This window comes from Choloepus didactylus, chromosome 4 (assembly GCF_015220235.1).
Source record: "Choloepus didactylus isolate mChoDid1 chromosome 4, mChoDid1.pri, whole genome shotgun sequence".
Lineage (NCBI taxonomy): Eukaryota > Metazoa > Chordata > Mammalia > Pilosa > Megalonychidae > Choloepus > Choloepus didactylus.
In genome coordinates, this window is record NC_051310.1 from 153,769,485 (window position 1) to 153,889,010 (window position 119,526).

The 119,526-nt window shown below is 40.6% G+C and overlaps 1 protein-coding gene, 1 long non-coding RNA gene and 3 pseudogenes across 3 annotated transcripts; 2 read left to right on the forward strand and 3 right to left on the reverse strand.

Moving 5' to 3' along the window:
- The first annotated feature begins 3,896 nt into the window (after positions 1-3,896).
- On the forward strand, positions 3,897-73,919 carry LOC119532233 (annotated as a pseudogene).
- Positions 43,441-51,892, reverse strand: LOC119532234. Of its 2 annotated transcripts, none has more exons than XR_005216497.1 (3): positions 51,669-51,892; positions 48,743-48,906; positions 43,441-44,582 (listed from the first exon to the last, which is right to left on the reverse strand). It is a non-coding gene; the product is annotated as an uncharacterized LOC119532234 (long non-coding RNA). The 2 variants fall into 2 exon arrangements; XR_005216496.1 differs by having other exon boundaries at positions 43,441-46,093.
- On the reverse strand, positions 53,829-56,699 carry LOC119530932 (annotated as a pseudogene).
- An 11,875-nt stretch (positions 73,920-85,794) lies between the features above and the next one.
- Positions 85,795-92,081, forward strand: LOC119532235 (purine nucleoside phosphorylase). The gene is made up of 6 exons (XM_037834438.1): positions 85,795-85,982; positions 88,046-88,215; positions 90,007-90,110; positions 90,295-90,470; positions 90,582-90,772; positions 91,426-92,081. The coding sequence occupies exons 1-6, from the start codon at positions 85,972-85,974 to the stop codon at positions 91,641-91,643; spliced, it is 870 nt and encodes a 289-aa protein (XP_037690366.1). The 5' UTR covers positions 85,795-85,971; the 3' UTR covers positions 91,644-92,081.
- A 6,190-nt stretch (positions 92,082-98,271) lies between these two features.
- Positions 98,272-99,868, reverse strand: LOC119532236 (annotated as a pseudogene).
- Between the last annotated feature and the right edge of the window lie 19,658 nt (positions 99,869-119,526).

Sequence of the window (119,526 nt, forward strand, 5' to 3'; positions counted from 1 at the left end):
TGGGTTTGTTACTGAGTGTGGGCCTGGACAAGGGAGTCCCTCAGAAGAGAGGAGAATGAATCAGAAGGTAGTAATGAGAACTCAGAGATTGGTTCCTGGCTATTGGGATGAACTTACCCTAGGGTAAAGAATAAAACAGAGTGCCAGCTTCTTTTATGTGCAGAGAAGTATAGCACCAAAGAGAAAATATTAGAGCTATGCTGGGGAATAGAACTTTTTGCAATGATGGAAATATTTCTGTTCTATGCAGTATGGTAGCTACTAGCCAGTTGTATCTATTTAGCACTTGAAATGAGGCTGGTGTGACTGAGGAAATGAATTTTTATTTTATTTAATTTTAATTAATTTAAATTTAAATGGCCACATGTGGCAAGTGGCTTTTGAACAATGAAGGATTAGAGTCAGTGCTGTTGGGCTGGATGCACATCCAGCTTTTCTTTGTATCTAATTCCTGATTAGGTGGGTGGAAAAAAGATCAAAACGGAAAAAAGACAATTGGGAATAACAACAATAACCATTATTTACTGTGTGCTTACTACAATGTCAGGCATTTATTTAAACACTTAGATATTTTATATAATTTAGATGCTATTATTACCACCATTTTACATATGAATAAACTGAGTGTTCTTGTTTGCTAATGCTGCCAGCATGCAAAACCCCAGAAATGGACTGGCTTTTATTAAGGGGGGTTATTTGGATACACAGTTACAGTCTTAAGGCCATAAAATGTCCAAAGTAATGCATCAGCAATCTGGTACCTTCACTGGAAGATGGCCAAGGGTGTCTGGAAAACCTCTGTTAGCTGGTAAGTCACGTGGCTGGCATCTGCTCCAAGTTCTGGTTTCAAAATGGCTTTCTCCCAGGACATTCCTCTCTAGGCCTCAGCTCCTCTTCAAAATGTCACTCTCAGTTGCTCTTGGGGCATTTGTCCTCTCTCAGCTTCTCCAGAGCAAGAGTCCGCTTTCAATGGCCGTCTTCAAACTGCAGCTCGTCTCTCTCAGCTCTTTGGCATTCTTCAGAGTGTCCCTCTTGGTTGTAGAGAGCTCACTACTTCTGTCTGAGCTTATATAGTGCTCCAGTAAACTCATCAAGGCCCTTGCTGAATAGGTGGAGCCACACCTCCACGGATACTATCCAATCAGAGTCATCACCCACAGTTGGGTGGGGTGCATCTCCATGGAAACACTCAAAGATTTACAATCTAATCAACACTGATATATCTGCCCACACAAGATTACATCAAATATAATGGCGTTTTGGGGGACATAATGCATTCAAACTGGCACACTGAGGCATAGTGAGAAATATACTACTTCTAGGATCACACAGCTGGCAAGATGTGTAGCAGGAGTTTACACACTTAATTTGATCGCAGAGCTCCCTCATTTATACTACAGAGATACAGGAAGGTGGTGTCATGGAAGACCTGGGGCCATGGTTCACAAACTCTGCAACAAGGTAAGACCTCACAGGGGCACCATGGGACATTTCAAATTAAAAGGGCACCACAGCAATAGTTGACTTGTCTTGTACACCATGGGAACTACTACCTCAAGATAGTTCACTATTTGAACATTAGATTGTGCTCCATTCCTCTTGTTGACAATGTATCTTTACAAAGCTGGGTTTCAAGAGGTCTCTGTGATAGAAGGTAGGATCTTTTAAGTGTGAAAATCAGCACACCACAGGTAATGAGGGTTGTGCAGTGCTCAACAGGCACATAATCTCATTAGTAACCTTTTTTCGCTGTTCTTGAAAAAAAATTATGTGAAAAAATCGCAGAGCTACCAAGGACACTGTGAACTAAGAAACTGGAAACCTATGGAGTGGGGGGTTGAAAACAGATCAAAGGGATGATAAATGAATAGGGTATTAGGATTTGCTTAAGAGGGCCTAAAGAGAGATAATGGATATTTCATATATCTGGCTATTGATATCTGCTGTATACCAGTGTTCACAGTCCAGTGGATACATGCAGATGTGCAATGGCTGAATCTGTGGCTGTTAGAGAATCAAAAGCAACTGCAGAAAGCAGTAATAGATGCAAACAAACAAAGAGGATAGGGATAGGATGGAGATCTGAGAGAAGGTTTGATGTAAATTGGAGCCTGGGCACTCTTGTTTGATAGACTACAAGCTACTGATGTGGTCTGAGGAGGCCTGCTGGGCCTCATAGGGCTGTCTTGTCTCAGGGCTATTGGTGAATACAGAGTCAAAGAGATGAGAGGTTTAGAAGAGATTAAAGACATTAGAAGGTTGGATGTGAATTTGAATTCAGAATACAGTATATTGAATAGTTCTGAAGATTATGTCACCTAGTCAAGGTATGGCCTGGTAAACGTTCCTTGCCTGTCACATAAAACTACATTTCTTTGGTGACTGAAATGTTTATATCTGTCATACTCTTCCTCCACATGATGCTGGAGAAACACTACTTAAAGCTGAGCCTTGCCTGCCCCCAGTTTCTCTTTTGTAGATATAGTCCAGATCCTCATCTTTTGCTTTGCATATTCTTGCTTTAGACAGAATGTGTTAAAAGAAATTGATTAGGTTTGAACTTTCTGAGATATAATCACATTCCAGTCCTGTCTTTTGGGTAAAACTGGGTTGGATTTCAGGTATTTTAAAAACCTTCGGCAGTCACCTATTGATAGACAGTTCCTTGGGCAAATTTTCACTTATGTCTTACCTTATCCATCATTTAAGATCATGTTTTCAGTGCTTCAAAGCTTCACAGTCTCACTACAAAGATAAAACTTTATTCTTAGTTCCTTCTATTGCTGCCTCTGCTAAAATTACTGGATTAATAAGGATAGTAATAATAACAATGGAAGTAATAATAACATTAAAAATAGTGATTATTGGGCACTAGACTCAGTTCTTCATACAAACTGTTGCCACTGCACCCCAGCCCCACCCCCACCTTCAGTCCCCACCCCATCATCCCAGGGTCTCTGTCTGTCTTTATGCTTTTGTTCCTAGTTCCAGAACAGTTCTGGAACATAGCTGGTGCTCAATCAATATTTGTTAAATGAATGAGACAGAAATGGGGTAGGAAAGCAGACAACTAAATGGTAAACAGGGAAAACTAGAATTCATGAGAGGGAAAAGGAAGAGGATTTCAGTAGGCAACAGGGTCATTCATTTGTGGTTTGAAGTTAGGTTGATTGAGCTTGTAAAAGTGGGGAGAAGAAACAGCTGAAGTCTTAGAAAGTCATTAAATGGTGGTGTTCTGTTACAGGAATTTTCACCTTTGGAGGAGTTCTCTAGTTATCTGTGTTGCTTGGATCCAGCATTGACTAAATCAAGGGATTACCTGAGACACCTCCCACCCGCACCGGCTTCATCTATGTCCACAACTCAGGAATTCTGGCCCCTAGAACTTTTTCTTCTCCCCTTCTGAGTCTGGATTTCAACTCCGTATTTTCCCAAACCCTGTAGCCTCCAGGTCAGCACTATTGCCACTGCTTCCTGCCTCCCTTGTCCACTTATTTTTTTCTGGAATTGTGTCATCTAAAGTTTGCAGTTTTCTCTTTTGATATCTCTCACGGTTTGCTGCAGTAATAAGCCGGAATGGAGTTGCACGTAGACAGTAGGCAGGGATCTGTCTCCTCCAGGGGCTCTTCTCCTGGCTTCCAGCCCCCTCATTCATAGCCCTCCCTGCGGAAAGCTTTTAAGTGTGGTGCCTACAGGCTGGGTGCCCCGGGAGGGAAAGGGTCTACGACCGGGAGGAGGAGCTCATTAGTTTTGCAGCCCAGCCTTGCAGGATTGGATCAGGGTGTGTCACCAAGGAGATGGGGCAGGCTGCGTGCTCGGCTGTCATTGGCTGGGGATTCCCTGGCTTGAGGATATAAACCAGCGCCCTAGGGAACAGTGCACTCAGTGCCAGCCACAACCAGCGAGAGCGACGCAGCGGAGTGTACTACTGCCGGCTCACCGAGAAGGCGCAGGTGGGACCATGGAGAAAGAGTGAGAAGGGCAACAAGCCCGTCGGGCCTTAGAGGCTCCTGGGGAGGGGAAACGGGTGTGCCACCTAGACCTGGGAATCCAGCACTCCGAGTTCCAAGGGGGTAGGAGAGGGAACGAGCACGCTGGCTCGAGAGGCCCGGCAGGGAGCACAGTGCCTGGGGTAAGGCGACAGAGCAGCGGGCCAAGTAAGCGCAGTCTGGGGCGCGCGCGAAAATGGAGCAGGGAGGGGTGACGCCACCTGAGCAGGAAGGGGAATCTAGGGGTAAAATGAACCCCTATGTGTGTCTTTTGCGTTTGTTGGGAGGGAGGCATATCCCCCAACCCTAAACTCAAGGAAAAAAATGTTGCCTCCCTGTGTGCCCTTCACAGGTTTGCATTCTAGAGTCTAGGCAAAGCTGCAGCATTTGGTGCCTAGATCCACACATTTGAAAACCCTTCTCTCTGCTCTGGTCCTCAAATACTCAGTCCAAGTCTCCAGCAGTTAGAATCACTGTGGCTTTTGGATGCCCAGGGATGCAGAGTGTTTTGGGGGAACTGATGGCTGATGAGAAACTCCTTTGAGTTGTGGCTAAATATACCAAGTGGCCACTGGCTTCCAACATTTTCATTTCCTTTGCACCTCTTGGGGATGCTATTTGATGAAGTTCTCTCTGTTGGCCCTACCTTGCCTCTTCATTGCTTCTCTTCTCAGTTATCCTTTACCGGCCAGCCCTATTGCCCTCTCACCTGCCCTTTACCCAGCTACTTTCCTGAGGTTTATTCTTGCTGAGTGTAGGCATTCTGGGCAAGTGCCCTTAGGTCTCCCCATCTTCTAAACTCCCTGTAGGCAAAGAGAAGGGAAGGTGGGAGTGGGCATGAACAATACCACTGACAGGGATAGAAGCAGGAGAAAAGTTCAAGTGAGGTATGGAATAGGCAATGGTTTTTGGAACTTGTTAGAAAGTTTTAAAATCATTTTCAAACTGAGCCTTTAAGATAGGTGGGAATAGTTACATTTCCTTGCTTTATACCCAAGGAAAGAATTTTTGAAAGACAAAATTAAGAGTAGAATCCAGATTGCAGTCTTCTCAACTCTAGACCAGAAGTTCCTAAACCTGGCTTTGGAAACAGAATACAGAATTCTGTTTCAAGTGTAGCAGCATTTCTATAAAATATAGATTCTGAGACCTCTTTCCAGAATTGGGAATTTTTAGGGGTGGGCCACAGAACTTATTTTGTATAAACTCCTGCTGAGTAACTTATGCAAGCAGCCTTCTCCAGCCTCTGACAACTACCCTTAAGGATAGTATCTTCTCTTTTGTGTAGTCTCTTCTCTGGTTTTGAGTTACCCCTTGCAATTTCATATGGCAGGGTCCTTTGTGGCCTGGGAATTCCAGAAATAAGGATCCAGGGGCACTAGGATTGACACATAAATCTCCTATGAATGTTCCCTTTGTTTTTTTGTCAATCAAAAAACTTAGCCCTTAGATAGGCTGAGGGAGGAGCTGCTAGGTGAGGGTCCAAAAGTGATCACGTTGTGGAGGTGCTGAAGGTAATTAGTCTTGATTACATTTTGGGTATTCGGGGGTGGTGGATTGGTGTGGTGGTGGGAGGTGGGGAGGGTACTGAAAAGACTTGTATTGGTTTTTTCTGCCCTAAAGTAGGTCTTAACCATTTTTTTTAGTGCTGTCTTACCCTTTCCTTCTAGCCATCACCTTCATTCTACTTGATTTGATTATTCCATTGCTCTACTCTGTCAACTCTGATCTATGCTTTCTAAATCTTTGCCATTATGAGAGATATTAAACCTGCCAGTGGTAGCAACACTGGAGTTGAGGCTGCTACTGGAAACATAGACTTTGTTAACTTTTTTTTTTTTACTTTTTATTTTGAAATGAATTCAAATTTATAGGACAGTTGCAAAAATAATACAAACCCCATATACAGAACTCCAGCCTAACCCAACCCTCCTCCATCCAAACCCAGATCTACCAACTTTAATATTTTTTCACTTTACTATTTCTTTCTTTCCCTTCCTGTCTATTATCCATGATCTATTGCTCTGTCTTCTGAACATGTGGGAGCAAGTTGCACACATCCTTGAACAAATAATATAATTCACATATACATTTCCTGTGAACAAGAATATTCATTTATGTAATCATATTAAATGTAGTTATGAAATTCAGGAAATTTAACATTGATATAAAGCTTACATTCTGTATTTTATTTTTTTCTTATGTCCCAAGTGTGTCCTTTTGAGCCTTTTTCCCTCTATTCTTAGATCTCATCCAGGATCATCTATGGCATTTAATTGTCATTATCTATTTAGAGTGTCTTTTTTTTCAATTGTGGAAACATATATACAGCATAAATCTTCCTATTCCAACCCCTCCCAAGCATCCCAATTGTTGGGATTAATCACATTCACAGTGTTGCAATGCCATCAACTTCCCACCATCCATTACTAGAAATTTCCCCTCACCCCAAACAGAAACCCTACACTCATTTCTTATTAACTCCCCATTGCCCCCCCCCCCTCTTTTCATAACCCATACTCTACTTTTCACCTATATGATCATATTCTCTGATACTTTCTTTGTGTTTACTGTGGGGCTTAAATTTAACATCCTAAATCTATAACAATCTTGTTTTCTTTGATACCAACTTAACTTCAATAGGACACATAAACTATGTTCCTATACTCCTCCATTCCACACCTTTATGCAGTTCCTGTGAAAAATTACATAGTTTACATTGAGTCCAAAACCACTGATTTATAATTACACTTTATGTATTTAGATCCTGTAGGAAGTAAATAGTGGAGTTACAAATGAAAAATACAGTAGTATTGGTATTTATATTTACCAGGTGATCTTTACTGGATATCTTTATTTCTTCATGTAGTTTCAGTCAATTGTTTAATGTCCCTTCCTTTCAGCCTGCACAATTTCCTTTAGCATTTCTTATAGGACTCATCTAGTGGTGATGAAGTCCCTCACCTTTTGATTATCCGGGAACGTTTTCATCTCTTCTCATTTTTTAACCTCCAGGTGTTTGTGAATTTTCTAAGTCTCTGACAGTTATTGACTTGTGATTGTATTCCATTGTGGTCAGAGAATATGCTTTGAATAATTTCAGTTTTTTTTTTTTAATTTATTGAGGCTTGTTTTATGTCCCAGAATATGGTCTATTCTTGAGAAAGTTCCATGATCACTAGAGAAGAATGTGTGTCCTCGTGAGTTGGGATGTAATGTTTTATATATGTCTGTTAAATCCAATACATTTATCAGATTGTTTAGGTTATGAATTTCCTTATTGGTCTTCTGTCTGTTTGATCTATCTATAGGAGAGAGTGATATGTTGAAGTCTCCCATAATTATTATGGAACCATCCATTGCTCCCTTTAGTTTTGCCAGTGTTTGTCTCATGTATTTTGTGGCCCCATGGTTGTGTGCATAAACAGTTTTGATTATTTCTTCTTGTTGAATTGCCCCTCTTATCAGTATGTAGTGATCTTCTTTGACTCTCATAGCATCCTTGCATTTAAAGTGTATTTTATCTGTGATTAATATTGCTACTCCTGCTTTCTTTTGGTTGTAGCTTTCATGAAATATTTTTTCCATCATTCACTTTCAATTTCTTTGTGTCCCTGTGTCTATGATGAGTCTCTTGTATGCAACATATTGATAGTTCATATTTTTTGGTCGATTCTGCTAATCTATATCTTTTGATTGGGGAGTTTAATACGTTTACATCTAATGTTATTACTGTGAAGGCATTTATTAAATAAGTCATCCTATCCTTTGGTTTATGTTTGTCAGATATATTTTTTCCCTCACTCTCTTATTGTCCTTTAATGAACCCACAGTGAATCTCTTTAGTACTGAATGTTTCTCTATATCTCTCTCTCCTTTCTTTGTTTCTCTGTCCATAGGGCTCCCTTTAGTATCTCAAGTAGGGCAGGTCTTTTATTAGCAAAATCTCTCAGCATTTGTTTGTCTGTGAAAAATTTAAGCTCTCCCTCAAATTTTAAGGAGAGTTTGCTGGATAAAATATTCTTGGTTGGAAATTTTTCTCTTTCAGAATTTTAAATAGGTCATGTCACTGCCTTCTCGCCTCCATGTTGGCTGCTGAGTAGTCACTACTTAGTCTTATGTTGTTTCCTTTGTATGTGGTGAGTTGCTTTTCTCTTGCTGCTTTCAGAACTTGCTCCTTCTCTTCAGTATTTGACAGTCTGATCAGAATATGTCTGGGAGTGTGTTTCTTTGGATTTATTCTATTCAGAGTTCATTGGGAATTTATGCATTGTGTATTTATATTGTGTAGATAGTTTGGGAAGTTTTCCCAACAATTTCTTTGAATACTCTTTCTAGACCTTCACCCTTCTCTTCCCCTTCTGGGACCCCAATGAGTCTTATATTTGGATGTTTTTTTTAATCTTGATCATATCCCTGAGGTCCATTTCATTTTTTTAAATTTTTTTCCCCATTCTTTTTTTTGTTCTTTCATTTTCCGTTCTGTGGTCCTCGAGGTCACTGATCCACTGTTCACCTTCCACTAGTCTTCTACTATGAGTATCCAGAATTTTTTTAATTTGGTTAACAGTTCCTGTTTTTCCATAAGATCATTTATTTTTTTATTTACTCTTGCAATTTCTTCTTTATGCTTTTCTAGGGTCTTCTTGATGTCCTTTGTATCTTGTGCCATGCTCTTCTTCATGTCCTTTATATCCTGTGCCATGTTCTTGTTGTTTGTCTTTAGTTCTTTGATTAATTGCTCTAAGTACTGTGTCTTCTCTGATCTTTTGATTTGCTTCTTTGGGCTTGGGGCATCCATATCATCTGGTTTTTTCATATGCTTTAAAATTTTCTGTTGTTTTTGGCCTCTTGGCATTTGCTTTACTTGATAGGGTTGTTTTAGGATATATAGAATTATTCAAAGGCTAATCTCTGTTTTGTCAGATCTACAACTTGATGGCTTACACTTTCTCTAACTAACCAGCAGATGGCATCCGCGAGTCACCTATTCCCCTCAAGTCAGTTCTCCCTAACTTTGTCTTTGTGGTTTGTGGGGGTCTGATTCCTGTGGGGTCCAATTTGTGCACTGAGTTTCGGTTTGTTGTTGGTGCTGTCTGCCCTGAATATGGGGCGTGTGTCTGAGTGGTTAGGGAGGGAGGGCAGCTTTAATAATCAAACCTCCTAGGTGATCCTGGAGATTTAAGGCTGTTGCAAGAGCCTAAGCCTTCATTTCAGTCTTGCCACAGATTGTCTCCACCGCTGACCCACAACTCCTTAGAATTGGCGTACGGACCCTGGGATTTCCAAGTGGGTCCCTTTTCCAAGCTGTTCCCTTCTAGAGCCTCTGCTGAGGGAAGGTTGTGCTATGTCACAAGTGCGCACTGTCCTTCAAGGGAAGTTCTGGGTCGCCGGGCCTGTAGGGCTATTCCCAGCCTGCTGTAAGGATAGCTGAATGGGGAGTGTTAATTTCCCCCTTTTCACACAGCTCCGCCTTCCCAGCTCCAGGACAATTAGCTGTGGGTGCATGAAAGTCTATTGCCATGCCCAATACTGTGGTGTGGTGTGTGTTGCTGGAAACGGTTCCTGTCATACTGGATTTTTTGGTGTGGCTCTGGGCTGTGGTGCCTGAGCAGGGGATGAGTGTTCCCAGCCTGCTGGGAAGATGGCTACAAGGAGCGTGGTTATTTTCCCCTTTTGGCTAACCTCTCCCTTCCTCTGAGACAGTTAGCAGTGGTTGTGTGAAAGGCCATCTTCCACGCAAGATATTGAGGTGTTCTCACAGCCCATCCCTGCCACGCTTCACTGTGGGCAGAATTCAGAAAGAGTGGTGAGTGGGTGAGCCTAGTGTGTCTTCTAGTGAGAGAGGGAGCCTCCTCTTTCCGCAGCTTCTCTGTCCCCTTCATTGAAAGTCATTAGGCATTGCTCTGTGATGCCCTTGGTATGTGGGAGCACAACTCACCTTGATTTTTCTTTTCTTCCCTAGGTTCACATATGAAGATTATCAGAGCACTGCAGAATGGCTTCTGTCCCACACCGAGCACCGACCTCAAGTGGCAGTGATCTGTGGCTCTGGTCTAGGAGGTCTGGCTGATAAAGTAACTCAGGCCCAGGCCTTTGAATACAGTGAGATACCCAACTTTCCTCAAAGCACAGGTACAGGCAGGGGGAAGAGGGAGATGGAACTGAAGGGTATTGATGGGATTCTGTGAAACTTAATATGTGAAGGCAAGTGCTTTCGTGCCTGGACTTCCTGTGGCAAATGTTGTAAGATGGGAAAAAAAGCCCACAGTCAGAATGACTAGCAGGAAATTTGCCTATTATGGATTCTATAATAGACAGGGCATGTGTGCCTCAGTGGGACTACGTGATGACATCTTTCTTATGTTTATGTGACTCAGAGCTCCTTAAAGCTCTACAACACTTCCCTCAATGTGGTCCCCCTCCATCCTCACCATATATGCACACACCCCTCTCATTTCTCCCAGCCTGCACCTTAAAGGGAAAAAGCAGTGTTTGAAACCTTCCAGGACAAAGTCAAGCCTCCCCTGTCCTATGTCTTCCTGCCATTCCCCATTTCTCCAGCTGTAGCTCCAGTCCTAGGATAAGGCACAAACTGATACAGAGCAACAAATGAACACACAGAGTGCTATCTTTTTACAGACATGCAGAGAATACATAAATACCTAAGACTTGATTCCGATTGACCCTGTAGAAGGAGGAGGAGGTGGGATGTCTCCTATGCACAGTAGAGGTCTGAGAAGGAGAATGTTTTTAAACACTTAGCATTCTAATAGCACCCAGAAAGCCCTGAGGCTAAAATTTACAAAAGTGTCAGTTAAAATAAGGGCCAGTATAAAAACGCAAAGGTAGTTTATTTGGTTTGCTCATTAATTTCTCAGGTAGATAACTTCTTGGTTTATGTATTAATTTCTCAGATTTTTATATCCCCTCCTCTTTTCCCTGGAGAGTTCAAAGAATTTTACTTAATATTTTTCAAACCTTCTGGGGCAAGACTGTAAGAGCTGACTAGGGAGGTGAGAATGGGAGTTGGAGAAGGAAATAGAAGAGAGAGGACATGGCTTCTAGGGACATAGTGGCAGCGTTGGCTCTATCTGCCACTCCTACCCCCAATGAGAAGTTCTCTCACTGTGATAAGTAAAGGAATTTATAAAATTTATCAACCTATTTATTTTTTATACTCTACTTGGGTTTTCCTAACTATATTGCCTTTGTTGTATGACTGGTTTTTTATGAGCTCCTCTGTCTCTGAGTATCCTTCAACTTGTTTCTCTTGGCTCTCCCTAAGGGAGAGGCTGGCCAAGTCTATTGGAGGAGACTGACAGACAAGGAAAATGGTAATAATGGTGAAGATGTCTATGTGGAGCATTATCTTTGCACTTCCAAGCCCTGCATGCCCCAACAAGGACTATTTTCTGTTCTAAAGGGAGGAGATTCAAGCCAGGGTCCGGACTTAGCCAGTTGCTTTTTCTCTCGTTCACTAGTCTAGTCTTTTGGAAGCCAGAGTAGACCTTTGAACTCCATTTCTAGAGTGAGGAAATATGTAGCTTTTGAGAATTTTGCCAGTCGATAATTATTGCATTCCCTTCTTTGTTAGCCACTTACTCTATTTTTTACTCACGTTTTATTCATGACTTTCTCATTCTTTTGAAATTTGTTTTAAAAGTTTTTCTTCCTTTCATATATGTTCCCCCATTGAACATCCTTATCCCCCCATAGCTCTAATCTCATGTTGTACTTACATACTTGTGTGATTATGATAATATCTATCTCCTTCAGCTGACTTGATCTTTCTGAAGGCAGAGGTAATTATGTGGTTTTTTTGCTTAATTATATATTCATGTATTGAACATAGTGAATGGCCATGGTGATACTCAATGGATATGTTGATGAAAGCATCATCCCATTCATTTCCTTTCTTTTTTGTGTACAGTACCAGGTCACGCTGGACGACTGGTGTTTGGGTTCCTGAATGGCCGAGCCTGTGTGGTGATGCAGGGCAGATTCCACTTTTATGAAGGCTACCCGCTCTGGAAGGTAAATCAGGAAGACCAGAGGACTGCCTATCTTATTTTTTTACCTAGCTACCTGGGCTGGATAGCTGTTCATTTCCCTGCTTCCTCTTTGTTCATGATGTGTGCCCACATGGTGAGCTATCACTGCATATTTGTGTGGGTGGGTGGTGAGATTGTTAAGAAACTTTCTGGTCTTTTGCTTTTAAGGTAACGTTCCCAGTGAGGGTTTTCCGGCTTATGGGTGTGGACACCCTAGTGGTCACCAATGCAGCTGGAGGGCTTAACCCCAAGTTTGAGGTTGGAGATATCATGCTGATCCGTGATCATATCAACATGTTTGGTTTCTCTGGCCAGAACCCTCTCAGAGGCCCCAGTGATGAAAGGTCAGTATCTTGCCCTTTGCTTATAGATGGGTGGAGCTTAAGGATTTATTTAGGAGGCAGGAAAGAACTCTATGCAATTAATCTGAAGTGATCCTTCAACCTGTGCCCTAGGTTTGGCCCTCGTTTTCCTGCCGTGTCTGATGCTTATGACTGCAATCTGAGGCAGAAGGCTCACTGTGCCTGGAAACAAATGGGGGAGCAGCGAGAGCTACAGGAAGGCACGTATGTGATGGTGGGAGGCCCTGACTTTGGAACCATTGCAGAGTCTCATCTGCTGCTGAACCTGGGGGCTGACGCTGTAGGTAAGAAAGGGAACTTGGTTGGAGTCTTAAAGACAGAGGGGGAGAGGCGGGGCAAGATGGCAGACTGGTGAGCTGTATGTTTTAGTTACTCCTCCAGGAAAGTAGGTAAAAAGCCAGGAGCTGCGTGGACTGGACACCACAGAGCAATCTGTCTTTGGGCATACTTCATACAACACTCATGAAAACATGGAACTGCTGAGATCAGCGAAATCTGTAAGTTTTTGCGGCCAGGGGACCCGCGCCCCTCCCTGCCAGGCTCAGTCCCGGGGGAGGAGGGGCTGTCAGCTCCGGGAAGGAGAAGGGAGAATTGCAGTGGCTGCTCTTATCGGAAACTCATTCTACTGATTCAAACTCCAACCATAGATAGACTGAGACCAGACACCAGAGACTCTGAGAGCAGCCAGCCCAGCAGAGAGGAGACAGGCATAGAAAAAAAACAACACGAAAAACTCCAAAATAAAAGCAGAGGATTTTTGGAGTTCTGGTGAACACAGAAAGGGGAAGGGCGGAGATCAGGCCTTGAGGCGCATATGCAAATCCCGAAGCAAAGCTGATCTCTCTGCCCTGTGCACCTTTCCTTAATGGCCCTGGTTGCTTTGTCTATTAGCATTTCAATAACCCATTAGATCTCTGAGGAGGGCCGTTTTTTGTTTTTTTTTTTTTAAATCCTTTTTGCTTTTTCTAAAACAATTACTCTAAGAAGCTCAATACAGACAGCTTCAAAGAATTCAAATTTGGGCACGTCAAGTCAAGAGCAGAACTAAGAGAGCTCTGAGACAAAAGGCAATAATCCAGTGGCTGAGAAAATTCATTAAACAACACAACTTCCCAAGAAAAGGGGGGTGTCCGCTCACAGCCACCATCCTGGTGGACAGGAAACACTCCTGCCCATCGCCAGCCCCATAGCCCAGAGCTGCCCCAGACAACCCAGTGTGATGGAAGTGCTTCAAATAACAGGCACACACCACAATACTGGGTGTGGACATTAGCCTTTCCTGCAACCTCAGCTGAATGTCCCAGAGCTGGGAAGGGGGAGCAGTGTGAATTAACAGAGCCCCATTCAGCCATCATTTGAGCAGACTGGGAGCCTCCCAACACAGCCCAGCAGCCCAGAACTGCCCTGGGGGGATGGCACTCACCTGTGACATAGCACAGTCATCCCTCAACAGAGGACCCGGGGTGCACAGCCTGGAAGAGGGGCCCACTTGCAAGTCTCAGGAGCCATACGCCAATACCAAAGACTTGTGGGTCAGTGGCAGAGACAAACTGTGACAGGACTGAACTGAAGGATTAGACTATTGCAGCAGCTTTAAAACTCTAGGGTCATCAGGGAGATTTGATTGTTAGGGCCACCCCCCCTCCCCGACTGCCCAGAAACACGCCCCACATACAGGGCAGGCAACACCAACTACACACGCAAGCTTGGTACACCAATTGGGCCCCACAAGACTCACTCCCCCACTCACCAAAAAGGCTAAGCAGGGGAGATCTTGCTTGTGGAGAACAGGTGGCTCGTGGACGCCACCTGCTGGTTAGTTAGAGAAAGTGTACTCCACGAAGCTGTAGATCTGATAAATTAGAGATAAGGACTTCAACTGGTCTACAAACCCTAAAAGAACCCTATCAAGTTCAGCAAATGCCACGAGGCCAAAAACAACAGAAAATTATAAAGCATATGAAAAAACAGACGATATGGATAACCCAAGCCCAAGCACCCAAATCAAAAGACCAGAAGAGACACAGCACCTAGAGCAGCTACTCAAAGAACTAAAGATGAACAATGAGACCATAGTACGGGATATGAAGGAAATCAAGAAGACCCTAGAAGAGCATAAAGAAGACATTGCAAGACTAAATAAAAAAATGGATGATCTTATGGAAATTAAAGAAACTGTTGACCAAATTAAAAAGATTCTGGACACTCATAGTACAAGACTAGAGGAAGTTGAACAACGAATCAGTGACCTGGAAGATGACAGAATGGAAAATGAAAGCATAAAAGAAAGAATGGGGAAAAAAATTGAAAAACTCGAAATGGACCTCAGGGATATGATAGATAATATGAAACGTCCGAATATAAGACTCATTGGTGTCCCAGAAGGGGAAGAAAAGGGTAAAGGTCTAGGAAGAGTATTCAAAGAAATTGTTGGGGAAAACTTCCCAAATCTTCTAAACAACATAAATACACAAATCATAAATGCTCAGCGAACTCCAAATAGAATAAATCCAAAAAAACCCACTCCAAGACATATACTGATCACACTGTCAAACATAGAAGAGAAGGAGCAAGTTCTGAAAGCAGCAAGAGAAAAGTAATTCACCACATACAAAGGAAACAGCATATGACTAAGTAGTGACTACTCAGCAGCCACCATGGAGGCGAGAAGGCAGTGGCACGATATATTTAAAATTCTGAGTGAGAGGAATTTCCAGCCAAGAATACTTTATCCAGCAAAGCTCTCCTTCAAATTTGAGGGAGAGCTTAAATTTTTCACAGACAAACAAATGCTGAGAGAATTTGCTAACAAGAGACCTGCCCTACTGGAGATACTAAAGGGAGCCCTACAGACAGAGAAACAAAGAAAGGACAGAGAGACTTGGAGAAAGGTTCAGTACTAAAGAGATTCAGTATGGGTACAATAAAGGATATTAATAGAGAGAGGGAAAAATATGGCAAACATAATCCAAAGGATAAGATGGCCGATTCAAGAAATGCCTTCACGGTTTTAACGTTGAATGTAAATGGATTAAACTCCCCAATTAAAAGATATAGATTCGCAGAATGGATCAAAAAAAATGAACCATCAATATGTTGCATACAAGAGACTCATCTTAGACACAGGGACACAAAGAAACTGAAAGTGAAAGGATGGAAAAAAATATTTCATGCAAGCTACAGCCAAAAGAAAGCAGGTGTAGCAATATTAATCTCAGATAAAATAGACTTCAAATGCAGGGATGTTTTGAGAGACAAAGAAGGCCACTACATACTAATAAAAGGGGCAATTCAGCAAGAAGAAATAACAATCGTAAATGTCTATGCACCCAATCAAGGTGCCACAAAATACATGAGAGAAACACTGGCAAAACTAAAGGAAGCAATTGATGTTTCCACAATAATTGTGGGAGACTTCAACACATCACTCTCTCCTATAGATAGATCAACCAGACAGAAGACCAATAAGGAAATTGAAAACCTAAACAATCTGATAAATGAATTAGATTTAACAGACATCTACAGGACATTACATCCCAAATCACCAGGATACACATACTTTTCTAGTGCTCACGGAACCTTCTCCAGAATAGATCATATGCTGGGACATAAAACAAGGCTCAATAAATTTAAAAAGATTGAAATTATTCAAAGCACATTCTCTGACCACAATGGAATACAATTAGAAGTCAATAACCATCAGAGACTTAGAAAATTCACAAATACCTGGAGGTTAAACAACACACTCCTAAACAATCAGTGGATTAAAGAAGAAATAGCAAGAGAAATTGCTAAATATATAGAGACGAATGAAAATGAGAACACAACATACCAAAACCTATGGGATGCAGCAAAAGCAGTGCTAAGGGGGAAATTTATAGCACTAAACGCAGATATTAAAAAGGAAGAAAGAGCCAAAATCAAAGAACTAATGGATCAACTGAAGAAGCTAGAAAATGAACAGCAAACCAATCCTAAACCAAGTACAAGAAAAGAAATAACAAGGATTAAAGCAGAAATAAATGACATAGAGAACAAAAAAACAATAGAAAGGATAAATATCACCAAAAGTTGGTTCTTTGAGAAGATCAACAAGATTGACAAGCCCCTAGCTAGACTGACAAAATCAAAAAGAGAGAAGACCCATATAAACAAAATAATGAATGAAAAAGGTGACATAACTGCAGATCCTGAAGAAATTAAAAAAATTATAAGAGGATATTATGAACAACTGTATGGCAACAAACTGGATAATGTAGAAGAAATGGACAATTTCCTGGAAACATATGAACAACCTAGACTGACCAGAGAAGAAATAGAAGACCTCAACCAACCCATCACAAGCAAAGAGATCCAATCAGTCATCAAAAATCTTCCCACAAATAAATGCCCAGGGCCAGATGGCTTCACAGGGGAATTCTACCAAACTTTCCAGAAAGAACTGACACCAATCTTACTCAAACTCTTTCAAAACATTGAAAAAAATGGAACACTACCTAACTCATTTTATGAAGCTAACATCAATCTAATACCAAAACCAGGCAAAGATGCTACAAAAAAGGAAAACTACCGGCCAATCTCCCTAATGAATATAGATGCAAAAATCCTCAACAAAATACTTGCAAATCGAATCCAAAGACACATTAAAAAAATCATACACCATGACCAAGTGGGGTTCATTCCAGGCATGCAAGGATGGTTCAACATAAGAAAAACAATCAATGTATTACAACACATTAAAAACTCAAAAGGGAAAAATCAATTGATCATCTCAATAGATGCTGAAAAAGCATTTGACAAAATCCAACATCCCTTTTTGATAAAAACACTTCAAAAGGTAGGAATTGAAGGAAACTTCCTCAACATGATAAAGAGCATATATGAAAAACCCACAGCCAGCATAGTACTCAATGGTGAGAGACTGAAAGCCTTCCCTCTAAGATCAGGAACAAGACAAGGATGCCCGCTGTCACCACTGTTATTCAACATTGTGCTGGAATTGCTAGCCAGGGCAATCCGGCAAGACAAAGAAATAAAAGGCATCCAAATTGGAAAAGAAGAAGTAAAACTGTCATTGTTTGCAGATGATATGATCTTATATCTAGAAAACCCTGAGAAATCAACGATACACCTACTAGAGCTAATAAACAAATTTAGCAAAGTAGCGGGATACAAGATTAATGCACATAAGTCAGTAATGTTTCTATATGGTAGAAATGAACAAACTGAAGAGACACTCAAGAAAAAGATACCATTTTCAATAGCAACGAAAAAAATCAAGTACCTAGGAATATACTTAACCAAAGATGTAAAAGACCTATACAAAGGAAACTACATAACTCTACTAAAAGAAATAGAAGGGGACCTTAAAAGATGGAAAAATATTCCATGTTCATGGATAGGAAGGCTAAATGTCATTAAGATGTCAATCCTACCCAAACTCATCTACAGATTCAATGCAATCCCAATCAAAATTCCAACAACCTACTTTGCAGACTTGGAAAAGCTAGTTATCAAATTTATTTGGAAAGGGAAGATGCCTCGAATTGCTAAAGACACTCTAAAAAAGAAAAACGAAGTGGGAGGACTTACACTCCCTGACTTTGAAGCTTATTATAAAGCCACAGTTGCCAAAACAGCATGGTACTGGCACAAAGATAGACATATAGATCAATGGAATCGAATTGAGAATTCAGAGATAGACCCTCAGATCTATGGCTGACTGATCTTTGATAAGGCCCCCAGAGTCACCGAACTGAGCCACAATGGTCTTTTCAACAAATGGGGCTGGGAGAGTTGGATATCCATATCCAAAAGAATGAAAGAGGACCCCTACCTCACCCCCTACACAAAAATTAACTCAAAATGGACCAAAGATCTCAATATAAAAGAAAGTACCATAAAACTCCTAGAAGATAATGTAGGAAAACTTCTTCAAGACCTTGTATTAGGAGGCCACTTCCTAGACTTTACACCCAAAGCACAAGCAACAAAAGAGAAAATAGATAAATGGGAACTCCTCAAGCTTAGAAGTTTCTGCACCTCAAAGGAATTTCTCAAAAAGGTAAAGAGGCAGCCAACTCAATGGGAAAAAATTTTTGGAAACCATGTATCTGACAAAAGACTGATATCTTGCATATACAAAGAAATCCTACAACTCAATGACAATAGTACAGACAGCCCAATTATAAAATGGGCAAAAGATATGAAAAGACAGTTCTCTGAAGAGGAAATACAAATGGCCAAGAAACACATGAAAAAATGTTCAGCTTCACTAGCTATTAGAGAGATGCAAATTAAGACCACAATGAGATACCATCTAACACCGGTTAGAATGGCTGCCATTAAACAAACAGGAAACTACAAATGCTGGAGGGGATGTGGAGAAATTGGAACTCTTATTCATTGTTGGTGGGACTGTATAATGGTTCAGCCACTCTGAAAGTCAGTCTGGCAGTTCCTTAGAAAACTAGATATAGAGCTACCATTTGATCCAGCGATTGCACTTCTCGGTATATACCCGGAAGATCGGAAAGCAGTGACACGAACAGATATCTGCACACCAATGTTCATAGCAGCATTATTCACAATTGCCAAGAGATGGAAACAACCCAAATGTCCTTCAACAGATGAGTGGATAAATAAAATGTGGTATATACACACGATGGAATACTACGCGGCAGTAAGAAGGAACGATCTGGTGAAACATATGACAACATGGATGAACCTTGAAGACATAATGCTGAGCGAAATAAGCCAGGCACAAAAAGAGAAATATTATATGCTACCACTAATGTGAACTTTGAAAAATGTAAAACAAATGGTTTATAATGTAGAATGTAGGGGAACTAGCAGTAGAGAGCAATTAAGGAAGGGGGAACAATAATCCAAGAAGAACAGATAAGCTATTTAACGTTCTGGGGATGCCCAGAAATGACTATGGTCTGTTAATTTCTGATGGATGTAGTAGGAACAAGTTCACTGAAATGTTGCTATATTATGTAACTTTCTTGGGGTAAAGTAGGAACATGTTGGAAGTTAAGCAGTTATCTTAGGTTAGTTGTCTTTTTCTTACTCCCTTGTTATGGTCTCTTTGAAATGTTCTTTTATTGTATGTTTGTTTTCTTTTTAACTTTTTTTTTCATACAGTTGATTTAAAAAAGAAGGGAAAGTTAAAAAAAAAAAAAAGAGAAAAAAGACAAACAAGGAAAAAAAAAAAGATGTAGTGCCCCCTTGAGGAGCCTGTGGAGAATGCAGGGGTATTCGCCTACCCCACCTCCATGGTTGCTAACATGACCACAGACATAGGGGACTGGTGGTTTGATGGGTTGAGCCCTCTACCATAAGTTTTACCCTTGGGAAGACGGTTGCTGCAAAGGAGAGGCTAGGCCTCCCTGTATTTGTGCCTAAGAGTCTCCTCCTGAATGCCTCTTTGTTGCTCAGATGTGGCCCTCTCTCTCTGGCTAAGCCAACTTGAAAGGTGAAATCACTGCCCTCCCCCCTACGTGGGATCAGACACCCAGGGAAGTGAATCTCCCTGGCAACGTGGAATATGACTCCCGGGGAGGAATGTAGACCCGGCATCGTGGGATGGAGAACATCTTCTTGACCAAAAGGGGGGGGATGTGAAAGGAAATGAAATAAGCTTCAGTGGCAGAGAGATTCCAAAACGAGCTGAGAGATCACTCTGGTGGGCACTCTTACGCACACTTTAGACAACCTTTTTTAGGTTCTAAAGAATTGGGGTAGCTGGTGGTGGATACCTGAAACTATTAAACTACAACCCAGAACCCATGAATCTCGAAGACAGTTGTATAAAAATGTAGCTTATGAGGGGTGACAGTGGGATTGGGAATGCCATAAGAACCAAACTCCACTTTGTCTAGTTTATGGATGGATGTGTAGAAAAGTAGGGGAAGCAAACAAACAGACAAAGGTACCCAGTGTTCTTTTTTACTTCAATTGCTCTTTTTCACTCTAATTATTATTCTTGTTATTTTTGTGTGTGTGCTAATGAAGGTGTCAGGGATTGATTTAGGTGATGAATGTACAACTATGTAATGGTACTGTAAACAATCGAAAGTACAATTTGTTTTGTATGACTGCGTGGTATGTGAATATATCTCAATAAAATGATGATTAAAAAAAAAAAAAAGACAGAGGGATCTGGTAAATAGGGATAAGGAGGAGGAAGAGATTACAGATAGAGAGGATCCTATTTAAGGGAAGAGTTAAGTAAGCTGACTTCTAAGGGATACTAAAGTTGCAAGGTTTATTTTTTAAATTTATAAAATGTTTCTTAATTATTTATTTATTTTTATAGTATCAGACTTTCGCACTGAACACCAATGGCTTTAACAACAGCTGCAGATAAAGTTTACCATGAAAGATGCAGTCAATGCTACTGACCTGTCCATGACTCAATGATTGTTTCTAACAAATATCATTAATGGCACTTTCTGTCATTCTGGCTCGAAGAGGGCACTGAGTCATTGGAACTCAATTTAAAATTACCGCAAGTGAATAGAATGAACATTGCATTAATAATATTTATGAGAAACATTTAGGCTCTTTGAGGTCCCACTTAATATATTAAGCAGTACAGAACACTGATAGTGCCACCTAATAATTCGGCTGGTTCTTTGGATTTTAGGGGAAGAGAATTTGAGATTCAATATTGTGACCTGTTAATGAATGGAGGGGAGGCTAAAGGAAGAGGAGGAGTCATTTGCCAATCTCAACAATTCATTTCCCTCTTTCTCCCCATCAGGCATGAGTACAGTACCAGAAGTTATAGTTGCACGGCACTGTGGACTTCGAGTTTTTGGATTCTCTCTCATCACTGACAAGGTTATTACAAGTTATGAAAGCTTAGAGAAGACTACTCATGATGAAGTTCTGGAATCCGCGAAACAAGCTGCACAGAAATTGGAACAGTTTGTCTCCATTCTTATGGCTAACATTGCACCCTCTGACAAGGCCATTTGAGCAGCCTATTGTAATCCTCATGTGGGAAAATAGATTTTACCTCTTGATGGAAGGAGCTGTGAAATATTGTGGCCATGTTTTCTAATGTTTAACAAATATGTATAATTTCAGTAATCAATAATCTACAAATATTTATTAAATGCCTAATTTATGTGAAAGGTACTTCTTAATGCATCTCCTTAAGAAACTTATATTATGAGCAGGGAGACATAAGGAATCATTTAAAAAAATTGACAACATAAATATCAACACTATTATCTTTTAGTACAATACAAGTATTCATATCAGAAATTCATTACATAGCACATGGTTCATAGCAAATGTGTTAAACACTGTAATACATGTTTAGGGAAAGAAGAAAGCATTTCTAGCCAGAGCAGCTCGAGAACACTTCAAAAATGTAAGAAGAAAGTCATATGTTATTGTGCGTAGGTGACTTGGGTATGAGCTGTCTCAGGTGGGACTTCAATAAGCAGAGAAATGCAGAAAGTAATAATAATATCTAATATTTGTAATTTTCTCACATTTAATAAAGCATTATTATAAATATGCTCATTGAATCCAAAACCCTCTGTGAGGTGGTCCGGAAAGGCAAAACTCACCTTATTCTGCAAATGTGAAAACTGAGGCCCTGTAACCTAAGTGAGAAATTGAAATGGGCCTTAAAACCTAGGTTTTCTGACTCATGGTTTGGTGCCTTCACACCCACCTCATGTCCCAGGCAGACTGAAAAGGGCAGAAGCACAGGGGTGGCAAGTGCAAGTTGTTTGGGATGGAGCCCTTCATACGCTCAAGTCCTGGCACAAAGAAGTTGTTTGATAAATGGCTACTATATGAACTAATTAATTAATTTAAGCTCCCATCTTCAGGTACACTTTTTGTGCTTTGAGTGATATAAATTGCTGCAGTCCCAGCAAGTGTGGCTATTCAGCCAGGACCCTCCTGTGTAGCTGGCATTGATAGCTTATGACTCAGGTTGATTCTTGCTGAGTTTAAGTGTTCTGGGCAAGTGCCCTTAGGTCTTCCCATCTTCTAAACTCCCTGTAGGGCAAAGAGAAGGGAAGGTGGGAGTGGGCATGGAGAATACCACTGACAGGGGTATAAGCAGGAGAAAAGTTCAAGTGTGGTATGGAAGAGCCAATGGTTTTCGGACCTTGTTAGAAAGTTTTAAAATGATTTTCAAACTGAGCCTTTAAGATAGGTGGGAGTAGTTACATCCCCTTGCTTTATACCCAAGGAAAGAATTTTCAAAAGACAAAGTTAAGACTAGAATCCAGACTGAGGTCTGCTCTATTCTAGACCAGAGGTTCCTAAACCTGGCTTTGGAAACAGAATACAGAATTCTGTTTAAAGTGTAGCAGCACTTCTATAAAAATATAGATTCTGAGACTTCTCTCCAGAATTGCGGATTTTTAATGGCGGGCCACAGAACTTATTTTGAATAAACTCCTGCTGAGAAACTTATGCAACCAGCCTGCTCCAGGCTTTGACAACTACCTTTAAGGACAGTATCTCCTCTTTTGTGCAGTCGCTTCTCTGGTTTTGAGTTACCTGTTGCAATTTCATATGGCAGGGTCCTGTGTGGCCTGGGAATCCCAGAAATAAGGATCCAGGGGAACTAGGACTGACACACAAATCTCCTATGAATGTTCCCATTGCTTCTTTATCAATCAAAAAACTTAGCCCTTAGAATTCGGCCAAGGCAGGAGCTGCAGGTGCGGGTCCAAAAGTGGTCAGGCTGTGGAGACCCTCAAAGTAATTAGTCCTGATTACATTTTGGGTATTTGGGGGGTGGAGTGGTGGGTGCAGGGACGTGGGGAGGGTACTGAAGAGGATTGTATTGGTTTATCCCTGTCCTAAAGGAGGTCTTAATCCATTTTTTTAAGTGCTCTCTTACCCTTTCCTTCTAGCCAAGCCCCTTCATTCTACTTGATTTGATTATTTCACTGCTCTACTCTGTCAACTCTGATCTATGCTTTCTAAATCTTTGCCATTATAAGAGATATTAAACCTGCCAGTGTAATTGGAGTTGATGCTGATAGTGGAAACACAGACTTCATTAACTTTTGTCAGACTCCGGACTGGAGGGGGATTCGTATCAGACTTTCGGTGGGCAGGATTCAGAAAGAGTGGTGGGTTGGTGAGCCTAGTGTGGCTTCTAGTGAGAGCGGGAGCCTCCTCTTTGGGCGGCTTCTCTGTCCCCTTCATTGAAAGTCATTAGGCATCGCTCTGTGAGGCCCTTGGTATGTGGGAGCACAACTCACCTTGAGTTTCCTTTTCTTCCCTAGGTTCACATATGAAGAATATCAGAGCACTGCAGAATGGCTTCTGTCCCACACCAAGCACCGACCTCAAGTGGCAGTGATCTGTGGCTCTGGGTTAGGAGGTCTGGCTGATAAAGTAACTCAGGCCCAGGCCTTTGAATACAGTGAGATACCCAACTTTCCTCAAAGTACAGGTACAGGCAGGGGGAAGAGGGAGATGGAACTGAGGGATATTGATGGGATTCTGTGAAACTTAATATGTGAAGTCAAGTGCTTTTGTGCCTGGACTTCCTGTGGCAAATGTAAGGTGGGAGAAAAGCCCACAGTTTGAATGACTAGCAGGAAATTTGCCTATTATGGATTCTATAATAGGCAGGGCATGTGTGCCTCAGTGGGACTACGTGATGACACCTTTCTTATGTTTATGTGACTCAGAGCTCCTTAAAGCTCTACAACACCTCCCTCAATGTGGTCCCCCTCCATCCTCACCATATATGCACGTACCCTTCTCATTTCTCCCAGCCCGCAGCTTTAAGGGAAAAAGCAGTGTTTGAAACCTTCCAGGACAAACCTTCCAGTCCTAGGATAAGGCACACACTGATACAGAGCAACAAATGAACACACAGAGTGCCATTTTTTTACAGACATGCAGAGAATTCATAAATACCTAAGACTTGATTCCTACTCGCCCTGTAGAAGGAGGAGGAGGTGGGATGTCTCCTATGCACAGTAGAGGTCTGAGAAGGAGAATATTTTTAATGGCATTCTAATAGCAGCCAGAAAGCCCTGAGGCTAAAATTTAGAAAAGTGTCAGTTAAAATAAGGGCCAATATAAAAAGGCAAAAGTTGTTTATTTGGTTTATTCATTAATTTCTCAGGTAGCTAACTGCTTGGTTCATATATTAATGTCTCAGATTTTTATATCCCTTCTTCTTTTCCCTGGAGAGTTAAAAGTGTTTTACTTAATATTTTTCAAACCCTTTGGGGCAAGACTGGGAGATCTGAGCAGGGAGGTGAGAGTGGGAGTTGGAGAAGGAAATAGCAGAGAGAGGGCATGGCTTCTAAGGGACATAGTGGTAGCATTGGCTGTATCTGCCACTCCTACCCCCAATGAGAAGGGCTCTGCACTGTGATAAGTAAAGCAATTTATAAAATTTATCAACCTATTTATTTTTTATACTTGAGTTTTCCTAACTATCACCTTTGCAGTATGACTGGTTTTTCACAAGCTCCTCTGCCTCTGAGTATCCTTCAACTTGTTTCTCTTGGTTCTCCCTAAGGGAGAGGCTGGCCATGCCTATTAGAAGAGACTGCCAGACAAGGAAAATGGTAATAATGGTAAAGTTGTCTATGTGGAGCATTATCTTTGCACTTCCAAGCCCTGCATGCCCCAACAAGGACTAGTTTCTGTTCTAAAGGGAGGAGATTCAAGCCAGGGTCCAGACTTTGCCAGCCGGTTTTTCTCTCGTTCACTAGGCTACTCTTTTCAAAGCCAGAGTAGACCTTTGAGCTCCCTTTCTAGAGTGAGCAAATATATAGCTTTTGAGAATTTTGCATTCCCTTCTTTGTTAGCCACTTTCTCTATTTTTTTACTCACATTTTATTCATGACTTTCTCATTCTTTTGAAATTTGTTTTAAAAGCTTTTCCTTCCTTTGATATCTGTTCCCCCATTGAACATCATTATCCCCCCATAGCTCTCATCTCATGTTGTACTTACATACCTGCCTGTACGATTATGATAATATCTATCTCCTGCAGCTGACTTGATGTTTCTGAAGGCAGAGATAATTATGTGTTTTTTTTGCTTAACTATATACTCATGTATTGAACACCGTGCATGGCCATGGTGATACTCAGTGCGTATGTTGATGAAAACATCATCCCGTTCATTTCCTTTCTTTTTTGGGTACAGTACCAGGTCACGCTGGATGACTGGTGTTTGGGTTCCTGAATGGCCGAGCCTGTGTGGTGATGCAGGGCAGATTCCACTTTTATGAAGGCTACCCACTCTGGAAGGTAAATCAGGAAGACCAGAGGACTACCTATGTTATTTTTTTACCTAGCTACCTGGGCTGGATAGATTTTGGATTCCCTCCTTCCTCTTCTTTCATGATGTATGCCTACATGGGGAGCTATCACTGCATCTTTCTGTGGGTGGGTTGGTGAGATTGTTAAGAAACCTTTCTGGTCTTTTGCTTTTAAGGTCATGTTCCCAGTGAGGGTTTTCCGGCTTATGGGTGTGGACACCCTAGTGGTGACCAATGCAGCTGGAGGGCTTAACCCCAAGTGAGGTTGGAGATATCATGCTGATCTGTGATCATATCAACATGCTTGGTTTCTTTGGCCAGAACCCTCTCAGAGGCCCCAATGATGAAAGGTCAGAATCTTGGCCTTTGTTTATAGATGGGTGGAGCTTAAGGATTTATTTAGGAGGCAGGAAAGTACTCTATGCAATTAATCTGAAGTGATCCTTCACCCTGTGCCCTAGGTTTGGCCCTTGTTTTCCTGCCGTGTCTGATGCTTATGACTGCAATCTGAGGCAGAAGGCTCACTGTGCCTGGAAACAAATGGGGGAGCAGCGAGAGCTACAGGAAGGCACCTATGTGATGTTGGGAGGCCCCGACTATGAAACCATTGCAGAGTCTCATCCGCTGCAAAACCTGGGGGGCTGATGTTGTTGGTAAGAAAGGGAACTTGGCTGGAGGCTTAAAGACAGAGGGATCTGATAAATAGGGATGGGGAGTAGGAAGAGATTACAGATAGAGAAGATCCAATTTAAGGGAAGGGTGAACTCAGCTGACTTCTAAGGGATACTAAAGTGGCAAGGTTTTATTCTTTTTAATTTGTAAAATGTTACTTAATTATTTATTTATTTTTATGGTATCAGACTTTCCCAGTGAACACCAAGGGCTTTTACAACAGCTGCAGATAATGTTTACTGTGAAAGGTGCAGTCGGTGCTACTGACCTGTCCGTGACTCAATGATTGTTTCTAAGGATTAGTCTAACAAGTGTCATTATGGCCACTTTCTGTCATTCTGGCTTGAAGAGGGCACTGAGTCATTGGAACTGAATTTAAAATTCCCACAAATGAATAGAATGAGCATTGCATTAATAATATTTATGAGAAATATTTAGGCCCTTTGAGGTCCCACTTGATATATTAAGTAGTACAGAACAATGAAAGTGCAATATAATAATTCAGCTGGTTCTTTGGATTTTAGGGGAAGAAAATTTGATATTTAATATTCTGACCTGTTAATGAATGGAGGGGATGCTAAAGGAAGAGGAGGAGTCATTTGCCAATCTCGACATTTCATTTCTCTCTTTCTCCCCATCAGGCATGAACACAGTACCAGAAGTTATAGTTGCACGGCACTGTGGGCTTTGAGTTTTTGGCTTCTCTCTCTCACTAACAAGGTGATTATGAGTTATGAAAGCTTAGAGAAGACTACTCATGAGGAAGTCCTGGAATCTGCAAAACAAGCTGTACAGAAATTGGAACAGTTTGTCTCCATTCTTATGGGTACCATTCCACCCTCTGACAAGGCCATTTGAGCAGCCTCGAAGTGGTCTGGTCAGCCTCTCCACTATGGGGTGTAAATGGCTGCTACCTTGTTGGGGTCAGCTGCCTCTGCCCTTTAGTAGTAGCAGAAAGGAGAGGAGGATTGCTATCTTTCACCTTCCCCACTTCTCCCACCAGCCACTTTTGGTGCCAAATCCTGTCAGTTATCTTCTCAAAAAGAGTTTCCAATCTCAAAAGAGTTTCCAGAGAAGAAGCCCATGCCCTACCACATGTTGGTGGATATGCCCATGATTTGACTTGAGCCTTCAAACTTGGCTCTGTGACTGCTACTAACTTTAAAGTCACGCTCTTACATACCTGGGGACTCAGCTCTGCCATCCCCTTAGCATTGGGGGCCATATAATGACCAGACCAAAACCTCTTAGACTTTAATGCCATTTTTAAAAAGAAAGAAAGCTGTATAATAAATAATTTCTTCATTTTTTTTGTGTAACTTTGAATGAGTCTGGGGCCACAGGCCAAGACTGGCATGAAAAGCTGTGAGACCACATCTGTGTGACTATCTGGTACTCAGACAGAAGCTAGGAACTTAAATGAATGTGGTGAGGAGAGGATGAATAAAGGAAAGGCAAAATGATGAAGATGGGTAGGGAAGATAATAAGGGAGAAAGGAAGGGCTAACTTCTGGCACATGATGATGCCACTTCCCTCAGCCCAGTCTTACCTCTGTTCCTTCACTTCTGATAGCTTCACTCCCTGTCTGCTCTCCCATGATTATCGAAATTAGTTCACTGATCTCAGCTTCAGCTCCTTAGTTGCCACTTCCTAGTTAAAGCCCTAATCATATTCTTGCTTTCTTTCTCTCCCCCATTCTTCTCTAACCTCTTAACCTCTATCATAATTATCTGTAACCATACTCCTCCTCTCCTGACAATGTGGTGGTGAATCCCCCTTTCTCTGCTGCCATCCACCCCACTGCTGATTAGATTCCTGCCACTCCCAGGCAAACCTATGAAGTTGGTTCATAACTGGCTGCTTTTCCTTGAGTAGCTTCCCTTCCACTGCTTCATTTTCTGGCACCAGTCTTTTTCTGTTCATTTCTGTTTGGTCAAAACCTCCCTGCTGTCCAGCCATTGCCCTTGGTTGGCTCACTGTACTATTATCTTTGCTTATCAACTTGTGTTCAGCTGACTGGCATGTTTTAAATTAATCTACCACTTTACTCTCCCAGACCTGTTGAGAAAGAACAGTGCTGGATAAGCCTCCAATAGTGGTGACATTTCAATTATTCATGGTACAATATGGAGGCGATATTTTGGACAGAAAGCCTTTCTTTCTTTTTTTTTCTTAACCCAAAGTGATTTTATTTTAACAGTGAGAAATTGATGTGATTTTGGTCACTGAGAGGGAAAGGATCTTAGAGCTATACACATAATCCATGTATGGTTTAAGTTATATTCTCATGCAACTTCCCTAGTGATGTTTATTTTATTTTATTTTATTTTTTAATTCATTTTTGTTGAGATACATTCACATACCATGCAGTCACACAAAGCGTACATTCAGTTGTTCACAGTACCAGTATATAGTTGTGCATTTATCACCAGAATTAATTTTTGAACATTTTCAATATCACACACACAAAAAAATAATAAGAATAATAATTAAAGTGAAAAGGAACAATTAAAGTAAAAAAAGATCACTGGGTTCCTTTTTTTTTTTTTTTTTTGCCCCCGTTTTTCTAGTCATCCATCCATACACTGGACAAAGGGGAGTGTGGTCCATATGGCTTTCCCAATCGCATTGTCAACCCTCATAACCTACATTTTTATACAATCATCTTCAAGATTCATGGGTTCTCAGTTGTAGCTTCATAGTTTCAGGTATTTTCTGCTACCTATTCCTATTTATTAGAACCTAAAAAGGGTAGTCTATATTGTGCATAAGAGTGCCCACCAGAGTGATCTCTCTGCTCTTTTTGGAATCTCTCTGCCACTGAAGCATATTTCATTTCTTTTCACATCCCCCTTTTGGTCAAGAAGATATTCTCCATCCCATGACTCCAGGCCTAGATTCCTCCCCAGGAGTCATATTCCATGTTGCCAGGGGGATTTACACCCCTGGGTGTCAGATCCCACATAGCGGGGAGGGCAGTGATTTCACCTGCCAAGTTGTCTTAGCTAGAGAGAGAGGGCCACATCTGAGCAACAAAGAGGCATTTGAGGGGAGGCTCTTAGGCACAATTATAGGGAGGCCTATCCTCTCCTTTGTAGCAACAGTCTTCCAAAGGTCAAGTCCTGTGGTTGAGGGCTCAGCCCTCTTTTCTTTGGCAATTCACCTATTGGCTGTGATCATTAAGTTCATGTGTAAACTTGGCCATGTAATGGTGCTCACTTGCCTGGTCAAGCAAGCACTGGCCTAACTCTTTCTGTGAGGACATGCTTTTAATTTATTTTAGCTTAGTTAGGTATGAGATTCCCACCAGCACCCTCACTGTCCCTGTTATTGGCCAGTTTTCCCAAGACTTTTTAATTGAGCAACCCTTCCTTTCCCCAGTAGTTTTTAATGCTTTCTTTATTACATATTATTACATACTATAGGCTGATTCAGGGCTAGGAACTTTATTTCTTTGGCTTATCTGTTGAATCTTGAGCCAGTAACAACCATGCTGTATTTTTTTTAAAATTCAGATTTATTGAAATGTATTCACATACCATACAGTCATCCATGGTATACAATCAACTGTTCACAGTATGATCATATAGTTATGCGTTCATCACCACAATCTATTTCTGAACATTTTCCTTACATCAGAAAAAATCAGAATAAGAATAAAAAATAAAAGTGAAAAAAGAACAACCAAACCATCCCCCCCATCCCACCCTATTTGTCATTTACTTTTTATCCCCATGTTTCTACTCATCCATCCATACACTAGATAAAGGGATTGTGATCCACAAGGTTTCACAATCACACTGTCACCCCTTGTAATCTACATTATTATATAATTGTCTTCAGGAGTCCACATAGCTGGGTTGGAGTTTGGTAGTTTCAGGTATTTACTTCTAGCTATTCCAATACATTAACACCTAAGAGGTGTTATCTATATAGTGCATAAGAATGTCCACCAGAGTGACCTCTCGACTCCATTTGAAATCTGTCAGCCACCGAAACTATTTTGTCTCATTTTGCATCCCCCTTTTGAAGATTGAAGATATTCTCAATCCCACGATGCCAGGTCTAGATTCATCCCCGGGAGTCATATCCTGTGTTGCCAGGGGGATTTACACCCCTGGGAGTCGGGTCCCACATAGGGGGGAGGGCAGTGAGTTCACCTGCCGAGGTGGCTCAGTTAGAGAGAGAGGGCCACACCAACCACACTGTTTTAACATTTGTAATTTTGCAGTAAGTTTTAATTTTTACTAGGGCAACTTCTCTTTTCCCCTTGCCATGCTTAAAAAAGTAGCTGAGTTGTTCTTGATATGTTTTTCAAAATCACTTTACCAAATCCCTAAAAAATCCCTTAGGGATTCTAAGTAAAAATTTCATATGTTTATGTAAATTTATTTGGTATAAATCAGAATCTTCTGAGGCTTTCCATCCAGGATCATAGTAGATAGCTCCAATTTTGCAAACTTTTTATATTTTTGTTTATATATTCATATTTTTGTATTTTTTGTTTTGTATTTACAGTTTTAAAAATAAAGATTTCAGATCTTTTGTGTTTAGGGACAGTCTAGATATGTGATGTTTTTGTTGCTATTAAAAGGAATTCACACATCCATGAATCCATGATGAAATAGGTATTTCCATCAATAAGTAGATGGCACAACATAAACATAAACACTGAAAAGTCTCATCTCCATTCTGTCCCCTACCTACCGTTTCTTTCCCCACCCCACTTGTAACCACTTTTATCAGTTTGTTGTGTATTCTTCTAGGACTGAGTACAAATATAAACAAATACAAATGCATATTCTTATTTTACTCCTCTTATTATACCCAGAAATAAGCATGTTATTTACACTGTTTTGCGTCTTGCTGTTTTATTTTAATTTAATATGTCATGCAGATGTTTTCACATCAGTAAATCAGTGTGCTTTCTTGATAAGTTAGGTCAATGTCAAGTACTTATGTCTGTAAGCTCAAATTGTTCAGAAGCAAAGGGAACATAAAGTCTTTAATTTTTGAAGCCTCTTTGTAGTCCAGTTGTTGATTACTAGTAGGAATAGAGATGAAGAGGTAATGCTACCCACTGCCCCTTTAATGCAAGATGTTGGGGAGGATAGACCTGTTTGTCCTATGCTATGCCCTCTGTCCAAATTTGATTTTGGTTGGATTTGCTATGCCCTTTTTCCTTGTAAATTGGCCTGTGCTTTTTAAAATTACCTTTTGGTTCTAAAAGATTTGTTTCAAATACTGGCTAGCTGCCTGTGTTTTTCTGATATTGTAACTTTGGATTTTGATAAACATGGAAATTTCCCTTTCTTTAATCTTTTTGGCTGATTTTTAGTTTTGGCCTAAATTAGACTTGATATTGTTTGGGATCAATCTGCCTTTGTTCTGTTTGTCTTAGGCCAAAGAACCCCAATTCCTCTATTCAGCTCTCACTTTCACTTCCTTTCTGGGTTTGTTTGTTCATTCTTGGAAGTTTACTTTATGTCACTTGCCAAGCTCTCTGTTTTTCTTGTTCTTTTTCTCTTTTCGTTGTCATTCATGCTTTTTTTCTTTGCTGTTTATCTTTTTAGATATTTTGTTTTGTCCTTAGTGTTTCCTTTTGCTGTTTTTTCTGAACAGTTTGTACTTGAGCTCCTGCTATAATTTATAATAAAATATAAGTAGGAACATAGTGAAACTCTAGGTAGAGCATAGCCCATTTTAGTTTTTACCCATCAGAGGCTAAATTCAAATCCAGCTCATAATATTAATGCCAACTGCTACCCCAAAGTAATAGTATATAGATGCCACCATTGTTACTCTGCCACCAACTCCATCAAACAAAGTATGAAAGACATTTAATTGCTGACAGGGGATTAAATGGATATTCAGCACAGTGCTTGTTTCTAATATGCTTTTTACAGAGGTGGGAGGGTCCTCACCATGGGCATCAATAGATAGGATGTTAGGCAGCCTGTGAAGTTCCTGAAATGCAAGATTTTTGTGTGTCTGAATTTTGAGGGGCAGGTGACGGTCAATAGGTATCTTTGGATGCTTAGTTTTGTGATTCTGCTAACTCCTCTTCCCTTTCTCCCAAAATGGATAGGAACTACTGGTATTAAAAATATACACATGTGGTATTATGATAAGAGAAATTTTAGATAATTTTGCCTATGTGTCATTCTTGATGGGTGTTCCAGCCTCTAAAATTTATAATATCTACTGACTCTCCAATTCAGAATATGCCTCATGGCTGCTCTAAAGGCTTGTCAGCAGGGCTCCCAGAGATTCAGGAAACTGATTCCTGTTACGGTTTCACAGTACTGGATTCAGGAATGTTCTCAGACAGGATACAGTCACCTGGGGAGTCTGAGGTAGACACGTTAGAGAACCAAACGTTACCCTGTGTTGTGCATTGTATAACCTTTAGATACATGAGGTGCCTCTACCTAAGGAAGGGCTCTGGGCACCTTCACACCTGCTTCACACCTGACCTAGAGAGACTATTATGTTTCCATAGGGGTGCTCGCTCCAATATTTTTTGCAATGATGTACCCTTCTGGTAAAGTGTTAGATTCAAGGTGTCTAAATTAGAAAATTTGTCGATCTCTCTGCTTGGTATCTGAATGAGCTGAGTTTACTGTATGTCCTTTGGATAAGTAAACTCTGTTTGATTTATTCAAGTGATGTCTGTGCCAGGTCTTGTCATCATTCTATAGTTCTTATTGACATTTGTCAATATAGTGGCCATTCACTTTCTAGGTCGTCATAACATTTACTTGATGACTCTAAATTGTATTTTTGCTTATCTATTTTTTCCCCATTTGTTTTGAACTTTGTTCTTTTGATAATCAGATGTATTAAGCCTCATACTGAAATATAGAGATATATGTCAATGTATGTGTGCATGCACATGTATTTACTTGCACGTGTATGTATATGCATACATATATGCCAAAATAAAAATAGTCAACTTAAAATTGTGGTCTGCCCATGAAATCAGAGGCTTCAAGTTCTTCAGTCCCTCAGACTGGGCACCTGTCAAGTGTTATCTTTCTAAGCCACTGGGCAGGGAGAAATAAACTGATGAGGAGGGCATGTTTATTCATTTGTTCAACAAAAGTTATAGGTGTTGGGGATATGGAGGAGAACAAGACAATGCTCCTGCATTCCTGGAGTTTACATTCTGTTGGAAGAGTCACACCAAAAATAAATAAAAATACAATAAAATCTAGGGTAATGGTAAGAGCTATAAAAATTATCAGAGTATGGAGATAGAAAGTGATAGATGAAAGACGTTAAAGATACAAAGAGATAACATTTCACCCTGACTGGAATTGTAATAAATAAGACAAAGATTAACAAATGTTGCTGAGGAGGTGGAAAAACAAGAAGCCTCATACATTGCTGGAGGGAATGCATAATTTTGTAGAAACATTGGGAAATGTCTTGTCAGTTTTTCAAAAATTTAAACATAAAACTACCATGTGACTTAGAAATTCCACTTCTAAGAATCTACCAAGAAAAATGAAAGCATATATCCACAGAAAGTCATACACACAAATATTCATAGCAACATTATTCACAATGGCCCCAAAGTGGATACAATTTAGATGTCCAGCTGTTGAATGGTTAGACAAAATGTGTATCTATACAATGGAATGCTATTTAGTGACAAAAAGGAACAAATTACTCATAATGCTTTGTCGTGGACGAACCACAAAAACATGCTAAGTGAAAGAAGCTAGACACAAGAGACTACATATTGTATAATTCCATTTATGTGAAATATCCAGAAGAAGCACATTTTTAGAGACAGAAAGTAGATTAGTGGTTGTCTGGGGCAATGGGTAAGAATGAGGATTAAATGCAGTTAGGCATAAGGGATCTTACTGAGGGGATGAAAAAGTTCTAAAACTGATTTATGGAGATGGTTGCAACACAGTGAAGTTACTAGTCATTGAATTGTATACCTGAACTGGGTGAATTTTATGAAATGTAAAATATAGCTTAATAACACTGTAAAAAATGTAATAGAAGGAACAATGCTATTTTGAAGAGGTTGATCAGGGAAGACTTCCCTGATAAGCTAGCTGACATTTGATTAGAGGCCTGAAGAAAATGAGAGAGTGAGCAATACAATAATTGGGGAGAGGGTTCAAGCAAAAGGTACAGCTAGCATAAAAGTTCTAAGGGGTGGAAACACAATGAAACTAGAGTGGACTGAGCAAGGGCAATAGGTTGGAGATGTAGGCAGTTGTTTTAGGTCATGGGAAGCATTTGGGGTTTCTTTTGAGCATGAAAGGAGGCTGCTGATAGGATTTTGAACTGATTTACATTTTGAAAAGGAGAGGCTGGCTGTTTTGTGGAAAATCAACAGTATGGGAAAATGGAAGTAGGGAGAACAGTTAGGAGACCACTGAAGTAGAGTAGACGATGATTTGATTTTGGCTTGGCCCAGGATGGTGGTAATGGAGGTGTAAAGAAGAGGTCTGATACTGGACCTATTTGAAGGAAGAGCAGACAGGACCTGCTGGTATTTTGGAAGTTGGGTATGTGAAAAAGAGAGGAACCAAGAATGATTCCTAAAATATTGGCCAGAAATGGTGAATGAAGTTGCCATTTACTGACATGAGAACTTTAAGGGGTGAGCGGTTTAGGTGGGGTCATCAAGAGTTTACTTTTAGAGCCAATAAGTTTGAAAAGTCTACTAGACCTCTGGGTGGACATGTGGAGTATGCAGTGGGATAAATGAGTCTGGAGTCCAAAGAAAGAGATTTGAGCTAGATATTTAAATTTCAGAGTCATTAGCAGATAGATGGAATTTAAAGCCAATGACCTGGATGAAATCATCTAGGGTCAGAAATCTGGATGAGGAGAAGGATCAAGCAAAGGAGTTTAAGAAGTGGCTATTAGTGAGATAGCAAGACAATCAGAAAATAGAATTTCTTGCAGGGCAAATGTTTCAAAGAAGGGAAGTGATGGTCACTGCCAACCTTGACAGATTGTCTCAGTGTGGTGACAAGGATGACATCTTTATTGCAGTGGACTCAAAAGAGAATGAAAGATGAGGAACTAAGGACAGAATATGCTCTTTTGAGGAACTTTTTTATATAGGGGAGTGGTAACTGGAGGAAGGATGTGGAGTCAAGGGAAGGGAATTTTTCTCTTTCTTTCCTTGTTTGGAAGATAAGAGGTACCCTGAAATGGGGAGAACCAACTGAGACTTGGGTGTGATATGAAGGAGAAAAGATGGTTGGTACTATTGCTTGGAAGTTTAATAGAACCTTTAATTGATTATTGATACTGTGCCCTTTATCTGGGTTATAGCACAGTCAAACTGGGCTGTGTAACACAGACTCTTGACAATGGAAGGAAACTAGTCCAGACTGGGTGCTTGCCTTTGACTTGATAGCTGTCCCTAACAGGGCAGTGGAGCCAGGAAATAGACAAAGAACCCTGCAAGGTGGTGACTGCAGGGCAACAACTCTGTCATAGGCTCTTCTAAGATCTTAGTGGGAATGTAGCGCTTCCTCCCCAGAGCCTCAATGCTGAAATCCAACATATAGCCCCCGGAGGCTCCAGACTTTAGGACACACTTGGGTAATGTGGCTTGGCTTCAGCCCTGAAGGGGAGGCAGCAATCACAGGGCTGATTCAGTGTGGAGGAATGGCTAGTACAGAGGGAAGTTGTAGCTATTGTGTTGAGGCACTTAACAAAAGAACTAGACTAGCTCATTGTTATTATAAATAGACAGATTCTCCTGGAGTATCACTGCCATGAACATTCCAAAAGCACCATGATGTTGAGTCTAAATGTGTGTGGCCAAACTTGACCCAAAAATCATCTAGGGAAGGGTCTTATCCTAATCTATCATGGGAGGGAGGAAGATATTAATGCTGGAATTGGAAATTTAATATGACTAACCACAGCAGGAAACAGGTACCTAGTGCTTTACAGTGTACAAAAGATTTTACATTCTTTGCCCTTTTCAGTTTTGATAAATATAGAGTCCCTTGAGTATGTATCAAATATATTATTCTCATTTTCTTGTTTTTTCAGATGAGAAAAGAGAGGCTTAGGGGAAGATTATCTGACTTTGTCAACATCACACAGCAAAGGAATGGCTAAGCCCAGACTTAGAGTCAGGACTTTTGTCTTTATATCTTTGGATTGCTAGATAGTGATGAAGGTGGGGATGCATGGAAACAGGTCACATGCTTAGGCTGAATATGAACAGCCCATGGTGTGTTAAGCTTGGCTGCAGACTGGAAATGAAATGGGGTGGTGATGAACTGTTCCATTTTATATTTACTTCCTTATTATTTTGAAAAGATCATTTATGTAGAAGAAGAATCAAATTGATTCTATGCAACCTTGGAGAGTTATGACTAGGAAAAGGGAGACAGATTTCACTCAATATTCAGAGTTTTACAATAAAGACATTGTTGAATTATGCTCCTGAAGTGTGGAAGCAGGTGCTAGATGAAGATTCCCTAGGCTGTAGAGAGAATCTTTGACCTTATGACTTCTAAAGTTCCTTTCAAATCATGTCATCTGAAACATTAGTTTCACAAGTCTGAATAATGACAGTGCAGTCCCCTAACACTCCATTTGGAAGGAGTGTTTCACTGTACTTCATGTTGTAATAACTGTATATCCATGCATATCCATTTCTGCTTGACCCTCTGCAGGGTGGGAGCTGAGGAGCTGGGAAGCTAGGGCAGGGAGAGTAGGGAGATGTGACTGATTCCAAACAGATGTGAAAGTAATTTAGTGTTTCCAGGGAAGAGCAACCCTTTCCACAGCAATTGAAATGTCTTCAGCAGCACACTGCAAGCAATTCAATTTGCAGAAGACCTGACACCAGGGAATAAAGGGAGTGTTTCAGTGAGGATGTGGGGGGTCGGGTTACAGAGGAACTTTGGGGCAGTGGTGGTTTGTGGGTGGGAGCCAGGCACGGAGGTGGACTTCACCATGAGGGAAGAGTTTATGGGCAAAGCCGTTTGTTCCAGGAGAGCAGTTTAGTGGGGTACATTTTGTGTGGGTGGTAGTTTACAAAGAAAGTGGGGAAGAAGCTTATAGAACTAGTGATATGCATGGAGCACTTATTGAGAAATGTGGTATGTAGGGGCCCAGGAGCAGATGATGGGGTTGGGAAATGGTTGATGGTTTGGTACAGCAGAAAGGAAAGAGTCATTGCTGTGGCCTTTAAAAAAACTAATTTACTTTAAATTTTAAAATAAAAACCTCATGTGAATACCAAAGCAAAAAATGTTGTGTGAAACCATTGGACAACATAACAAAGAAAAAAAAGAAGCTCTTATCCCCTCAGCCAAAATAAACACTCCTAACAATTCGGATACTTACTATGGGTTTTGTGTGTGTGTTTGTGCCTGTGTGTGCTTGTGTATTTGAAAATTTTTAAATGTTTATTTCATTCTTCAACTTTTTATTCTGAAAATCTTCAAGTTTATAAAAAAAGCTGAAAGAATAGTGTTAGTATGCATTTCAACTAGTTCATTAATTGTTAATATTTTGTCACACAAGATACTTCCCTTTTTTTTCCTGAGCCATCTGAATGTAAGTTGCTGTAGACATTGTGCCCTTCATTTTTATGTACATTGATACACATCTTTAAAATAAGGACTTTCTCTTACATAATAACAATACCACTATCTCACTAGGAAGACCAATATTAATTCAATATAATAATATATTTTCCTATGGATTCTAAATGCTTTGTCTTTTTTTATTTCTTTAGCTCTAATCTTGAGGGCATAATCTCAATCACTTGTTTTGACAGCCAGGCCAAAGCAACTTTGTATTAGGGGAGTTAGAAAGAAACTCTCTAAGAGCCTGAGAAACTGGAAGTTCATCCCCTGTAGGCTCATCTTATCTGTTCTCCTACAGGCTGTGGGGTAGGTCACCATGCTGGAGCCCCTCCTCCCTCCTTCCACCGTCCTTCTCACCCTCTCCCCGTCTCTCACCATCCCTCCCCACCGGTTCAGTGCTAACTTCTGTGCCAGAGCACGCTGATCCAAGTGGACTTGGTCCCTGATCTCAAGAGAGTGCAGAAAAGGCAGTTTCTCCTTGGTGAACAGATCCTTTCATTTCTCCTGTCCTTTAGGAGCATCATGCTGGTAGGACTGGCTTGTCTATCTGGTGCCCCTACTTGGGTATATGGGCTTCACATGGAAAAACCTGGGCTCCTTGGATGACTAGCTGCTGCCACTGCCACCATTACCTGACTAGAGTAATGGTGCAGTGTCATGAAGAGACAGCAGGACTCTTCCCCTGAAATTTTAGCTTCTTTGCTCTTTTCAAGGGATGGTTCTTTGTACAGGGGAAGTATCTGACTTACATATTTAGGGTCACCTGTATCTCCCTTCTGTTTTCTTTTTCCCCAGGAAATTTCTTCTTTAAAGCCACGAATCTTATTTTCATAGGTAAAATAAGCACACACTTTAAAAAAAAAACAGTTTTAATCACAGACAACATACAATTCATCAAAAGTGTACCAACAATGACTCTAAGTATAATCCCAGAATGTCTTCATTACCATAATCAATTTGAGAATATTTTCATTGCTTCAGAAAGAAAAATCCAATTCCCCTTATACAGCCCTGTGTGGGCACTTACTGTCACTTATTGTCATTGGTATAACTTTGTTAAAATTGATGCAAGAATATTATAATATTACTGTTAAACTTAGCCCATGGTTTGCATTAGTTGTATTTTTCCCATATGCCACCCTATTATAAATACCTTGTAATAATGAAGTACATTTTTTTTCTTTTCATGAAAGAACATTCTTATATTTGTACTATTAACCACAGTCATCATCCACAAATGGTTCACTATATTATACAGTCCCATGCTAAAGAAAATTATAGACCAATTTCTATGAGTACAGATGTAAAAATCCTCAACAAAATACTTGCAAATCAAATCCAACAGCACATTAAAAGCATTATACACCATGGTCGAGTGGGGTCTTATCCAATGTATGCAATAAGTGGTTCAAGAAAATCAATTAATGTAGTACACCACATTAACAAAATGAAGGGGAAAAACACATGATCATCTCGACAGATGCAGAAAAGGCATTTGACAAAATCCAGCATCCTTCTTTGATAAAAACACTTCAAACTGTAGGAATAAAAGGAAATTTCCTCAACATGATAAAGGGCAGATATGAAGACCCCACAAGTAGCACAATACTCAATGGTGAAGGACTTTCCCTGTATGATCTGGAAGAAGACAAGGTTGCTCTCTGTCACCATTGTTATTCAGTGTTATGCTAGAAGTTCTAGACAGAGCAGTTAGGCAAGAAAAAGAAATAAAGGGCACCCAAATTAGAAAGGGAGAAGTAAAACTTACACTATTTGCAGATGACATGACCCATATGTAGAAAGTCCCAAGAAATCTCAACAAAGCTACTAGAACTAATTGATGAGTTCAGCAATGGCAGGATACAAGATCAACACAAAAAATCAATAATGTTGCTCATTAGAAATGAGCAAAATGAGGAGGAAATAAAGAAAAAACTTTCATTTACAATAGCAATTAAAGTATCAAATATATAGGAATACACATACTAGCTACAAAACATTGCTAAAAGAAATCAAAGAAGACCTACCTAAATGGAAGGACATTCTGTGTTCATGGATTGGAAGACTAAATATTGTAAATGTGTTCTACCCAAAATGTTTTATAGATCCAATGCATTCCCAATCAAAATTACAACAGCCTACTTTGCAAAAATGGAAAAGTCAATTATAAAATTTATTTGGAAGGTTAGGAGGACCCAAATAGCCAAAAATATTTTGAAAAGAAGAACAGAGTTGGAGAACTCATACATCCTGACTTTAAAGCATATTACAAAGCTACAGTGGTCAAAACAGCATGGTACTGACCTAGGGTATGTATATTGACAAATGATATTGAATTGAGAGTTCAGAAATAGGCCATCACATCTATGGCCAATTGATTTTTTTTTTTAATTTAAACATGTTTATTGAGCATAATTGATGTTTATTGAAGGTCATGTTAACATTATATATGGAAATTGTTTGCAATTACAGAATCTTATTCCTTTATTTTAAGTGAAGGAAAGCAAAGGATCAAAGAAAGTCATCGATTTGCACTTAATTGCCGTATGTAGCATTTGCAGACTAAGAGCTGGAACAATGTTTCCTGAATTATGTTCTAATGTATTTTTTTTCCTGCAATTTTATTGAGATATAGTAACATACCATACAATCATCCAAAGTGTACAATCAATTGTTCACAGTATCATCATATAGTTGCACATTCATCACCACAATCAATTTTTGACATTTTCATTACTACAAAAAAAAAAAATGTAAAAAGGAACACCCAAAACATCCCATCTCTCCCATCACCCCTATTATTCATTTACTTTTTTGTCCCCATTTTTCTACTCATCTGTCCATACACTGGATAAAGGGAGTGTGAGCCATAAGGTTTCTACAATCATAGTCACACCATATAAGCTATATAGTTATGCAACCACCTTCAAGAATCATGGCTACTGGATTGCAGTTCAACAGTTTCATGTATTTCCTTCCAGCTATTCCAATACACTAAAAACTAAAAAGGGATATCTATATAACATGTAAGAATAACCTCCAGAATGACCTCTAGACTCCATTTGAAATCTCTCAGTCACTGAAACTTTATTTTTTTATTTCTCTCCCCTGTTTTGGTCAAGAAGACTTTCTCAATCTCACAATGTTGGGTCCAGGTTCATCTCCAGGAGTCATGTCCCACATTGCCAGGGAGATTTACACCCCTGGGAGACATGTCCCATGTAGGGGGGAGGGCAGCAAGTTCACCTGCTAAGTTGGCTTAAGACCACATCTGAGCAACAAAAGAGGTTCTGTGGATGACACTTAGGCACAATTATAAGTAGGCTTAGCCTCTCCTTTGCAGTAACTGGCTTCATATGGGTAAGCCCCAAGATCAAGGGCTTGGCCTAGTAAATTGGTAGTCCCTAAAGCTTGTGAGAATATAAGGAATTCCCCAGGTAGGGAAGTTTAATATTTCCACATTTCTCCCCAGTCCCTCAAGGGGACTTTGCAAATACTTTTTTATTCTGTACCCAAATTACTCTGGGATGTATAGGGCTTCACACTCACCTGTACAAACAAATCAGATCCACTCCCTATTCAAAGTTCCATGAAATTATGGTGTTTGAATAAACTGACAATACAGGTTAAATTATATCACTTGCTACAGAAAATACAGATTTTCCACCAGATAAACATCTGTTCCTTTGGTGTCACTCAGTTGAAGTTTTAAAACACAATCAGTATCATTCTTTACTCTTTAGTCTGATTTTCCTTAGTCCTAACCAAGTCCATTTCATTCATATATGCTAATTAATTTCTGACAAGGCTGCCAAATCAACTCAGTTGACAAAGAACAGTCTCTTCAACAAATGGTGCTGGGAGAAACTGGACATCCATATGCAAAACAGTGAAAGAGGACCCATATCTCATACCATATACAAAAATCTAGTCTAATGGGATCAAAGACATAAATATAAGAACCAGGACCATAAAACTCCTAGGAGAAATGTAAGGAAGCATCTTCCAGATCTTGCCATTGGCAATGGTTTCTTATATTTTACACCACAATTGAAAACTTTTGTGCATTGAAGGACTTTGCCACAAAAATGAAAAGACAACATGCTCAATGGGAGAAAACGTTTGGCAACTACATATCTGATAAGTGTTTAATAACCAGAATATAAAAAGAAATCCTATAACTCTACAATTAGAAAACAAACAACTCAATTAAAAATGGGCAAAAACTTGAGTAAACATTTCTCCAAAGAGGAAATACAGTGGCTAAAAAGCACATGAAAAGATGCTCAACACCACTAGCTATCAGGGAAATGCAAATCAAAACCACAATGAAATATCATTTCACATCCCCTAATGTAGCCACTTCTAAAATAACAGCTAACACAGGTGTTGAAGGGGATGTGGAAAAATAGGAACACTCATTCATTGCTTGTGCAAATGTAAAATGGTGCAGCCACTCTGGAAGACAGTTTGGTGGTTCCTCAGGAAGCTAAGCATAGAATTGCCATACGATCTGGCAATCCCACAACTAGGTATATACCCAGAAGAACTGAAAACAGGGACTTGAACAGATATTTGCACACCAGTGTTCATTGCAGCATTATTCACAGTTGCCAAAAGATGAAGCAACCTGAGTGTCCTACAGTCGATGAGTGGATAACAAAAAGTAGTTATACATACAATGGAATATTATTCAGCAGTAGGAAGGAATGATGTCCTGAAGCATGAGACAACATGGATGAACCATGAGAACATTATGTTGAGTACAATAAGCCAGATATAAAAGGACAAATATTGTATTATCTCACTGATGTGAACTAATTATAATAAGCAAACTCACAGAGTTAGTATCTAGAATATAAGTTACCAGGAGATAGACTGGGGTTAGAGAATGGAGAGTTGATGTTTAACTTGTAAAAAATTTCTATTTAGATTGATACTAAAGATTTGGAAATGGATGGTGGTGACGACAGCACATTATTGTGAGTGTAATCAACAGCACTGAATTATTGAGGTGAATGGGTTAAAAGGGGAAAACTTAGGATGTATATATTACTAGAATAAAAATTAAAAGATAAAACATAGGGCTGTAAAACACAGTGAATCCTATTGTAGGTCATAGACAATATTATTTTAATAATCATTCATCACTTGTAACAAAGGTAACTATTGTTAAAAAATAGTACAGCTATAAAAAAGTGCTGTCATCAATTTTAAGAAATGTTCCATAGCAATGCAAGGTGTTGATGGTGGTGTGTGCATAGGAATCCTGCATTTTATGGATGATTGGCTTTTTGGTTTTTGTTTTTTATAGATTTTATATAATTGAACTTTAGGTTCAAAATCATTTGATTTCAAATAAACACTTAATGTAAAAACAAACGTTCTTTTGAACTGAATTTTTTTTTTATATCTACTGTTTCTTCAAAACCTCTTATAAGGGTATATATAGAAAAGAATTTTTAAAATAAATAGAAACAAAGGGATTTTTTCAGCTTTTATTATAAGATGACATAAAAAGTTTACTCAACAGAAGTAATTTCATTAGTATTTTGGGGAGGGAATCACCAATTTTTTGTGCAAACAATGCTAGCCTTCTTTTAAGCATTAAAAGCATAACTGCTCATGAAATGACATAAACAATCATTCTACACTTACAACTTCCCTAAAATAATCTAGTTTTTTTTTTACATATGTGCATGGCTTTGGCAAATTAAAGCCTGAGAGAAATGTTTGAAATCCACTATCCAGAGGCATAATCAGAGTTTACTATAACTCATCGTTTGGAGAGCTTACCAATCAAGAAGTTCGTAATGAAAACTGCAGTTTCCCTCTTTCCTATTTTTTAACACAAAAATCAGACTAAGAACTTAATACTAGGTGACAAATCACATCCACATTAGTTAAATAGTCTCACAATTATACAGGTTTTAAAGACCAATCAAATCAGTACTTATATTTTATAAATTTCTGAAGACAACATTACAAATTGTGGGGACCCAAACTGCCAGGACCCACAGTGATGCAGCAAAAATAACTTGAGAGAGAGCACAAGTTGCAAGAGGAAACAACTCAAGAGGAGTGTCCTCCTGAGCAATGCTCATCTTGGCTTTTATTGAGATTTCCGGGTTAGGGAGTCATGCTGGAATTCAAGGCCGATTGGGAAGGCAGGAAGGGAGGCAAGAAGGGAGGCAGGATTTGCTGAACTTTAAGAAACAAAAATTGGCAGGCATGCTGATAACAGATAAGCCTGGCCTTGGGAATGAAATGTGCAGAGTGCTGGATTGTAGCAAGGCAGGATGTTCACATCATTTGCGACAGGAATCAAGAACAAACTGCAAGATGTTCCCATCATTTGCAATAGGAATCAAGGACAAACACAAGATGTTCCCATCATTTGTGATGGGAATCAGGTGATGTGACATTTCTCTCATTTGTGGGAGAAACCAGGTACAAGAAGCTGCACATGTTATAGCTCTTTTATCCATAGCACTCCTATATTTCCCCTCTTTTTATTATTTATGGAAGTGAGGGGCAAAGGGCGGTTGGGAAAGGCTGCAGCAGTGGTGAAGGCAACGAGCTTGGCTTCTGCATGAAGCATTCTTTGGAAGAGTTTAATGGTGAGTCTGCAAGAGCAAATAAGAATAAGACAGAAGATTAAACTTAGACCGGTTAAAATTGAAATATGCAAGTTGAGGCCATGAAACCAATTTTAACCATTTTAAATTGTCATTTAATATTTTGAATATTTGTTGTGTAAGCAATTATATTTGGGTGAGTTGTTTAAGATTACATTGAAGGGTAGAGATTTCTGAATTCACATTAGTCATGGAATTGCCTAACAGATGAGCTTTAATTTGTGTCCAATTATTTAAGGATTCATTCCATGCTAAAGGAGTAACACAAATTTTTGTATAATTCCAATCACATTGTAAGCCAAGCTGAGTGGCTATAGCTTGTTGATGTTCTTCATTCCATAAGACAGCAGTTTCAAGGGCATCTAAACAGGTAAGAATTTTATTATCAATGTGCGTTTGAGATAGCATATCTTCAGTGAAATTTGTCATGACTTGATTATCTATATGAGCAGTTTGTACAGATTCGGCTAGGGCTGCTACTGCAATGGCAGCAGTAGCGGCAATGATAACAGCTGAAATAATAAAAGCTATTAACATTCCGAGGATCTTTTAACTCAGAGTTGAACAGGAGCATGATTAAGTTGAGAAAGACCAGATGGGCTTTCCCGGGGGCTGGTAAGATTAACAAGCACCCAAACTTGGGCCTGTCTGCGCAGGACGAAGATATGAGCAAAATTATAAGTGGTAACATTGCTATTTGACATACAAGAAGCAAAAGAAGCCATAGAGTTGGGAACTGTAATATTAAATAGATTATGAGAATAAGGTACATTGGCAGAAGAAGCTATGAGAAACATAAAGGGGTGTGTGGTATGTATCATAACTGAATCAGTATTATTTGTAGATAATGATATACTAAAGCTGTTATTCATTTTTGTATAATTACCATGAGACACATTTTGAGGGAAGAAAGGGAGACCAAGCCTCCAAAGGCAATAATGCCAGGGGCTGGAAACATTAACTGATGAGGCTTGCACATGGAGAATAGGTCCTGAATGTCTCCCATTAGTCCAAGCAATGCTACTATTGATGGACTGGGAGAAGTTAATATATTCACCATGACTGGCAAGATTGCTCTGAGGCCCCCAGCCAAAAAGAGTATAATTATATAATAAAGTAGTTTCTCGAGGAACTGAGGCTCTACATGGGTTTCAAACTACATTGACTGAATAAGGATACCACTTAGAGTTAATATGGCAATGATCAACAGGAAAGGGTTCAGAGGAATTATGGGACACAATTGTGAGATAAGCAAGAGATCTATTTTCAGGAGTAGTGGGAGTGCTGGTGCTACACAACATTTGGGTGGCCTTTTGATCTAATTGTTTGAGGCCACCCCAGGTTACTCCCTGTACATGCACTGTAGAGACGAGCGGCTGTGTGTGATGATTTCTGTTGTTAGCCAGGCTCATCTTCTCCATCTATGGAATTGGGTGTGGAAGCTGATTTTCTGGGTTCATGGTATGGTTTGACATGCCATGCAGGAAACCACCGCAGACCTATAGGAGTAAGCACACAAGCATATACTCTGCCCCATTTTAAGAGTTCTTGAAGTTCTATCCAAGAGCTGTCACCCAAGGGATCTTTATATAACACCTTGCTTTAGGGTGAGAGTGGCCCTCTGAGTGTTGGATATGACCTTCTGCCACAGTAAGGCCATTAGCATCACAATTTAAAAAATTTAAAGTATAGAGCGCTAAAGTATAGTATTTCTTGCAGAAGGGTCCATATTCCCCCAGTTTTGTTTTTTGAGAATGGTTTTAAGTGTATGATGGGTATGTTTAATTTAAGTTATATTTTATATATTTAAATCATGAGTGATGAAATACAGGTGGAGAACCACCAGTGAGTTAAAAATAAAGGAAGGTATTCACAGTGTTATTAGAGATTGAAACTTAACCTTGAATGTTTGTATAACTTTATTGAAAATATTTTTACTAAACTATGACTTTTGTAAGAGTACTATAATGCACTTTTTTACTTACATAAAAATTAAAATTTAGAAGAGATTATTTTTATTTATATTTAATTTGATACAGGTTTTGAATTTTATTTTATAATTAGTTTAACTATTGCATTATGTTGATAAGTATACATTTGATTAAGACTGTATTTGGTATTGCTACATCACTCATGATTTATTTATGTTTGAAATCTAATAAGGTTGAGAGGAGTGTTTGGCTTTTCTGAAAATATTTACAGCTTTTAACTGTTTAGCTTTTCCTGAAGTATAAACTTTTAATATAGGACTTGAAGAATATGAATTATTTATCCTAGTTATTATATTAAGACTTTTTACTTTTTATTACTTGGAAATTGTACTTGAGTGTTTTGGGGTGAAATTCTGTTAAGTATGCTTTTACATTAGAAGGAATAGTTGTTTTTTTACTATGAGAACAAAAATCATTAGTTAGTATATGAGAGCAACAAAGCCCCTCAGCAGTTTGATTTCTATAGAGAGATGGAGTTAAAGTTCTTATAGTTAGATTTCTCATTAGAGATGTTATTCTGTGACACTGGTTTGACAATTTGCACTTTTGCTGGTTTTTAAATTGTATTAGTTACTTGTGATGTTTTTACAGCAATTTTAGGTTTTTGCAAGGACCCCTATGGCCAGGTTGTTCTTTTCTTGACTTCTTAATTTTAAAAACTGACAGGCTAGCACAGCTACATTATTATTTCTCTTCTTTAATTGTTTTGGAAGGCTTGATACTAAAGCAGAGGTGGAAGTTGTAAATTCAGTTTGCATTGTAATTTACTCATTTATAAATGAGATTTTGTGTTTGGTTTTTAGAAATCTTAATTTTGTGGTTACATGGGTGGAAGTTGTAAATTCAGTTTGCATTGTAATTTATTCATTTATAAGATAAGATTTTGTGTTTGGTTTTTAGAAATCTTAATTTTGTGGTTACATGGAAGATTTTTGGTTCCTTAATGAGACTTTGAGCTGGAAATTTAAGCCTTCATATTATTATTTTTTCTTTCAATTTCCTAATTTATCTAGAAATAACTAAACTAAGTTATGGTAATTTTACTCTTATTTTTACTAAATTGTTTTATGGTAGAAACCATTTGGGCACACAGTTTTTAAATACTTGTTTTTGTATTGTAAGTTACGGGCTACCTTTGCCCAATTTGCCATTGGTAATAGGATTATTAATATCTTTTAATTTATTTAGATCTGAGAACTAACTTTAATAACTAGAATTCTTTTACTTTGGAATTACTTTAGGTAACAATAATTGTGTTAGAATACAGAGTTACAATGTAAGAATAAGAGACTTATTATAGGAATTAGAGCTTGTACAATTCTTCTTTTAGTTAATTTTAATCCAGAATCATTTAGAGAAGGGGATTCTGGGAAATGTGGCTTTTGGTTTAACCAAGTTGACAATAAGCAAAATTCAGTACCTTTTGTCAACTTGGCATATGTAGTTATATAATTTAACTTCTACATAAATACAATAGTAAAATCATACTTTTATGTAACATGATACAACTATTTCTTATACAACTAAAAATGTACAAACTCTCTTCCTAAAAAACAATACGAAAAACGTGACTTTTTCCATCTTTGAGTGTTATTTATTTCTCTTTAAGTTTAATGATAATTACCCATTGATAACCTCTTACTTAAATACTGAGATATAAGTTTAATCACTATTAATACACTTTAAGTTAGGTAAAGGGAAATGAGAGAAGAGAAAAAGAAAAGAAAAAAGAACTGCATTATAAATTTATGTATAATATTCATATTAAATGAATACATTAATTTTAAATCAAGGAAGAAATATTCATTACTACTATAGTTCTTGTAATGCATTTTTAATTGGATAATTACCTGAAGGTCAGAATTCCATCTTTTGGCTATTTTCCCCTTTTACTTAATTTATATTGTGGCCACATAGAGTTGCAATAATGTACTAACAATTTTTTTCAAATTTTTTTAATGACACTTTCTAAATTTAGACCAATTATTAAGAATAGTTTCTAAGAGAGATGTAGCCGGCACACTTTGAGAGTTTCCCATGGCTGAGCAACACTAACAAAAATCACAAAGACAGAACATTGGAGTAGAGCTCCTTAAATACAACTGGTTAATAAAAGAAAGCAAAGTGAACACAGCAAACAAAAGATCACAAACTTACCCAGCACAGGGAAAGTCTCTATTTCAAAGTCACCTTTACCTAGATGCGCCCGATGTTCATCCACGGCAGGTGCCTTCACCTGGATCCTCCAGCCCCCGTCATCCAGGAAAAATTCCTGGGCAGAGGCTAGGCATAGAGCTGAGGCATCCAGGGGAGTCCCGCAGCTGACGAGAGACATGGATTAAGGCTGCACTACACGGTTCTAAATAGTTAAGCCCATTTGATTCCGCATTAAACAGAGAAACAGATTTCTTTGCTTTGGTGAGAAGGTGAGTTTATTGAAGATGTATAAAAAAAGAACTGGAAGAAAAAAAAACTTTCCAATCCCATGGACACATTTGATAGCTATTGGTTATGGCATCTAAAATACCTTTTTGTAAAAGAGACTTGGAGGCCATTGTTTGTAATACTCTTTCTTAATTCCTTAAAGTCTGTGTAGGGAAGGGCATCACAATTTAAAAAATTTAAAGTAAATAATGTTGTAGCTATATTATTTCCAGGGGAGAATCCATATTCCTCCTTTTTTGTTTTTTGAGAAGAGCATGAAGGCACAATATTAGCAGCCTGGTTTAAACATGCAGGTACTTTAATTAAAACAGAGGTTTAATCTTTTTTTTACATTTTTATTAGGGTTATGTTTGATAATGGGTAGAACGTAATTTATATATTTGCTTTGTTTCTTTTTAAAAGTCTTTCTTTGTTGTTGAAGATGAAGCTTTGACTTGTAGGTAACTGCAAGCATTTTTAGAGAAGCATTAGAGTAAAATAATGTAACTTACAGGGAAATTTGGTTGTTTTGGTGACAGATAATACTTTAAAAACAACTGAAATCATAACTAGTGGTACTACATTGTTGTTTGATGTTATGCAGATCAGTACTAAAAGAAGGTTAGAAGTTGTTAATTTTTATAACATTGTTTAAACATTTCTTTTGCAACTTATAACATATTACATGAATTTAATTATTTTTAGCACTTCATTTTTTTTTTTTCCCCAAGGTGAAAGAACAATTCTTTGTAACTGTTGGGAACAAAAAGATATTCTTTAGGGCTTGACCTTGAGAAAGCAAAATGTTAAAAGTTGTTAGGTTTCATACAGTATTTTTTTTTAACTAAAGTTAAGGAAAAGACAGCTTTTTTACAAATGAGAAGACAATATTTTTAAAGATTCAAGGACATAATGAAGTTAACATAAGGTGCAAGAAGTTATTTTGATAAAACAGATTTTCTGCTTTTTACATTGATTATTCAGTAAAACATTTTTTATAACCTCTTACTAAAAAAAAACCTTAATAATTAAAAAAAACCTTTTTTTAATAAAAGCACATTTTTTAAAATATTTCATATTAAAAGTTACCAAAATGATTTTGGAAATTGTTTTTAAGCAAACATCTTACAACATACAATTACCGTGATGAGAAGTAGGATAGGAGAAGCACGAAGAGAGTGGCCAGGTTGACAGTAAAACAGCAGGAGACAGTAATGTGAGGAGCTTGCAGTACGGTGAGGAATGTTTATATTTTGTGAATTATTAGGTGCATACACACAATATTGAACAGTAATTACTGTTTTGGGTGGTGGTTAGAATATTTAATGCTATTCTGTTTTACAAAACCACTTTTTTTCTTTAAGTTATGAGGTTCCATTGTTAAGCACTGATATTACTGGCTTTACCATTTTCTAACTTTGACCACAGAAATAATTTTTTCCACAAACTTTTTGCAGCTTTCTGTATCTATTTTTTTAACTTTGACTACAGAAATAAATTTCCCCCTTCACAAACCTTCTGCAACTTTCTGTATCCATTCAAACTTTATCCCACATTTTTAAACAATCAGTTATTTAGGACAAAACTATTTTTCTTTTCAATTAGAAAAACACTCTTTATGCCTTTTATACAACATGCTATTACCATTAAAATTAAACTTGTTAGAATAATGCTAAATATTTAAAACATTTTAGTTAATGCATTCTGAAACAGTAATAAACAATCTTTTGGCAGGGATTAATGGAATGTATAGGTGTTACCTTGTTTCTCCTAAAAACACACACACAATGATTTAGCTTTGCATGAATTTTGACATTTATGAATGTATTTTGTTTTCTTAGTTTTGTTAAATTCTTTCCAGGCATATTGGCTCTATGTATATGTCTATTACTATATTACTGAATGAGGGTGAAGTTACAAAGAAGCTTTACAATCTTTTATAACAATTATTAAATTAGAGTATTTGAGAGGGATTTTTAATGTTTTTGCTATTTGCCATCCCATGGCTGCTCCTCTATGTCCACCCTTTTATGTACCATAAGGCAGCTTTCTCTGTAGGTGTGGGACATATTAGGAAGATTATGGGCCTTTGCTTTGTGATTATGAGGAGTTTTCCCAATTTAATTAGTAACCTGGCAAAGTATTCTCTTATTTTTTTTTCCATTAAGTAACCTTCTATGCAAATAAGATTATAGGGGTTTGTGTTTTGTATTGCTTGTCCTGTAAAGGTGGAGGAGGTGAAGGCGGCCAATCTTCCTCCTACCTAATTACATCCTTATTTTCAGACTCCTCAGGGGGAGCTGTGGGCTGAATGGGCAATTGAAGGGGTCATAGGACAGTGCACACTAGTCCCCATGTTACTAGAGTAGAAATTGGGATTCTGCTGCCTAGCTCGTTTCTTTTTGAGGATGTAACTGACTTGTTCCCATAATTTTAAGTTTAAAGTGCTGGTTAGGAAACCATGGACAATATGCCTGAATAGTTTGCAGCATAATGATTTTCTTTAACTGAGCAGTTAGCAGCTTTAAGAAGTGTGGTAAAGTTTTGATATATAATGATTGTTGTTTAGTAAGTCCTGAGCTCATGATAAGAAAGAAGAAAGCTCTTGGTGAGTCAAGGACATTGGCAGGTATTTCAAGAGAACACTACTGTCCCTTACCTTGGGATGATTATGAGTCTAGATGAATATCACTTCCACTGGACGAGCTGGCAGCGACACCTGATGAACGAGCAGGGTGCAGTTTGCCTCGCTGATGAATGGGAAGAGACTCAGTGGTTCCTCACACAGGGCACCACTTGTGGGGACCTGAACCAGCAGGACCCATGTGATGCAGCAAAAATAACTTGAGACAGAGCACAAGTTGCAAGAGTGACAACAACTTAAGAGGCGTGTCTTCCTGAGCAATGCTCATGTAGACTTTTATTGAGATTTTCAGGGTAGGGAGTCATGCTAGAACTCAAGGCCAATTGGGAAGGCAGGAAGGGAGGCAGGATTTGCTGAACTTTAAGAAACAAAAATTAGCAGGCATGCTGATAACAGATAACCCTGGCCTTGGGAATGAAATGTACAGAGTGCTGGATTGTAACAAGGCAGGATGTTCCCATCGTTTGCGACAGGAATCAAGGACAAACACAAGACGTTCCCATCATTTGTGATGGGAATCAGGGGACGTGACACTTCTCTCATTTGTGAGAGAAACCAGGTACAAGAAGCTGCACATGTTATAGATCTTTTATCCATAGCACTCCTACAACAAAGCATACATATCTCTTCTTTTTTTTTTTTTTTTAATTCGGTTTTATTGAGATATATTCACATACCATACAATCATCATGGTGTACAATCAACTGTTCACAGTACCACCATAGAGTTGTGCATTCATCACCACAATCCGTTTTTGGACATTTTCAGATTTCGCTGATCTCAGCAGTTCCACGTTTTCATGAGTGTTGTATGAAGTATGCCCAAAGTCAGATTGCTCTGTGGTGTCCAGTCCACACAGTTCCTGGCTTTCTACCTACTTTCCTGGAGGAGTAACTAAAACATACAGCTCACCAGTCTGCCATCTTGCCCCGCCTTCACCAATCTTTGATCCATATCTCTTCTTTAACAAAACAGGGAACTGCATCTGTTGGTGGTGGGATGAAATTAAAAATTAAATATACCTGTATTTACGGCAGCATTGGTCCTTTATTAAAAAAAGAATATGAAAATGCAATATTTTTAAGGATAATAAAAAATTGAGGTGATGTTCCTCAACCACAGCGCTTGGAGTTGGAATAAAAACCTGTTAGTGTGCCAGTAGTGAAACCACTTTACATTGGAGAAAATCCAAATGCAAATATGTGTGTAAAGCACATATAACACAGGGCAAAATTGTTCAAAACAATTCAAGTCGGCTTATCTATATTGGATATCCTAATCATGAAATATATTACAAAGACAACCTTATAAAAAACAACAAAAGAAGTTATAACATTTTCTGGTTCATATCTATAGACTATTTCCCTTGAAAGTGGCATCTTAAAAATCTCAAACTCATTCCTCCCTTGGTTTACAATTGTAATGAAAAGAGGTGAACAACTGAATTTTCCATGTGATTAATTGAAAAAGAACCAGAAACTGCAAAATGTTCAAGTTTAAACTATACTGGGTGTGCAATGCACTAAAATTATCCATATAAAAACAAATGGTCAGTAATGTTATAAACCAACATGATATTTCACTGTCAAAAATGCAAAAAATTAATATCTTCTCAAACAGGCATAAGACATGGAAGTGTTATTTTAAAACTGTAAAACATCTTAATGAAAAATGTCTTATGTTGTAATGTTTCATTCCAAACTGATAAATGATTTCAAACTCAAAGATGAACGTTTGCTTGTAAATAATAATGCAACATAATTTCACAAAAATCTTCAATTTTTAAAAAAGGGAATCACATTCCAATTTTCCCTCCCCTAGAAAATGTTTAACAATTACAAAGTAGAAAAAGAGACAGTCGCAGATGTAAAAAACCTTATAATTTAAATATATGAAATAATTAACAATTCAATATATTTCATAAGACAGTTAAAAGAACTTTAAGCATTGCTTTTCATGCTCAAACTAGAGAAATGTTTTAATGACATTAATAAAACTGATAAGACATGCAATGCTTGCAAAATATGAAGAACCCTTATACCAATATCCTTGTTGAAATCATTTACTTCATCTCCCGGGGCCTGTTTGGAACCTATGAGTAAAAACACAAATATAACTCTTCCTAGAGGTTAAATTCTATAGAATGTAATTTCAGTTTTTGTCCATAACATTGAGTCAGGTCTTTTCAGAGTTTTGTTGTTTTGCTCTGTTTTGAAACCCTGGAGACACTAACTGTTTCCAGATGCTGACTAGAGGAAGCATGAAATTTCAAAATAAATTCTTCTTAATGATTTTCTGTCCATAATTTTCTACAAACAGCATACAGGCATGATTCATTTGATTGTCAGCAATAAGCCCATGCTTCATGACATTGAGATTCCATAACTTCATCACTTCTTTCTCTCCTTGATTAACATCAGCAAATTCTTCAAGTTATGTAATGTTGTTTTTCTCTTAGCCATTCCGGATCTTTTTCTCTTCACTATCTACTTCCACATCTTGTAGACGGAGAGGTAAGCAGGTATCACTATGGAAATACAGATGATTGTATGAACGTACACTACTGTATGATTGTTGCTGTTCCACTTCTCCATCTTCAGATTCAAGAACTTCAGACTTGCTTGCTTTTGTTCATTTTGCCCTGCATAGAAGAAAGTGCATGATAGGTGTTCTCTTTAATGGTCTATTGCGACTAAGGGCAAATTCAGGTTGGCGACGAACATCCCGAGGATTTCCTGCATAGGAGCCATCATAACACTCATTGATAGATGTATCTATTCTAGCACCTTTTGGATGATAAACATAATTGAAGATAAATCTGCTATGGCAGAGTTTAAGATGCTTCAGTAAGCTGTAAAGTTTGCGGCAGTTCAGAGTGCACCAAGGACAATGTAGATCATCTCTTGCTTCAGTTTGCTGTCTTGTATTGTTGTTATAAAGGAACTGATAAAATATTATTCATTTTTGCTGGTTTTCATTTGAAGTATCTTTTTCTTTTCTTGTTTGTAGATCTGGAGCCAATGATTTCTTAACAGCAATAGTTTGAGTAGGCTTAACTGAACCAGGTTTGTTTCCTAGATGGAGAGACTCAATTTCTAGTGACAAGAGGCTTGGCTATAGGAGCTGTAGATAGATCTCTGGCGCCCCCTTTCGACAGAAGAGTGAACTGTAAGGTAGGTCCCTGAGAAAATGTTTAAATGGAGGCAGCCACTTCCCATCAAGAATAGTTTTCTATGTTGCTCTTTTCTTGCTTATTGGACACTTTTTTTTCCATTTCCCATATGGCTACTTCATATTCCCCATCTAAAAGCTGTAAGCGACTGTTTTTATCAAATACCGTCATTTGTTCAACAGATGTCTTTTCCCCATCTTCACGGCTTTGTTTTCTTCTCTAGCTGGAAGGTCTTCAACGACATCCATTAAACTCTCTTCTTCCTGGACCAGTCACTCTAAATAGCAGTGAGTAAGACTTCACCACACGGCTGTTACTAGGTTCAGATTCATTACTGGAAACTGGACGAGATGGGAAATTTTCAGGTTTTGTTTCATTGAGGTCAGGATTCAAAGGCACCTACTTTTGTTTTTTTAATTCAGTTTTATTGAGAAATATTCACATACCATACAATCAACTGTTCACAGTACCTACCATCTTATAGCTGTGCATTCATCACCCCCATCTATTTTTGAACATTTTCTTTATGCCAGAAAGAATCGGAATCAGAATTAAAAAAAAAACAAACAAAAAAACCCCACCCAGATCACCCTCCCCCCCATCCCACCCTATTTTTCACTTAGGTTTTGTCGCCATTTTTCTACTCATTCATGAAAACACTGGATAAAGTGAATGCGATGCACAGGGTTTTCACAATCACACTTATTATCACCCATTGTAAGCTACATTGTTACACAATCGTCTTCAAGACTCAAGGCTAGTGGGTTGGAGTTTGGTAGTTGCAGGTATTTACTTCTAGCTATTCCAATATATTAAAACCTAAAAAGTGTTATCTATATAGTGTGTAAGAATGCCCACCAGAATGACCTCTTAACTCCATTTGAAATCTCTTAGCCACTGTATCTTTATTTCATTTCATTTCACATCCCCCTTTTGGTCAAGTTGTTCTCAATCCCACAGTGCCAGGTCCAGATTCATCCCCACCAGTCACATCCTGCGTTGCCAGGGACATTTACACCCCTGGGAGTCAGGTCCCATGTAAGGGGGAGAGGATCATCACCTGCCAAGGTGGCTTAGAGAGCCAGAGGGCAACATCTGAGGAACAAAGAGGTACTCATGGGGAGACTCTTAGGCACAATTATAAGCAGGGTTAGCCTCTCCTTGCAGCAACAAGCTTCATAGAGGCAGCCCCAAGACAGAGGGCTCAGCATATCAAGCTGTCAGTCCCCAATGTTTGTGAGAACATCAGCAAGGATCCAGGTGAGGAAGTCCCACACCTCTGCATCCTCCCCCAGCTCCTCAGGGGGGTCAAAGGCACCTACTTTTTACCTGTGGGAACTTGCCTTATTGGCCAACTTACATCCTTTTTGTACTTGTGGCAAACTTTTACAAGCAGGACTTCCAGGGTAACAGAATTTTGTTCATTTTTTGAGTTTTGTGATGGCTGCTTTTTATGGAAGAAACCAGTAATTGTAAGCTGCAGATGAACTGACAAGGAGCTATGAGATTCTTGCTCTCCTTTCATTTTCTGTACTTTTCATAACATATCAACTTTAAACAGTTTCCTTTTGATGTTTGTTTGGGAGTTTCGATGAGTCACATAAGAGTTCTGTGCAAAAATAATTGGTGCTATGTGATTTCGAGTTGGAAGAAATCTACAGATGTGTGTTGTTTTCACAAAGGCCTGGAAACCGGACGTGCTCCAGTTTCAGCCGCCGCGGCCGCCGCCGCCACAGTCCCCGCCACTGGATTTGCCGCCGGAAGCCGCCCCCTCACCCCCACCCCCACCCTCCCTCCGCCGCGGAACCCCCAGAAACTGCCTCCTCGGGACCCCGCGCTGGGCCCCGCCCACCGCCCTGCTTCTGAGGCGCCATCGCGGTCGCTGCCTCCCCACCCCCCCACCTCCCGCCTGAGATACCAAACCTCGACCCAACAGGCTCCCACGGGCCGAGGGGGGAAGGGGTGAGGGGACAATAGGGGAAGGAAAGGGCGGAGCGGAGTAGGGCAGGAAAAGGATGATTTTGTGTTTTTTTTTTTAATGAATTCAACAAACAAACTTTACTGAATACTGGAGGAATAAGGTTCTAGTCCAGTCACTGGTGAACAAGATATGTTTCTTTGTTGCCAAGAAGTTTAAAATTTAGTAGGGGAGACAGACCTATATTGATAGGGTATGTGATTAGATACAGTGTGATTAGCACTATGGTAGAGGTTTGCAAAAGGTCCTATGGAGGGAAACCCACCCCAGATTAGAGAGGAGAAGGAAGGTATTCAAGTGGTAGCTTCGGATTTTGAAAAACAGGTAAAAGATGTCAGGTTAGGAACTAGGACGAAGGTATTTATTGATTTGAAGGAAGCAGGATATGAGAGTGAGAGCATGGAGTTGTGTTTTTTGTTTGTTTGTTTCTTTTGTTTTGTTTTTAATTTTTTTAAGTTGAGATTGTTCACATACCGTACAATTAACCAAAGATCCAAAGTGCACAACCAATTAATTGCCCACAGTACCATCATGCAGCTGTGCATCCACCACCACAATTAATTTTTTTTGAATGTTTAGAACATTTTCATTACTCCAGAAAAGAAGTAAAGACAAAAAAAGGAAACTCAAATCCTCCCATACCCCTAACCAACCCCTTCCAATATTGACTCATACTATTTGTATAGTACATTTGTTACTGTTGATGAAAGAATGTTAAAATACTAGGAACTATAGTATATAGTTTGCAATAGGTTTTTTTTTCCCCTATATGCCCCTCTATTATTAATTTCTATTTATAGTGTCATGCATTTGTTTTAGTTCATGAAAGAGATTTCTAATATTTGTACAGTTAATCACAGACATTGCCTGCGGGACACTGATTACGTGCTTCAACTTGGCGGGCCTGGGCTGGGGGACCTGATCAGCCCCTGGGGAGGGTGGTGGGCACGGGCGACAGCGCCCTCCGCAGCCCCCCGGGCCTGGGAAAGTGAGGCCGGAGGCAGGCCCCATTTCCTCACCCAAAATACCACTGTTAGGGGAGGCTTGCCGGAGGGAACCGCCTTTTCCCCACCCCCTTATCTTGCCCGGACACTCCCCGTTGCCAGTGCAACTCCCATTACCACCAGTGCGCATACATTGTTGCCAGACACCGTTACCGGAGCAACTCTCGCCCCTTTTCAATCAACCTCCGCGCCCTCTCAGAACCAATCCAAGCCTTTAACCTCTACAGCTACCCCGCCCTCTAAACGCCCGATATAAGCTTGTACTCTCCCCTAATAAACTCTCTCTCTTGGTTTCTTCACCCTAAAAGAATCGTGTCCCGCCTGTTCCTTTCTCGCCGCCCTCCATACTTTGCACGCCTCCGCCGGGGACCTGGCCAAGTCCCCCGCCTCGCCCTCGCCTCCGGGAAAGAGCCCCCGCCGCCGGTACCCTCCAAGCAATCCCGAGAGCCTAGGATTTAGCAACCGGCCCCCCCCCCCCCAGACGAGTCAACTGCGACCACAACTGGCGCCCAACGTGGGGCCCCTGGAATTAAAAGTCCTCTCCACGCAGCGGTCCAGTAAAACCACCCGCTCGCCCGGACGCCTCTCCAGCTCCCCTTCTCCTCGCCTGCAAAGTAAGGGCCGCCTCTCCCTCGCCGCCCCGCGGAGCCGCCTCTCCCTCGCCGCTCCACGTCTGGAGCCGCCTCTCCCACGCCGCTCCGCGCCCGGGCCGCTCTTCCTTTCCCGCATTAACCTGGCTTTTGCCCCCGACTACCTTTCGTCTTCTCTTCCTATGTCCCCCCATTCCTCCTAACACTCTTCCTCCAGTAGCTTTCCCTCTTCCCCTCCATTACTTTGCTGTGGTCCTTTGTGTCTTTGTTTCTTTGTTTCGCGCGGTGTGCCTCTTTGCGACCGCCCCCCCCCAAACTGCTCTCGCTACTAGAGGCTCCTGCCTTCTATTCTCGCCGTCTCCTTCGGCCTCGCGACCACGGTTTACCTCATTTTCTTTACTCAATAATCAACCCCCCTCTTTTTTTTTCTTTTCTCACTCCGCTATGGGTAATCGTCTATCTGCACGCCAAGCACCCCAAGTTCGTGCTCTGGCTGGTCTCCTAGACACACATCACTGTAAGGTGTCTGTCCGGCAGCTGCAAGTATACTGGGACCTCCTGCTGCCCTTTAACCCATGGCTCACCACTTGCCATCTTTGGGACCCTGTTACTTATGATCGCCTTATTGATCGGGTCACCAACGCCATGGAACATGAGAGCAAGCGCTTCCCTCCCGGCTTGCTCCCCACCTTAATAACCGTCCGCTCCTGCCTTCAAGGCTCCCTCCCCCCTGATCGAGGCCCCATTAAATCCAAGGAGGCCCTATCAACCCAGTCAACAGATTCAGACAGCGATACTAATGTAGACCACGATTCGGACACAGAGTCCTTAGTCGAGCAGATTAACAACGCGCTCGAAGTGACTCCCAAAAAACAAAATAACACTGAGCCTCGCCAAGATGGCGAACTTCCTCCTCCTCCTTCTTCTTCCATCGAGGGGAGGAAGTGCTCCGGCGATGACGTCAGCCCTAAGCTGGGCCGGAAACCGCAAGCGCTTTACCCCGCCCTTTCACAGGGCGGAGCTAGTCCACCATCTTATGCCTTAGCCACTCCCACCGCGCCGCCATCTTGCGACGCTTGGGGCCTCCCACTTCCACCTCCCCCTCCGGCGAGCTCCCCCTCGGAGCCGCTACCGGCAGCTGCCGCCGCTCCTCCCACCCTGCCGACTAACAACCCCTGGCTGCCTTCTACACCTCAAGGCAACCCTTGGGGCAACGCTCCCCCTACCCCCACTCCCGCGCCAAGCCCTCTGCAAGCGCGTCCTCCTTTCTCTCGTGCCTTTCGCTGCTTTCCTCTTAACCTTACCCCCACACCACAGAAACCGTATGACTGGTATCCCATTGACTCTGATACTATTAAGCAGCTTCGCAGGGCCGTCAAGGAGGACGGGTTAGGTAGCCCATACGCTTCCCAAATACTGCAGGATCTCGGCATGGACTTTTGCATCCCCCAAGACTGGGCCTCGCTTGCCTGTTCCATTCTTAACCCCGGCCAGTTTGTTGATTGGCGTGCTCACTTCCAGGCGGAAGCAGCTAAGCAAAGTGAGCAAGACGCAGCCACTGGAGTCTATCATCACCCCGAAGCCTATCTAGGCACGGGAGCGTTTCTAGATGCATCTGCTTATATTAATGTCCCTGCCACCTTCTGGACTATCCTCAGAGGCATCACCTTACGCGCGTTTGCCAACTGCTCTGCCCGTCAACCTGACAACTTTACCAAGCTCCTCCAGGAGCCAAACGAACCTTTCGCCACCTTCGTATCCAGGGTCGAAGAAACCTGCGCTAGAAAAGTTAGCAACCCCCAAGCCCAGCTAGCTCTCACCCGAGAACTCATTCTAGAAGGGGCTAACCCCCCCTGTAAACAAGCCATTCTCCCCTTGCGGGAAAAAAGTCTAAATGACTGGGTTCTCGCTTTTGCACCTACAGGTACCTGCTCACATTTAAATCTCAGTGTGCAGCTCCCTACTGATCCCTCCTGGTTACTCGGTCGAACTTGGGGCTTCAGAATCTATAAGAAAGGAGCCGACCGAGGATCACTTATTCTCATAAAAAAAGAGGCTGCAAACCAACCAGGCCAAAATACTGCATTAAAAACACCCTCTGGCATAGGTCCCAACCAAGTCATTAACCCCCTTTTTCCACAGCCTCCCAGCCGCACCTCGAGTACAAGCAGCACACCCGGAAACCGCACCTCAGCTGCAAACGGCGCGTTGCCAACACCACCACCCCAACCTCGTCCGCCCCCCGCCCGTTACTCCTCTCCCCTCCTCAGCCTTATCCAAGCGGCCTTCACCTCAGTGAATTCCTCCAACCCTAATCTTACCTCCTCTTGTTGGCTTTGCCTCTCCACTTCCTCCCCCCTGTATGAGCCAGTTGCCTCCAACCTCTCCTTTTCAGAAAACACAGAGGACAGCCCCTCGGAATGCAATTGGAATACCTCTGCCGTCCCCCTAACCTTTCATTCAGTCTCCTTTACAGGAAAGTGCATCCGCCCTCGCTCAAGTAACTCTCCCAACCTCACAGCTTGCGCCGACTACTCATCTCCCAGCAGCTCTGCAAAATTTCTCATCCCTCATAACTCCTCCCAATGGCTCTGCTCCTCTACAGGACTTACCCCCTGCCTTAACGTGCAAACCCTCAATACAACTAATGAAACTTGCCTCCTAATTGTCCTCATCCCTAGGGTCCTATACCATAGCGAGGAAGACTTCTTCCTCCGCCTGAAAACAACTGCAGCTTCTGCCCCACTGCAAAAGCGAGAGCCCATCACCGTCCTCACGATTGCCTCCCTCCTAGGTCTTGCAGGCGCTGGCACCGGAATCGCTGCATTAGCCAGTCAAGGCTCCGCCCTAACTCACCTCCGGGCGGCTGTTGACGAGGACATTCGTCACCTACAAGACGCTATTTCCCATCTTAAAAATTCTGTCAATTCCCTCTCTGAGGTAGTGCTCCAAAACCGCCGAGGTCTCGACCTTCTCCTCCTCAAAGAAGGAGGCCTTTGCGCCGCCCTAGAAGAAGAGTGCTGTGTATATGCCAATTCCACAGGTCTCGCCGAGGACAGCCTAAAGAAGGTCCGAGAGGGACTGGAACAACGCAAAAGAGACCGTGAAGCCACCAGCTATTGGTCCCACATCTTTACCCCCCTCCTCCCTTACCTCCTCCCTCTCCTCGGCCCCCTACTAATGATTATTCTAGCTCTCACCTTAGGACCCTGCATTATCCGCAGAATTGTCCAGCTTGTAAGGAAACAAACGGATGCTATTTTCCTCGTTCGTGCAAGTCCAGTACCAGCGACTCGCCACCTCTGACGTTCCCTACTCCGAAATGACAACCAACCCTCCGTGACCTCACCGCCACCGGTCAACCCGCCGACCGCGAGGCCCTTCTCGATCGTCTGAACATCGCACCAACCTCAAGCTCCAGCTTCTCTGAACCTCCAACTTTAAACCCCCCACCCTCGTCCATCCCGCAAGCAGCAAGGCCCCTGTCGAGCGCCCGGGCGCCACACCAACGCCGAGCTCCAGCCTCGCTGAGCCACCGTCAACCCCTTTTCCCCTCCCCGGCCTCCCCCTTCCCTCATCCCTTAGCGGGCCTCTCCGGTAAGCTTCTTCCTTTAATTAGAAAAGAAGGGGGAAATGCGGGACACTGATTACGTGCTTCAACTTGGCGGGCCTGGGCTGGGGGACCTGATCAGCCCCTGGGGAGGGTGGTGGGCACGGGCGACAGCGCCCTCCGCAGCCCCCCGGGCCTGGGAAAGTGAGGCCGGAGGCAGGCCCCATTTCCTCACCCAAAATACCACTGTTAGGGGAGGCTTGCCGGAGGGAACCGCCTTTTCCCCACCCCCTTATCTTGCCCGGACACTCCCCGTTGCCAGTGCAACTCCCATTACCACCAGTGCGCATACATTGTTGCCAGACACCGTTACCAGAGCAACTCTCGCCCCTTTTCAATCAACCTCCGCGCCCTCTCAGAACCAATCCAAGCCTTTAACCTCTACAGCTACCCCGCCCTCTAAATGCCCGATATAAGCTTGTACTCTCCCCTAATAAACTCTCTCTCTTGGTTTCTTCACCCTAAAAGAATCGTGTCCCGCCTGTTCCTTTCTCGCCGCCCTCCATACTTTGCACGCCTCCGCCGGGGACCTGGCCAAGTCCCCCGCCTCGCCCTCGCCTCCGGGAAAGAGCCCCCGCCGCCGGTACCCTCCAAGCAATCCTGAGAGCCTAGGATTTAGCAACCGGCCGCCCCCCCCCCCCAGACGAGTCAACTGCGACCGCAATTGCCCACCACAGGAATCACTATTTTATACATTCCCATCTTTTAACCTCCAACTTTCCTTCTGGTGACATATATGACTCTGAGCTTCCCATTTCCATCACATTCACACACCATTCAGCACTGTTAGTTATTCTCGCAACTTGCTACCGTCACCTCCAAACACTTAAGTTCTACCTAGTTGAACATTCTGCTCATAAAAAGTAACCCTTCCCCATTCTTTAGCTTTGTTCTATATCCTGGTAACTTATATTTCATGTCTATGAGTTTACATATTATAATTAGCTCCAATCAGTGAGACTATACAATATTTGTCCTTATGTGTCTGTCTTATATCAGTCACTATAGTGTTCTCAAGATTTCTTCATCATTCCATTTTTTTTTTCCATGCCCCAGTGTTTCTGGTTTATTATTATTTTTTATCTTCATTTTATTGAGATATATTCTCATACCATGCAGTCATACAAAACAAATCGTACATTCGATTGTTCACAGTACCATTACATAGTTATACATTCATCACCTAAATCAATCCCTGACACCTTCATTAGCACACACACAAAAATAACAAGAATAATAATTAAAGTGAAAAAGAGCAATTGCAGTAAAAAAGAACACTGGGTACCTTTGTCTGTTTGTTTGTTTGTTTCCTTCCCCTATTTTTCTACTCATCCATCCATAAACTAGACAAAGTGGAGTGTGGTCCTTATGGCTTTCCCAATCCCATTGTCACCCCTCATAAGCTACATTTTTATACAATTGTCTTCGAGATTCATGGGTTCTGGGTTGTAGTTTGATAGTTTCAGGTATCCACTACCAGCTACCCCAATTCTTTAGAACCTAAAAAGGGTTGTCTAAATTGTGCATAAGAGTGCCCACCAGAGTGACCTCTCAGCTCCTTTTGGAATCTCTCTGCCACTGAAGCTTATTTCATTTCCTTTCGCATCCCCCTTTTGGTCAAGAAGATGTTCTCCGTCACACGATGCAAGGTCTACATTCCTCCCCGGGAGTCATATTCCACATTGCCAGGGAGATTCACTCCCCTGGGTGTCTGATCCCACGTAGGGAGGAGGGCAGTGATTTCACCTTTTAAGTTGGCTTAGTTAGAGAGAGAGGGCCACATCTGAGCAACAAAGAGGCATTCGGGAGGAGGCTCTTAGGCACAATTATAGGGAGGCCTAGCCTCTCCTTTGCAGCAACCATCTTCCCAAGGGTAAAACCTATGGTAGACGGCTCAACCCATCAAACCACCAGTCCCCTATGTCTGTGGTCATGTTAGCAACCATCCAGGTGGGGTAGGCCAATATCCCTGCATTCTCCACAGGCTCCTCAAGGGGGCTCTACATATTTTTTTCCTTTTTTTTTTTTTTTTTTTTACATCAATGTATGAAAAAAAAATTAAAAAAAAAACAAAAAACATACAATAAAAGAACATTTCAAAGAGACCATAACAAGGGAGTAAGAAAAAGACAACTAACCTAAGATAACTGCTTTACTTCCAACATGTTCCTAGTTTACCCCAAGAAAGTTACCTAATATAGCAACATTTCTGTGAACTTGTTTCTACTATATTCATCAGAAATTAACAGACCATAGTCATTCCTGGGCATCCCCAGAACGTTAAATAGCTTATCTGTTCTTCTTGGATTATTGTTCCCCCTTCCTTAATTGCTATCTATTACTAGTTCCCCTACATTCTACATTATAAACCATTTGTTTTACATTTTTCAAAGTTCACATTAGTGATACCATATAATATTTCTCTTTTTGTGCCTGGCTTATTTCGCTCAGCATTATGTCTTCAGGGTTCATCCATGTTGTCATATGTTTCACGAGATCGTTCTTACTGCCGCGTAGTATTCCTTCATGTGTATATACCACATTTTATTTATCCACTCATCTGTTGAAGGACATTTGGTTTCTTTCCATCTCTTGGCAATTGTGAATAATGCTGCTATGAACATTGGCGTGCAGATATCTGTTCGTGTCACTGCTTTCCGATCTTCCGGGTATATACCGAGAAGTGCAATCGCTGGATCAAATGGTAACTCTGTATCTAGTTTTCTAAGGAACTACCAGACTGACTTCCAGAGTGGCTGAACCATTATACAGTCCCACCAGCAATGAATAAGAGTTCCAATTTCTTCACATCCCTTCCAGCATTTGTAGTTTCCTGTTTGTTTAATGGCAGCCATTCTAATTGGTGTTAGATGGTATCTCATTGTGGTCTTAATTTGCATGTCTCTAATAGCTAGTGAAGCTGAACATTTTTTCATGTGTTTCTTGGCCGTTTGTATTTCCTCTTCAGATAACTGTCTTTTCATATCTTTTGCCCATTTTGTAATTGGGCTGTCTGTACTATTGTCATTGAGTTGTAGGATTTCTTTATATATGCAAGATATAAGTCTTTTGTCAGATACATGGTTTCCAAAAATTTTTTCCCATTGAGTTGGCTGCCTCTTTACCTTTTTGAGAAAGTCCTTTGAGGTGCAGAAACTTCTAAGCTTGAGGCGTTCCCATTTATCCATTTTTTCTTTTCTTGCTTGTGCTTTGGGTGTAAAGTCTAGGAAGTGGCCGCTTAATACAAGGTCTTGAAGATGTTTTCCTACATTATCTTCTAGGAGTTTTATGGTACTGTCTTTTACTTTGAGATCTTTTGTCCATTTTGAGTTAATTTTTGTGTAGGGTGTGAGGTAGGGGTCCTCTTTCATTCTTTTGGATATGGATATCCAACTCTCCCAGCCCCATTTGTTGAAAAGACCATTATGACTCAGTTCAGTGACTTTGGGGGCCCTATCAAAGATCAGTTGGCCATAGATCTGAGGGTCTATCTCCGAATTCTCAATTCGATTCCATTGATCTATATGTCTATGTTTGTGCCAGTACCATGCTGTTTTGACAACTGTAGCTTTATAATAAGCTTCAAAGTCAGGGAGTGTAAGTCCTCCCACTTCGTTTTTCTTTTTTAGAGGGTCTTTAGCAATTCAAGGCATCTTCCCTTTCCAAATAAATTTGATAACTAGCTTTTCCAAGTCTGCAAAGTAGGTTGTTGGAATTTTGATTGGGATTGCATTGAATCTGTAGATGAGTTTGGGTAGAATTGACATCTTAATGACATTTAGCCTTCCTATCCATGAACATGGAATATTTTTCCATCTTTTAAGGTCCCCTTCTATTTCTTTTAGTAGAGTTATGTAGTTTTCTTTGTATAGGTCTTTTACATCTTTGGTTAAGTTGATTCCTAGGTACTTGATTTTTTTAGTTGCTGTTGAAAATGGTATCTTTTTCTTGAGTGTCTCTTCAGTTTGTTCATTTCTAGCATATAGAAACATGACTGACTTATGTGCATTAATCTTGTATCCCGCTAGTTTGTTAAATTTGTTTATTAGCTCTAGTAGCTGTATCGTCGATTTCTCAGGGTTTTCCAGATATAAGATCATATCATCTGTAAACAATGACAGTTTTACTTCTTCCTTTCCTATTTGGATGCCTTTTATTTCTTTGTCTTGCCGGATTGCCCTGGCTAGCACCTCCAGCACAATGTTGAATAACAGTGGTGACAGCGGGCATCCTTGTCTTGTTCCTGATCTGAGAGGGAAGGCTTTCTGTCTCTCACCATTGAGTACTATGCTGGCTGTGGGTTTTTCATATATGCTCTTTATCATGTTGAGGAAGTTTCCTTCAATTCCTACCTTTTGAAGTGTTTTTATCAAAAACGGATGATGGATTTTGTCAAATGGTTTTTCAGCATCTATTGAGATGATCAATTGATTTTTCCCTTTCAAATTTTTAATGTGTTGTAATACATTGATTGATTTTCTTATGTTGAACCATCCTTGCATGCCTGGAATGAACCCCACTTGGTCATGGTGTATGATTTTTTTAATGTGTCTTTGGATTTGATTTGCAAGTATTTTGTTGAGGATTTTTGCATCTATATTCATTAGGGAGATTGGCCGGTAGTTTTCCCTTTTTGTAGCATCTTTGCCTGGTTTTGGTATTAGATTGATGTTAGCTTCATAAAATGAGTTAGGTAATGTTCCATTTTCTTCAATGTTTTGAAAGAGTTTGAGTAAGATTGGTGTCAGTTCTTTCTGGAAAGTTTGGTAGAATTCCCCTGTGAAGCCATCTGGCCCTGGGCATTTATTTGTGGGAAGATTTTTGATGACTGATTGGATCTCTTTGCTTGTGATGGGTTGATTGAGGTCTTCTATTTCTTCTGTGGTCAGTCTAGGTTGTTCATATGCTTCCAGGAAATTGTCCATTTCCTCTACATTATCCAGTTTGTTGCCATACAGTTGTTCATAGTATCCTCTTATAATCTTTTTAATTTCTTCAGGATCTGCAGTTATGTCACCTTTTTCATTCATTATTTTGTTTATATGGGTCTTCTCTCTTTTTGATTTTGTCAGTCTAGCTAGGGGCTTGTCAATCTTGTTGATCTTCTCAAAAAACCAACTTTTGGTGATATTTATCCCCTCTATTGTTTTTTTGTTCTCTATGTTATTTATTTCTGCTTTAATCCTTGTTATTTCTTTTCTTCTACTTGGTTTAGGATTAGTTTGCTGTTCATTTTCTAGCTTCTTCAGTTGATCCATTAGTTCTTTGATTTTGGCTCTTTCTTCCTTTTTAATATATGCATTTAGTGCTATAAATTTCCCCCTCAGCACTGCTTTTGCTGCATCCTGTAGGTTTTGGTATGTTGTGTTCTCATTTTTATTCGTCTCCATATATTTAGCAATTTCTCTTCCTATTTCTTCTTTAACCCACTGATTGTTTAGGAGTGTGTTGTTTAACCTCCAGGTATTTGTGAATTTTCTAAGTCTCTGATGGTTATTGACTTCTAATTGTATTCCATTGTGGTCAGAGAATGTGCTTTGAATAATTTCAATCTTTTTAAATTTATTGAGACTTGTTTTATATCCCAGCATATGATCTCTTCTGGAGAAAGTTCTGTGAGCACTAGAAAAGTATGTGTTTCCTGGTGATTTGGGATGTAATGTCCTATATATATCTGTTAAATCTAATTCATTAATCAGATTGTTTAGGTTTTCAATTTCCTTATTGGTCTTCTGTCTGGTTGATCTATCTATAGGAGAGAGTGATGTGTTGAAGTCTCCCACAATTATTGTGGAAACATCAATTGCTTCCTTTAGTTTTGCCAGTGTTTCTCTCGTGTATTTTGTGGCACCTTGATTGGGTGCATAGACATTTATGATTGTTATTTCTTCTTGTTGAATTGCCCCTTTTATTAGTATGTAGTGACCTTCTTTGTCTCTCAGAACATCCCTGCATTTAAAGTCTGTTTTATCTGAGATTAATATTGCTACACCTGCTTTCTTTTGGCTGTACCTTGCATGAAATATTTTTTTCCATCCTTTCACTTTCAGTTTCTTTGTGTCCCTGTGTCTAAGACGAGTCTCTTGTATGCAACATATTGATGGTTCATTTTTTTTGATCCATTCTGTGAATCTATATCTTTTTTTTTTTTTTTTGAATCTATATCTTTTAATTGGGGAGTTTAATCCATTTACATTCAACGTTATAACCGTGAAGGCATTTCTTGAATCAGCCATCTTATCCTTTGGTTTATGTTTGTCATATATATTTTTCCCCTCTCTCTATTAATATCCTTTATTGTACCCATACCGAATCTCTTTAGCACTGAACCTTTCTCCAAGTCTCTCTGTCCTTTCTTTGTTTCTCTGTCTGTAGGGCTCCCTTTATTATCTCCAGTAGGGCAAATTCTCTTGTTAGCAAATTCTCTCAGCATCTGTTTGTCTGTGAAAAATTTAAGCTGTCCCTCAAATTTGAAGGAGAGCTTTGCTGGATAAAGTATTCTTGCTTGGAAATTTTTCTCACTCAGAATTTTAAATGTTTCGTGCCACTGCCTTCTCGCCTCCATGGTGGCTGCTGAGTAGTCACTACTTAGTCTTATGCTGTTTCCTTTGTATGTGGTGAATTGCTTTTCTCTTGCTGCTTTCAGAACTTGCTCCTTCTCTTCTGTGTTTGACAGTGTGATCAGTATATGTCTCGGAGTGGGTTTATTTGGATTTATTCTATTTGGAGTTCGCTGAGCATTTATGATTTGTGTATTTATGTTGTTTAGAAGAGTTGGGAAGTTGTCCCCAACAATTTCTTTGAATACTCTTCCTAGACCTTTACCCTTTTCTTCCCCTTCTGGGACACCAATGAGTCTTATATTCGGACGTTTCATATTATCTATCATATCCCTGAGGTCCATTTCGATTTTTTCATTTTTTTCCCCATTCTTTCTTTTATGCTTTCATTTTCCATTCTGTCATCTTCGAGGTCACTGATTTGTTGTTCAACTTCCTCTAGTCTTGTACTATGAGTGTCCAGAATCTTTTTAATTTGGTCAACAGTTTCTTTAATTTCCATAAGATCATCTATTTTTTTTATTTAGTCTTGCAATGTCTTCTTTATGCTCTTCTATGGTCTTCTTGATTTCCTTTGTCTCCCATACTATGGTCTCATTGTTCATCTTTAGTTCTTTGAGTAGCTGCTCTAGGTGCTGTGTCTCTTCTGATCTTTTGATTTGGGTGCTTGGGCTTGGGTTATCCATATCGTCTGGTTTTTTCATATGCTTTATAATTTTCTGTTGTTTTTGGCCTCGTGGCATTTGCTGAACTTGATAGGGTTCTTTTAGGATTTGTAGACCAATTGAAGTCCTTATCTCTAATTTATCAGATCAACAGCTTCGTGGAGTACACTTTCTCTAACTAACCAGCAGGTGGCGTCCACGAGCCACCTGTTCTCCACAAACCAGTTCTCCCCTGCTTAGCCTTTTTGGTGAGTGGGGGAGAGAGTCTTGTGGGGTCCAATTGGTGTACCAAGCTTGCGTGTGTAGTTGGTGTTGCCTGCCCTGTATATGGGGTGTGTTTCTGGGCAGTCAGGGAGAGGGGGGTGGCTCTAACAATCAAATCTCCCTGGTGATCCTAGAGTTTTAAATCTGCTGCAATAGTCTAATCCTTCAGTTCAGTCCTGCCACAGTTTGTCTCTGCCACTGACCCACAAGTCCTTGGTATTGGCGTATGGCTCCTAAGACTTGCAAGTGGGCCCCTCTTCCAGGCCGTGCACCCCGGGTCCTCTGTTGAGGGATGACTGTGCTATGTCACAGGTGAGTGCCGTCCCCCCAGGGCAGTTCTGGGCTGCTGGGCTGTGTAGGGAGGCTCCCAGTCTGCTCAAATGATGGCTGAATGGGGCTTTGTTAATTCACACTGCTCCACCTTCCCAACTCTGGGACAATCAGCTGAGGTTGCAGGGAAGGCTAATGTCCACACCCAGTTTTGTGGTGTGTGCCTGTTATTTGAAGCACTTCCGTCACACTGGGTTGTCTGGGGCAGCTCTGGGCTATGGGGCTGGCGATGGGCAGGAGTGTTTCCTATCTACCAGGATGATGGCTGTGAGCAGACACCCATCTTTTCTTGGGAAGTTGTGGTGTTTAGTGAATTTTCTCAGCCACTGGATTATTGCCTTTTGTCTCAGAGCTTTCTTAGTTCTGCTCTTGTCTTGACCTGCCCAAATTGCAAGTCTTTGAAGCTTTCTGTATTAGGCTTCTTAGAGTAATTGTTTTAGAAAAAGAAAAAAGGATTAAAAAAAAAAAGATAAAAGGGCCTTCCTCACAGATCTAGTGGGTTATTGAAAGGCTAGGAGACAAAGCAATTAGGGCCATTAAGGAAAGGTCCACAAGGCAGAGAGATCAACTTTTCTTCGGGATTTGCATATGTGCCTGAGGGCCTGAGCTCTGCCCTTCCCCTTTCTATGTTCACCAGAACTCCAAAAATCCTCCGCTTTTATTTTGGAGTTTTTCGTGTTGTTTTTTTCTATGCCTGTCTCCTCTCTGCTGGGCTGGCTGCTCTCAGATTCTCTGGTGTCTGGTCTCAGTCTATCTATGGTTGGAGTTTGGATCAGTAGAATGAGTTTCTGATAAGGGCTGCCACTGCAGTTCTCCCTTCTCCTTCCTGGAGCTGACAGCCCCTCCTCCCATGGGACTGAGCCTGGAAGGGAGGGGTGCGGGTCCCCTGGCCACAAAAACTTACAGATTTCACTGATCTCAGCAGTTCCACGTGTTCATGAGTGTTGTATGAAGTATGCCCAAAGTCAGATTGCTCTGTGGTGTCCAGTCCACGCAGTTCCTGGCTTTCTACCTACTTTCCTGGAGGAGTAACTGAAACATATAGCTCACCAGTCTGCCATCTTGCCCCGCCTCCTCCTCCATTTTTTTTTAAGATGGTTTTGTTCACCCACCATACATTGTGACCCAGGTAAGCAATGATTCCCTGTATACTCACATATTTAAGTATTCACCACCATCACCACTATCTATATAAGGACAGCTCCATTTCTTCTACAAAGAAGGAGGAAGAGTCATAGAAGTTAGAGAGACAAAAGAAAAAAAGAAGGAAAAAGAAAGAAAATGATAAAAAAATAAACATGACAGGTAGGAAGCAACGAAAGGAAAGATAGCATTAAACTAAAGTAGAATAAAGAGTCAGACAAGATCACCAATGCCAAGAGTCCTATAGTCCTCCCTTATGTCCTCCTCTTATATGCATTGCCTTTGTTACCCTAAAGGAAGCATAATACAATGTTTTTGTTAATTATAGGCTCTAGTTTGCATTGATTGTATTTTTCCCCTAAATCACCCTATTTTTAGCACCTTGCAAGGTTGACATTCATTTGTTCCCCCTCATGTAAGAACATATTTGCACATTTTATCACAATTGTTGAGCACCCTAGGTTTCACTGAGTTATACAGTCCCAGTCTTTATCTTTCCTCTTTCCTTCTGGTGTCGCACATGCTCCTAACCTTCCTCTTTCAACCATACTCACAGTCATCTTTGTTCAGTGTACTTACATTGCTGTGCTTCTATCATGTAAAGCTGTGCTCCAGACCTTTCACTCCTGTCTTTTCCTATCTGTCTGTAGCTCACTTTAGTATTTCCTGTAGAGCAGATATGTTGTTTACAAACTCTGTCATTGTCTGTTTGTCTGAGAATATTTTAAAGTCTCCCTCCTATTTGAAGGACAGTTTTGCTGGATATAGGATTCTTTGTTAGTGGTTTTTGTCTTTCAGCATCTTAAATATATCACACCACTTCTTTCTTGCCTCCATGGTTTCTACTGAGAAATCCACACATAGTCTTATCAAGCTTCCTTGGTATGTGGTGGATCACTTTTCTCTTGCTGCTTTCAGGATTCTCTCTTTGTCTTTTATGTTTGATAATGTGATTACTGAGTGCCTTGGCATGGGCCTATTCAGACCTATTCTGTTTGGGGTATGCTGTGCTTCTTGAATCTGTAATTTTATGTCTTTCATAAGAAATGGAAATTTTCATTTATTATTTCCTGTATTATTGCTTCTGCCCTGTTCTAGTTTGCAGATGCTGCAGGAATGCTAAACATCAGAAATGGATTGGCTTTTATAAAAGGGGTTTATTTGGTTACACAGTTACAGTCTTAAGGCTTCTCAGGAGCAAGAGTCTGCTTTCAACAGCCATCTTCAGACTGTCTCTCATCTGCAGCTCCTCTCAGCTTCTGTGCATTCTTCAAAGTGTCCCTCTTGGCTGTAGCAAGCTTGCTCCTTCTGTCCGAGCTTATATAGTGCTCCATTAAACTAATCAAGGCCCATGCTGAATGGGTGGGGCCACACCTCCATGGAAAGTTTCCAGTGAAAGATCTTGCCCACAGCTGAGTGATCACATCTCCATGAAAACATCAATCAGAAGTCTCCAACACAATCAACATCAATACATTTCCTGCCCACACAAGACTGCATCAAAGATAATGGCATTTTGGGGGACATAATACATCCAAACCAGCACATTCCACCCCCTGGACCCCAAAATTACATGATCTTTCCATATACAAAATACAGTCATCCCATCACAATATCACAAAAACTTAAATCATTTCAGTAACAATAGTGAAGTACAAGATCCCATTAAATCAGTTACAGGCATGGTTTGTCATAAGACATAATCCCCTCTGGCTGTGGACTTGTGAAACTTAGAACAAGTTATGTACTTCCAATACACAAAGAATGGACAGTCATGGGGTAAACATTCCCATTGCCATAAGGAGAAACTAAAAGGAAACCAGGGCTAACAGGACTAAAACAGTTCCTTAAACCCGCAGTGCAAACTCCATTAGATTTCAAAGTCTGAGAGCCATTAACAGAATGACATTTCTTTCTCAGAGCTTGAGAGAGCAGGAGTCTAACCATTCCTAAGGGCCTTTTAGGCAGCTGTTGGTAAGAAAGGGAACTTGGCTGGTGGCCTAAAGAGGGAGGGTTCTGGTAAATAGGGATAGGGAGAAGGAAGAGATTACATATAGAGAGGATCCAATTTAAGGGAAGAGTGAACTAAGCTGACTTCTAGGGATACTAAAGTGATAAGGTTTTTTTCTTTTTAATTTATAAAATGTTACCTATTTATTTATTTTTATACTATCAAACTGTCCTACTGAACACCAAGGGCTTTTACAAAAGCCACAGATAATGTTTACCATGAAAGATGAAGTCAATGCTTCTGACCTGTCCATGACTCAATAATTGTTTCTAAGGATTATTCTAACAAATGTCATTATGGCCCCTTTCTGTCATTCTGGCTTGAAGAGGGCACTGAGTCATTGGAACTGAATTTAAAATTACCACAAATGAATAGAATGAGCATTGCATTAATAATATTTACGAGAAATATTTAGGCCCTTTGAGGTCCCACTTAATATATTAAGCAGTACAGAACAGTGAAAGTGCAATATAATATTTTGGCTGGTTCTTTGGGTTTTAGGGGAAGAGAATTTGAGATTTAATATTCTGAGCTGTTAATGAATGGAGGGGAGGCTAAAGGAAGAGGAGGAGTCATTAGCCAATCTCAACAATTCATTTCCCTCTTTCTCCCTATCAGGCATGAGCACAGTATCAGAAGTTATAGTTGCACGGCACTGTGGACTTTGAGTTTTTGGCTTCTCTCTCATCACTAACAAGGTTATTATGAGTTATGAAACCTTAGAGAAGGCTAATCATGAGGAAGTACTGGAATCCAGGAGAAAAGCTGCACAGAAATTGGAACAGTTTGTCTCCATTCTCATGGCTAGCATTCCACCCTCTGACAATGCCATTTGAGCAGCCTTGAAGTGGTCTGGCCAGCCTCTCCACTATGGGATCTAAATAGCTGCTACCTTGTTGGGGTCAGCTGCCTCTGCCCTTTAATAGTAGCATAAAGAAGAGGAGAATAACTATCTTTCACCTTCCCCACTTCTCACACCACTTTTGGTGCCAGATCCTGTCAGTTATCTTCTCAAAAGAGTTTCCACTCTTGTTGATCCCCTACAGCAGGAGCCCATGCCCTACCATATGTTGGTGGATATGCCCATGATTTGACTTGGGCCTTCAAACTTCGCCCTGTGACTGCTGCTAACTTTAAAGCCATGCTCTTACATTCCTGGAGATTCAGCTCTGCCATCCCCTAACATTGGGGACCACATAATGACCAGACCAAAAGCTCTTAGGCTTTAGTGCCATTTTTAAAAAATAAAGAGAAAGCTGTATAATAAATAATTTCTTCTTTTTTTTTGTGCAACCTGGGGTGAGTCTGGGGGCACAGGCCAAGACTGGCATGAAAAGCTGTGAGACCACATCTGTGCGACTATCTGGTATTCAGACAAGAAGCCAAGAACTTGAATGTGGTGAGGAGAGGATGAATGAAGGAAAGGCAAAATGATGAAAATGGGTAGGGAAGATGACAAGGGAGAAAGGAAGGGCTAACTTCTGGCACATGAAGATGCCATTTCCCTCAGCCCAGTCTTACCTCTCTTCCTTGACTTCTGATTGCTTCACTCCCTGTCTGCTCTCCCATGATATCAAAATTAGTTCACTGATTTCAGTGTCAGCTCCTTAGTTGCCACTTCCTAGTTAAGGCCCTAATCATACTCTTGCTTTCTTTCTCTCCCCCATTCTTCTCTAACCTCTTAACCTCTGTCATAATTATTGGTAATCATACTCCTCTCCTGGCAATGTGGTGGTGAACCCCCCTTTCTCTGCTGCCATTCACCCCACTGCTGATTAGATTCCTGCCAGTCCCAAGCAAACTTATGAAGTTGGTTCATAACTGGCTGCTTTTCCTTGAGTAGCTTCCCTTCCACTGCTTCATTTTCTGGCAGCTGTCTTCTTCTATTCATTTCTGCTTGGTCAAAACCTCCCTGCTGTCCAGCCACTGCCCTTGGTTGGCTCACTGTACTATTATCTTTGTTTATCAACTTGCATTCAGCTGACTGGCATGTTTTAAATTAATGTACCACATTACTCTCCCAGGCCTGTTGAGAAAGAACAGTGCTGGATAAGCCTCCAATAGTGGTGACATTTCAATTATTCATGGTACAATATGGAGGAGATATTTTAGACAGAAAGCCTTGCAAACCGTCTTTTCTTTAGATTCACCTACTTAGCTGTGATGATTATGTTCCTGTGTCAAATTGGCCATGTAATGGTACCCACTTGCCTGTCGAAGCAAGCACTAGCCTAACTGTTACTGCGAGGACATGCTTTTAATTTATTTTAGCTTAGTTAGGTATGAGATTCCCACCCCCACCCTCAGTGTCCCAGTTATTGGCCAGTTTTCCCAAGACTGTTTAATTGAGCAACACTTCCTTTCCCCATTGGTATTTAATGCTTTTTTCATTATATATTATTGTAGATACTATAGCCTGTTTCAGGGCTAGCAATTTCATTTCATTGGCTTGTCTTTTGAATCTTGAGCCACTAACAACCATGCTATTTTAACATTTGTAATTTCACAGTAAGGTTTAATTTCTACTAGGGCAACTTCTCTTTTCCCCTTGCCATGTTTAAAAAAGTAGTTGAGAAATTCTTGATATGTTTTTCAAAATTGCTTTACCAAATCCCTAAATAGTCCCTTAGGGATTCTAAGTGAAAATTTCATAGGTTTATATAAATTTATTTGGTATAAATCAAGATCTTCTGAGTCTTTCCATCTGGGATCATAGTAGATATCTCCAATTTTGCAAACTTTCTATATTTTTGTTTATATATTTATATTTGGTATACTTTTATATTTTAGTTTTATATTTACAATTTTAAAAATAAAGATTTCAGATCTCTTGTGTTTAGGGATATTCTAGATATGTTATGTTTTTGTTGCTATTAAAAGTAATTCACACATCCATGAATCCATGATGACATAGATATTTCCATCAGTAAGAAGATGGAGCAACAAAAACATAACCAGTGAAAAGTCTTATTTTCATTCTGTCCCCTACCTACCGTCCCTTTCCCCACCCCACTTATAACCACTTTTATCAGTTTGTTGTGTATTCTTCTAGTACTGAGTACAAATATAAACAAATACAAATGCATATTCTTATTCAACTCCTTTAATTATACACAGAAACGAGCATGGGTCTTCGCGCTACCTCCAGAGCAGGAGGGTGCACTAGGATGTTTCTGTAGCCCTTGTCAGGTGTCTCATGAAGCTCCGCCAATCCTGTTGTGCGCCCACACGTGGCACAGTCTGCTTGTCATTGGTCCAAAGACTCCACTAAAAGATTTTTCTCTCCCTTTGTGGTTATAATTGACCTCTCATTGGCTGGCAACTTCCTTTCCCCTATCCTGTGATCCTTGCCGCGCAACTTTATTGGCCGCAATTGAGCGCCAGAGCATGGGGGCGTGGCTTATGCATCTCCAATGCGGGCTATAAAAGAGTGAGGGTGTTTGGACTTGGTGCCGAACTGGGAAGTTCTGAGGAACGGTAGGAGTGCCGCCGAAAGCCGCTCTACCCAAAGAAATACTTTAAAAAATAAGCTTAAAGATGACCCAGGAGGAAACGGATTAAAACGTTAAAGTTATCACCCTTAACCTCTCTCACTGGAGTCAGTTCTGGAACATGACACAAGATTGGCTTTTCCAGGAATCTGTCACTAAACCCTCCAACACCCCCCAACCCCACACCCGCTCTCATTCAATTATGAAATTACCTTTTTATGAATCTATCTCCACCAATAGAAGGAAATATCTTTTCATTCAATTTTATCACCCCTCCAAATTTGTTCAATGAATGTATTTAGTTGAAGGAATCAAGTCCAAGGATATTTTAGCCACCTTTTTGGCATAGATGGTCATTAGACTTGTCTCAATTTTACCTCTAGTCACGAGGCTGCTGATGCATAAGGTTGTTCTGATAAGTGTTGAAAAAGACCTTACATCCAAGACAGTTATTTAAACAGTCAACCAACTACCCACTCTCCTGTCCAACCGTATTCATCTGTACTCAACTTGCAAGGTGGAGTAGCTAAGACTACTCCTTTCCAAACCAACCAAGATGCCCTATTAAATGAGTATCCAAACAGGTTAATTCTGTAGGTTTCCCCCATCTTAGTGGAAGGCAATTATTTTCTCTTTGCTGTTTGGACTTTGTTGGATGCTTCAGGGTAGAGAAGGGGTGGACAGTCAAGGTAAAAGGCTCCTTGTTCTGGGAAGAATTATTTAAGTGGTATTCCTTAATTGTGTAAGTGTAGGTGGATAGACCATGATTCTGGGATTAATGATGGATGATAGGATAAAAATGGATCACTTCCTTGAAGAGGTCTTTTTTTTGTTTGTTTTTCAGTGTTACTGAAATAGTCTGCCTTAGTTGAGCAGGTACAGGGTGGAAAAAGCCCCATTGCCAAAGGAGAGGAGGTAGGCAAATTCTACTAAGTGTGTCTTAAAAAGATGCCTCACCCTGGTTACCTAGGGGGCCAAGGGAAGATGGTTCTGAGTTTATGTCGTTGGGAAGCATCTGATTGCTAAGAATGGTAACTTTTTTTTTTCATGTATCATCATAAAGTTGTACATTTATCACCACAATCAGCACTTGAACATATTGATTACTACAAGAAAAAAATTTTTTTTTAGCAATAAGAAAAAAATGATAAAAAGAAAAATAACATGTCATACAATACAATATACTAGTAAAGACAGCAAATAACACCACTACCAAGAATCCCATATTCCTCCCCTATATCCCCCAAGAATGGTAACATTTTCAGCTGAGAACTATTAGGTGTAGGAATCCTTGACAGAGAATAATCGTGGGAAGACTGCCTTTTCCTGGAAATCCTTCAGATGAGGGCTCTGCCCCCTGACCTTCCCAGAAACCAAAGCAGGACCTAAAAGTCTGTCAATGAGCTCTGAACCCAATCTTTGGGTACAGTACCCCCCACCCCTTTACATCCCCAGCAACGTCATGTGGTCAGTATTGGACCCTGAATCACAACTGGGTTTTTCCTAAGTCATAGCCCAAATTGTGGCTGCCTTACATATGGGAGACAACAAGGAATTGAACAAACAGATAACACTGAGGACCATGATCAGTTTAGCTGGAAGCCTCTCCACTGAGTGTAACACTGAGGAAAGGGCAGCCTGTCCCAAATATTCAGTAATATTTGTAGTAGCCCTTGTGGCTGCTATAGGGGCTGGAGACTTTACCTGGGATCTGAAATTTAGATGCAGTTTTCCCAGGCCTCTTCTAATTAGAAGCTAGTGTCCTTGTGCCAGTTAGGCCTCACAGATAAGAGCCACACTACAGACACTTAAAAGAATGAGGGAACCTCTGGATATAAAATGGAGAGGAGGTATAGCCTGACAGAAGGACTACCCAGACTGCTACTCTCTCTTTTGTTACTGGCACACAGATGTCCAAGCATTCACTCTGGTGTTGGAGTAGGCTTCATTAGTTGCACCCTGGTTACACATACATCCCCCAAACTGTCCTTTTATGACTGCCAACACACTCATCAAAGGTGAGGTTGATAATCATTTTAATCTGTTTTTATGTGTATGAAAATGTGGGGAGAGATGGAGAATTGAATATAGTACCAAGCATCCTGGATGGATGGATAAGTGGAAAGGCTTATTTTTTTGTTTTTTTTTTAATAATCTGGGCTCTTCGTAATGTTTTTGTTAAAGGTTAAATATATGGATGCATAGGGAAAGCGGCTAGAGAAGGAAATGGTAACCAAGAGGAAGAAAGTCCTCTTCGACAGCTATGTGAGGCACTGAAGGAAAAGTATGAGGGAATAATCCTGAATATATCTTGGTGTGGATCACTTTTAATTCCTGACTATCTTCCACACAAATTGGTGTGGGAAGTGCAGTGACTCTCTAAGTGCTCTTACGATGAAACTGCCTTATAATAAATCCCTTTGGAACTAGACTTCTGTTTTAGTTTCTTCTTTGGTAAAGCAAGCACGGTGCAATGGGCTGGCTTAACCAATGGGAGCTTATTGGCTCTTGGTTTTGAGGCTAGGAGTCTAAAGCAAGGTGATACTTTTTTCCCCGAGGATTGGCATTCTGGGGCTGGCTGCCAAAGATCCTTCTTCTGGCTTTTCTGTCACATGGCAATGCACATGGTTACCTCTCCTGGCCTCCCTCTTTTCTTCTGGGTCCCGTTGACTTTCAGCTTCTGGATGCTTCCTCTGTGGCTTTTTTTTTTTTCCTCTCAGACTTTCCTTATAAGGCCCTTGTGATAGGATCAAGACCCGTCCTGGGCCACAACTTATCTGAGATAACCTCATCAAAAGGTCCTACTTACAAGGGTTCACACCTACAGGAATGGATTAACTTCAAGAACATGTTTTCCTGAGGTACATATCTCTAAACCACCACAAGTTCTAAAATCCTTTGGAAGGAGCCATTACTGATTCTGCAAAGGGCTAAACACCTACTACATATAGTGGTCTGGGTAGGGTACTTGAGGCGGAATCTGTAATGAATAAATCTTTCTCAATGACATTACTCTCTGGTGGTGATCAGAAGATATAAGCTCAGAAAACAAAATAATTTGTAATAAGGACCATAAGAGAGGTACAAGAAAACCTCATCAGCATGGGGGAGCAGAATACCTCTTCTGGTCTTCAGTTATCTATTGCTATGTAATACACAATTCCCAAAGCTAGTGGTTTACAGTGATTTATTTTTTGTCATGATTCCGTGGGTTGGGTGGGTGGTGCTTTTGCTGAATCTAGGCTCATTCAAGAGAGCACTGTCAGGTGGTGACCAGAAGCAAGTGAGTGGTCCAAGATGGCCTCACTCACAGGTCTGGGAATTGTGGGTGATGACTTCACCGAGCTTCTTTATAGCATATACTCCTTAGGGGGATGGCTTAAGAGGGTGACAGGAGAAGCTGCAAGGCATCATTAGACCTGAGCTCCGGCACTAGCACATTTCTACTGTTGTTGGTCGTAACAAGTCCTAAGGCCTTCCCAGATTCAAGCATGTGGGAAAATAGGTTTTGCCTTTTGATGGAAGGGGCTCTGAAATATTGTGGCCATGTTTTCCAATGTATAACAAATGTGTAGAATTTCAGTAATCAATAATCTACAAATATTTATTAAATACCTACTTTATGTGAAAAGTACTTCTTAAGACATCTCCTTAAGAAACTTATATTCTGGGTAGGGAGACATAAGGAATCATGTAAAAAAAATGACAACACAAAATATCAACACTATTATCTTTTAGTACAATACAAGTATTCATATTAGAAATACATTTCATAGCACATGGTTCATAACAAATGAATTAAACAGTATAATACAGGTTTAGGGAAAGAACAGATCATTTCTAGCCAGAGCAGCTAGAGAGCACTTCAAAAATGTAAGAAAGTCATATATTATTGTGTGTAGGCGACTTGGGTTTGAGCTGTCTCAAGTGGGACTTCAATAAGCAGTGAAATGCAGAAAGTAGTAATAATATCTAATATTTGTAATTTTCTCACATTTAATAAAGCATTTTCATAAATATGCTCATTTGAATCCAAAATCCTCTGTGGGGTAGATAGGAAAGGCAAAACTAACCTTATTCTGCAAATGTGAAAACTGAGGCCCTGTAACCTAAGTGAGTGATTGAAATGGGACTAAAAATCTAGGTTTTTCTGACTCATGGTTTGGTGCCTTCACACCCACCTCATCTCCCAGGCAGACTGAAAAGGGCAGAAGCACAGGGGTGGCAAGTGTAAGGTGTTTGACATGGAGCCCCTCATATGCTCAAGTCCTGGCACAAAGAAGTGGCTTGATAAATGGCTGTTACATGAACTAATTAATTAACTTAAGCTCCCATCTTCAGGTAAACTTTTGGTGTCAGGAGGGATATAAATTGCTGCAGTCCCAGCAAGTGTGAATATTCAGCCAGGACCGTCCAGTGTAGCTGGCTTTGGTAGCTTACGGCTGATATTGCTTCTGATTGATTGACAAAGATTTTCAATATTACTCATCTTGGGTATCTTAAGCATTTCCTGGTTTTACCTGTGAGGCTTTAAGGCCTTTCCACTTAGATTGAGAGACTCAGGCTATGAAGGATACAAGGAAGGAAGTAGTGAAGATCTGGATGCATTTTTCTTCAGTCTTCCATATAAGCAGTAACGGGTACAATGCATGAATGGGCAGAGAAGGGGGTGGGAAATACATGTGCCTGGCGTCTGTGACTCACAGTGTCCCAGTTTGATTTCTCTTTTTCCACACATTCCGCTCATCCTATTTCTTCATTGCTCTTTCTGAGGTGGGACTTTACCATCATCAGGTTTCCCTGGGTATGATATTCTGACTGTGGAAACAACACAATCCCTTTACTCCTTTCCCTGGACAATAAGTGTTTCAGGTAATGCATAGAATAAGCTAACCAAGATGAGGCTAGTATGGAGAGTGGGGAGAGTTGGGTGGGGTTGGGTATTGTATGGTCGGGTTTTAAGGGATTGATTTCTGTGAATTACACTGAGCCTTTGCTCCCTTAGCTTCAGTAATTTGTGTTTCATGCTCTTTCTGTGCTTTAGTTCTTTATCTTTTGAGGTACAGTCTGCCTGGGTGTGGTCTTCTGGAAGCATGATAACTGGAATTGTGTTCCTGTCACTGCGAGGTGCAGATAGGAATATCATTCTTAGAAAAGAAAACTAATAGTGATTATTTTAACAGCAAAAGAACAAAACTAAAATAATACTTCAATTTTAGGAATTGGAGAAAATGGAAGGTCAAAGGTTATTGGCGGCAGGGGTGAGTATTTAAAGAGGGGAACATCTATCTTGTGGTCTAACGGTAATGAGATCTCAGTTTGAGAGGACAGGAGTGAGATAGGCTCCTCACCTGAAGGATCCTGAGAGGCCCAGTCTGCTTCTATACGTGTTGATATTGGAATTCCCTAAATGGGGACACCTTCCGAGCTCCACATGGCAATACTGAGTGACTTAGAAACTGTCCTTTCCCCTCCTATTGTGAGGTTCTTCTTGCCCTTGAGGGTGGAGGATGGGTTTGTTACTGAGTGTGGGCCTGGACAAGGGAGTCCCTCAGAAGAGAGAAGAATGAATCAGAAGGTAGTAATGAGAACTCAGAGATTGGTTCCTGGCTACTGGGATGAACTTACCCTAGGGTAAAGAATAAAACAGAGTGGCAGCTTCTTTTATGTGGGTAGAAGTATAGCACTGAATAGAAAATATTAGAGCGTTGCCAGGGAATAGAACTTTTTGCAATGATGGAAATATTTCTGTTCTATGTGGTACGGTAGCCACTAGCCAGTTGTATCTATTGAACACTTGAATTGGAGCTAGTGTGACTGAGTAAATGAATTTTTATTTTATTTAATTTTAATTAAGTTAAATTTAAATGGCCACATGTGGCAAGTGGCTACTGTTTTGGACAGTGCAGGATTTGAGTCAGTGCTTCTGGGCTGGATGTACCTCCAGCTTTTCTTTGGATCTAATTCATCATTAGGTGGGTGGAGTAAAGATCAAAAGGAAAAAAAGACAATTGGGAATAACAATAATAGCCGACATTTACTGTGTGCTTACTGCAATGTCAGGCATTTATCTAAACACTTAGATATTTTATATAATTTAGATGCTATTATTATCACCATTTTACAAATGAATAAACTGAGTGTTCTAGTTTGCTAATGCTGCCAGAATGCAAAAACACCAGAAATGGACTGGCTTTTATAAAGGGAGTTTATTTGGTTACCAGTTACAGTCTTAAGGACATAAAATGTCCAAAGTAACACATCAACAGTCGGGTGCCTTCACTGGAGGATGGCCAGTGACTCTGGAAAACCTCTGTTAGTTGGGAAGGCACGTGGCTGGCATCTGCTCCAAGTTCTGGTTTTGAAATGGCTTTCTCCCAGGACGTTCCTCTCTAGGCCATAGCTCATCTTCAAAATGTCACTTTCAGTTGCTCTTGGGGCATTTGTCCTCTCTTAGCTTCTCCGGAGCCAGAGTCTGCTTTCAACCGCCGTCTGTAAAGTGCATCTCCTCTCTCTCAGTTCCTGGGCGTCCTTCAGAGCGTCCCTCTTGGCTGTAGTGAGCTCGCTCCTTCTGTCTGAGCTTATATAGTGCTCTAGTAAACTCATCAAGGCCCTTGCTGAATGGGTGGGGTCACACCTCCACAGAAACTATCCAATCAGGTTCATCACCCACAGTTGGGTGGGGTGCATCTCCATGGATACAATCAAAGATTTATAATCTAATCAACACTGATATGTCTGCCCATACAAGATTATATGAAAGATAATGGCATTTGGGGGGACATAATACATTCAAACTGGCACACTGAGGCATAGTGAGAAATATACTACTTCTAGGATCACACAGCTGGCAAGATGTGTAGCTGGAGTTTACACACATAGTTTGACCACAGAGCTCACTCATTTACACTACAGAGATACAGGAAGGTGGTGTCATGGAGGACCTGGAACCATGATTCACAAACTCTGCACCAAGGTGAGACCTCACAGGGGCTGCATGGGACATTTCAAATTAAAAGGGCACCACAGCAATAGTTGACTTGTCTTGTACACCATGCGAACTACTAGCTCAAGGTAGTTCACTATTTGAACATTAGATGGTGCTACATTCCTCTTGATGACAAAATATCTTTACAAAGCTGGGTTTCAAGAGGTCTCTCTGATAATAGGTGAGTACTTTTAAGTGTGAAAATCAGCACACCACAGGTAATGAGGGTTGTGCAGTGCCTAATAGGCACATAATCTCATTAGTAATCTTTTGTGGCTGTTCTTGAAAAAAATTTCATGAAAAAACCGCAGAGCTACCAAGGACACTGTGAACTAAGCAACTGGAATCCTATGTTGTGGGGGGTTGGAAACAGATCAAAGGGATCATAAAGGAATAGGGTATTAGGATTTGCCTTGAGATGGCCTAAAGAGAGATAATGGCTATTTCATATATTTGGCCATTGGTATCTGCTTTATACCAGTGTTCACAGTCCAGTGGATACATGCAGATATGCAATCACAGTCCAGTGGATACATGCAGATATGCAATGGCTGACTCTGTGCTGTTAGAGGATCAAAACCAACTGCAGAAAGCAGTAGGAGATGCAAACAAATGAAGAGGATAGGCATAGGATGGAGATCTGAGAAAGGGTTTCATGTAAATTGGAGCCTGGGCACTCTTGTTTGATACACTGTAATCTACTGAGGAGGCCTGCTGGGCCTCATAGTGCTGTCTTGTCTCAGGGCTATTGGTGAATACAGAGTCAAAGAGATGAGAGGATTAGAAAAGAATAAAGACATTAGAAGGTTGGATGTGAACTTGAATTCAGAATACAGTATATTGAATAGTTCTGAAGATTATGTCACCTAGTCAAGGTGTGGCTTGGTAAACTTTCCTTACCTGTCTTTGGTGACTGAAATGTTTATATCTATCATACTCCACCTCCACGTGATGATGGAGAAACACTACTTGAAGCTGAGCCTTGCCTGCCCCCATTTTCTCTTTTGTAGGTATAGTCTAGATCCTCATCTTTTGGTTTGCATATTCTTGCTTTAGACAGAATATGTTAAAAGAAATTGATTAGACTTGAACTTTCTTAGATTTAATCACATTCTAATCCTGTCTTTTGGGTAAAACTGGGTTGGATTTCAGGTATTTTAAAAAACCTTCAGCAGTCACATATTGATAGACAGTTCCTTGGGCAAATTTTCACTTATGGCTGGTCTTAACCATCATTTAAAATCATGTTTTCAATGTTTCAAAGCTTCACAGTCTCACTACAAAGATAAAACTTCATTCTTAGTTCATTCTATTGCTACCTTTGCTAAAATTACTGGATTAATAAGGATAGTAATAATAATAACAACAAAACCGGTAATAACAACAAAAATAGTGATAATTATTTATTGGGCACTAGACTCAGTTCTTTATACAAACGGTTGCCACTGCACCCCAGCCCCACCCCCACCTTCAGCCCACATCTCATCAGCCCTGAGCCTCAGTCTGTCTTTATGCTTATGATCCTAGCTCCGGAACAGTTCTGGAACATAGCTGGTGCTCAATAAATATTTGTTAAATGAATGAGACAGCAACAGAGTAGGAAAGCAGACAAAAGGTGGGTGGTTAAAATGGTAAACAGGGAAGACTAGAATTCATGAGAGGGAAACGAAAGAGGATTTCAACACGAGACAGGGTCATTCATTCGTGGTTTGATGTTAGGTTGATTGGGCTTGTGAAAGTGGGGAGAAGAAATAGCTGAAGTCTTATAAAGACATTATATGGTGTGGTTCTGTTACAGGAATTTTCACCTTGGGAGGAGTTCTCTAGCTATCTGTGTTGCTTGGATCCAGCATTGACTAAATCAAGGGATTACCTGCAACATCGTCCCACCCCTACACGCTTTGTCTATGTCTAGGACTCAGGAATTCTTGCCCCTAGAACTTTTCTTCTCCCCTTCTGAGCCTGGATTTCAACTCTGTGTTTTCCCAAACCCTGTAGCCTCCAGATCAGCACTGTTGCCATTGCTTCCTGCCTCCCTTGTCCACTTGCATTCTGGAGTTGTCTCATCTAAAGTTTGCAATTTTCTCTTTTGAAATCTCTCACGGTTTGCTGTAGCATCAACCCGGAATGGAGTTGCACGTAGACGGTAGGCAGGGATCTCTCTCGTCCCGGGGCTCTTCTCCTGGCTTCCAGCCCCCTCCCTCTTAGCTCTAACTGCGGAAAGCTTTTAAGTGTGGTGCCTACAGTCTGGGTGCCCCGGGAGGGAAAGGGTCTAGGACTGGGAGGAGGAGCTTATTAGTTTTGCAGCCCAGCCTAGCGCGATTGGATCAGGGGGTGTCGCCATGGAGATAGGGCAGGCTGCGTGCTCGGCTGCCATTGGCTGGGGACTCCCTGGCTTGAGGATATAAACCAGCGCCCTACGGAACAGCGCACTCAGTGCCAACCACAGCCAGCGAGAGCGATTCAGCGGAGTGTAGTACTGCCGGCTCACCGAGAAGGCGCAGGCGGGACCATGGAGAAAATGTGAGAAGGGCAACAAGCCCATGGGGCCTTAGAGGCCCCTGGGGAGGGGAAAGGGGTGTGCCACCTAGACCTGGGAATCCAGCACTCTGAGTCCCAAGGGGGTAGGAGAGGGAACGAGCACGCTGGCTCGAGAGGCCTGGCAGGGGGCACAGCCCGGGGCAAGGCGACAGAGAAGTGGAGAAAGCGCAGCCTGGGGCGCGCGCGGAAATCCAGCAGGGAGGGGTGGCGCCACCGTAGCAGGAAGGGGAATCTACGGGGTAAAAGGAACCTGTATGCCTGTCTTTTGCGTTTGTTGAGAGGGAGGAATATCCCCCAACCCTACACTCAAGGAGAAAATCTTGCCTCCCCCTGTGCTCTTCACAGGTCTCCATTCTAGAGTCTAGGCAAAGCTGCAACATTTGGTGCCTAGATTCACACATTTGAAAACCCTTCTCTCTGCTCTGGTCCTCAAATACCCAGTCCAAGTCTCCAGCAGTTAGGATCACGGTGGCTTTTGAATGCCCAGGGATGCAGGGTGTTTTGGGGGGAATGATGGCTGATGAAAAACTCCTTTGAGTTGTTGCTAAATATACCAAGTGGCCACTGGCTTGGAACGTTTTCATTTCCTTTGCACCTCTTGGGGATGCTGTTTGATTAAGTTTTCTATGTTGGCCCTACCTTGCCTCTTCATTGCTTCTCTTTTCAGTTATCCTTTACCGGCCAGCCCTATTGCCCTCTCACCTGCCCTTTACTCAGCTCCTTTCCTGAGGTTGATTCTTGCTGAGTGTACGTGTTCTGGGCAAGTGCCCTTAGGTCTCCCCATCTTCTAACCTCCCTGTAGGCAAAGAGAAGGGAAGGTGTGAATGGGCATGGAGAATACCACTGACAGGGGTATAAGCAGGAGAAAAGTTCAAGTGAGGTATGGAGGAGCCAATGGTTTTTGGAGCTTGTTAGAAAGTTTTAAAATCATTTTCAAACTGAGCCTTTAAGATCGGTGGGAATAGTTACATCCCCTTGCTTTATACCCAAGGAAAGAATTTTTGAAAGACAAAATTAAAACTAGAATCCCGATTGAGGTCTGCTCTATTCTAGACCAGAGTTTCCTAAACCTGGCTTTGAAATCAGAATACAGAATTCTGTTTCAAGTGTAGCAGCACTTCTATAAAAATATAGATTCTGAGACCTCTCTCCAGAATTGTGAATTTTTAGGAGTGGGCCACAGAACTTATTATGAATAAACTGCTGCTGAGAAACTTATGCAACCAGCCTGCTCCAGCCTTTGAGAACTACCCTTAAGGACAGTATCTCCTCTTTTGTGCAGTCGCTTCCCTGTTTTGAGTTACCCCTTGCAATTTCATATGGCAGGGTCCTGTGTGGCCTGGGAATCCCAGAAATAAGGATCCAGGGGAACTCGGACTGTCACATAAATCTCCTAGGAATGTTCCCATTGCTTTTTTGTCGATCAAAAGACTTAGCCCTTAGAATTTGGCCAAGGCAGGAGCTGCGAGGTGAGGGTCCAAAAGTGATCAGTTTGTGGAGACCCTCAAGATAATTAGTCTTGTTTACATTTTGGGTATTTGGGGGTGGATGGTGGGTGGGAGGTGGGGAGAGTACTGAAGAGGATTGTATTGGTTTATCCCTGCCCTAAAGGAGTTCTTAATCCATATTTTTTTTAGTTCTCTCTTACCCTTTCCTTCTAGCCCAGCACCTTCATTCTACTTGATTTGATTATTTCACTGCTCTACTCTGTCAACTCTGATCTATCCTTTCTAAATGTCTGCCATTATGAGAGATACTAAACCCACCAGTGGTAGCAACACTGGAGTTGATGCTGATAGTGGAAACACAGACTTCGTTAACTTTTGTCGAACTCCAGACTGGAGGGGGATTCATATCAGACTTTCGGTGGGCAGGATTCAGAAAGAGTGGTGGGTGGGTGAGCCTAGTGTGGCTTCTAGTGAGAGCGGGAGCCTCCTCTTTGGGCGGCTTCTCTATCCCCTTCGTTGAAAGTGATTAGGCATTGCTCTGTGATGCCCTTGGTATGTGGGAGCACAACTCACCTTGATTTTCCTTTTCTTCCCTAGGTTCACATATGAAGATTATCAGAGCACTGCAGAATGGCTTCTGTCCCACACCAAGCACCGACCTCAAGTGGCAGTGATCTGTGGCTCTGGGTTAGGAGGTCTGGCTGATAAAGTAACTCAGGCCCAGGCCTTTGAATACAGTGAGATACCCAACTTTCCTCAAAGTACAGGTACAGGCAGGGAGAAGAGGGAGATGGAACTGAGGGGTATTGATGGGATTCTGTGAAACTTAATATGTGAAGTCAAGTGCTTTTGTGCCTGGACTTCCTGTGGCAAATGTTGTAAGATTGGAAAAAAAAGGCCACAGTCAGAATGACTAGCAGGAAATTTGCCTATTATGAATTCTATGCAGGGCATGTGTGCCTCAGTGGGACTACGTGATGATACCTTTCGTATGTTTATCTGACTCAGAGCTCCTTAAAGCTCTACAACACTTCCCTCAATGTGGTCCCCCTCCATCCTCACCATATATGCACACACCCTTCTCATTTCTCCCAGCCTGCACCTTAAAGGGAAAAAGCAGTGTTTGAAACCTTCCAGGACAAAGTCAAGCCTCCCCAGTCCTATGTCTTCCTGCCATTCCCCATTTCTCCAGCTGTAGCTGCAGTCCTAGGATAAGGCACACACTGATACAGAGCAACAAATGAACACACAGAGTGCCATGATTTTACAGACATTCAGAGAATACATAAATACCTAAGACTTGATTCCGATTGACCCTGTAGAAGGAGGAGGAGGTGGGATGTCTCCTATGCACAGTAGAGGTCTGAGAAGGAGAATATTTTTAAATATTTAGCATACTAATAGCAGCCAGAAAGCCTTGAGGCTAAAATTTAGAGAAGTGTCAGCTAAAATGAGGGCCAGTATAAAAGGGCAAAGGTAGTTTTTTTGGTTTACTCATTAATTTCTCAGGTAGCTAACTTCTTGGTTTATATATTAATTTCTCAGAGTTTATATTCCCTCCTCTTTTCCCTGGAGAGTTAAAAGAGTTTTACTTAATATTTTTCAAACCGTTTGGGGCAAAACTGGGAGATCTGAGCAGAGAGGTGAGAATGGGAATTGGAGAAGGAAATAGCAGAGAGAGGGCATGGCTTCTAGGGACATAGTGGCAGCATTGGCTCTATCTGCCACTCCTACCCCCAATGAGAAGTTCTCTGCACTGTAATAAGTAAAGGAATTTATAAAATTTATCAACCTGTTTATTTTTTATACTCTACTTGAGTTTTCCTAACTATCACCTTTGCTGTATGACTGGTTTTTCACAAGCTCCTCCATCTCTGAGTATCCTTCAACTTGTTTCTTTTGGCTCTCCCTAAGGGAGAAGCTGGCCAAGCCTATTAGAGGAGACTGAAAGACAAGGAAAATGGTAATACTGGTGAAGATTATGTGGAGCATTATCTTTAAACTTCCAAACCCTGCATGCCCCAACAAGGAGTGTTTTCTGTTCTAAAGGGAGAGGATTCAAGCCAGGGTCCGGACTTAGCCAGCCGCTTTTTCTCTTATTCACTAGCCTACTCTTTTGGAAGCCATAGTAGACCTTTGAGCTCCATTTCTAGAGTGAGGAAATACGTAGCTTTTGGGAATTTTGCCAGTCTATAATTATTGCATTCCCTTCTTTGTTAGCCACTTACTCTGTTTTTCACTCACATTTTATTCATGACTTTCTCATCCTTTTGAAATTTGTTTTAAAAGCTTTTCCTTCCTTTGATATATGTTCCCCCATTGAACATCCTTATCCCCCCATAGCTGTAATCTCATGTTGTACTTACATACTTACCTGTACGATTATGATAATATCTATCTCCCACAGCTGACTTGACCTTTCTGAAGTCAGAGATCATGATGTCTTTTTGCTTAATTATATACTCATGCATTGAACACAGTGAATGGCCATGGTGATACTCAGTGGATATGTTGATGAAAATATCATCGCATTCATTTCCTTTCTTTTTTGGGTACAGTACCAGGTCACGCTGGACGACTGGTGTTTGGGTTCCTGAATGGCCGAGCCTGTGTGGTGATGCAGGGCAGATTCCACTTTTATGAAGGCTACCCGCTCTGGAAGGTAAATCAGGAAGACCAGAGGACTACCTGTGTTATTTTTTTACCTAGCTACCTGGGCTGGATAGATTTTTGATTCTCTCCTTCCTCTTCTTTCATGATGTATGCCTACATGGGGAGCTATCATTGCATATTTGTGTGGGTGGTTTGGTGAGATTAAGAAACCTTTCTGGTCTTTTGCTTTTAAGGTAACGTTCCCAGTGAGGGTTTTCCAGCTTATGGGTGTGGACACCCTAGTGGTCACCAATGCAGCTGGAGGGCTTAACCCCAAGTTTGAGGTTGGAGATATCATGCTGATCCGTGATCATATCAACATGCTTGGTTTCTCTGGCCAGAACCCTCTCAGAGGCCCCAATGATGAAAGGTATGTATCTTGCCCTTTGCTTATAGATGGGTGGAGCTTAAGGATTTATTTCAGAGGCAGGAAAGAACTCTATGCAATTAATTGCAAGTGATCCTTCACCCTGTGCTCTAGGTTTGGCCCTCGTTTTCCTGCTGTGTCTGATGCTTATGACCGCAATCTGAGGCAGAAGGCTCACTGTGCCTGGAAACAAATGGGGGAGCAGCGAGAGCTACAGGAAGGCACCTATGTGATGGTGGGAGGCCCCAACTTTGAAACCATTGCAGAGTGTCGTCTGCTGCTCAACCTGGGGGCTGACGCTGTCGGTAAGAAAGAGAACTTGGTTGGAGGCTTAAAGACAGAGGGATCTGATAAATAGGGATAGGGAGGAGGAAGAGATTACAGATAGAGAGGATCTGATTTAAGGGAATAATGAACTAAGTTGACTTCTAAAGGATACTAAAGTGGCAAGGTTTTTTTCTTTTTAATACATAAAATGTTACTTAATTATTTATTTTTATAGTATCAAACTTCCCACTGAACTCCAAGGGCTTTACAACAGCTGCAGATAATGTTTACCGTGAAAGATGCAGTCAATGCTACTGACCTGTCCATGACTCAATGACTGTTTTTTAGGATTATTCTAACAAATGTCATTATGGTCCCTTTCTGTCATTCTGGCTTGAAGAGGGCACTGAGTCATTGGAACTTAATTTAAAATTACCACAAATGAATAGAATGAGCATTTCATGGTAATATTTATGAGAAACATTTAGGCCCTTTGAGGTCCTACTTAATATATTAAGCAGTACAGAACAGTGAAAGTGCAATACAATAATTCAGCTGGTTCTTTGGATTTTAGGTAAAGAAAATTTGAGATTTGATATTCTTAGCTGTTAATGAATGGATGGGAGGCTAAAGGAAGAGGAAGAGTCATTTGCCAATCTCAACAATTCATTTCCCTCTTTCTCCCCATCAGGCATGAGCACAGTACCAGAAGTTCTAGTTGCACGGCACTGTGGACTTCGAGTTTTTGGCTTCTCTCTCATCACTAACAAGGTTATTATGAGTTATGAAACTGTAGAGAAGGCTAATCATGAGGAAGTACTGGAATCTGGGAGAAAAGCTGCACAGAAATTGGAACAGTTTGTCTCCATTCTCATGGCTAGCATTCCACCCTCTGACAATGCCATTTGAGCAGCCTTGAAGTGGTCTGGCCAGCCTCTCCACTATGGGATCTAAATAGCTGCTACCTTGTTGGGGTCAGCTGCCTCTGCCCTTTAATAGTAGCAGAAAGGAGAGGAGGATCACTATCTTTCACCTTCCCTGCTTCTCCCCCCAGACACTTTTGGTGCTAGCTCCTGTCAGTTATCGTCTCAAAAGAGTCTCCAGTCTTGTTGATCCCCCAGAGCAGGAGCTCATGCCCTACCACATGTCAGTGGATATGCCCATGATTTGACTTGGGCCTTCAAACTTGGCCCTGTGACTGCTGCTAACTTTAAAGCCATGCTGTTACATTCCTGGGGATTCAGCTCTGCCATCCCCTAACACTGGGGACCACATAATGACCAGACCAAAACCTTTTAGACTTTAATGCCTTTTTTAAAAATAAAGAGAAAGCTGTGTAATAAATAATTTCTTCTTTTTTGTGTGTATCTTGGGATGAGTCTGGGGACACAGGCCAAGATTGGCATGAAAAGCTGTGAGACCACATCTGTGCGGCTATCTGGTACTCAGACAAGAAGCTAAGAACTTGAATGTGGTGAGGAGAGGATGAATGAAGGAAAGGCAAAATGATGAAAATGGGTAGGGAAGATGATAAGGGAGAAAGGAAGGGCTAACTTCTGGCACATGATGATGCCACTTCCCTCAGCCCAGTCTTATCTCTGTTCCTTGACTTCTGATAGCTTCACTCCCTGTCTGCTCTCCCATGATATCAAAATTAGTTCACTGATCTCAGCTTCAGCTCCTTAGTTGCCACTTCCTAGTTAAGGCCCTAAACATACTCTTGCTTTCTTTCCCTCCCCCACTCTTCTCTAACCTCTTAACCTCTATCATAATTATTGGTAACCATACTCCTCCTCACCTGACAGTGTGGTGGTGAACCCCACTTTCTCTGTTGTCATCCACCCCACTGCTGATTAGATTCCTGCCAGTCCCAGGCAAACCTATGAAGTTGGTTCATATCCTTCTGCTTCTCCTTAATTACTTTCCCTTTCACTGCTTCATTTTCTGGCAGCTGTCTTTTTCTATTCATTTCTGCTTGATCAAAACCTCCCTGCTATCCAGCCATTGCCCTTGGTTGGCTAACTGTACTATTATCTTCGCTGATCAACTTGCATTCAGCTGGCTGGTGTGTTTGAAATTAATCTACCATATTACTCTCCCAGGCCTGTTGAGAAAGAACAGTGCTGGATAAGTCTCCAATAGTGGTGACCTTTCAATTATTTATGGGACAATATTGAGGAGATATTTTGGACAGAAAGCCTTTCTTTCTTTCTTTTTTTTTTTTCCCCCTCAACCCAAAGTGACTTTATTGTAACAGTGAGAAATCGATGTGATTTTGGACACTGAGAGGGAAATGATGTTAAAGCTATACACATAACCCCTTTATGGTTTAAGTCATATTCTGTGCTGGTTTGAATGTATTATGTCCCCCAGGAAAAGCCATATTCTTTGATGCAATCTTGTGGGGCAGACATATTACTGGGGATTAAGTTGGAACATTTGGATTAGGTTGTTTGCATGGAAATGCCTGCCACCCAACTGTAGGTGATAACTCTGATTAGATATTTCCATGGAGGTGTGGCCCCACCCATTCAGGGTGGGCCTTGATCAGTGGAGCCATATAAATGAGCTGAGGGGCAGAGGGAACTCAGTGCAGCTGTGAGTGACATTTTGAAGGGGAGCTAGAGCCAAGATGGACACTTTGAAGAAAGCACAGGAACTACAGATGAGAGACAGTTTGAAGACGGCCGTTGAAAGCAGACTCTTGCTCCAGAGAAGCTGAGAGAGGACAAATATCCCAAGTGTAACTAAGAGTGACAGTTTTTAGGAACTGCAGCCTAGAGAGGAATGTCCTGGGAGAAAGCCATTTTGAAACCACAACTTTGGAGGAGACACCAGCCATGTGCCTTCTCAGCTAACAGGGGTTTTCCGGATACCATTGGCCATTCTCCAGTGATGATACCTGATTGTTGATGCCTTACCTTGGACACTTTTAGCCTTAAGACTGTAACTGTGTAACCAAATAAACCCCCTTTTATAAAAGCCAATCCATTTCTGGTGTTTTGCATTCCGGCAGCATTAGCAAACTAGAACATATTCTCATGCAACTTCCCGGGTGATGTTTATTTTATTTTATTTTTTAATTCATTTTTATTGAGATATTCACATACCATGCAGTCATACAAAGCATACTTTCAGTTGTTCACAGTACCAGTATATAGTTGTGTGTTCATCACCAAAATTAATTTTTGAACATTTTCATTGCCACATGCACAAAAATAATAAGAATAATAATTAAAGTGAAAAAGAACTAAATAAAAAAGAAAACTGGGTTCCTTTGTTTTTTTTGCCCCCATTTTTCTACTCATCCATCCATACACTGGACAAAGGGGAGTGTGGTCCATATGGCTTTCCAAGCACATTGTCACCCCTCATAAGCTACATATTTATACAATCGTCTTCAAGATTCAAGGGTTCTGGGTTGTAGTTTGATAGTTTTGGGTATCTACTGCTAGCTATTCCAATTCATTAGAACCTAAAAAGGGTTGTCTATATTGTATGTAAGAGTGCCCACCAGAGTGAACTCTCGGCTCATTTTGGAATCTCTCTGCCACTGAAGCTTATTTCATATCCTTTCACATCCCCCTTTGGTCAAGAAGATGTTCTCCACCCCATGATGCCGGGTCTAGATTACTCCCCCGGAGTCATATTCCATGTTGCCAGGGGGATTTACACCCCTAGGTGTCAGATCCCACACAAGGGGGAGGCCATGATTTCATCTGCCAAGTTGGCTTAGCTAGAGAGAGAGGGCCACATTTGAACAACAAAGAGGCATTCAGGAGGAGGCTCTTAGGCACAATTATAGGCAGGCCTTGCCTCTCCTTTGCAGCAATAGTCTTGCCAGGGCAAGTCCCATGGTAGAGGGCTCAGCCATCTTTTCTTAGGCAATTCACCTACTTCACTGTTATGGTTAATTTCATGTGTCAACTTGGCCATGTAATGGTGCTCACTGGCCTGGTCAAGCAAGCAGTGGCCTGTTTCTGTGAGGACATGCTTTTAATTTATTTTAGCTTAGCTAGGTATGAGCTTCCCACCTGCACCCCCACCCCCACTGTCCCAGTTACTGGCCAGTTTTCCCAAGAGTGTTTAATTGAGCAACACTTCCTTTCCCCATTAGTATTTAATGCTTTCTTTATTACATATTATTATATATACTATAGCCTGTTTCAGGGCTAGCAATTTCATTTCATTGGCTTATCTGTTGAATCTTGAGCCAGTAACAACCATTTTGTTTTAACATTTGTAATTTTGCAGGAAGTTTTAATTTCTACTAGGACAACTTGTCTTTTCCCCTTGCCATGCTTAAAAAGTAGTTGAGTTGTTCTTGATGTGTTTCAAAATCACTTTATCAAATCCCTAAAAAAATCCCTTAGGGATTCTAAGTGAAAATTTCATACTTTTATATAAATTTATTTGGTATAAATCAAGCTCGTCCGAGTCTTTCCACCCAGGATCATAGTAGATAGCTCCAATTTTGCAAAATTTTGTATTTTTGTTTGTATATTTATATTTTGCATAGTTTTATATTTACAGTTTTAAAAATAAAGATTTCAGATCTCTTGTGTTTAAGGATATTCTAGATATGTTATGTTTTTGTTGCTATTAAAAGGAATTCACACATCCATGAATCCATGATGAAACAGGTATTTCCATCAGTAAGTAGATGGAGCAACATAAATGTAAACAGTGTAAAGTCTCATCTCCATTCTGTCCCCTACCTACCATTCCTTTCCCCACCCCACTTGTGACCACTTTTATCAGTTTGTTGTGTATTCTTCTAGTACTGAGTACAAATATAAACAAATACAAATCCATATTCCTATTTTACTCCTCTTAATTATACAGAGAAATAAGCATGTTATTTGCACTGCTTTGCATCTTGCTGTTTTATTTTAATTTAATGTGTCATGCAGATGTTTTCACATCAGTAAATTAGTGTGCTTCCTTGATAAGTTAGGTCAATGTCAAGGACATATGTCTGTAAGCTCAAATTGTTCAGAAGCAAAGGGAAAATAAGGTCTTCAATTTTTGAAGCCTCTTTGTAGTCCAGTTGTTGATTACTAGTAGGAATAGAGATGAAGAGGTAATGCTACCTACTGCCCCTTTAAAGCAAGACATTGGGAAGTATAGAGCTGTTTGTCCTATGCTATGCCCTCTGTCCAAATTTAATTTGGGTTAGATTTGCTATGCCTTTTTTCCTTGTAAATTGGTCTGTGCTTTTCATAATCACCTTTTGGTTCTAAGAGATTTGTTTCAAATACTGGCTAGCTGCCTGTGTTTTTCTGATATTGTAACTTTGGGTTTTAATAAACATGGAAATTCCCTTTCTTTAATCTTTTTGGCTGATTTTTAGTTTTGGCCTAAATTAGACTTGATATTGTTTGGGATCAATCTGCCTTTGTTCTGTTTGTCTTAGGCCAAAGAACCCTGATTCCTCTATTCAGCTCTCATTTTCACTTCCTTTCTGGGTTTGTTTGTCCATTCTTGGAAGTTTACTTTATGTCACTTGCCAAGCTCTCTGTTTTTCTTGTTCTTGTTCTCTTCTCTTTGTCATTCATGCTTCTTTCTTTCTTTTTTTTTTTTTTTTGATGTTTTTCTTTTCAGATATTCTATTTTGTCCTTAGTGTTTCCTTTTGCTATTTTATTTTGAATAGTTTGTACCTGAGCTCCTGCCATAATTTATAATAAAATATAAGTAGGAATATAGTGAAACTAGGTGGAGCATAGCCTGTTTTAGTTCTGCCAAGAGTTCTTCTTACCCATCAGAGGCTAAATTCAGTTCCCACTCATAACATTAATGCCAACTGCTCCCCCAAAGTAACAGTATATAGATACCACCACTGTTACTCTCCCACCAACTACATCAAGCAAAGTATGAAAGGTATTTTTTTGTTTTGTTTTGTTTTGTTTTAGGATCTTACCACTTTATTGAGCAATATGTGAATCAGGCAGCATCCCCTTCAGAAAGTAGAAGGGAGCTCTGTTGAGGGAGTAGAGAGGGGTAACTCATACAGAGTGACTGCAGAAGCAAGTAAGAAAATGTTCTGATTGGCTGACATTATGTTTCCATTTTACATAGGGGTTCTAACAAAATGGGGAGCACATATACGTTGATTAATATAGTATGCCTGTCCAATCTGATACGCTCTCTCTCCCAGACCAAAACTAGGTTATCAGCAGGTGTTGCTTATCTGCAGTTCTGTAAGGTGTGTTCCATTTTTTAGGAAGCTCCTGCAGTCAATTGTTTTTTTTTTTTTTTGGAGAATTCCATTTTTTTTTTTAATCTTCATTTTATTGAGATATATTCACATACCACGCAGTCATACAAAACAAATCGTACATTCGATTGTTCACAGTACCATTACATAGTGGTACATTCATCACCCAATCAATCCCTGACACCTTCATTAGCACACACACAAAAATAACAAGAATAATAATTAGAGTGAAAAAGAGCAATTGAAGTAAAAAAGAACACTGGGTACCTTTGTCTGTTTGTTTCCTTCCCCTATTTTTCTACTCATCCATCCATAAACTAGACAAAGTGGAGTGTGGTCCTTATGGTTTTCCCAATCCCATTGTCACCCCTCATAAGCTACATTTTTATACAACTGTCTTCGAGATTCATGGGTTCTGGGTTGCAGTTTGATAGTTTCAGGTATCCACCACCAGCTACCCCAATTCTTTTTTTTTTTTTTTTTTTTCTTTTTCAATTCCTGTTTATTTTTGGCTCTTGGGGCAATGTCATCTTTTCAATATGAAAAAAAGCAAGTTCAACACAAAATAGAAATTTGAAGTGTAGAATATGAAAAAACTTAAGGATTGGGGGGAAGGCAGTAGCAAGAGATGAGATATCACAAAAAGGTGGAGGGTGTCCTGTCCCCTCTTCTAGGATATTGACTCAGACATCTGAGTGGCAGCACACACTTTCCCTGTCAGGGCTGCGATTCCTTTTTTGGGGTAAGAAAAGGTGGGATTGTGGCAGGGGTGAGTGTGGGCTTTCTAGACACTTAAGGACCAAAATTGATCTCTTCCCTTTTCATGAACTAGGGAAAGGAAGGAATCCAATGTGAGGGAGGAAGGGATCCCACTGACAGATTAGGGCAGACCCTTCCTAAGGGAACTGAGAGCTCAGGATGGAGCTTGGAGAGAAACTGAAATTGGGGGTTAATACTGTAACATCTTCCCTGCAGCTGAGAGGAACAGGGAAGTACCTGGAAATCATGACAGCCTGGATTCCCCTCAAAACTGCGCTGCAATGTAAAATCCCACTCCCTTCCTTGTAGCAACTTCTACCTGCTATCAACTTGGTTTCCCTTTTCCTTGACCATCATGTGGGCTTAGGATGTGGCCATTTGGGTTTACAGCACAGTTCTAAATGGGATCTGGATGAGACCCAGCATTTTGGAGATATAACCTTAAGAGCAGAGAGAGAATTATTAACTGGACAGATGGGAGGGGTGGGCCCCGGAAGGAAATTGGGGCCACCCAGAATGCAGAAATTGAGGTTTTCCAAGGTGGAAAGAGAGAAGAGCCATTCAGCAAACAGCAAATATTTATTGAGTGCCTACTATGTGCCAGGCACTGTTCAAGAACCACCCCCCTCCAAAAGGAAAAAAAAAGAGGCAGAAAATGCAAATTCTGTGGGAGAGGAAAGGGGCAGATGAGGAAGAAGGCTGAGGAAACTGAGAAGCCTGAGGTGATGGGGCTTTGCCTTAGGCCTCTTCTTCGGCCTCTTCACCAAAATCTTCCTCTTCTTCTGCGGTGGCATCCTGGTACTGCTGGTACTCAGAGACGAGGTCGTTCATGTTGCTCTCAGCTTCAGTGAACTCCATCTCGTCCATACCCTCACCTGTGTACCAGTGGAGGAAGGCCTTTCGGCGGAACATGGCTGTGAACTGCTCTGAGATGCGCTTGAGAGCTCCTGGATGGCAGTGCTGTTGCCAATGAAGGTGACTGCCATCTGAGGCCACGGGGTGGGATATCGCAGACAGCCGTCTTGACGTTGTTGGGGATCCATTCCACAAAGTAGCTGCTTATCTTGTTCTGCACGTTGAGCATCTGCTCATCCACCTCCTTCATAGACATCCGCCCACGGAAGACAGCAGCCACGGTGAGGTACCGGCCGTGGCGGGGGTCACAGGCAGCCATCATGTTCTTGGCATCGAAGACCTGCTGGGTGAGTTCAGGCACGGTGAGGGCCCGGTACTGCTGGCTGCCACGGCTGGTCAGAGGGGCAAAGCCAGGCATGAAAAAGTGGAGACGTGGAAGGGCAACCATATTGACTGCCAGCTTGCGCAGGTCAGCATTGAGCTGGCCAGGGAAGCGGAGGCAGGTGGTGACACCGCTCATGGTGGCTGAGACGAGATGGTTCAGGTCTCCGTACGTTGGTGTGGTCAGCTTGAGGGTGCGGAAGCAGATGTCGTAGAGGGCTTCATTGTCAATGCAGTAGGTCCTCATCAGTGTTCTCTACCAACTGGTTGGACGGAGAGGGGTGGCATTGTAGGGCTCAACCACAGTGTCGGACACTTTGGGTGAGGGCACCACACTGAAGGTGTTCATGATGCGGTCAGGATACTCTTCACGGATCTTGCTGATGAGCAAGGTGCCCATTCCAGAGCCTGTGCCCCCGCCCAGCGAGTGGGTGAGTTGGAAGCCCTGCAGACAGTCACAGCTCTCAGCTTCTTTCCGCACCACATCCAGGACTGAGTCAACCAGCTCAGCCCCTTCTGTATAGTGGCCCTTGGCCCAGTTGTTGCCTGCCCCTGACTGACCAAAAACAAAGTTGTCTGGTCTGAAGATCTGGCCAAAAGGACCTGAGCGAACAGAGTCCATGGTCCCAGGTTCTAGATCCACCAAGATGGCACGAGGAACATATTTGCCACCTGTGGCTTCATTGTAGTACACGGAGATGCGGTCCAGCTGCAGGTCGCTGTCTCCATGGTAGGTGCCCGTAGGGTCGATGCCGTGTTCATCGCTGATCACCTCCCAAAACTTGGCACCGATCTGGTTGCCACACTGACCAGCCTGGATGTGCACGATTTCCCTCATGGTTAAAATTTATTTTAAGTTTTTGCTCGCCTTAAGGTACGGGGCAAGAGAATGATAATGAATTTTTCTCTGCGGGTCGCAAGCTGGCAGGATGGATCGTGCCCCGGAGGCTGGAGCAGCGAGGTCCGAACCGCTACCCCAATTCTTTAGAACCTAAAAAGGGTTGTCTAAATTGTGCGTAAGAGTGCCCACCAGACTGACCTCTCGGCTCCTTTTGGAATCTCTCTGCCACTGAAGCTTATTTCATTTCCTTTCACATCCCCCTTTTGGTCAAGAAGATGTTCTCCGTCCCGCGATGCCAGGTCTACATTCCTCCCCGGGAGTCATATTCCACGTTGCCAGGGAGATTCACTCCCCTGGGTGTCTGATCCCACGTAGAGGGGAGGGCAGTGATTTTACCTTTCAAGTTGGCTTAGCTAGAGAGACAGGGCCACATCTGAGCAACAAAGAGGCATTCGGGAGGAGGCTCTTAGGCACAACCATAGGGAGGCCTAGCCTCTCCTTTGCAGCAACCATCTTCCCAAGGGTAAAACCTGTGGTAGAGGGCTGAACCCATCAAACCACCAGTCCCCTATGTCTGTGGTCATGTTAGCAACCATGGGGGTGGGGTAGGCGAATACCCCTGCATTCTCCACAGGCTCCTCAAGGGGGCACTGCATCTTTTTTTTTCCTTGTTTTCTTTTTTTTTTTTTAACTTCCCTTCTTTTTTTTTTTTTTTTTTTTTTTAAATCATCATTTTATTGAGATATATTCACATACCACGCAGTCATACAAAACAAATTGTACTTTCGATTGTTTACAGTACCATTACATAGTTGTACATTCATCACCTAAATCAATCCCTGACACCTTCATTAGCACACACACAAAAATAACAAGAATAATAATTAGAGTGAAAAAGAGCAATTGAAGTAAAAAAGAACACTGGGTACCTTTGTCTGTTTTTCCTTCCCCTACTTTTCTACACATCCATCCATAAACTAGACAAAGTGGTGTTTGGTCCTTATGGCTTTCCCAATCCCATTGTCACCCCTCATAAGCTACATTTTATACAACTGTCTTCGAGATTCATGGGTTCTGGGTTGTAGTTTGATAGTTTCAGGTATCCACCACCAGCTACCCCAATTCTTTAGAACCTAAAAAGGGTTGTCTAAAGTGTGCATAAGAGTGCCCACCAGAGTGACCTCTCGGCTCCTTTTGGAATCTCTCTGCCACTGAAGCTTATTTCATTTCCTTTCACATCCCCCTTTGGTCAAGAAGATGTTCTCCGTCCCACGGTGCCAGGTTCTACATTCCTCCCTGGGAGTCATATTCCACGTTGCCAGGGAGATTCACTTCCCTGGGTGTCTGATCCCACGTAGGGGGGAGGGCAGTGATTTCACCTTTCAAGTTGGCTTAGCCAGAGAGAGAGGGCCACATCTGAGCAACAAAGAGGCATTCAGGAGGAGACTCTTAGGCACAAATACAGGGAGGCCTAGCCTCTCCTTTGCAGCAACCGTCTTCCCAAGGGTAAAACTTATGGTAGAGGCTCAACCCATCAAACCACCAGTCCCCTATGTCTGTGGTCATGTTAGCAACCATGGAGGTGGGGTAGGCGAATACCCCTGCATTCTCCACAGGCTCCTCAAGGGGGCACTACATCTTTTTTTTTTTTTTTTTCCCCTTTTTTGTCTTTTTTCTTTTTTTTTTTTTTTTTTTTTTTTAACTTTCCCTTCTTTTTTCAAATCACCTGTATGAAAAAAAAAAGTTAAAAAGAAAACAAACATACAATAAAAAGAGCATTTCAAAGAGACCATAGCAAGGGAGTAAGAAAAAGACAACTAACCTAAGATAACTGCTTAACTTCCAACATGTTCCTACTTTACCCCAAGAAAGTTACCTAATATAGCAACAATTCTGTGAACTTGCTCCTACTATATCCATCAGAAATTAACAGACCATAGTCATTCCTAGGCATCCCCAGAACGTTAAATAGCTTATCTGTTCTTCTTGGATTATTGTTCCCCCTTCCTTAATTGCTCACTATTGCTACTTCCCCTACATTCTACATTATAAACCATTTGTTTTACATTTTTCAAAGTTCACATTAGTGATAGCATATAATATTTCTCTTTTTGTGCCTGGCTTATTTCGCTCAGCATTATGTCTTCAGGGTTCATCCATGTTGTCATATGTTTCACGAGATCATTCCTTCTTACTGCCGCATAGTATTCCATCGTGTGTATATACCACATTTTATTTATCCACTCATCTGTTGAAGGACATTTGGTTTGTTTCCATCTCTTGGCAATTGTGAATAATGCTGCTATGAACATTGGCGTGCAGATATCTGTTCGTGTCACTGCTTTCCGATCTTCCGGGTATATACCAAGAAGTGTAATCGCTGGATCGAATGGTAACTCTATATCTAGTTTTCTAAGGAACTGCCAGACTGACTTCCAGAGTGGCTGAACCATTATACAGTCCCACCAACAATGAATGAGAGTTCCAATTTCTCCACATCCCCTCCAGCATTTGTAGTTTCCTGTTTGTTTAATGGCAGCCATTCTAACCGGTGTTAGATGGTATCTCATTGTGGTCTTAATTTGCATCTCTCTAATAGCTAGTGAAGCTGAACATTTTTTCATGTGTTTCTTGGCCATTTGTATTTCCTCTTCAGAGAACTGTCTGTTCATATCTTTTGCCCATTTTATAATTGGGCCGACTGTACTATTGTCATTGAGTTGTATGATTTCTTGATATATGCAAGATATCAGTCTTTTGTCAGATACATGGTTTCCAAAAATTTTTTCCCATTGAGTTGGCTGCCTCTTTACCTTTTTGAGAAATTCCTTTGAGGTGCAGAAACTTCTAAGTTTGAGGAGTTCCCATTTATCTATTTTTTCTTTTGTTGCTTGTGCTTTGGGTGTAAAGTCTAGGAAGTGGCCGCCTAACACAAGGTCTTGAAGATGTTTTCCTACATTATCTTCTAGGAGTTTTATGGTACTTTCTTTTATATTGAGATCTTTGCTCCATTTTGAGTTAATTTTTGTGTAGGGGGTGAAGTAGGGGTCCTCTTTCATTCTTTTGGATATGGATATCCAACTCTCCCAGCCCCATTTGTTGAAAAGACCATTATGACTCAGTTCAGTGACTTTGGGGGCCTTATCAAAGATCAGTCGGCCATAGATCTGAGGGTCTATCTCTGAATTCTCAATTTGATTCCATTGATCTATATGTCTGTCTTTGTGCCAGTACCATGCTGCTTTGGCAACTGTGGCTTTATAATAAGCTTCAAAGTCAGGGAGTGTAAGTCCTCCCACTTCGTTTTTCTTTTTTAGAGGGTCTTTAGCAATTCGAGGCATCTTCCCTTTCCAAATAAATTTGATAACTAGCTTTTCCAAGTCTGCAAAGTAGGTTGTGGGAATTTTGATTGGGATTGCATTGAATCTGTAGATGAGTTTGGGTAGAATTGACATCTTAATGACATTTAGCCTTCCTATCCATGAACATGGAATATTTTTCCATCTTTTAAGGTCCCCTTCTATTTCTTTTAGTAGAGTTATGTAGTTTTCTTTGTATAGGTCTTTTACATCTTTGGTTAAGTTGATTCCTAGGTACTTGATTTTTTTAGTTGCTATTGAAAATGATATCTTTTTCTTGAGTGTCTCTTCAGTTTGTTCATTTCTAGCATGTAGAAACATTACCGACTTATGTGCATTAACCTTGTATCCCGCTACTTTGCTAAATTTGTTTATTAGCTCTAGTAGCTGTATCGTCGATTTCTCAGGGTTTTCTAGATATAAGATCATATCATCTGCAAACAATGACAGTTTTACTTCTTCTTTTCCAATTTGGATGCCTTTTATTTCTTTGTCTTGCCGGATTGCCCTGGCTAGCACTTCCAGCACAATGTTGAATAACAGTGGTGACAGCGGGCATCCTTGTCTTGTTCCTGATCTTAGAGGGAAGGCTTTCAGTCTCTCACCATTGAGTACTATGCTGGCTGTGGGTTTTTCATATATGCTCTTTATCATGTTGAGGAAGTTTCCTTCAATTCCTACCTTTTGAAGTGTTTTTATCAAAAGGGATGTTGGATTTTGTCAAATGCTTTTTCAGCATCTATTGAGATGATCAATTGATTTTTCCCTTTTGACTTGTTAACGTGTTGTAATACATTGATTGTTTTTCTGATGTTGAACCATCCTTGCATGCCTGGAATGAACCCCACTTGGTCATGGTGTATGATTTTTTTAATGTGTCTTTGGATTCGATTTGCAAGTATTTTGTTGAGGATTTTTGAATCTATATTCATTAGGGAGATTGGCCGGTAGTTTTCCTTTTTTGTAGCATCTTTGCCTGGTTTTGGTATTAGATTGATGTTAGCTTCATAAAATGAGTTAGGTAGTGTTCCATTTTCTTCAATGTTTTGAAAGAGTTTGAGTAAGATTGGTGTCAGTTCTTTCTGGAAAGTTTGGTAGAATTCCCCTGTGAAGCCATCTGGCCCTGGGCATTTATTTGTGGGAAGATTTTTGATGACTGATTGGATCTCTTTGCTTGTGATGGGTTGGTTGAGGTCTTCTATTTCTTCTCTGGTCAGTCTAGGTTGTTCATATGTTTCCAGGAAATTGTCCATTTCCTCTACATTATCCAGTTTGTTGCCATACAGTTGTTCATAGTATCCACTTATAATTTTTTAAATTTCTTTGGGATCTGCAGTTATGTCACCTTTTTCATTCATTATTTTGTTTATATGGGTCTTCTCTCTTTTTGATTTTGTCAGTCTAGCTAGGGGCTTGTCAATCTTGTTGATCTTCTCAAAGAACCAACTTTTGGTGATATTTATCCTCTCTATTGTTTTTTTTGTTCTCTATGTCATTTATTTCTGCTTTAATCCTTGTTATTTCTTTTCTTGTACTTGGTTTAGGATTGGTTTGCTGTTCATTTTCTAGCTTCTTCAGTTGATCCATTAGTTCTTTGATTTTGGCTCTTTCTTCCTTTTTAATATATGCATTTAGTGCTATAAATTTCCCCCTTAGCACTGCTTTTGCTGCATCCCATAGGTTTTGGTATGTTGTGTTCTCATTTTCATTCGTCTCTATATATTTAGCAATTTCTCTTGCTATTTCTTCTTTAACCCACTGATTGTTTAGGAGTGTGTTGTTTAACCTCCAAGTATTTGTGAATTTTCTAAGTCTCTGATGGTTATTGACTTCTAATTGTATTCCATTGTGGTCAGAGAATGTGCTTTGAATAATTTCAATCTTTTTAAATTTATTGAGGCTTGTTTTATGTCCCAGCATATGATCTATTCTGGAGAAAGTTCCATGAGCACTAGAAAAGTATGTGTATCCTGGTGATTTGGGATGTAATGTCCTGTATATGTCTGTTAAATCTAATTCATTTATCAGATTGTTTAGGTTTTCAATTTCCTGATTGGTCTTCTGTCTGGTTGATCTATCTATAGGAGAGAGTGATGTGTTGAAGTCTCCCACAATTATTGTGGAAACCTCAATTGCTTCCTTTAGTTTTGCCAGTGTTTCTCTCATGTATTTTGTGGCACCTTGATTGGGTGCATAGACATTTACGATTGTTATTTCTTCTTGCTGAATTGCCCCTTTTATTAGCATCTAGTGGCCTTCTTTGTCTCTCAAAACATCCCTGCATTTGAAGTCTATTTTATCTGAGATTAATATTGCTACACCTGCTTTCTTTTGGCTGTAGCTTGCATGAAATATTTTTTTCCATCCTTTCACTTTCAGTTTCTTTGTGTCCCTGTGTCTAAGATGAGTCTCTTGTATGCAACATATTGATGGTTCATTTTTTTTGATCCATTCTGTGAATCTATATCTTTTAATTGGGGAGTTTAATCCATTTACATTCAACGTTATAACCGTGAAGGCATTTCTTGAATCAGCCATCTTATCCTTTGGTTTATGTTTGTCATATTTTTCCCCTCTGTCTATTAATATCCTTTATTGTACCCATACCAAATCTCTTTAGTAGTGAACCTTTCTCCAAGTCTCTCTGTCCTTCCTTTGTTTCTCTGTCTGTAGGGCTCCCTTTAGTATCTCCAGTAGGGCAGGTCTCTTGTTAGCAAATTCTCTCAGCATTTGTTTGTCTGTGAAAAATTTAAGCTCTCCCTCAAATTTGAAGGAGAGCGTTGCTGGATAAAGTATTCTTGGTTGGAAATTTTTCTCACTCAGAATTTTAAATATATCGTGCCACTGCCTTCTTGCCTCCATGGTGGCTGCTGAGTAGTCACTACTTAGTCTTATGCTGTTTCCTTTGTATGTGGTGAATTTCTTTTCTCTTGCTGCTTTCAGAACTTGCTCCTTCTCTTCTGTGTTTGACAGTGTGATCAGTATATGCCTCGGAGTGGGTTTATTTGGATTTATTCTATTTGGGGTTCGCTGAGCATTTATGATTTGTGTATTCATGTTGTTTAGAAGATTTGGGAAGTTGTCCCCAACAATTTCTTTGAATACTCTTCCTAGACCTTTACCCTTTTCTTCCCCTCCTGGGCCACCAATGAGTCTTATATTTGGATGTTTCATATTATCTATTATATCCCTGAGGTCCATTTCGATTTTTTCAATTTTTTTCCCCATTCTTTCTTTTATGCTTTCATTTTCCATTCTGTCATCTTTGAGGTCACTGATTCGTTGTTCAACTTCCTGTAGTCTTGTACTATGAGTGTCCAGAATCTCTTTAATTTGGTCAACAGTTTCTTTAATTTCCATAAGATCATCCATTTTTTTATTTAGTCTTGCAATGTCTTCTTTATGCTCTTCTGGGGTCTTCTTGATTTCCTTTGTCTCCCATACTATGGTCTCATTGTTCATCTTTAGTTCTTTGAGTAGCTGCTCTAGGTGCTGTGTCTCTTCTGATCTTTTGATTTGGGTGCTTGGGCTTTGGTTATCCATATCGTCTGGTATTTTCATATGCTTTATAATTTTCTGTTGTTTTTGGCCTTGTGGCATTTGCTGAACTTGATAGGGTTCTTTTAGGGTTTGTAGACCAATTGAAGTCCTTATCTCTAATTTATCAGATCTACAGCTTCGTGGAGTACACTTTTTCTAACTAACCAGCAGGTGGCGTCCACGAGCCACCTGTTCTCCACAAGCCAGTTCTCCCCTGCTTAGCCTTTTTGGTGAGTGGGGGAGTGAGTCTTGTGGGGTCCAATTGGTGTACCAAGCTTGCGTGTGTAGTTGGTGTTGCCCACCCTGTATATGGGGCATGTTTCTGGGCAGTCAGGGAGGGGCGGGTGGCTCTAACAATCAAATCTCCCTGGTGATCCTAGAGTTTTAAAGCTGCTGCAATAGTCTAATCCTTCAGTTCAGTCCTGCCACAGTTTGTCTCTGCCACTGACCCACAAGTCCTTGGTATTGGCGTATGGCTTCTGAGACTTGCAAGTGGGCCCCTCTTCCAGGCCGTGCACCCCGGGTCCTCTGTTGAGGGATGACTGTGCTATGTCACAGGTGAGTGCCGTCCCCCCAGGGCAGTTCTGGGCTGCTGGGCTGTGTAGGGAGGCTCCCAGTCTGCTGAAATGATGGCTGAATGGGGCTTTGTTAATTCACACTGCTCTACCTTCCCAACTCTGGGACAATCAGCTGAGGTTGCAGGGAAGGCTAATGTCCACGCCCAGTTTTGTGGTGTGTGCCTGTTATTTGAAGCACTTCCGTCACACTGGGTTGTCTGGGGCAGTTCTGCGCTATGGGGCTGGCGATGGGCAGGAGTGTTTCCTGTCCACCAGGATGATGGCTGTGAGCGGACAACCCCCTTTTCTTGGGAAGTTGTGGTGTTTAGTGAATTTTCTCAGCCACTGGATTATTGCGTTTTGTCTCAGAGCTCTCCTAGTTCTGCTCTTGACTTGACCTGCCCAAATTGCAAGTCTTTGAAGCTTTCTGTATTGGGCTTCTTAGAGTAATTGTTTTAGAAAAAGAAAAAAAGGATTAAAAAAAAAAGGGGGGGGCCCTCCTCAGAGATCTAATGGGTTATTGAAATACTAAGAGACAAAGCAACCAGGGCCATTAAGGAAAGGTCCACAGGGCAGAGAGATCAACTTTTCTTCGGGATTTGCATATGCGCCTCAGGGCCTGAGCTCGGGCCTGATCTCTGCCCTTCCCCTTTCTATGTTCACCAGAACTCCAAAAAATCCTCCGCTTTTATTTTGGAGTCTTTCGTGTTGTTTTTTTTCTATGCCTGTCTCCTCTCTGCTGGGCTGGCTGCTCTCAGATTCTCTGGTGTCTGGTCTCCATCTATCTATGGTTGGAGTTTGGATCAGCAGAATGAGTTTCCGATAAGGGCTGCCACTGCAGTTCTCCCTTCTCCTTCCCGGAGCTGACAGCCCCTCCTCCCACGGGACTGAGCTTGGCAGGGAGGGGCGCGGGTCCCCTGGCCGCAAAAACTTACAGATTTCGCTGATCTCAGCAGTTCCACGTTTTCATGAGTGTTGTATGAAGTATGCCCAAAGTCAGGTTGCTCTGTGGTGTCCAGTCCATGCAGTTCCTGGCTTTCTACCTACTTTCCTGGAGGAGTAACTAAAACATACAGCTCACCAGTCTGCCATCTTGCCCTGCCTGAAAGGTATTTAATTGCCAACAGGGATTAAATAGATATTCAGCACAGTGGTTGTTTCTGATATGCTTTTTACAGAGGTGGGAGGGTCCTCACCATGGGCATCAATAGATAGGATGTTAGACAGCCTGTGAAGTTCCTGAAATGCAAGATTTTGTGTGTGTCTGAATTTTGAGGGGCAGCTGAAGGTCAATAGGTTTCTTTGGATGCTTAGTTTCGTGATTCTGCCAACTCCTCTTCCCTTTCCCCCAAAATGGATAGGAACCACTGGTATTAAAAGTATACACATGTGTTCACATGCTAAGAGAAATTTTAGATAGTTTTACCTCTCTGTCATTCTTGATGGCTGTTCCAGCCTCTAAAATTTATAATATCTACTGACTCTCCAATTCAGGATATGCCTCATGGCTGCTCTAAGGGCTTGTTAGCAGGTCTCCCAGAGATCCAGGAAACTGATTCCTGTATGGTTTCACAGTACTGGATTCAGGAATGTTCTCAGACAGGATACACTCACCTGGGGAGTCTGAAGTAGACACTTTAGAGAACCAAACTGTACCCTGTGTTGTGCATTGTATAAACTTTAGATACATGAGGTACCTCAACCTAAGGAAGGGCTCTGGGCACCTTCACACCTGCTTCACACCTGACCTAGATAGACTATTAGGTTTCCACAGGGGCACTCACTCCAATATCTTCTGCAATGATGTATCCTTCTGGTAAAGGTGTTGGATTCAAGGTGTTTGTATTTCTGTCTAAATTAGAAAATTTGTTCATATCTCTGATTGGTATCTGAATGAGCTGAGTTTATTGTATGTTCTTTGGATAAGTAAACTCTGTTTGATTTATTCAAGCGATGTCTGTGCCAGGTCTTGTCATCATTCTATAGCTGGTATTGACATTTTTCTTTATAGTGGCTATTCAGTTTCTAGGTCATAATAACATTTACTTGATGACTCTATATCGCATTTTTCTAGTCCATTTTTTCCCCATGTTTTGAACTTTGTTCTTTTGATAATCTGATGTATTAAGCCTCATACTGAAATATAGAGATATATGCCAATGTATGTGTGCATGCACACGTATATACTTGCTTGTGTATACATATGAATACATACATGCAAAAATAAAAATAGTCAAGTTACAAACTGTGGTCTGCCCATGAAATCAGAGACTTCATGTTCTTCAGTCCCTGAGACTGGGCACCTGTCAAATGTTATCTTTCTTAAGCCACTGAGCAGGGAGAGATAAACCACTGAGGAGGGCATGTTTATCCATTTATTCAACAAAAGTTAGAGCAGACTGGACCTGCTGGTATTTCGGAAGTTGGGTATGTGAAAAAGAGAGGAACCAAGAATGATTCCTAAAATATTGGCCAGGAATGGTGAATGGAGTTGCCATTTACTAACATGAGAACTTTAAGGGAGGAGCAGTTTTGGTGGGGTCATCAAGAGTTTACTTTTAGAGCCAATAAGTTTGAAAAGTCTACTAGACCTCCAGGTAGACATGTGGAGTACGCAGAGGGATAAATGAGTCTGGAGTCCAAAGAAAGAGATTTGAGCTAGATATTTAAATTTCAGAGTCATTAGCATGTAGATGGCATTTAAAGAAAATGATCTGGATGAAATCGTCTAGGGTTAGAGGTCTGGATGTGGAGAAGGATCAGGCAAAGGAGTTTAAGAAGTGGCTTTAGTGAGATAGGAAGAAAACCAGAAAATAGAATATCTTGGAGGGCAAATGTTTCAAGGAAGGGAAGTGATGGGCACTGCCAAACTTGACAGATTGTCTCAGTGTGGTGACAAGGATGACATCTTGATTGCAGTGGAGTCAAAAAAGAATGAAAGATGAGGAACTAAGGATAGACTATGCCCTTTTGAGGAACTTTTTTATATAGGGGAGTGGTAACTGGAGGAAGGATGTGGAGTCAAGGGAAGGGAATTTTTCTCTTTCCTTCTTTTTTGGAAGATAGGTGATATCTTGGAATGGGAAGAACCAACTGAGACTTGGGTGTGATATGAAGGAGAAAAGATGGTTGGTACTATTGCTTGGAAGTTTAATAGAACCTTTGATTATTGATACTGTGCCCTTTATCTGGGTTATAGCACAGTCAAACTGGGCTGTGTAACACAGACTCTTGACAATGGAAGGAAACTAGTCCAGACTGGGTGCTTGCCTTTGACTTGATAGCTGTCCCTAAGAGGGCAGTGGAGCCAGGAAATAGACAAAGAACCCTGCAAGGTGGTGACTGCAGGGCAACAACTCTGTCATAGGCTCTTCTAAGATCTTAGTGGGAATGTAGCGCTTCCTCCCCAGAGCCTCAATGCTGAAATCCAACATATAGCCCCCGGAGGCTCCAGACTTTAGGACACACTTGGGTAATGTGGCTTGGCTTCAGCCCTGAAGGGGAGGCAGCAATCACAGGGCTGATTCAGTGTGGAGGAATGGCTAGTACAGAGGGAAGTTGTAGCTATTGTGTTGAGGCACTTAACAAAAGAACTAGACTAGATCATTGTTATTATAAATAGACAGATTCTCCTGGAGTATCACTGCCATGAACATTCCAAAAGCACCAAGATGTTGAATCTAAATGTGTGTGGCCAAACTTGACCCAAAAATCTTTTAGGGAAGGGCCTTATCTTAATCTATCATGGGAGGGAGGAAGATGTTAATGCTGGAATTGGAAATTTAGTATGAATAACCACAACAGGAAACAGGTACCTAGTACTTTACAGTGTACAAAAGATTTTACATTCTTTGTCCTTTTTAGTTTTGATAAGTATACAGTCCCTTGAGGATGTATCAAATATATTATTCTCATTTTCTTGCTTTTCAGATGAGAAAAGAGAGGCTTAGGGGAAGATTATCTGACTTTGTCAACATCACACAGCAAAGGAATGGCTAAACCAAGACTCAGAGTCAGGACTTTTGTCTTTATATCTTTGGATTGCTAGAGAGTGATGAAGGTGGGGATGCATGGAAACAGGTCACATGCTTAGGCTGAATATTAAAGGCCCATGGGGTGTTATGCTTGGCTGCAGATGAAATGAAATGGGGTGGTGAGGAATTGTTTCCTTTTATTTGTACTTTCCTATTATTTTTAAAGGATCAGCTATGTAGAAGAATCATCAAATTGATTCTATGCAACCTTAGAGAGTTATGACAAGGAAAAGGGAGACAGATTCCACTCAATATTCAGAGTTTTACAAAAAAGACATTGTTGAATTATGCTCCTGAAGTGTGGAAGCAGAGGCTAGATGAATATTTCTGTAGGCTGTAGACAGAATCTTTGACCTTATGACTTCTAAAGTCCCTTTCAAATCATGTCATCTGAAACATTAGTTTCACAAGTCTTAATAATGACAGTGCAGTCCCCTAACACTCCATTTGGAAGGAGTGTTTCACTGTACTTCATGTTGTAATAACTGTATATCCATGCATATCCATTTCTGCTTGACCCTCTGCAGGGTGGGAGCTGAGGAGCTGGGAAGCTAGGGCAGGGAGAGTAGAGAGATGTGACTGATTCCAGACAAATGTGAAAGTAATTTAGTGTTTCCAGGGAAGAGCAACCCTTTCCACAGCAATTGAAATGTCTTCAGCAGCACACTGCAAGCAATTCAATTTGCAGAAGACCTGACACCAGGGAATAAAGGGAGTGTTTCAGTGAGGATGTGGGGGGTCGGGTTACAGAGGAACTTTGGGGCAGTGGTGGTTTGTGGGCGGGAGCCAGGCACGGAGGTGGACTTCACCATGAGGGAAGAGTTTATGGGCAAAGCCGTTTGTTCCAGGAGAGCAGTTTAGTGGGGTACATTTTGTGTGGGTGGTAGTTTACAAAGAAAGTGGGGAAGAAGCTTATAGAACCAGTGATATGCATGGAACACTTATTGAGAAATGTGGTATGTAGGGGCCCAGGAGCAGATGATGGGGTTGGGAAATGGTTGATGGTTTGGTACAGCAGAAAGGAAAGAGTCATTGCTGTGGCCTTTAAAAAAACTAATTTACTTTAAATTTTAAAATAAAAACCTCATGTGAATACCAAAGCAAAAAATGTTGTGTGAAACCATTGGACAACATAACAAAGAAAAAAAAGAAGCTCTTATCCCCTCAGCCAAAATAAACACTTCTAACAATTCAGATACTTACTATGGGTTGTGTGTGTGTGTGTGTGTGTGTGTGTGTGTGTGTGTGTGTGCTTGTGTATTTGAAATATTTTAAATGTTTATTTCATTCTCCAACTTTTTATTTCAAAAATCTTCAAGTTTATAAAAAAGTTGAAAGAATAGTGTTAGTATGTATTTCACCTAGTTCATTAATTGTTAACAGTTTGTCACACAAGATACTTCCCTTTTTTTCCTGAGCCATCTGAATGTAAGTTGCTGTAGACATCATGCCCTTCATTTTTATGTACATTGACATACATCTCTCAGAATAAGGACTTTCTCCTATGTAATAACACTACCATTATCTCACCTAGTAAGATCAATTTTAATTCAGTGAAATAATATATTTTCCTATGGATTCTAAATGCTTTGCCTTTTTCTATTTCTTTAGCTCTAATCTTGAGGGCAGAATCTCAATCACTTGTTTTGACAGCCAGGCCAAAGCAACTTTGTATTGGGGGAGTTAGAAAGAAACTCTCTAAGAGCCCAAGGAACTGGAATTTTATCCCCTGTAGGCTGATCTTATGTGTTCTCCTACAGGCTGTGGGCTAGATCACCATGCTGGAGTCCTCTCTTCCCTCCTTCCACCGTCCTTCTCACCCTCTCTCTGTCTCTCACCATCTGTCCCCACCTGTTCGGTGCTAACTTCGGTGCCAGAGTATGCTGATGCAAGTGGACTTGGTCCCTGATCTCAAGAGAGTGCAGAAAAGGCAGTTTCTCCTTGGTGAACAGATCCTTTCATTTCTCCTGTCCTTTAGGAGCATCATGCTGATAGGACTGGCTTGTCTATCTGGTGCCCCTGCTTGGGTATATGGGCTTCACATGGAAAAACCTGGGCTCCTCAGATCACTAGCTGCTGCCACTGCCACCATTACCTGACTAGAGTAATGGTACAGTGTCATGAAGAGACAGCAGGACTCTTCCCCTGAAATTTTAGCTTAGTTGCTCTTTTCAAGGGATGGTTCTTTGTGCAGGGAAAGTATCTGATTTACATATTTAGGGTCACCTGTATCTACCTTCAATTTTTTTCCCAGGAAATTTTTTCTTTAAAGCCATGAATCTTATTTTCATCGGTAAAATAAGCACACACTTAAAAAAAAAAAAACACTTTTAATCACAGACAATACACAATTTATCAAAAGTGTACTGTAAATGACTGAGTATAATTACAGAGGTGTGCATTCATTACCGTAATCAATTTGAGAATATTTTCATTGCTTCAGAAAGAAAAATCCCATTCCCCTTACACACCCCTGTGTGGACACTTATTATTGTAACTTATTGACATCTGTATGATAACTTTGTTACAATTGATGAAAGAATATTACAATATTGCTCTTAAATATAGCACATAATTTGCATTAGCTGTGTTTTTCCCATAGACCACACTATTATTAACACCTTGTAATAATGATGTACATTTTTTTTTCTTTTCATGGAAAAACATTCTTGTATTTGTACTATTAACCACAGTCATCATCCACAAATGGTTCACTATATTATATAGTCCCATGCTAAAGAAAATTACAGAACAATTCCTCTTATGAGTACAGATGCAAAAATCCTCAACAAAATACTTGCAAATCAAATCCAACAGCACATTAAAAGCATTAGGCACCATGATCAAGTGTGGTCTTATCCAATGTATGCAAGAGTGGTTCAACACAAGAAAATTAATTAATGTAATACACCATATTAACAAAATGAGGGAAAAACACATGATCATCTTGACAGATGTAGTAAAGGCATTTGACAAATTCCAGCATCCTTCTTTGATAAAAACACTTCAAACTGTAGGAATAAAGGGAAATTTCCTCAACATGATAAAGGGCAGATATGAAAACCCCACAAGTAGCACCATACTCAATGGTGAAAGACTTTCTCTGTAAAATCTGGAAGAAGACAAGGCTGCCCCCTGTCACCATTGTTATTCAATGTTATGCTAGAAGTTCTAGACAGAGCAGTTAGGTAAGAAATGGAAGGCATCCAAATTAGAAAGGGAGAAGTAAAACTTACACTATTTGCAGATGACATGATCCTATATTTAGAAAGTCCCAAAAAATCTACAACAAAGCTACTAGAACTAAATGATGAGTTCAGCAAACTGGCAGGATACAAGATCAACACAAAAAATCAATAATGTTTCTATATATTAGAAATGAGCAATCTGAGGAGGGAAGAAAGAAAAAAACTTTCATTTACAATAGCAATCAAAGTATCAAATATATAGGAAAACATATACCAGCCACAAAATATTGCCAAAAGAAATCAAAGATCTACCTAAATGGAAGGACACTCTGTGTTCATGGATTGGAAGACTAAATATTGTAAATGTGTTCTACCCAAAAAGTTTTACAGATTCAATACAATCCCAATTGAAATTCCAACAGCCTACTTTGCAGAAATGGAAAAGTCAATTATAAAATTTATTTGGAAGGTTAAGGGGACCCAAATAGCCAAAAATATTTTGAAAAAGAAGAACAAAGTTGGAAGACTCATACACCCTAACTTTAAAGCTTACTACAAAGCTACAGTGGTCAAAACAGCATGGTACTGACATAGGGTATCTATATTGACCAATGGTATTGAATTGAGAGTTCAGAAATAAACCATCACATCTATGGCCAATTGATTTTTTTAAAATTTAAACATGTTTATTGAGCATAACTGATGTTTATTGAAGGTCATGTTAACATTATATATGGAAATTGTTTGCAATTACAAAATCTTACTCCTTTATTTTAAGGAAAGCAAAGGATCAAAGAAAGTCATTGATTTGCACTTAATTGCCATATCTAGCATTTATAGACTAAGGGCTGGAACAATGTGTCCTGAATTACGTTCTAATGTGTTTTTTTTTCCTGCAATTTTATTGAGATACAGACACATAACATACAATCATCTGAAGTGTACAATCAATTGTTCACAGTATCATCATATAGTTGCACATTCATCACCACAATTTTTGAACATTTTCATTATATATATAAAAAAAAAAATGTAAGAAAGCACACCCAAAACATCCCATCCCTCCCATTGCCCCTATTATTCATTTACTCTTTTGTCCCCATTTTTCTACTCATCTGTCCATACACTGGATAAAGAGAGTGTGAGCCATAAGTTTTCCACAATCATAGTCACACCATATAAGCTATATAATTATACAATCATCTTCAAGAATCATGGCTACTGGATTGCAGTTCAACAGTTTCATGTATTTCCTTCCAGCTATTCCAATACACTAAAAACTAAAAAGGGATATCTATATAACATGTAAGAATAACCTCCCGAATGACCTCTAGACTCCATTTGAAATCTCTCAGTCACTGAAACTTTACTTTATTTTATTTCTCTCCCCTGTGTTGGTCAAGAGGACTTTCTCAATCCCATGATGTTGGGTCCAGATTCATCTCCAGGAGTCATGTCCCACATTGCCAGGGAGATTTATACCCTGGGAGTAATGTCCCATGTAGGGCGGAGGGCAGCAAGTTCATCTGCCACATTGGCTTAAGGCCACATCTGAGCAACAGAAGAGGTTCTCTGGGGATGACACTTAGGCACAATTATAAGTAGGCTTAGCCTCTCCTTTGCAGTAACTGGCTTCATAAAGTTAAGCCCCAAGATCAAGGCTTGGCCTACTAAATTGGTAGTCCCTAAAGCTTGTGAGAATATAAGGAATTCCCCAGGTGGGGAGGTTTAATATTTCCACATTTCCCCCAAATCCCTCAAGGGGGCTTTGCAAATACTTTTTTATTCTTTGCCCAAATTACTCTGGAATGTATGGGGCATCACACTCACCTGTACAAACAAATCAGATCTTACTCCCTAGTCAAAGTTCCATGTAATTATGGTGTTTGAATAAACTGACCATACAAGTTAAATTATATCGCTTGCTACAGCAAATATAGTTTTTCCACCACAAAAACATCTGTTCCTTTGATCTCATCCAGTTGGTTTTAGAACACAGTCAGTATCATTCTTTACCATTTAGTCTGATTTATTTTAGTCTTAATCAAGTTCATTTCTTTCATATCTGCTAATTGATTTCTGACAAGGCTGCCAAATCAACTCAGTTGAGAAAGAATAGTCTCTTCAAGAAATCGTGCTGGGAGAAACTGGATATCCATATGCCAAACAGTGAGAGAGGACCCATATCTCATATCATATACAAAAATCAAGTCCAATGGGATCAAAGACATAAATATAAGAACCAGGACCATAAAACTCCTAGGGAAAAATGTAAGGAAGCATCTTCCAATCTTGCCATTGGCAATGATTTCTTATACTTTACACCACAATTAAAAACTTTTGTGCAATGAAGGACTTTGCCACAAAAATGAAAAGACAACATGCTCAATGGGAGAAAATGTTTGGCAAGTGCATATCTGATAAGTATTTAATAACTAGAATGTAAAAAGAAATCCTATAACTCTACAATTAGGAAACAAACAACTCAATTAAAAATGGGCAAAAACTTGAATAAACATTGCTTGGAAAAGGAAATACAGGTGGCTAAAAAGCACATGAAAGTTTCTCAATATCACTAGCTATTAGGGAAATGCAAATCAAAACCACAATGAAATATCATTTCACACTCCCTACTTTAGCCACTATTAAAATAACAGAAAACACAGGTGTTGAAGAGGATGTGGAAAAATAGGAATACTCATTCATTGCTGGTGCAAATGTAAAATGGAAGCCACTCTGGAAGACAGTTTGGCCTTTCCTCAGGAAGCTAAGCATAGAATTGCCATATGATCTGGCAATCCCACAACTAGGTATGTATCCAGAAGAACTGAAAACAGGGACTTGAACAGATATTTGCACACCAGCGTTCATTGCAGCATTACTCACAACTGCCAAAAGATGGATGCAACCAAGTGTCCTACAGTCGATGAGCAGATAAACAAAAAGTACTTTATACATACAATGGGATATTATTCAGCAGTAGGAAGGAATGATGTCCTGAAGCATGAGACAACATGGATGAAACATGAGAACACTATGTTGAGTGCAATAAACCAAATATAAAAGGACAAGTTTTGTATTATCTCACTGATATGAACTAATTGTAATAAGCAAACTCATACAGTTAGTATCTAGAATATACGTTACCAGGAAATAGACTGTGGTTAGAGAATGGGAGTAGATGCTTAACTTGTAAAGAATTTCTATTTAGATTGGTAGTAAAGGTTTGGAAATGGATGGTGGTGATGACAGCACATCATTGTGAGTGTAATCAACAGCACTGAATTATCAAGGTGAATGGGTTAAAAGGGGAAACCTTAGGATGTATACATTACTAGAATAAAAATTAAAAGGTAAAACATAGGGCTGTAAAACACAGTGAAACCTACTGTAGGTGATAGACAATATTATTTTAATAATCATTCATCACTTGTAACAAAGGTAACTATTGTTAAAAAATAGTACAACTATAAAAGAGTCCTGTCATCAATTTTAAGAAATGTTCCACACCAATGCAAGGTGTTGATGGTGGCATGTGTATAGGAATCCTGCATCTTATGGATGATTGATTTTTTGTGTGTGTGCAGATTTTATATAATGGAACTTTAGTTTCAAAATCATTTGATTTCAAATAAACAATGTAAAAACAGACGTTCTTTTGACATGAATTTTTTTTACATCTACTGAAACATTCAATTTGTTTTATTATCTTATATGATTTCTTCAAAACCTCTTATAAGGGTATATATAGAAAAGCATTTTTAAAACAAATAGAAACAAAGGGATTTTTTCAGCTTTTATTATAAGATGACATAAAAAGTTTACTCAACAGATGTAATTTCATTACTATTTTGGGGAGGGAATCACCAACTTTTTGTGCAAACAATGCTAGCCTTCTTTTAAGCATTAAGAGCATAACTGCTTTGAAATGAAATAAACAATTATTCTACACTTACAATTCTCCTAAAACAATCTATTTTTTTTACATAAGTGCATAGCTTTGGCAAATTTAAGCCAAGAGAAGTGTTTGAAATCCACTATCCAGAGGGATAATCAGAGTTTACTCTAAGTCATCATTTGGAGAGCTTACCAATCAAGAAGTCCGTAATGAAAGCTGCAGTTTCCCTCTTTCCTATTTTTTAGCACAAAAATCAATGACTAAGAACTTAATACTGGGTGACAAATCATATCCACATTAGTTAAATAGTCTCACAGTTACACAGGTTTTAAAGAGCAATCAAATCAGTACTTATATTTTATAAATTTCTGAAGATACCATTAAATAGCTTACATATCCCTTCTTTAACAAAACAGGGAACTGCTTCTGATGGTGGTGGAATGAAATTAAAAATTAAATATACCTGTATTTACAGCAGCATTGGTCCTTTATTAAAAAAGCATATGAAAATGCAATATCTTTAAGGATAATAAAAAATTGTAATGATGTTACTCAACCACAGTGCTTGGAGTTGGAATAAAAACCTATTGGTGCTCATTAATGTGCCAGTAGTGAAACCATTTTCCATTGGAGAAAATCCAAATGCAAAAATGTGCATCATGCACATATAACACAGGGCAAAATTGTTCAAAACAATTTAAGTCAGCTTATCTATATTGGCTATCCTAATCATGAAATATATTACAAAGACAACTTTACAAAAAACAACAACAACAAAAAGTATAACTCTCTCTCATGTTCAGAAGACAGAGCAACAGATGATGGATGATAGGGAGGGAGGGAGAGAAAGAAATAGCAGTGTGACAGTATGTTAAAGTTGGTGGATTGGGGTATCAGGGGAGTGGGGTCAGGGTATGCTGGAGTTCTGTGTATGGGGTTTGTATTGTTTTTGCAACTATTCCTATAAATTTGAATTTATTTCAAAATAAAAAAAGTATAACATTTTCTGTTTCATATTAGGAATATTTCCCTTGAAAGTGGCATCTTAAAAATCTCAAACTCATTCTTCCCTTGGTTTACAATTGTAATGAAAAGAGGTGGACAGCTGAATTTTCCATGTGATTAATTGAAACAGAACCAGAAACTGCAAAATTTCCAAGTT

Coding starts and splice junctions, on each gene's coding strand:
- LOC119532235 (XM_037834438.1), top strand. Junction 90,111..90,294: donor AAGGCTACCCGCTCTGGAAG/GTAAATCAGGAA, acceptor TTTGCTTTTAAG/GTAACGTTCCCAGTGAGGGT. Junction 90,773..91,425: donor CCTGGGGGCTGACGCTGTCG/GTAAGAAAGAGA, acceptor TCTCCCCATCAG/GCATGAGCACAGTACCAGAA.